We start from the raw sequence: 134,075 nt of genomic DNA, 5'->3' as shown, positions 1-134,075 counted from the left end.
AAAATACGGTACATTGTCAAGTAGTAAATGAAGATTTCAAGTTCTTTCTCTTTCTATAACTGAATTTCAGTTATGCTTTTGTTTTAGTTTACTTTGGCTCAACTCTTTATCCTTGGGACACTTGGATTTATCTTTGCATAGTTTCTATCTTGCTCTTCTTAATAAATACAAGTATACAGAAAAGGCCTTTTTTTCAGACCAGTGTTTTCATAAGTTCCATACTTTGAGAAGATTATATTGTTAATTAAAATGCATTTATATTTAATGCATTAATGCATAGATTTTTTGAATAAGATCTTTATTAGGATTCATTTGCAACTGTATTTGTATTTTGTGGCTTAAATATGTATTCTTTCACATTTAGAGCTTAGTGTCTTTAAAAGTAATGTTCTGCATTACCTTTCCACAGGTAGGTGATATTATGTATGCTAGAAGAAAATGATTTTGATTTTAAGAATGTGATTAGGTATATTTCATAGAAAATGTTCAAATGAATTATATCTGTATATTTAAATGTCTCTTTTGGAAACTACTAGACTGGCATCTTTTTTGGGCAGAGGCTTACATATCTCAGTATTTCTGGTACACAATTACCCAGAATAGGAGATATTTAAATATATTTTTGCCTGAGTGAATGAACTTAGAATCCTAAGCAGGGATTGGAAATAACTTGATTGTAAATTACCATGTTTTCTTTAAAATTTGAAGAAGATACTAACTAAAGATCCTCATTCAGGTAATAATTACTAAATACTGTTACAGAGTCAGTAATAGGAAAAAAACCTCACATTTGTAGTTAAAGAGTAGCATCAAGATCAGTGAGGAAAAACTGAATCAAGTTTGAATAAAAACAAAGCTGTTGACACCAAAAGGGGGCTCTTTGTGGACTACAAAAATATGATTAAGGGCCCTCGCCAGTTGGCTCAGCAGTAGAGCGTCAGCCTGGCATGTGGGGGACCCAGGTTCGATTCCCGGCCAGGGCACATAGGAGAAGCGCCCATTTGCTTCTCCACCGCCCCCCTCCTTCCTCTCTGTCTCTCTCTTCCCCTCCTGCAGCCGAGGCTCCATTGGAGCAAAGACAGCCCGGGCGCTGGGGATGGCTCCTTGGCCTCTGCCCCAGGCGCTAGAGTGGCTCTGGTCGCGGCAGAGTGACGCCCCGGAGGGGCAGAGCATCGCCCCCTGGTGGGCATGCCGGGTGGATCCCGGTCGGGTGCATGCGGGAGTCTGACTGTCTCTCCCCGTTTCTAGCTTCAGAAAAATACAAAAAAATACATATATGATTAAGATTGAATCTTTAATTGATTTATTCATTAGAAATGTACAGATTGGAGATTTATTACAAATGGAAATTATTGAAAGAAAATCTGATGAACAAAGAAGGAACTTGGCTATGAATAATGCCAGTTAGATTTTAAAATCAGAATAAAAAATGGCCTATAAACATAAGCATATTCAGGACAAGATAGGGACACTAAAAATGTCTCTTTTTTTTTTTTTAGTATCTTCTCTATTCACAAGTTGGAATACATACATACAAAGTATGAAACAATGATATTTAAGCAGTAATTCTGAACAATTACTCAGTTCATAAAAGTAATTTATTTTTTTAAAATTAATTTTAATGGGGTGACATTGATAAATCAGGGTACATATGTTGAGAGAAAACGTCTCTAGGTTATTCTGACATTTGATTATGCTGCTTTCCCATCACCCAAAGTCCAATTGTCTTCTGTCACCTTCTAACTGGTTTTCTTTGTGCCCCTCCCCTCCCCCCAACCCCCTCCTCTCCTCACCGCCCCCCCCCGTAACCACCACACTCTTGTCCATGTCTCTGAGTCTCATTTTTATGTCTCACCTATGTATAAAATCATATAGTTCTTAGTTTTTTCTGATTTCCTTATTTCGCTCAGTATAATATTATCGAGGTCCATCCATGTTGTTGTAAATGATCCGATGTCATCATTTCTTATAGCTGAGTAGTATTCCATAGTATATATGTACCAAAGCTTTTTAATCCACTCATCCACTGATGGACACTTAGGCTGTTTCCAGATCTTCGCTATTGTGAACAATGCTGCCATAAACATGGGGATGCATTTTCCCATTTGAAACAGTGCTATGGTGTTCTTGAGGTATATTCCTAAAAGTGGGATAGATGGGTCAAAAGGCAGTTCAATTTTAATTTTTTGAGGAATCTCCATACTGTTTTCCACAGTGGCTGCACCATTCTGCATTCTCACCAGCAGTGCAGGAGGGTTCTCTTTTCTACACATTCTCACCAGCACTTATTCTGTGTTTTTTTGTTGATGAGCGCCTTTCTGACTGGTGTGAGGTGATATCTCATTGTGGTTTTAATTTGCATTTCTCTAATGATTAGTGATGTTGAGCATTTTTTAATATGCCTCTTGGCCATCTGTATGTCCTCTTTAGAGAAGTGTATATTCATTTCTTTCACCCATTTTTTGATTGGATTGTTTATCTTCCTGGTATTGAATTTTACAAGTTCTTTATAAATTTTGGTTATTAACCTTTTATCAGACATATTGTCACATATGTTCTCCCATTGTGTAGTTTGTCTTTTTATTCTGTTCTTACTGTCTTTAGCTGCGCAAAACCCTTTTAGTTTGATATAGTCCCATTTGTTTATCCTATCTTTTATTTCACTTGGCCGTGGAGATAAATTGGCAAATATACTGCTGTGAGAGATGTCAGAGAGCTTACTGCCTATGTTTTCTTCTAAGATGCTTATGGTTTTATGGCTTAGATTTAAGTCTTTTATCCATTTTGAGTTTGTTTTTGTGAATGGTGTTAAGTTGGTGGTCTAATTTCATTTTTTTGCAGGTAGCTGTCCAATTTTCCCAACACCGTTTGTTGAAGAGGCTGTCTTTACTCCATAGTATGCTCTTACCTCCTTTGTCAAATATCAGTTGTCCATAAAGGTGTGGATTTATTTCTGGGTTTTCTGTGCTGTTCCATTGATCTATATGCCTGTTCTTATGCCAGTACCAAGCTGTTTTGAATACAATGGCCTTGTACTATAACTTGATATCCAAAAGTGTGATACCTCCCACTTTATTCTTCCTTTATAACTTTCGGAGTACAAGTCTTTAATCTCCCTGGTTAAATTTATTCCTAGGTACTTTATTTTTTTGGTTGCAGTGGTGAAGGGGATTGCTTCTTTTAATTTCTCTTTCTGACAGTTCACTGTTAGTGTATAAAAATGCCTCTGATTTCTGAGTATTAATTTTATATCCTGCCACATTGCTGAATTCATTTATCAGGTCCAGTAGTTTTTGACTGAGACTTTACGGTTTTCTATAATACAATATCATATCATCTGCAAATAATGATAGTTTTACTTCTTCTTTTCCAATTTGGATGCCTTTTATTTCTTTTTCTTGTCTGATTGCTGTGGCTAGGACTTCCAGAACTATGTTGAATAGGAATGGTGAAAGGGGCACCCCTGCCTTGTTCCTGATCTTAAGGGGATTGCTTTTAATTTTTGCCCATTGAGTATGATGTTGGCTGTGGGTTTGTCATAGATGGCCTTTATCATGTTGAGGTATGTTCCCTGTATTCCCACTTTGCTGAGAGTTTTGATCATGAATGGGTGCTGGATTTTATCAAATGCTTTCTCTGCATCTGTTGAAATTATCATGTGGTTTTTCTCCTTCCTTTTTGTTTATGTGGTGAATCACATTGATTGATTTGCAAATATTATACCAGCCTTGCCTCCCAAGAGTAAATCCCACTTGATCATGGTGTATGATTTTTTTCATATATTGCTGGATCCGGTTTGCTAATATTTTGTTGAAGATTTTAGCATCTAAATTCATCAGGGATATTGGCCTATAATTTTCTTTCTTTGTGTTGTCTTTGCCTGGTTTTGGAATCAGAATTATGGTCGCCTCATAAAAGGAGCTTGGAAGTCTTCCTTCCTCTTGAATGTTTTGAAATAGCTTGAGAAGGATAGGAGTTAGTTCTTCTTTGAATATTTGGTAGAATTCACTTGTGAAGCCATCAGGCCCAGGACTTTTTTGGGGGAGGGGGAGTTTTTTGATAACTGTTTTGATCTCATTTGTTGTAATCAGTTGGTTTAAGTTTTCTGATTCTTCCAGATTAATTTTTGGAATATTATATGTATCAAGGAACTTGTCCATTTCATCTAGGTTGTCTAGTTTTTTGGCATACAGTTCTTCATAATATTTTCTTACAATATTTTGTATTTCTGTTGTGTCAGTTGTTATTTCTCCACTCTGATTTCTCATTTTATTTATTTGAGTCCTCTCTCTTTTTTTCTTGGTGAGTCCAGTTAAAGGTTCATCAATCTTGTTTACCTTTTCAAAGAACCAGCTCCTGGTTTCATTGATCCTCTGTATTGTTTCTTTAGCCTCTGTGTCATTTATTTTCTCTCTGATCTTTATTTCCTTCCTTCTACTACTTCTGGGCTTTACTTGCTGTTCTTTTTCTAATTCTTTTAGATGCAGGGTCAAGTTGTTTATTTGAGCTTTTTCTTGCTTCTTAAGGTATGCCTGTAATGCTATAAATTTCCCTCTCAGGACTGCTTTTGCTGTGTCCCATAAATTTTGAGTTGATGTATGCTCATTATCATTTGTTTCTAGGAATTTTTTTATTTCTTCTTTGATCTCATTGTTAACCCATTCATTGTTTAATAACATGCTATTTAGTTTCCAGGTGTTTGAGTATTTTTCAGTTTTTCTGTTGTGGTTTCATTCTAGTTTCATGCCATTATGATCAGAGAAAGTGCTCGATATGATTTCAATCTTCTTCAATTTGTTGGGACCGCTTTTGTGCCCTAACATGTGGTCTATCCTAGAGAATGTACCATGAGCACTTGAAAAGAATGTATATTCTGCTGCTTTGGGGTGAAAGGTTCTGAAGATATCTATTAAATCGAGTTGATCTAGTGTGTCCTTTAAGTCTGCTGTTTCTCTGTTAATTTTTTTTCTTGAGGATCTATCTAGTGATGTTAGTGGGGTACTGAAATCCCCTACTATTAGAATATTGCTGTTGATCTTGCCCTTTAAATCCATCAAAGTCTGTTTTATATATTTAGGTGCGTAGATATTTATAAAGGTTTATATCTTCCTGTTGGATTGTTCCCTTTATCATTATATAATGACCTTCTTTATCTCTTACCTATAGCCTTTCTTTTAAAGTCCATTTTGTCTGATATGAGTATTGCTACCCCAGCTTTTTTTTTCATTTCTATTTGCGTAAAATATTTTTTTCCATCCTTTTATCTTCCGTCTATGTGCATCTTTTGTTTTAAGGTGTGTCTCTTGTAGACAGCATATTTATGGGTCCTGTTTTCTTATCCACACAGCTCCCTATGTCTTTTGATTGGATCATTTAATCCATTTATATTTAAGGTTATTATTAATATGTAGTTGTTTATTGCCATTTTATTCTCTAAAACTCTATTCCTCTTTTGCTATATTCTTTTTCCCCTTCGATCTGTTTCCAACAGGCCCCTTAGCATTTCCTGAAGTATTGGTTTGGTTGTAGTGAATTCCTTGAGTTTTTTTTTTTTTTTTTTTTTTTTGATCTGGAAAGCCTTTTATTTCTCCTTCAATTTTAAATGATAGCCTTGCTGGATAAAGTAGTCTTGGTTGTAGGCTCTTGTTATGCATTATTTTGAATATTTCTTGCCATTCGCTTCTAGCCTCAAGTGTTTCTGTTGAGAAGTTGGAAGTCATCTTTATGGGGGCTCCTTTGTAGGTGATAGCCTTTTTTTCTCTAGCAACTTTTAATATTTTCTCTTTATCACTTAACTTTGGCATTTTGATTATGATGTGTCTTGGTGTAGATTTCCTTGGGTTTCTCTGTAATGGAGTTCTCTGTGCTTCTTGAGCTTGTGAGACGTTTTCCTGCCTTAATTTAGGGAAGTTTTCAGCTATGATATGTTTGAACAAAGTCTCTATCCCTTCTTCTTTCTCTTCTTCGGGAACCCCTATGATGCAGATGTTATTTCTCTTCATGTTGTCACAGAACTCTCTTAGAGTTTCCTCAGACTTTTTGAGTTTGTTTTCTTTTTTCTGCTCTGCTTCCATACCTTCATTTATTGTGTCCTCTAACTCGCTGATTCAATTCTCAGCTTCATCTATCCTGCTTTTAATTCCTACCATTTTGTTCTTTATTTCTGATACTGTATTTGTCATTTCTGACTGATTCTTTTTTATGATTTCAGTGTCCTTTTTTATATTTACTATCTTTTTATTTAGGTGTTCGTAGTGACCATCTATTGTTCTAAGATCTTTGCGCATCCTAACAATCATTATTTTAAACTGTGCATCCGGTAATTTGGTTATATCTGATTCATTCAGATCCTTTTCTGGGGATTTCTCTTGATTTATTTTTCATTGCATTTCTCTGCCTTCCCATTCTGTCTGTGTAAAAGAAGGTTTTGGCCACTGGAGTCCACTGGGTGTGGCCTCTGTGTTCCCTAGGTGTGGTCTATCTGCAGGCCCACCACCCACTCTGCTGCTGCTGCTGCCTGAGGCATTTGGGTATGGGGGTTGCCGGTGCCAGCCCACTGGGGCTGTTGCTGTGGTTTCTGCCTCTACTTCACAGGAGGGGCTGTGATTACGTGCTCGGGTGCACAAGCCTTGGTGGCCTTGGCCTTTGTTCCGCCCCTGTGGGTGGGGTTATGCACTGCACCCAGCTGCAAACCTTGGCCCTGAGGGAAGGGGTGAGCACCTTTGTTCAGGTGCAGGTCTCTGCCTGATTCTGGGCTTTTGCCCTGCTCCTGTGGGAGGAGCCTGCTCCTGGGAGTGCTGCAAGCCTTGGCTCCACTGGCCAGGCAGGGCTGTGTGCCCTCGCTCAGTTGTGGGACACTGCCTGTTCTGGGCTTTCACTCCATCCCCGCGAGAGGAGCTGGCCCCTGCGTCAGGCCACAAGCCTCAGTTTTCACTGGCCGGGCGAGGCTGCACTCCTGCACCCTTGCTCAAGGGCGGGTCTCCGCTCCTTCCGGGGTTCCTGCCCTTCCCCCGCAGGCTGGATTGCAGGCAGTCCGCAACTGGGCTTGACCACTTTCTTGCGTCCCCTCTGCCCCAGCCTGGCAAGACTGAGCTCACGACTAGGCCTTGATTATGGCCAGCCAGCTTCCGCCCTTGCCGATGGAACCACGCTTCCCCATCCTGCCGCCACCCACCCTCAGGTGAGCCCTCAGCCGTGTGGGAGGGGGCACCACAGTTCAGACCCTAACACGCAATACTATGGTCCTGAATGCTCCCTCCTTCTAAATGACTCTACTCTGGGTCTGAGAAATCAGTCTCTTTCTCACAAACAGTATCCTGACTTGTTTCCAGCTAAATACTGTCCATATCCCTCTTCTAGGCTCTGGGGCTGCAGGCTGGGGCTTTGTTCCTGGGGCTCAGGACCTTCCCCTCTCTGCTAAACTCACTTCCCACCACATGAGTCTCTCTGGACTGCCGTTTGCTCCGGGGAGCTGGGCAACCCCCTCCATGTTTCTGCTTTTCCTACCAGTCTCAGTGTGGCTTCTTTAGTGTTCCTTGGTTGAAGAGTCCTCTTAGTTTAGTCCAACGTTGCTTTTCCAGATGATGGTTCTTAAAATTAAGTTGTAATCCACTTTGGTTCTGGGAGGTGAAAGTTGGTATGTCTGCCTACTCCATCGCCATCTTGTCCTCCTCAGTAATTTATATTTTTAATGAAATATTACTTAGATAAAAGCTGATTTATAATTGAAAATTATACTGTAAGCACCAGGTTTTTTAAATATTATACACAAAAACCATTTTGACTAATTTAGGTCAGAGGTCATAAAGAGCAGAAAAGCCAATCCAGACCCTGCCCTTCCCATCAATGGTGTTGTCATGGCAACTAACCAAATGTGTGACAGGATTGCTGTCTACTGTGATTATCCTCAACAACAAGGAATAAAATACCATTTGTTTCCTAGAGGAAAATAAATAAATAAAAATAAAAACTAAACTGACTAGGCAGTTATCTTGTGTGATGACTGCACAGTGTTTTATAAATATGAATTTAAAATAAAGTAAGTGATAATTTTAGTAAGCTTTTGTTGCTTTTTGTTCTAGATCTAAAAATATTGGTCTATTCTAAATCAAGATAAATTAGTAGTATGCCAGAGTAAGTGAAGAACATGACATGTCTTCTTAGAATAACAATATTCATTTCATATGAAGTAAAAAAATTTTATATTATACCAATGTATTGATGAGCAACATTTGCATTAATTTTTTTTAGTGTAAATCACAAAACTTCCAAAGCAGTTTTAGTTTTTGTGTGTGTGCATATGACAGAAAGAGGATAAGACAGGAAGGGAGAGAGATAAGAAGCATCAGTTCTTCATTGCAGCACCTTGACCGGGGGGCTACAGCAGACTGAGGGACCCCTTGCTCAAGCCAGCAACCTTGGGTTCAAGCCTTGCTCAAACCAAATAAGCCCATGCTCAAGCCGGCAACCTGAGGGTTTCGAACTTGGGTTTTTCACATCCCAGTCCGACACTCCATCAGCTGCACCACCACCTGGTCAGGCACAGTTTTAATCTTGCAGTGGGTCATTTTTTTCTATCCTCCTCACCCTAGTACCTTGAACATTCTTTGGACACAATATTAGATGTTAATCACACTCTATACATAATATTTGTTTTTAAACCTTTTTTTTTTTTTTTGTATTTTTTTCTTAAGCTGGAAACGGGGAGGCAGTCAGACAGACTCCCGCATGCGCCTGACCGGGATCCACCCACCAGGGGGCGATGCTCTGCCCATCCGGGGCGTCACAACCAGAGCCACTCTAGCACCTGGGGCAGAGGCCAAGGAGCCATCCCCAGCGCCTGGGCCATTTTTTGCTCGAATGGAGCCTCGGCTGCGGGAGGGGAAGAGAGAGACAGAGAGAAAGGAGAGGGGGAGGGGTGGAGAAGCAGATGAGTGCCTCTCCTGTGTGCCCTGGCTGGGAATCGAACCCAGGACTTCTGCACATCAGGCCGACGCTCTACCACTGAGCCAACCGGCCAGGGCCATAATATTTGTTTTTAAATGTTTACTTTATTGAGTTTAGAGAGAGAAAGGGGAGAGCAGAGAAAGACAGGAACATCTGTTCTTGTAAGTGCCCTGACCGGGGATCAACCCAGCAACTTCTGTGCTTAAGGATGATGCTCTAACCAACTAAGCTATCTGACTAGGGCCAGAATAATTTTTAACCAGTTTTTTTTTCAATTTTCTTTTGCATTAGTTTCAGGTATATAGCTTAGTGGTTAGACAATTATATCTTACATAGTGTTCCCCTCAATATTGCCAGTACCCCAACAGGCACCTTATATAGTTATCACAATATTATTACTATATTCCCTGTGCTGTATTTTACATCCCCATAACTATTTTTAACTACCAGTTTGTGTTTCTTAAATCCCTTCACCTCTTTCAATTCACCCAGTGCCTCTAAACCCCTCCCCTCTATCAACCACCAATTCTCTCTCTGTGTCTGAGTCTGTTTCAGTTTTTCTTGTTTAATATTGTTCTTTATATTCCTCATGTAAGTGAAATCATATAGTATTTGGCTTTACCTGACTTACTTCATTTAGCATGATACCCTCTAGGTCCATCCATGCTTTTGCAAATAGTAAAATATTTTTTTTTATTTAACTAATACTCCATTGTATATATGTACCACCATTTTTTAAAATACATTTATCTATTGTTAGACAATTGGGTTGCTTACATTGCTTGGCTATTATAAACAATTCTGCAGTGAACATAAGGATGCATATTTTCTTTTGAATTATTGTTGTGGTTTTCTTCATATATATACCCAAAAGTAGAATCACTGGGTCATAAGGCCGTCCCATTTTTTAAATACTTGAGGAAACTATATACTGTTTTTCATAGCAAGTGCACCAATATGCGCTTCTGCCAACAGTGCACAAGTGTTTCCTTTTATCCACATTCTTGCCAACGCGTGTCACTTGTGGACTCATTGATGATAGATTCTGACAAGTTTGAGGTAATATCTCATTGTGGTTTTAATTTCAATATCTTTTCATATGTCTATTGGTCATCTGTATGTCCTCTTTGGAAAAGTGTTTATTCAGGTATTTGCCAGTTTTTAATGGGTTTTTGGGGATGTTGAGTAGTGTGAGGTTTTTAAAATTAAATTTATTGGAGTGACATTGGTTAATAAGATTGCATAGGTTTCAAGTGGACATTTCTATGATCCATTATCTGTATATTGTGTGCCCACCACCCAAAGTCAAATTATCTTTTGTCACCATATATTTGGCCCCTTTACTTCTTACTACCCTCCACCCCTGTTTCTCTGGTAGCCACCATACTGTTGTCTGTGTCTATAAGTTTTAGGTTCGTATCCCACACACATGAGTGAAATCGTAAGGTTCTTTGCTTTTTATAACTGACTTATTTTGCGTATCATGATAGTCTCAAGGTCCATCCATGTTGTTTCTTATGACTGAGTAGTATTCTGTTGTGTATATGTACCACATCTTCCTTATCAAGTTGTCCATTGAATTACATTTTGGTTGTTTCCATGTCCTGGCCACCATAAATAATTCTGAAATGAACATAGGGGTGCATACATCTTTGTGAGTAAATATTTTCAAATTTTTCGGGTAGAACCCAAATGGTAACCTTCTTAATATTTTGAGGAACATCCATACTGTTTTCCATAGTGGCTGTACAAGTTTACATTTCCACCAGCAGTGAATGAGGGTTTCTTTTTCTCCACAACCTCTCCAACACTTACTTGTCTTTTTTATAATAGCTGTTATAACAGATGTGAGGTGGTATCTCATTAGTTTTGATGTACATTTTCCTAATAACTAATGAAGTTGAGCGTCTCTTTATATACCTGTTGGCCATTTCTATATCTTCTTGGGAAAGTGTCTGTTCAGGTCCTCTGCCCAGTTTTTAAATGGATTGTTTATTTGGTGTTGATTTGTATGAGCTCTTTAATAGTTTGGATATTAACCCTTTGATGGAGCTGTTGTCTGCAAATGTCTTCTCTCATTTGGTGCGTTGCTTTTTTGTTTTGTTAGCAGTTTCTTTAGCTGTGCAAAAGCTTTTTAGTTTGATAAGTCATTTATTTATTTTTGCCTTTCCTTTCCATTGGGATCAAATTCATAAAGTGTTCTAGATTACAACCAAACTCCATCAGTTTAGTGCATATGTTTTCTTCCCTGTAATTTATTGTTTTAGATCCTATATGTCTTTGATCCATTTTGAATTTTTGTTCACAGTGACAGACTGTACTGTACTTTTATTCTTTTGCAAGTGGCTTTCCAATTTTCCCCGCACTATTTATTGAAGAGACTTTTTTCCCCCATTGTGTGTTTTTGGCTCCTTTGTCAAAGGTTATTTGTCCATATATATGTGGTTTTTTGTTTCTTTTTAGTGAGAGCGAGACAGACAGCCAGAAAGGGAGAGAGATGAGAACCATCAACTCATAATTGTGTCACTTTTAGTTGTTCATTGATTTCTTTCTCATTTGTGCCTTGACCAGGGGGCTCCAGCTGAGCCAGTGACCCCTTGCACTCAAGCTGTCGAGCCCGTGCTCAAGCCAGATGAGTACATGCTGAAGCAGGCAACCTCAGGGTTTCAAATCTGGGTCCTCAGCATCTCAGGCTGATGCTCTATCTACTGCACCATTGCCTGGTCAGGCTGTATATATGTGGTTTTATTTCTGGGCTCTTGATTCTGTTCCATTGGTTGGTATGTCTGTTTTTTAGACAATACTGTGCTGTTTTGATTATCATTTCTCTGTAGTATATTTTGAAGTCACATAATGAGATATCTTCAACTTTGTTCTTTTTCTTTTCAGGCTTGCTTTGACTATTCGGGGTCCTTTGTGAACTATGTCTCTGTCTTGTGCAGCCATGGTATATGATTTCTTTTTCCTTGATGGCACTTGAGAGTGGTATTGTTAAAAACTCTAACAGCAACAAAAAAAATGAAAAATAAAAGTTAAAAAATACAAAAATTTTAAAAATAAATAAGAATAAAATATGTAAAAATGAAAGAAAACAAATTTTAAAAGAGAAAAAAGGAATAAGCATCAAATGGAAAAAAAAAGGAAAAATAAATTTAGGTTTTGAGAAGTTACTGTTTTCTTCCAGCAAGTATTGCTGTACTACAGGTTTTAGCTCTGTGAAATTCCTGGATTGTCCCCTACTGGGATGTTGCTGTCATAAGGATGTAGGCGGGACACAGTTGTATTGGTGGGTGAGGCATGTTGTGAGGTTTTTACAGCTTTATGTTTTCAGCAATGGTGGTCTCAGTCCTCCCTATATCTCAACAGACCATTGTACCAGACATGGAGCACTTCTATCCTTCAGGGGAGAGAGTGGCTTTGGAGAGTTAGCTGTGGGGTTTGTCTCTTCCACTCTCTGTACCTGCAAGGTAAGGGAGGCAGGATCTGGGTGGCTGGGGCACCACACTTTAGTTTTCTCTGTCTGCTGAGTGTGGGCTACAGACAGGTCGTGGGAACACCAGCCCTAACCCTGCGCTCTGGCTGCTTGGGTTCAGTATCTCTCCCTCTGTGCCTCTATCTCACCACTCCCCCAGGCAGAAGGAAACCCAGTTACTCTGAGTTTCCCTCTCTATACCCTTCAGACAAAACTATTTCAGCCTGAGCTTCCATCCTCCCCATAGTCCAATAGAAAAACAAAAACCCAGTCACTCCATGTTTGTCTCCTCTCCAGAGCCAACCTTGAATGCATTTTATTTTTACCTAAATTCTCAACCCATCCCACCTTTAGTTCATTCGGTGCATAGATCTATCAGGTGTGCCTGTGAGCCCAGCTTGGGTTCCTTCATTGCATTATAGTTGTTCAAGTTGTTGAAATTTTAGGGGAGAGATCAGGAGTATCTTTCACGCCACTATAACTCTAAGTTCTTAGCTTTTTAAAGCTAAGGACTATATGATTTCACACATGAGTAGGATATAAAACTAAAACTCATGGACATAGATAAAAGTGAAGTGTTTACCAGAGGGAGGCAAGTTGATAGACCTGAATATATAATGATAGACAATAATTTGACTTTGGGTGATGGGCACACAATGCAATGAAAAGTTCACATGCTGTGGAGATATATATACTTGAAACCTATGGACCAATTAAATTTAATTTCTGAAAACAATAGAGGAGAGAATACTAAAAAAAACAACAAAAGAAAACATGCTTGGTAAATTCAAAAGAAGGCAGAAAAGGAAGAACAAAGGATCAAAGAACCAATAGGACAAATAGAAAACAAGGGTGTAAAGTGATGGAAGCAAGCTATCATTTAGAGTGAAAGAACGGGAAATGAGCTTTCCTGCCCTTGCTGGATAGCTCAGTTGATTACAGCATTGTCCTGAAGCACAGAGGTTGCCGGTTTGATCCCTTATCAGGGCACATATAGGAACACATTGATGTTCCTGTCTCTCACTCTCTCCCTTCCTCTCTCTAAAATAAAATAAAATAAACATTTTTTAAAAAGAGCTTCCCAGACAAAAAAGCTAAAGGATATTATCATCACCAAACCAGTATTGCAAAAATTGTTAAAGGGTCTTCTTTAAGAAGAAGAGAAAAAAAGATAAAAAATATAGGTTTGATTCCCAGTCAGGGCACACAGAAGAAGCAACCATCTGCTTCTTTCCCCCTCTATCTCCCCCTTCTTTCCTCTTCCCCTCTCATAGCCAGTAGCTTGGTTGGTTCAAGCAGTGCCCTGAGCACTGAGGATAGCTTGGTTGATCTGAGAGGGTCAGCCTCAGGCACTAAAGATATCTCAGTGCTCAAGCACTGGCCCCAGATGGGGTTGCCAAGTGAATCCCAGTCAGGGCCCATGTGGTAGTCTGCCTCACTATCTCCTCTTCACTCAACTTAAAAAAATAAAAAATAAAATAATAATAGTTTTTTTAAAAGAAATTATGTGAGTATGTTTATTTAGAACTTACTAACAAAAGGTCACTAAAAGTGCTCATACTTAAAGTTATGAAATAGATTTCTAAATAATATTGAATTCAAATTCATAGATAATCACATACAGCCAATGCCTTTTCCTGCGGACCTGCACTAATAAATTATCCCCAAGATGCACACAGATGGCAGTAGAGAAACACACTTAGAACATTTTTAAAAGTGACTGTTTTATACTATGAAGCAAGTTTCAATAAACTTGGATTGAAATTATACATACTATGTTTCTTGTCACTGCCTTTTACCTAGAAATGAAGAACAAAAGGAATTTAAAGGTCCTTATATTAAAATGTTTTGTTTTGTTTTATTTTATTTTATTTATTCATTTTACAGAGAAGAGAGAGAGAGAAGGGTTAACTCACATATGTGTCTTGACCAGGCAAGCCCAGGGTTTTGAACTGGCAACCTCAGGGTTCCAGGTCAACACTTTATCTACTGTGCCACCACAGGTCAGGCAAAAGTTCTTATATTCAGAAGTTATGAAATACACTTCTAAATAACCCTCAAAATAAATCACCATTAGAGTTAAAAAATAATTTCAACTAAATGATAATAAAAATACTACCTTCCAACACTTATGAAAAAATGTACAGTCTTAAGTGGACATATTATAGGAAAAGCTGAATATTCTCAAGTTTTGCATTCTTTTTAAGAATCAAGAATAATAAGTTAAGTCCACAGGAAGCAGAAGAAAGAAAATGTGCATGTAGAGTAGTCTGGAAAGATATACGTCACACCATAGTGGTTTTTACCTCTTGGGATAAGATTTTGAATTAATTTTAATTTTATGTATTAAGTATGCTGCACCAAAAAAAAATTTTACATTTTGGGCAAATAATTACTAGGTGAAAACATAATAACTTAAAACTGATAATAATTTGCAGTGTTGTGGAGATAACACCAGAAGACTTTCCTCTGCTCAACCAGCCTAGTCTCTTTTAAGTCTGAGAGGAATAAAATCTAATTGTTTAGCTCAATCTGGCTTCTTTCCTAATTTGCACCTCTTTGTGTACAATTGTAACAGTCTGTAGAATTCCTAAGCTTCCGGTGAGGAAGGAGGGGCAAACCCCTCTTGGTTTAGAAGGAAGAAACGAAAAGAATGCAAAGGAAAGGAGCCTGCAGGGGCAACCGAGTCAGCCAATTATAGATTAACTACTTTCTTTTTTTTTTTTTTTTTTTTTCATTTTTCTGAAGCTGGAAACAGGGAGAGACAGCCAGACAGACTCCCGCATGCACCCGACCGGGATCCACCTGGCACGCCCACCAGGGGCGACGCTCTGCCCACCAGGGGGCGATGCTCTGCCCATCCTGGGCATCGCCATGTTGCGACCAGAGCCACTCTAGCGCCTGGGGCAGAGGCCACAGAGCCATCCCCAGAGCCCGGGCCATCTTTGCTCCAACGGAGCCTTGGCTGCGGGAGGGGAAGAGAGAGACAGAGAGGGAAAGCGGGGCAGAGGGGTGGAGAAGCAAATGGGCGCTTCTCCTGTGTGCCCTGGCCGGAATCGAACCCGGGTCCTCCGCACGCTAGGCCGACGCTCTACCGCTGAGCCAACCGGTCAGGGCTTAACTACTTTCTATAGTTCTCTGAAAGGTTGTCTGGAAACGGTTGTAGCACACAGCAAGGAAGACAGGACTTCTAAATAGCAAAGACGAATGGTCCGGAAACCCCGTTCCCCTTGCTTCCTCACCCTAACTCACCTTTCCTGGAGTTGTGAGAGTGACGTGTACCTCTGGGCAAAGGAATCATGAGCCACTTGCATGGACACATGTATTCTGTAAAAGATATATAACTTTTTCCAAAGAAATCAATCTCGGGGAGCACGTGTCTTTGGAGCTACTAGCCCTTGTGCTCCACTGGCTTTTAATAAATTCTCTTTTCTTCTGATTAAGTTCTCTGAGTGCATTATCCTCCCTCAGGTCACTTCCTGCTACATCTGCATCTGGAATGTGTCTGAGCCTGAGTCTATAATTTACAATCTCTGTTTGTCTGGATACAGATCTTCTCAGGGTCTCTGTTCTGTCACTTGTAAAATTCTCTATTTCTGTAGCATTTATTGCTGAAAGACATAGGCTTAGTCCTCAACTCTGCCTCCTGAGAAACAGTGAGGTTGAACCTTGCAAATGCTCAAGTAAACTGGGACCAAAAGTAGTACACTTCTGTGGATAAAAATAAAAAAAGTTTTTTATAAATAAAGATGTGAACCTAACAAGCTCAGGGAAAGCCTGCACAATGGCCTTGCAAAACTCAGGGAACTAAGGTAAACACAGGATAGTCTAAATCAGGGGTCTCAAACTCGCGGCCCGCGGGCCGCATGCGGCCCGCCGAGGAATTTTGTGCGGCCCGTAGACTAATCCACGAAGTTCAAAATATTTTGGATAAAATTAAGTAAGCCTAGGGGCCTACTTGTATTTTTCATTTCTCTAGCATCCTAGCTAGATATTAGCTTAGTTAACAGCAGTTGTGATGCGAACTACAGTTTCTGGTCGTTTTGTGACACTGAATAAATTGCATGAACGATTGTGCTTGTTGTACTGATTTTTTTTTTCAACTGCAGTGAGAAAAGTGTTGCATAACAGTTGCCTTTTGTAGACCTAGTGCAGCCCGCCGAACGGCTGTGATCTTGCTCTGTGGCCCACATGCTGAGTTGAGTTTGAGACCCCTTGTCTAAATCAAACCTTTCTAACTAAGAGCAGTTTGTAAGGTATTTTTCCCCGCCGAGAAGGAAGGAAGGGGCCAGAGCCACAAAGTGTGGAATAACAAAAGGCTTTATTGAGTACAGAGCATCCTGCCCTGCAAGGTTCCCTGGCCCCGAAGAAAGAAAGATGGAGGAGATAGAGGCCAGGGAGGTCGCAAGGATTAATCCATGTGGGAGAATATTTAAAGGGTCCCTCTAGGGAAGTTGAGCTAATATGATGTGAAATCTCACTGGCTAGCAGACAGTTGCTTTTTTCCAAAGGGTTCCTGGGAAGTTTCTTTTGGCGCACTTGGTTGTGGGCGGTCCTAGCCAAAGTTCGCGGGTCTGAGTTCCCCACGTGACCATCCCCCATTATTCACTGACCTTACATTCTGACCTTTTGTGTTAAATAGAAAAGGGGCGCTGTTTATTCATCTGGCTACTTCCTGCTGATTAGGGGCATTGTGAGGAGGGGGATATCAGAAGGTGGTGGCTTTCAGGGGTGTCAGGAGGAACATCTGTTTGGCTGTGACTGGAGAAACTTTGTGGATGCGGTCCTGTAAGGATTTAAAAAAAAAAGAGGAGTAATAGGGGGATTTTTAGGATCCAGCCTTTTGGTGAGCTGGAGATGGATAGAGTCCAGTGGTTCCAACTGCCAGTGGTTGTGTAAGAAGGCAAGCTTGAGGCAAAACTGCATGTCAGGAGTGGCGTAAAAAAGGGAAAAGTAGGGGCCCCATCTATTCCCATAACCAAGACCCATGAGGGAATTAGAGGTCCAGAGTGTGATGGCAAAACAGAGAAGGTAGCCCCCATGTTCACAAGAAATGAGATGGACTTACCCACTAGTTGCAGCATACCCTGGGTTCTCCGAGTCCAGGCCGTGTCCTAGGAGTTTGAGCAATGCACCCACCTGGCTGGATTGGCCTCCCATTCGGGCAGCTTGTCCTCCACATAGAGGCGCCGAGGAAAAGCCTGTTGCCCAAAGGGGCAATTGCTCCGCCAGTGACTGGGCTGTTTGCAGTCAGGGCAGGGCTCAGTGGGCAGCCATGGGCAGGGGCCCTGCTGGGACCAATGATCCTGCTTGCCACACTTAAAGCAAACTGCTGGTGGGGTTTCTCTTTGTGGCTTGGATTTGGGTTGGGCACTTTCTGTGCCTCGCCTCTGTTGTTCTACTGGCCTCAGGGTTGCCACAAGAGCCGGGGTTTGGAGCGTTACCTTCTGCTGCATGTGGGCCGGCGAACAGCCTTGGCCTGTTTCTACTAATTGGGACCGTTAAAAACTTTAAATGTTGTGTTCACAGGTTCCAGATAGGGGCTTGGGGGTTGAGAATAAAAGGAGGAGGGCTTATGCAGAGCCCAGCACCCAGATCCCGCAGGAAACACTGGAGCCAAAGGCAGGAACTTCCTGCAAGAAAATTGGGGTTTAAGAACACGGTGGAGAAGGGAAGCTCCCCTGGCCAGCAGGGGAGGAGAAAGAGAGATGGTAGTGGTAAATAAGAAACAGGTTTTTGCGAAGGGAGGGGAGGGGGCTCTCAGAGGGAAGAGACTCAAGCACAAAAGAGGTCCGCAGAGGGACCAGAGAAAAGTCCCGAGAGAGGGGTGCCCCCGGGGGTCAGGCAGGAGGGAGAGAGTTGGGAGTCCGCAGAGAAGGAAAGATCAGGAGTGGAGGTTTTAGGTGAAGTTTCTCTGGCCAGAAAAAGGCCTGCGTAGTGGAACAAGCGGCACAGAGATTAAGGACGGGTGCACGAATAATTAGAAACCATGTATGTAAGAGATCTCCAATCAGTTCCCAGCTTTTTTGGTGATAAATTGGTGAGGGTGTTAAAACCGAAAGTCCCTTCAGGAGGCTAATTCAGTGGGTTCTGTGACCTGGCCACAGCATAGAAGAAGAACAGTTTCTTCTTCTTTAGGGAGAGAGATTCCTGTGCCCCCACAGCTGCCCTCAGTCCTCAGAGTGGTCAGATTTGAGTGTTAGCATCCTAAAACTCAAGGTTTGGCCACAGACGGAAAAGGTAAAGTGGATATGCTTGGGACGTCTCCGCAAGCATACACGCACTCGGAAGAGAAAAAACTTCCCTGACGTAGCTACGGTTTTGGACAGGGAGTCTTGGCGGAAAGAACTCAAGGGTGGGTGGAGGCAGGGGACTTACCGCACCATGCACTGAAGTGGGCGGAAGGTCGGAGCTCCTAGTTCTTTCGCCTGGTTCTTTCTCGGAGGGGATGAGGAAGAGGAGAGTGGTCCTTGCAGATTTCAACTCCTCCCGGGATTCAGCACCAAAATGTAAGGTATTTTTCCCTGCCAAGAAGGAAGGAAGGGGCCAGAGCCACAAAGTGTGGAATAACAAAAGGCTTTATTGAGTACAAAGCATCCCACCCGGCAAGGTTCCCTGGCCCCGAAGAAAGAAAGATGGAGGAGATGGAGGCCAGGGAAGTTGCAAGGATTAAACCACGTGGGAGATATTTAAAGGGTCCCTCTAGGGAAGTCGAGCAAATATGACGTGGTGAAATCTCACTGGCTGGCAGACAGTTGCTTTTTTCCAAAGGGTTCCTGGGAAGATTCTTTTGGTGTGCTTGGTTGTGGGCGGTCCTAGCCAAAGTTCGCGGGTCTGAGTTCCCCATGTGACCATCCCCCATTATTCACCAACCTTACACAGTTCATGGTGGGTAGACATGTCCTAATAAGGAAGGAAGCCCTCCGGAACCAGGAAACTATTTTCTTTCTGTTGGAGAGAAGCTTCAAGGACATTTTACATTTAGGTAAAGTACTCAGAGAAGGGCACCTTTATAGTTGTTGAAAATGTATGACTTGTACTGTTACTATAATTTGTTTGTATAATGTACTTCATTCCCTGCACAGAAATTCCTGTGGTGTGGATTGCAAAGCGAGCAAAATGGGTAGAATGTAAGCCAAACAGATTTGTAAAATATGATTTTTATGTTTGCTCACTTATAGGTTGCAATGGGGGCTGGGCAATGCCAGCTAAATGGGATCAGTGAAATTGCAAATTACCTTCGTGCTTGGGAATGACTATTATTTTGCTAATGGAGAGGTCTCCCCCAGAAAGTTTGAGAAGAAGCAAGGAAGAATGCATGGGGAAGGGAGCCAGCAAGGGATTAACTGCTTCCTATAGTTCTCTGAAAAGGTGCAGGAGGCAACTTGCTACACAGAGAAAGGAAGATAGAACTTATCTGAAAACCCCTTCCTCTCTCCTTTTTAAAAAGTTTTTAAGACCTTAATTTGCAATTTCCAAAACTTATTCTCAGACCTCATCTAAACTCACCCCCCCTATCCTGGAGTCATGAGAGTGATATATACCTCTAGACAAAGGGATCACGACCCCCTTGCAGATAAACCTGTGTTCTATAAAGGGTATATAAGATGTAAGAAATCTAACTTTGGGGAACACATGTTTGGTTTGTCTCTTGGGGTCATGCTGCTCCACCAGCTAAATAAATCCTACTCCCTTCATCAAGTTGTCTGGGCGTTTTTATCCTCCTTTGATTCCTTCAATACTAGGAAGAACTCTCTAAACAAAGGTTTTCTTTGTTTGTTTTTAGTCAGGCCGGTCTGCTGTCTATGGACAGTATGTAGATACATACTGTACCTGATTGCATGCCTTTGGAATGTAAGGGGTTCAGACATCCCACTGGACCAGAAGCCAATGGACCCCTCATTGTTATTGTCATGTGAACCATTAACTGTTAACTCTCTTGTTCCGCCTATGTACAGAAGATTCAGCATATACACTCTTATTCTGTACCAAACCCAGAAATTTCCCCACTTTGCCTTCTCCCACCTCCCTAACCTATCACCAATCAATGTCATGTAACCCCGTCTGTCGTCCTCTTTGATTCTAATGTGTAAAATAAGTGGTAAAATCACCATTTTTGCCAGAGCATTTACTCAGCCTGTTCAGACTTTGCTTCCCAGCAATTGTCAACAGTTTGGCTCAAATAAACTCATAAAAATTCTTACAGATTTGGAAGGGTTTTTTTGTTTTTTGTTTGTTTGTTTGTTTTGTTTTACAGAGACAGAGTCAGAGAGAGAGGGATAGACAGGGACAGACAGACAGGAATGGAGAGAGATGAGAAGCATCAATTATCAGTTTTTTGTTCCAACACCTTAGTTGTTCATTGATTGCTTTCTCATATGTGCCTTGACCGGGGGCCTCAGCAGACCGAGTAACTCCTTGCTGGAGCCAGCGACCTTGGGTCCAAGCTGGTGAGCTTTTTGCTCAAGCCAGATGAGCCCACGCTCAAGCTGGCAACCTCGGGGTCTCGAACCTGGGTCCTCCGCATCCCAGTCTGACGCTCTATCCACTGTGCCACCACTTGGTCAGGTGTGGTTTGGAAGTTTTTTTTTGTTGACACTTCCAAATCTGATATTCAGTCTGGAGGACATTGTAATGACAGTAGCCACGGCTACCACAACAGCCGCCTGGCCTGTGCAGGTTCGCATTTGATTCGGACAGATGGTAATGAAACAACGGAGCCAAGAACTGGTGGGCCATTAGCTTTAATCCTAGCTCGCACCTGGTGGGCGAGAAATACACACAGTAGGGAAAACACTTCCTTTTCCATTCAGGGCTCCCAAAGCCACTGATTTATCCGAGTATTTCTAGAATCAAACGTTTCTACCTCACCAGCCTTATTCACCTCTCTTCCCCATCTCCTTCTCTCTGCACAAACTCTATACAAACTGGCTTCTCCTTCAGCACTCTGCCATCTTGGCTGCTTCTCCTTACAATGCTAATTTCAGGAACTGAGAGAGAGAGGGGGGGGAGAGAGAGAGAGAGAGAGAGAGCCCAGTCTGCCCCATTTTATAGTATAGAAATCAAAACCTTTAAGCCAATATGCAAATAAAGATTCTCTCATACAAAGTCACTTATCTGAGGCATAAATGGGATTCCTCATAAGAGAGCACCACCCCACATCATGCAACAGCACACATGCAAAGGTGTGGGGGAAAGCTTAGTGTTGAGAAGATCTTACTATCAAAAGGGTGGGAAAGGCTTAGTCTTAAAACTAAGCCTTAGGCTATAAGGACCCTGCCTGCTTACACCCTGCCCCCCCCCACATCCAATGCAAACTATAAGCGAGCAAACATATACATCATATTTGTAAACTTATTTGACTGACATTCTACCCCTTTTGCTCTCTTACAATCTAAAGCACAGGTATTCTTATACAAGGAAATTAAGCATATTACACAAATTACAACAACACAAATCATACAGTTTTAACAATTACAAAGGTACTTTTCACCAGTCTCTGAGCACTTTGCCAAAAGCACAAAATGTCCTTGGCCTTCTTTCTAGCTATGGGAAAAGCTTCCCGGGGCAGGGGCAGGGCCTCCAGCAAAGCCGCCCTCACCCCTATTAGGGTATTTCACATTGTCCAAAATCTGTAAGTCCATCCAACAAAGGAGCCAGTGCCCACTCTGGTTGTAATCCAGGAATCAGTCCACGCACATGGCGCCTCAGCCACCCCCCTCATCCCTGCTTCCCTGGAAGGTCTTACACTGTCCCAAAGATGAGCACGTGGCAATGGCAGTCAGCATTTCTATCTCTGCTCCAGAGAGCATGATGGCATCCACCCCTATGTCCCAAAATTGCAGACAACCAGGAGCATAATAGGTACTCCTTGCTGCTGGGCTCTCATCTTCTGGAAACTGCAAATCACAACTCCAGCCTGAGCTCCTCATCCTCCAAAAAGGAAATGAAAACATCAGCTCCAACTGCCAGGCTTGAGCCCCGGGCCACCACCACCATCTGCTCCATGGGCCTTGCAGCCCCAGCCCCAGCCTCCTGCCGCTGCTGGCTCTCCACAATGTCCAGGGCAATCTGCAACTCGCGAACTTGTGATTCCTTCTTCAATGGCTGCTCCATTTCCAGGTGAATCTTGTGAACCTGATCAGCCTCCTTCTCAGGTGCTTGCTTCAGCTCCAGGGTCAGCATCTCTTTCTTCCATGTTTGCTCCATCTCCTTCCACTGCTCGGTTTGCAGATCCCAGGCAGCCTCTTCCACAGAGCTCTTGGTTTCCTCACACATGGCTGTAAAAGCCAGCCTTCAGCCCCCAAAAGGACAGCCATGGGGAACCATAACAGCAGCCAGTCCTCTACTCCACTGCTCAAAGGTGGTGGTGGCTCCATGCCAATCTGATTCGAATCCTGCCACAGACTATGACAAATGTAAAGACAGTAGCCACGGCCACCATCACAGCCGCCTGGCCCATGCAGGTTCACAATTGATTCAGACAGATGGTAATGAAACAATGGAACCAAGAACTGGTGGGCCATTAAATTTAATCCTAGCTCACACCCAGTGAGAGAGAAATACACACAGTGGGAAAACACTTCTCTTTCCATTCAGGGCTCCCAAAGCCACAGACTCATCCAAAATTCCTAGAATCAAAGGAATTGATTCTACCTCACCAGCCTTATTCACCTCTGTTCCCCATCTCCTTCTCTTTGCACAAACTGGCTTCTCCTTCAGCACTCCACCATCTTGGCTGCCTCTCTGCTGCAATGCTAATTTCAGGAACGGAGAGAGAGCAAGCCCCCGGTCTGCCCCATTTTGTAGTGTAGAAATCAAAACCTTTAATCCAATATACAAACAAGGAAGTCTCTGATACTAAGTCACTTATCTGAGGCATAAATGGGATTCCTCATAAAAGAGCACCACCCCACATCATGTAACAGTCAAGGATGTGGGGAAAAGCTTAGTGTTGAGAAGATCTTAGTATTAAAAGGGTGGGAAAGGCTTAGTCTTAAAACTAAGCCTTAGGCTATAAGGATCCTGCCTGCTTACAGCCTGTCCCCAACACCCAATGCAAACTATAAGCGAGCAAACATACATCATATTTGCAAACTTATTTGACCCACACCCATCTAGTTTCAGGTTGGGTTGCATTTCTTTCCTCCTGTCCACACAACCACATCCCTCAGATTGAAACCTGTCTTGGGCCCCTAGTCCCACACTGCCATATACCTCATGGTCAAGCCCTGATTCTGGGACACATCAATTCCTCTCCTTAGGCCTCTTGCCTCACTTTTGGCCCCAGTTCTGGCCTCAAAACTTAGCCTCATATTTTACCTCCAACCTGGCCCCGCCTCTTGACCCAGGAAAGGGTCATGCTGCTAGACTTTTATCTGTGACTTGCTGCTTGCCCCATGTCCCAACATCATTGTTATATAATGCACATCTTTCTGACTGATCTAAGAAGATATTTTTGTCATATAAAATCTATGGATTAGCATCTATCACTGTATGGCCAGCAGGTTCAGGTTCCCATTGGATTCAGGCAGATGGTAAAGAAACAGTGGAGCTAAAAAATGGTGGGCCATTCCTTTATTAAAGTCTCACACTGGCCGACGAGCAAACACACAGGGCTCTCAAAGCCCTGACACATTATCCGGTTCCACAACCAGGAGAATCTTCTCCAGTTCCTCCTAGAATCAAAGGCCTCACCAGCCTCTGTGGAGCTTGCAAAGCCCCTCACCTCTGATTCCCCATCTGCACACCTTCTCTTTTTCTGCCAACATGGCTTCTTCCTCACACTCTGCATTCTCTCTGCTCTCCCTCTGCAAACATGGCTTCAGTCTGCCTCTTCTCCTTCTCTTCTTTTCAAAACTTTCTGGTGCGAAAACCTCTCCTCCAGCAAACATTACCAAAACAATGGCCCTTTTTAAGCAGGAAGGTAATTTACAATTTCACAGACCACTGGGCACTGCCCAGCCCCCAATGCAAACTATAAGCGAGCACACATAAAAATCATATATTTACAAACTTATTTAACCAACAATCACTAAACCTTGGATTCTGTTCTATCAATTTGTCCATTTGATAGAGCACACTTCTGAACCTTGTTTAGAGGAGGTACTCACAAAAAGTGGTCCCACCACAACACGGAGACTGTCCTTTAGAAACTGTTCCTGAGGAAATGCTCACTTGTAAACAGCCTGAAGAAAGTGCTCACAAACTCCAGCTGGATGAAATGCACCAGTTACCACAGGCAACCCCCAAGATCCTCCGATACCTGCTGTAAGTTGGGGAGAGAACTTCCCTCTGGGCTCAGTTCTCCCCAGAATTATGGCACCCATCTGCCTCTTACGGGCTGGCTAGACCCAGATAAAGAAAATGCATGCAGGTCGCTGTTTCCTACTTCCCTGCAGGCACGCTTCTTCTTATTTGATTCTGAACTGGCATAAAAATTTAAAAATTTGCCCCCATGTGTCTCTTGGGCTTTTACAACTAAAAATTTCTGCCCCTCCCATGCTAGCCCCAGGCAGGCACTACTAGAAAGGGAGTGTTTCAGCATTGCTGGGAACAAAGGTTATGAATACAAAGACTTGTTATGGGATGCCATTTTTTCATGACACAATCCTCTGAGAGCTGGCCCAACCAGAAAAAAAAAATTGTACTTGCAATTCCAGTGTATAAAACTGGCCAGGGGATGCATTTCCAGATGTGAAAACCAGACATTTTTGCTGCCCATGGGACAGAAAACAAAATGGAAAGATAAACCTCATTCATTCTTCATGGATAACCAACAGAAACATTTATCTAAACAGATGCTGAAGTGAAGAGAATCACATAATACCCCAAACTATAAGACAGGCTTTAACAACAGGCTTATTAAAAATCTATGCCTTGGCCCTGGCCAGTTGGCTCAGTGGTAGAGCGTCGGCCTGGCGTGCAGAAGTCCCGGGTTTGATTCCTGGCCAGGGCACACAGGAGAAGCGCCCATCTGCTTCTCCACCCCTCCCCTTCTCCTTCCTCTCTGTCTCTCTCTTCCCCTCCCGCAGCAGAGGCTCCATTGGAGCAAAGATGGCCCGGGTGCTGGGGATGGCTTCTTGGCCTCTGCCCCAGGTGCTAGAGTGGCTCTGGTCACAACAGAGTGACGCCCCGGAGGGGCAGAGCATCGCCCCCTGGTGGGCAGAGCCTCGCCCCTGGTGGGCGTGCCGGGTGGATCCCGGTCAGGCACATGCAGGAGTCTGTCTGACTGTCTCTCCCCGTTTCCAGCTTCAGAAAAATACAAAAAAAAAAAAATCTATGCCTTGTTCTCTCTCTGATATTTCCTTATGACAACATAAAAAACATAGACACAGAGAAAATGACAATCTGTGGGTGAATTGATTTCATGAAGAAAATGAATGACCCTATATGCAAGTACTTATATGCAAATATTTATTCATTCTAAAGTATATGCAGAAGAGATGGAAATGACTTGCAGTTCTAACAAATATTTAAGTATTGGATGAGAAAGCCTGAAAAACTGAACAAAATAATAATTATCTTTGCTAGAATATGTACATGATTATTCAGCTGCAGCAGCTTCTAGAAATTAGCTATGTCCACACCAGTGATTTTGTATGGTTGGCTCATCAAAACTGTGGGGGACAAAAAAAAATTAATTAGGCCCTGGCTATTTGGCTTAGTGGATAGAGGGTCAGCCCAGCATGTGGATGTCCCAGCTTCAATCCCCAGTGAAGGCACACATGAGAAGCGACCATCTGCTTCTCTTTCCCTTCCTCTCCCCCTTCTCTCTCTCTTTCCTTCTCACAGCCAGTGGCTCAGTTTGTCTGAGCATCAGCCTAAGGTACTCAGGATAGCTTGGATGATTTGAGCATCGGCTCCAGATGGGGGAGGGGAGTTTGCTGGGTAGATCCCAGTTGGGGTGCATGCAGGTCTGTCTACTTCTTCTCCTCACAATTAAAAAAAAATCATTTCCTTAGACTCAGAAAGGTTTTTTTGTTTTTGTTTTGTTTTGTTTTTAGCGAGAGAGAGAGGGGGACAGACAGGAGCAGACAGAAAGGGAGAAAGATCAGAAGCATCAACTCATAGTGGCAGCACTTTAGTTGTTCATTGATTGCCTTCTCATACGTGATTTGACAGGACAGGCGCGAGTAGGCTCAAGCTCAACCAGATACCCCTTGGCAAAACCGCCAACCTTGTATTGAAGCTAGCAACCTTGGACTTCAAGCCAGTGACCTTTGAGCTCTAGCCAGTGACCAGGGAGTCATGCTTATAATCCCATGCTCAAACTGGTGACCCCATGCTTAAGCTGGTGAGCCCATGTCAAGCCAGATTAGCCCACACTCAAACCAGCAACCTTAAGGTTTTGAACCTGGGCCTTCAGGGTCCCAGGTCAATGCTCTATCCAATGCATCACCACCTGGTGATAAGTTCTGATAAGTTCTAATACCTGGGCTAGTAATCAAATAATGTGAGCAGATTAACAGGAGATACTCAGCATTTAATACATGCACAGGAAAATGCACATACAAATGAATACCAAAGATAATGAGCTAATATTGGTGTAAAGCCAGTAGCCACAGCCACCACCACAGCCACCTGGCCTGTGTAGATTCACATTTGACTCGGACAGACGGTAATGAAACAATGGAGCCAAGAACTGGTGGGCCATCACCTTTAATCCTAGCTTGCACCCAGCAGGCAAGAAATACACACAGTGGGAAAACACTTCCCTTTCCATTCAGGGCTCCCAAAGCCACTGACTTATCCGAGCTTCCTAGAATCAAAGTTTCTACCTCACCAGCCTTATTCACCTCTGTTGCCCATCTCCTTCTCTCTGCACAAACTGGTTTCTCCCTCAGCACTCCACCATCTTGGCTGCTTCTCCTCTCCTCCACGTGGCCTTTCTCTGCTCTCCCTCCAGCATGGGCTCCTCTGCCCCATTTTATAGTGTAGAAATCAAAACCTTTAATCCAATATACAAACAAGGAAGTCTCTGATACAAAGTCACTTATCTGAGGCATAAATGGGATTCCTCATGAGAGTGCACCTCCCCACCACCACTATGCAACAGTCCAGGGTGTGGGGAAAAGCTTAGTTTTAAAACTAAGCCTCTTAGGCTATAAGGATCCTGCCTGCTTACAGCCTGTCCCCCAAACACAATGCAAACTATAAGTGAGCAAACACATGCATCATATTTGCAAACTTATTTGACCCACAATTGGGTATATAAGACATTCTGGAAACTGAGGGTACAGGGTCATAGAGGATACAGGTGAAATGGGTGACATGCAGGTAATTTAAAAAAAAAATTAAAGCATACATGTCAAGCAGTTTACTTTTTAATTTTCGTTAGGAAATTCCAAAAACAATAGGACCCAGGGGGTAAAATAAAAGGGTTTACAAGTTTCAGCTTGGAGTCTTCATGTCTACAACAGCTAAAGTGACTGTGCCAAACTTCTCTTGTTTAACCAGGTGTTTTCAACTAAATATCTTAGGAAAATGAGCTGAGAACCATAGATTTTACTCAGTCATTTGTTTCTTAACAACCAGCTTAAAATCACGCCAAATGCAAAACTTTGGTCCTCTTCATTCTCATATTTAAAGCTTTAAATAAAAGTATTACATTTAGAAACTAAATTAGTATATTGTTCCATATTCCATTCACATAATCATTCAATTTTAAAACTAAATTACATTCAATATTTTAATCTTTTTGCAAAAAAATGGTGATATACATCTACTCCCAAAATTTACCTCTTTTTAAAGAACTGCTTTTTTAAAGAACTTGCTTATGTGCATAAGATACAAACTTCCCTCTACCTCAAGGTTATTTTGCTGGTCAATTAAATCAAATACATAAGACACAGATTACTGCCCTGGCTGGATGGCTTGGTTGGTTGGAGCATTATCTTGAGATGCAGAGGTGGCTGGTTCGATCCTTGGCGGGGCACATACAGGACCCGATTAGTGTTTCTGTCTCCCTCACTCCCCCTTCTATCTCTGGATTCAATTAAAAAAGAAAGAAAGAAAAAAATATTTTTAAAAAGCTAAAAAAAAAAAATAAGTCCACAGAGACTATTTAAAAAAAAGATTATCAACAAAAGTAACCAAATTTAATATATACGTATGTATGGGAACATCACATACATGAGACAATTATATTTTCTCAAGTTGCAGGAGAGAATCAGAGATAGAAAAGAAAACGTAGGTATATAGAACATTCTGAGCTAGGGATGATGTAAGGTGCATTGGAGGCTTTAATGCATCCTTCCAAAATAAGAGCAGATGCTTTGTAAAACCACGCTGTTCCCAAGCTGTCCACGAGAGGACAGCAGAGAGCTGCACTTGCAATAGGTTCTGGATGGGCCATATTCAAGATAGTAATCAAGCGTCCACAAACCTCACAAGGTAGCAGTCACAAACAGCACGTTTGGGCCACGACAGTCAATGTAGAAAGCAGAAATGCAAGTTTCATAGGAAGTGTGTCTGTTCAGTACTCACAAAACGTACTTCTAACTCACCCCAAAAGCTGGTAGGTACTTGATTAGAAAACAATAACTCTTAAGTACAAGAAACATAAAGCAACACATGATACAAATCTAACCCCCTCAATAGAAATAGTAGGACAAAAAGCTGAACATTCACAAGTGTCACCCCCTTGGGAAGAACGCAGACCTGTAAATCACATCCAGAGGAAGTGAAAGAAAGGTAACAGACAAATACAGTTGCCTCCATGGGCATGCACGACCTCTCAGAATAAAATTTGTAAGGAATGGCATCCTCTTGTTCCCATAGGTTAGATGCAGCCAAAACCACCATTTGCATCTGGGAAAGAGTGTACACAAGAGAAACTCACAATAATGGAATAGTAAAAAAGGCCTAAACATGGTGAAGTCCATAGAATAAGCCTTTCCTGAGCTCCACCCACCTGACCCCTTCCCAGTTAAAGAGGAATCCACCCTCTTTCAGACCAATTAGCCTCTGACAGCATTTCTTCACCGGTAGCTAGCTCCTCACGTACTGCACCAGCAGTCCGGACTTAGTGAACTCCTAACCTTGGGGCATGTGGAATGGAAGGAGCCTTGGGCTCTCAAAACTGGGTCCTTCTGCATATGAAACAATCCTCTCAGGGTCTCTGTGATGACACTTGCCAAGATCCCCATTTCGATAGTATTCACGAACAAAAATGTATAGCTTAGCATTGGCTCTCTTTCTAACGCCACTCCTAGCCCTTGGCCCATCACCATCACCCTACACCCTATATACTACACCCTCACAGCTAAATCTACACTGAATACTCCACCCTTGACACCCAACACTCTGTTCCTATCACCATAGGCCCCAACCTTAACCTTACCAATAGTGACCAACTTAGAGCTGTCACCCCAAACCCACACACCTGATAATGCAAACTGGACCATGGGCACAGAACACGGGTAACAGCCGAAAGCCAACCCCTGACACTGGAGGCCTGGTGCCGGACACTGGACTCCAGGCCCAGAGCATGGACTACAGTTTCAGGCTGGACCCTGGGTACATGCACAACACCAGAACCCCAGCCACAAACCATAGCCAGCGCCAGACTTGATATTCCTGATGCTGAACACCAGACCCTGAGGTTAAAAGATCTGTCCTCCAGTTCCAAAGCAAGATCTCCAACCCCAAAGCTGGTAAGCCTTCCACCCTAAATGCCTCACTTGAATGAGGGGGAGGTCATTGGGTGCAATGAAATACAATAAAATGAAACAGGATGGAAACGCAACAAGCATCGGTCTGCTACTGGCAAATGACAGTAAATCTATTGTAAATGAAAGGCATGAAAAACAAGGAAAAGATGTGACCTCAAGACCAATGACTTCTGCGAAAATTACACAGCTAACCAGACAGAAAAATGATGGCCCACGACATGCAAGGAATCAGTTCCACATCCCAGCTCCAACAGCACACTGTGGTCCACAACCAACACTTAGCAAAACTCACAGAAAAAACAAATGACCACTTGCACATGACTGTTAGCAGTCCTTATTCCTAGAGAAGATGATATTCCATGCTGAAATGACAAAGCAACCTGCCCTTACGGAGAGCGCAGGGACTGCAATCGAGAAGCTAGATGTAAGCAATGTAGACACTAGCGTAGGAAAGTGTGGACCATTAAACACTAGTTGTGCAAAGGCAAAATGGTTTAGCCATTATGTACTGTACTTCCCCCTTCCAGAATACAATAACATTATTGTGTTGAATGACTCAAATTTCAGATACAGACATCGAAGGCATACATTCAAGCAAACATATCCCTAAATTTTCACAGTGATACTATTGTCAGTAACCTAGACATAGAAAGCATGCCAATGTCCACCATTGATGGAAGGACTGAGGCATCCGGACCCTGCCTGACATGGTCAGGACTTTCTGGGTGCTTAAATTCTTATCAGGAAAATGTCATGGCACAACTCCAGGAGACTCAGAGAGCTCATGCATAAAAGGCAGAGAAAGGGAAACAAATGCAAAGATTCCTGTAGAAGTGACAAGATCACAGTCATAGGCACAGGTGGTTTGGGGCTCCTTGAAAAGAAATGCACAGGAAGAGCCCTCCAAATGAGCACGCGAAGATACACACCTGTGTATGAAATGGGAGAGATGAGTGGGTATCCCCAGTGGAGAAGGAACAATATGTTGCCTCATGGTTATAAAAAAGCCAGAGACCACACAAGCAAAAAGCGATCAGAAATGGAAGGGAAAAATGAACCTAGAAAACAGTCACAGGTTCTCGTGATGAAAGCTTCCTTGGGGGCTTCCAAGTTTTCTATCCAAACAAAAGGAGCATCTTACAAGAGATTTTTTCTCTTAAGAGGTGCTATACCAAATACGCCCACTAGAAGGCAGCAAAAGAAATGTTTTCTTTCCCGGTGACCTCAACTCTGGCGTTCTTCTCAAGATGCACAATGCATAACAGCATGCAAAGCATGAGAAGAGATGGCATCCTGAAAAACCAAAAGTGCCCATCACTACAGCTCTGGGTCATCTTAGTAAATGAAGAAGGCATGACACATAACAGCAGACCCCAAGTCACTGCCTCAACACACACCCAAAGCCAAGGATACTATTGCAAAGCACCCCTTATGGTCATGGGCCTCCAACCAAAACCTCTTGCCTACACAGGATACAGAATGTTAACACAAAAGTCAGACAGGAGACAGCAGAGACAGACATCAGACTCCTCGTGTCAGATTCCCTGCATCAGGACCAAGATCCGTAGGCCACCTGGAAGCTTACCCAGTATGCCAGACACCTATATTCAGAATACATAATGGCTGGAAACCACAGACCGTCCTGGCGGAAGAAATCTCTGAAACCATACCCAGAAAGAAGGGCTGGAGCCACACAGGAGACCCCTGATGCCACATGAGAGAGCTGAGACAGATATACTATTAGAAACAGACCCATCATTACAAAATGAAAGCATCAGTGACAGAATGAGTAGATGAGTTCATGAATGAGGGAATAAATAAATAAATAAATAAATAGATCCCTAAGTAGAGGAGCACATAGACCCAGGACCCTGAATCCACACAGCACAAATCACAAAAACTTGTTTAAAAGCAAGAGAAAGACAGAAGATAAAGACATGACTCTCAAAACCTCCCAACTCCAGTACACCCTGCATCTTTACACTGAAAAGGCCAAAGGAATGAACAGAAACATCACTCAGCTTGGCTGGAACACACTTGTGCTCTGTCAGGAAGAGCATCTGCAGAAGCCGGCAGTGTCCCAGGCATTCATGACGGATCCACAGCCCTTCTCACCTGGGGAGAGAAAAGCAAAGCAATAATTTTGATCGCATCTTCTCATGTCTAACAGGTAGGTTTATGATCGACCCAACACACTCAAATAAACACTAGACATCAGCAGTCAATTCAGGAACTTCTGGAACAATACCACATGCAAACACCCCAACATAATGCAATATTGGAGACAAAAATTTGAATAGCGGGTAAAAAGGGGACTGCATCACAGATATAAAGTAGATGCTGTGCAGGTGAATTTTGACAACGTAAAGAGACGTGACATATTCCTTTTGATTATGTCATCTCTAAAATGATAGCACAGGGAAAGTTAGGCAAGGAGCTAAACAACAAACTAATACTGGCAGCATTAATATTTACAACTAAACTGACTGCGCCAAAGCTGTTTTCCTGAACCAGGAACTTCAAAGTAAGTCTCTCAGAGTGACACAGAGGCCAGGCGTAAGGGCTGTCTCCTTCCCTGAGCATTTCACTTCAACCTGCCGAATGGAAACCTTGGATCCTCTTCATCCCCACCTTGGAAACTGAAGAAACTCCAACATCCACAAGAGAAATTGGAAGATATCACAGTCATTGTCATTCAAAGGAGACTAGATCAGTTAAAATGCTCTACTCCGATGGTAGGAAATGGCAACATGCACATAACCCCCAAATGAACCTTGCATGCTATGCCTCATTGCTTCCTTCTAAAGAGGACAAACAGGGTGCCCGGTGGCAGCGGGACAAGGCGCTCGCTCGCTCTGGGTCCCAGGAGCGAGGAGGAGGAGGGAGGAGGAGGAGGGAGGAGGAGGGAGGAGGAGGAGGAGGAGGAGGAGGAGGAGGAGGAGGAGGAGGAGGAGGAGGAGGAGGAGGAGGAGGAGGAGGGAGGAGGAGGAAGGGAGGGGGGAGGGGGAGGAAGGGAGGGGGGAGGAGGATGTGGCGCGCGGAGGGGAAATGGCTGCCGAAAACGAGCCCGAAGAGCCTTTCCCAAAGTGTATTCTGCGGAACTAGTTAGTACCTACTGTGTTCTCAACACCGTGCCACCTCTAGAAGATGATCATGGGAACCGCAATAGTAGTCATGTAAAAATCCTTTTACTGAAAAAGCTGCTTGAATGTCTGCCGAAATGTTCAAGTTTACCCAAAGAGAGGCACTGTTGGAACACTAATGAGAGATCATGACGCAGCTGGTCTTTTGGATTTCTTTTTAATAATGTGTGACCCTTCACCTTTAATTCCCTGACCTGCATTACCATGGTAACCATTTCATTTTTTAATTTCATTTCATTTTTAAATTTTGGTGTGCAAGCTGTAACATTTCATCTCTCAAAGTGTAACATGCTGATTTCCTCAAATAGAAAGATCCTTTGAGAGATAAATTTGCAAAATGCTGTCTTCATTTTCTGTATTAAAATTCATTTCAGTTTTAAATAAATAAGTAAAGAGGACAAACAACCCTCCTTCCAACCTCAGGGATCTCTGAGCTGCAGATAGAACAGAGTAGTGAGGCCAAAAGACCAAAGTCAAGACACGCACAGGCACAGATGTTTCATTTCTATGAAAGAATATCTCACAAGCAGCACATAATCAAAAATTAAAGAAACAAACTGGCAAAGAACACTATCAGTGGAAGCAATCATTGAAGCTACCACGGGCACATCTGTCTTCCTGCAAAAGAAAACCAGAATTCAAGAGATTTGCTCTATGAATGTGCTATTCCCTAAATGTTCTCAAGAAGGCAGCCAAAAAAAAATTCCTCCCACGGCCTCAACTCTGCTGTTATTTCCGAGATGTACACTCCATGGCAGTGTGCAGCAGACTGAGAAGAGACCTCACAGCCCGAGTCTTCAACACGATCCTAACCCTACGTCTTAACACTACCCCTGAGTCTTCACCCTAACCCTAACCCTGAGTCCAACCAAACCCCCTAAACTTAACCCAGTTTATTTCTAACACCTAAATGTGGAATTCCGGCTTAAACCCTCAACCTCTACTACCTCATGTTATCACCCAAGGCCAAACCGATAGATATCACCCTAGAATAAACTGTAAACCCAGCCAGTACCATTCCCTAACCCAAGTGCTAGCTTCGAACATTCTAGCCCTAAGCAACCCACAGTGACACCCTGACAGGAAATAACCCACTATCTAGAGCAGTGATTTTCAACCTTTTTTGAGCCACAGCACATTTTTTACATTTACAAAATCCTGGGGCACACCACCTACCAAAATGACACAAAATGACACTCTGTTAGAATTTATTTAAACTTTAAATAAATTACATTTATTAAAAAAAAAAAGTTAAATAAAAAAGGATAACCCTCTCATATATACAGTCCCATGTAACATCCCCTTATAAATACAGTCCCACATAACATCCCCTCATATACAGTCCCATGTAACCTCATATATACAGTCCCATGTATCCCCTCATATATATAGTCCCGCTAATAGATACTGGAGCTTTCATCAAGGTTGTGGGTTCAAATCAATTTAGCAAATACTCTTTCTATAAAGAGACTGGACAAAGTCAATTTTAGAAAATGTTGGGTACTTGTGTAACATCATAAGTCCTCAGAGCATCTCTACTGTCAGATTGAGAAGTTTGCTTTCTAGGTAAGGATTCTGATAAATACTAGAGTTCTCCCTGAGGTTGTGGGTTCAAATCCCATGGTCAGCTGGGTGCAGGGGCCTTAGTTCTGTCTGTTTTGATGGTGTATATAGAGATTTGAGCTCTTTAAGAAGATGAGCCTTCAGGAGGCCATATACAATATAGATAACATTGTGATGCATTGTATATCACCCTCTGCAGGGGCCTCTTTTAAAAAGAAAAAGGTCAAATATCTATATACACCATCAGGATAGACATAATCAGCTGAGGCTGAGGCTTCATCTAGTGGTGGCAACATTTACCTCCAGTCCTGACCAGGATTAGAAATCGGGACCATGGGGAGGAGTAGCAGCTTCAACTACTCGCCTTGGCCACACAATGACAAGTGCATGGCAGACGAGTGGGGACCTTCCTGGGTGTGGATGAGAGGCAGCCTCCTATTGGTTCATCACTAGTGGTCGGGATGAATCCTAGAAGGTGATTGGTCAGTGAGTGTTCCCTGTGCCTCCACTCTTCCTGTCGCTGATAGCTGGAGGGATTGTGAGGGGAATATTTATGTTCGGATGGAGGCGGCTGGCGGTGGGCCGGATAAATAGCCTCCACGGGCTGTAGTTTGGGAACCCATGTTTAATTTCCCCACGGCACACCTGATCATGTCTCACGGCACACTGGTTAAAAACACTGATCTACAATAGTGACTGAAAGCCCAACCATAGATAAATGTATAAACACTAAGTAGTATACAGAAATTAATAAACTATCCCTAACATTGCCCAGTGACACTTCCATCTCTCAATTTCTAACTTAGCACAGAGCCCTGAAGGTCTGATGTCAGCCACCAGACACACAATCCACCCACCGACTCCAGTTGGACATAAGGCACCAGACCCAGAGTTTGGATGATGCACCCCAACCCAGACTCAGCTTGCATGGCTGATAGACAAAATGCAGTGGACCTGGAGGCTGAACACCTGATGCCGGACGCCATACAGTGAAGTCAGAGCCTGGGCAACAGTCCCTGAGCCCACATACCAGGCCACAGACCCAGAGACAGAAGGATGGGTTAAAGCAGACCCCAACACAGGACAGCAGATTCAGAGCACGGAGGAGGGACCGAAGCCACATCCCAGGCTGGCACATCTGATACCAGGCAGCATACCCAGAGGCCAGATTCCTGAGGTCAGACACCTGACAATGAACCCCAAGGCTGCATGCTTGATGATGCACACCAACCAGCAGAGCCACAGCTCAAATGACAGACCAAGACTGGACCCCAATCCCGGACCCCTGATGCCTCATGCCACACCCCGGACCCAGAGCCCAGTTAACGGACTGAAGCAGGGCCCCCAGTCCACGCACTAGGTACCGTATACCAGGCAACAGATGGGGAACCCAGGCGATGGACTGTGACAGGATCTCGAGCCCACACGTCTCGTGTGGCAGGCAGTGTGCCTGGAGGCTGGACCCAAGGCTGGACACAAGGCCATGTACCCGAGCCCTGACAATAGACCAAAGCCTGACCCCCAGCCCAGATCCCTGATTCCTGCCACTAGGCTGTGGAATCAGAGCCCTGACAACAGCTAGTAGCCAGACTCCGACCCGGAAGCCTGATGCAGGACACTGGACACTAGCCCCAGAGCACAGACTAGGATCTGAAGCCGAACCCCAAACCCCAGACATCTTATGCTGCACCCGAGAGCTGGAGCCCAGTCCCACACCAGAGCCAGAGGCGGACTTCATAGGCCTGATGCCAAACACCAGCCCCCGGAGCATGAGTTACCTGTCCTCTGACCCTGAAGCTGTCCTTCTGTGCTAATGTAATTTAATTTCACGAGTTCCACAGAGACACCAAGGTAGGTTATAGAAGAAACTTTAGGAGGAGCTTTATTATTAAGCCGGCGACATGCACAGGGCATAATCTCAAATTATGAAGCCTAGAATATAGCTCTGAGGCTGATTTTATAGACATAATCACATACTGGTTAGAGGGAAAAGGAGGGGAAGCATGGTACAAAAGTCATTTTCTCACAAGCTTATTGAGTTTTTACTGTCTGGTTACAACATTTACCTATAGGATCTATCAAAAGGAAAGAACATTGCTACACATTAAGACCATAAGAGAACACAGTAGTAATGAATGTTTTACATACCTGACAAAGGCATTCCTAAACCTTCTAGGATTTACAACCTATCCCTGTTGCCACAATAACGAGAAATGTTTAGTTTAGGATAAGGAGAGAAGCTAAATGAAGTTACTTTTGCTAAGAGTGTTGGGGTTAGCTTATTAGGAAGTCTAAAGCTAGTCCCCACTTACTTAGTGTACAAGTTTTGCACATACAAAGAATTTGAAAATAATGATTATTAGAAAGCATATAAAATGTTACAGAATACAGTTTTTTCATGCAAAGGGGGGGGGGGAGGGGAGTAATGATCCCTTTGTCCAGAGGTTTATGTCACTCTCATGACTCCAGGAGGGGAGGAAGAGTCAGGATTAGTGTAGGATTTTTTTTTTATAGATTTTATTCATTTTAGAGAGAGGAGACTTAGAGAGGGAGAGAGAGGGAGGGAGAAGGGGGAAAAGAGCAGAGAGCATCAACTCCCATATGTGCCTTGACTAGGCAAGCCCAGGGTTTTGAACCGGCGACCTCAGCATTTCAGGTCAACACTTTATCCACTGTGCCACCACAGGTCAGGCCTAGTGTAGGAATTTTTAATTAAAGTACGTAAACATAGTTTCCTGAAGGCTTTTAAGAAAAAAGGAAAGGGTTTTCAGGTAGGTTCTATCTTCTTTGCTCTGTCTAGCAAATGACGTCAGTCCCTCCAGAGAACTATAGGAACTAGTTAAACTATAACTATCTGACTTTTGCCCCTGTAAGCTCTTCTTGTTTTGTTTTTTCTTTCTCAGAAAGGAGGGGTCAGGGGGCCTGACTCTTCTTTTTAAAATACTAATTTTATTAATTTTGCAGTTCCTTGGCACCTTATCACACTTTCTCCCACCCCAAACTGTCTAACCTGAATGAAAAAAATGTCATTAGAGTCCATGAGACACAAGTAAACAACACATGATAGAATTGAAGAAGACTTTTTTCAAAGATTTTATTGGTTTGAGAGTGAAGAGAGAGGAGCAGGAAGCAGTCAAGGTTAATACTTGCTGTGTGTATGTGCCTTCACTGAGCGGAATGAGCCTGTACTGTCAATCACACTTCATCCCCTACACTGCTCCAGCTCACAGTCAATACACCAATGACACAATACTCACATCAGTCAGGTTTGCACACATAACAGCAACTCCAATGTGTGACAAAGCGCATCATGACTGACCGCTTGCATGCATCCAACACAGCCATCCAGGCGGACGAAAGAGGGCCCTTGAGGCAGCGGAAAAGAGTTGCACTTCCCATCACCAACACTCTGTTAGAACCAACTCCTGGCAAAAGTCAAGGAAAACACAGAGGACTGCGTTCTATCAATGAACTTCCCTACTCCCTTCCCCTGAGGAGACTTAAAGCTAGAAAAGAAGCCATGGAAAAAATGATCCCTGTTCACATAGCCATGGAACACCGCCTTCACAGACACAGCGAACATCGAGTCTGATCATGAAACTGAAATGCAGAAACGTATCATGTACTGAAGGAAAAAGACACCGAAACAGACATTTATATATGCATAGCAGTACACTTCAAAAAAAAAAAAGTGTAAAATATTCAAATGTCCATCACCAACAATATAAAAGAGACATCTGTGGCCTATCATGGTCTAGAATGGATGGTGGTAGCTAGAAATTTTGCAAGAAAACTGTCACAACACCAATGTGGGTGACTGAGGGAGAACACTTATGATAGCTTGAGAAAGGGAGACAGGGGAAAGGGCTCAGAGCTGACAGGCAGAGCACAGCAGTGGCAGGGAGTCTAGGCAGAGCTGCCATCTGGCTCACTGAAAAGGTCAATGTCAAAAGTGTCCTTGGACCCAGAGTTTCCACCGCCCACCTCTGCCCTGGTCACGAGTCTGTGGGAACCTGTCCACTTAAAAGAAAGAAAGCAAACATGCACACCTCCCTGTGTAAAGAAAGGGGAGACAGAAATGTGGCTAACCTCAGGGAGAAGGAGTACTTTCATCCTCATGGAAATAGAACAATCACATACCCCACACACAGAAGACTACCACAACTGAAAGAAAGAATGAGCATCTGACACATCCATGGCACTGCTGATCAGCTACAATGGGGGGTATCAGAAGATGTCAAGACATTTTCTCTTAAGAGGACCTATTCCAAACTTTCCCACTGGAGGGCAGCAAAAAATGTTTTCTTCCCTGGTGGCCTCAGTCACGATTTCTTCTCCAAAATCACAATACAATGGCAACATGCATTAGAGTTTGAAAAGGGATCCAACCTGAGACACTAGATTATTTTACCACATCACTGAATGAAGAAGGCACAGAATGCAACAGACAGCTGAGACAAAGTCAGGACCCAAAACACACCCTAAGCCAGTGGTTCTCAAACTTATTGAAGTCAGGGGGCATTTAAAATCCTATAAATAATTGTAGGCACATTGTATGTAAATTTCTGAGAAACATGTTATAATAATTAAGTCAAATATTAAAGAAAAAAATATAAAGTCCAAGCGTGCTTTTATGGTAATTAAAATAAATATGACAAAATTAAATTTATTCTGACATTAAAATCATTTTTATGTTACATTTTTTGTTATGCTTTATAAAATTTGTAAAAAAAAAGGGTTAAAAATTTTTTAAAAATGACAAAAAAAAGTTATCTTTTCATATACATAGATATATTCTTAGTAAGATTTAGTAAATTCAGCCAGTCCCGGCACAAATGTGTTAAGTTTTTTCATTCTTGTGTTTATGAGAAACATGAGCCTGATGTGTCCTAGCAATTTCTTCAACATTTGGGCATATATTCAAAAGGCAAACTCTCATTTTCTAGTCAATACATTGAAGAATTCCTCTCTTTTTACTCTTAATTGTGTTGAGTGCAGAAAACCTCCACCATACATATCATCTTAACTTTACACCAAACAAAGGATAGAAGAGCCTGACCAGGCAGTTGTGCAGTGGATAGAGTGTCGGACTGGGATGCGGAGGACCAAGGTTCGAGACCCCGAGGTCTCCAGCTTGAGCACGGACTCATCTGGTTTGATCAAAGCTCACCACTTGGACCAGGGTTGCTGGCTTGAGCAAGGGGTTACTCAGTCTGCTGTAGTCCCACAGTCAAGGCTCATATGAGAGAGCAATCAATGAACAACTAAGGTGTCGCAACAAAAAACTAATGATTGATGCTTCTCATCTCTCTTCGTTCCTGTCTGTCTGTCCCTCTCTCTGACTCCCTCTCTGTCTCTATAAAAAAAAAAGGATAGAAGAAACTTGCCTCCAGTCTCTCTGGGGAACATGGGGGGTAGTATAAACAATCCAGCACCTCAGCTTAACAGCCTTTTGCAACCTAATCAGGCAAATGAGGTTGGGGGTTGGGCAGACTGTCAGTTACAGCCAATTCCCCACACCTCTGTCCCCCTAAAAATCTAAACTCCAAAAACCCTGTTAGTTTTTTGGTCCCCAACAGGCACATATTTCTCTGGAATATCATAGGGCACACCTGGAAATCTTCTAGGGTGCACCAGTGCGCCCTGGCACACACTTTGAGAACCACTGGGTTAAGGAGTGAATGAATAAAAAAAAAAAGTAAGTAAGTAATAAATAAAGGAACCCATAGCCTGGCGACCCTGGATCTACACAGCAAGCCACACAAAAGCTTAATAAAACTGAGGCAAAGACACAAAATAAAAACATCACTCACAAAGCCTCTCAGGTACAGCACACCGGCATCGTCATGCTGAAAAGGCTAACAGAGTGAACAGAAACATCACTCACCTTGGCTGGAAGACACTGTGTTCTGTCCGGGAGAGCAGTTTCAGGAGCCGGCAGTGTCCCAGGCAGTCAGGACGATCACCGTCTTCTCACTTGGGGGGATAAAAGCAAAGCCATTCTTTTCATCGCACCTCTCATGTCTCACAGCTAGCTCCATGACCCCCAATAAACACTAGACATCCAACATTCAATTCAGGGACATTTGAAAGAAACCACATGCACACAAACACCCAAAAATGTGATGTAATATTAGAAACGAAGAACAACATGAATAGTCAGTGAAGGGGTATTCCATTGCAGAAATAAAATAGATACTGTGCAGGTGAATCATGACATGACGTATTCCTTGTGCTTAGGCCATCCCCAAATGATAGCACACAGAAGGTTAGGCAAGGGCCTCAACCGCAAACTGCTACTTACATCATCAATATCTAAAACTGAACTGACTGTGCCAAAGCTGTCTTCCTCAACTGGGACCTTCAAAGTAAGTCTCTCAGAATGGCATGGAGGACAGCCTTTAGGTTTGTCTCAGTGCTTTCCCATTTTGCTTCAACCTACCAAAGGGAAAACTTGGATCCTCTCATCCTCACCTTGGAAACTGTGAAGAAACCCCGACATCCAGAGGAGAAATCAGCAGGTGTTCTACATCTAACAGTCATTGACATTTAAACGACATTAAATCACTTAAAAGAGTAAACTCCAATGGTAAGAAATGGGAACATGTGCACACACTCCCCAAGTCGACCTTCCATGCTCTGCCTCCTCAATTCCTTCTGTAGAGGACAAACAAACCTCTCTCCAGCTTCAGGGCTCTCTAACCTGCCAACAGAACACAGAATAGGAGAGCTTAGTGACCCAATTCAGAAACACACATATGTACGAATGTTTCATTCTATGAAGAAATTGGATACCTGACAAGCAGCAGATAATCATAAATGGAAGGAACAAAGTAGCACAGAAAACAGCCAGAGGACGTGATCCTGGAAGCTGCCATGGGGCTTCAGTCTTACTTCAAAGAAAACCAACACAACTGAAGAGATTTTCCCTGTAAACTTGCTATTCCCTAAATATCCACTGCAGAGCAGCAAAAATTTTTCCCACTGGTCACAAAGTTTGCTGTTCTTCCCAAGATGCACACTCCATAACAGCATGCATCAGACTGAGTCTTAACCCTAACCCTAGACCTCAGCCTTAACCCTAACCCGGAGACTTAACCTTCACCCAACGCCTTAACCTCAACCTCAGCTCTAAACCCTCCCTAGCTGTAGCTGCACTCCAAGCCGAAGCCCCAGCGCTGACTATAGTCCTAACCTTCTAAACCAGGGGTCTGGAACCTATGGCTCGCAAGCCAGATGTGGCTGTTTTGATGGCTACATCTGGCTCACAGACAAATCTTTAATTAAAAAAAATAATAATAACATTAAAAATATAAAACATTCTCATGTATTACAATCCATTCATTTCTTACTGCTCATGTTCATGGTTGCGGGTGGCTGGAGCCAATCACAGCTGTCTTCCGGGACAACACCAAATTTTTATTGGATAATGCATAATGTATACGGGTCGTTGTATGGCTCTCACGGAATTACATTTAAAAATATGTGGCATTCATGGCTCTCTCAGGCAAAAAGTTTCCCTACCCCTGCTCTAAACCAAACCCCAAGTTTACCCCTCACACTTACTCAGACTATTAATCCTAATTTAATATTTCAACTTAACCCCTCAACCATAGCTACCTCATGTAATTATCCGGAATGCAGGGAATAGCGACCACCCAGGAAGAAACCATAAGACTGGCCCATGCCATTCCCGTAACCCCAGTGCTAACTCCAAATATCCTAGCCCTAAGCTCCACCCAGACTAACACCCTGACATGAAATAGCCCAATACCTACATAAGTGACAGAAAGCCTAAGCATAGACAAGTCTGTAAATACTAAATAGCATATACATATTAATGCCCAAACCCTAACATAACCCGGTTACACTTCCCTTCCATCTGGCACTTCAAACCTTACACATAGCCCTCATGCCAGACAGCAGATACAGAATCTGCCCACGGACTCTGGTTGGAAGGAATCCAGACATCCGATGCCAGGTGTAAGGCACCAGACCCAGAGCATGGACAACGGCCCAAACCCAGACTCTGCCCTCACCTCTGATACCGAACACCAGGCAACAGACCCAGAGGCCGGACCCCTGACGCCAGACACCAGATAACGAAGTCATAGGCCCTGCAGCAGTCCTCGAGCCCGCACACCTGAGGCTGCACACCAGGCAGCAGAGTCAGAGGATGGACAAGCGAGCGAAGCCACGCCCCTTGCCGGCTCATCTGATACCGGACATCAGGGGGCGTATGGAGGCCGGACCCCTAATGCCAGTAACTGGGTGGTGGACCCGGAGCCCCCCGACGAAGGCCCAAAGCGGGACCCTGACCCTGGAACCTTGATGTGGGACATTGGACGCCTGCCCGGGAGCACAGACTAGGACCTGAAGCCAAACCGGAACCCCAAACGTCTTATGCTGCACACAAGAGCTGGAGCCCAGTCCCGAACCAGAGCCACAGGCGGACTTCATAGGCCTGATGCCCGACACCAACCCCCCAAGCAACACCTACCTGTCTTCTGACCCTGAACCTGTCTCTCCTCCCACCCCAAATTGTCTAACCTGGATGAAAAAAGGTCATTGAAGACAATGAGACACAAAAAAACGACTCATGATAGAACTGAAGAACTTTAAAAATATATGTATATTGGTTTCAGAGTAAAGAGAGAGACACAGAGGCTCAAGGAACAGTAGCTGTTTATATTCACGGTTTGTATGCACCTTGACTGAACCTGATAAACTTGGACTGTCATCAACACTCTATCCACTGTGCAAGCAAAGTTCCCACTCAAGAGACAATGGACACGCTACCCACAATGGTCAATGGTGAACACACAACAGCAGCTCCAATAAAAGATATAAGCCATCAAGATGGACCACTTGCATGCACTCAACGCAGCCATCCGGACAGGCAAAAAGGGGCCCATGGAACACTTGAAAATAATTACATGCTTCATCTCCAAAACTCTGTTAGAATGAACCAAATTCTAGCAAAATCCAAGAAAAAGACAAACGACTCCATTCTATAAACAAACCTCCATACACCCTTTCCCTGAGCAGACTTAAAACTAGAAAAGAAGCCGTGGAAGACAGGACTCACGTCAACATACCCATGGAGCACCCCCTTCACAGACACAGCACCGAATCTGATCAGGAACCTAAATAAAGAAATCTAGCACGTCCTGAAAGAAAACAGATACCAAAGAGCCAACTTATCCGTCTATCCACAGCAGTATACTTCAAAATAAAGGTATATTCAATCATCCATCACCAAGAGCATAAAAGAGACATCTGTGGCCTACCCTGGCCTAGAATGGATGGTGCTAGAGTTTTTTCAGGAAGACTGTTACTACACCAGTGTGGGTAACCGAGAGAGAATGCTTAGGATGGCTTGAGAAAGAGAGACAGAGGAAAGGACTCAGAGATGACAGGCCAGAGCACAGCAGTGGCAGGGAGTCTAGGCAGAGCTGCCATCTGGCTCAGTGAAAAGGCCCTTGGACACAGAGCTTCCACTACCCACTTTTCTTCTGGTCATGAGCCTGTGGGAACCTGCACAACTTAACGGACAGAAAGCAAACACGCATGCCTTCTGCAGACAGAGTAGAGAGAAAGAAGTGTGGCCAACCTCAATGGAGAAGGAGCACTTTGTTGCCTCATGGATAGGGAGAAATCACACACCCCAGAAACAGAAGACTACTGTAACTGGAATAAGCAATGAGCATCTGACACAGTCACAGGCACCGCTGATGTAAGCTGCAATGGGGGTTTCATAGCTTTCTTACAAAATGTTTTCAGGACTTCCAAGACATTTTCTCTTGAGAGGTGCTATCCCATCTTGCCCACTGGAGGGCAGCAAAAACCAATGTTTTCTTTTCCAAGGACCTCTATGCAGTTCTTTTCAAGATGCACAGCCCATGGCAGTGTGCATCAGAGTGTGAAAAGGGATCCCACCCTAACACACAAGAGAATCCTGTGCCAACAGGTCTTGGTCATCTGACTTAATGAAGAAGGTAAGACACCCAGCAGACAGCACAGCTAAACTCACAACCCCACACAGTCACTCAAAGCCATGGATAACACTGCAGAGCAGAACTGAAGGCCAGGGGGCTTCACCCCAAAGTTCATGCCCAGACTCGGACCAGACCAGAAACGCCAAAGGCGGCAAATGACATGGCACACACTGACACGGAACCCTTCGTGGTAATACCCATACATCACATTCTAAACTGGAGCTTCCCATGCACCACGGCACACTGAACCCACAATTACAGACAAAACTAGAAATGTCGTAGGCACCGAACAAACAGCCCAACTCCCATCCGTCCACGCAGCACATACTCTCGGCACAGATTTCATATCTGTCACCAGGATGCCATAGGCACAATTCAGAGTACAAGCCAGACAGCAGAGAACAGATGGCACCTGCAAGAGCTGAAGCAGACGTTCACACTGTAAAACACAACCACCATCCAATAATGAGCAAATAAGTTAATGAATGAAGGAATAGAAAACCATTTCTGAGTAAACAAATACATATATAAATAAGTAAACAGAAAAACACAGAACTAGAGGACTATATAAACTAAGAAATAAGGAAGGAAATAAAGGGAAAACAGAGCAATAAATAAGCAAAAGAATAACTAAAGAAATTTAAAAAAAGAGAGAGAGAGAGAAAGCCATAAACCTGAGGCCATGACCATAACTGCAAGCAGCAACCTTTAGAAACATTTTGTGAAGGAAAGATAAAGACACTGAGACATACATACAAGTCTGAAAGCCTCAGAACTCCAGTCGACTCTGCATGGCCACACAAAGAACAGAAACAAAGTGACCCAGAGCATCCTTTACCTTGTGTGGAAGAGTCTCCACCTCACTGGTAGAGCAATTTCTGGACTTAGCGATGTCACAGCTATCAATCTACTGTGGCCAAATCTTTCAACCTCTGTGAATGAAACAGAAGCAATTGTTCTCCTCATACCTTCTCAGCTCTAACAACTGGGCAAAGACTCAGAAATGGAATGGAAACATACACACTCAAACCATTTTCACGTACTGATCATGTGGGAAACCTTACCCTCTTCCAAGTGTTAAAACATCCATACCAGCAGCCTGCAAGAGACTTTCTGCTTAAAAGGTGCTATTCACAAAATGTCCACTATAGGGCACCAAAAATCTTTCTTTCTCACATGGAATCTATTTTAGCATTACTCCAGTGATACACCATGGCTGGCAACAGAAATTGAATGGTAAAACTACATCGTACTCAGAGAGAAAAAGGCCCCCGTCATGGGACGTCTGTGTCATCTCAACGCTGAGAAAATAATTACCTGTGAAAGTTTAGACCCCTATCACATGAACTAGGATCCTCATTGAACAATCAGATCTACTTTCATGTCAGCTTTGAGTCTAAAGAACAAAGAAAGGAAAGCCATCTTTGCATAAAAGTAGTCTTGAGATATGGGGTCACAGTCTTCTGGGTATCAACCGCACGGGAAAACAGGCACTCCTATGACCACAACACTGAGTCTTGTGAGAAATAACAAAGCTCTCTCCTTGTAAAGTGAGCACTGACACATCACCACCACATCCTTCAACTGCGAGGAGACAGCCCACCGCAAAACAGAATCCGAGCTGATGTGACAGAATCTGTCCTCCCCTGTGAGGGCTCACTGAGAGAGAACATGGAAATCTGCCATGTCATCTCTGTGTCTTCTCAGTGTGGGACATGGCTTCATGCATGGAGGCTAGCTCAGCCTAGGACATAAACACTGGACCTAGGAGTGTGTACAGGGGTCCTGCCAGACACACAGGATAGGGATGGCTACACACCATCTGTAGACAGCAGCATTCATGAGCTCTTGGGATGTACTGTCAGCACACCTTGGACTCCTCTGAGTAGTCCAACACAACTCTCCCTGGAAAACTGGGATACTCTGTCATAGCAGTGCTGTGTGTTGTAACTGGGGAGGAATCTCTGCATGTGACAATAAAACTCCTGGCAACCCATCACTGATCCCTATTTCATAGGAGGAGAGGTGTAGGCCTATCACAGGCACCTTCAGCTCAAGCCCTGTAGGCATGGAAGACACCCTCAGGTAGCGGTGATGCGAGATGCCTTGTTCAATTCATTGCGTGAAGTTAAAATGATTAAGATCGTATACCAAGAGAATAGGTCAGGTGCAACCCCCAAAATGTCCACTTGGTGGCAGCATGCAAATATCAGTGGACAAGTTGGATCCTGGTGCAGCATGGTTACCCTCCAAGAACATACAGGACCCTGCCACACCTCCCTTATATTTATGAGTGTTCAATTATCTTCGCTAAGACTGTGAGGTCACATCTCTGAGTCTTTGCAGTGTGTGTTCAGTTTTTCCTCCAAAATGGCACAGTGCCCTTTCCCATCAACTCACAGCCAATATATTGTGAAGTACAGGCCTGCATACAGTCTCTTCGGACGCTATCTCAGAACAACGTGATGGGGACGGCCTGGGGCACTCCTATGGGTATGGAGAGGGTCAAACATGAGATATTGGGACCTTGCCACATTGCTCACAACTATAGGAAAGGAGGAGACGTGTCTTCCCATGAGACAGTAGTGTCTCAGGTTCCATAAGCCTGTGGCCCCACCTGGGGAAGACAGATGTTAGGTGCTTTGGACAGTCATACTCTCCTTGCATTAATGTTACACCAGGCATTTACCAAGCAGGTGCTTTACTCCAAGAAGGTCGCTAGATGGTAGCAAACAAAAGCATTTTTTTTCCATCAATCATTTTCTAGTGTGGAGGGGTCACACTCTAACAATGGACAGATCTAAGACATGACCTGTATACTCTGCGTACCTGCAACAAGCACAGCAAGGGAAAGTCCCATTCTAGCATGACTGACAGTGGGAAAACCAATGACCCTTGTCCACATTCCACCCACAGAATTGAGCTCCACAGCACCTGCCAAATAACAGTGGAAGAACACCCTTGATTTTCAAGCTCATGCAGAACGGGGCAAAGCAGACACAGACAGGGAAGGCACGTGTAACCCTATCAATAGGACCTAAATGGCCTCCAAACGCAACCTCACACCCTTCCCTGGTGTAAAGCCAGCAGCCGTGGCCACCATCACAGCCACCTGGCCCATGCATGTTCGTATTAGATTCAGACAGATGGTAATGAAACAATGGAGCCAAGAACTGGTGGGCCATCATCTTTAATCCTAGCTTGCACCCGGTGGGAAGTATAAACACACACTGGGCTCCAAAACCCACTCATTCAGTGCTCACAAAGCTACTGACTAATCTGAGTTTCCTAGAATCAAAGGTTTCTAGCTCACCAGACTTATTCACCTCTGTTCCCCATCTCATTCTCTCTCCACAAACTCTGCACAAACTGGCTTCTCCTTCAGCACTCCACCATCTTGGCCGCCTCTCCTCTACTCTATGTGGCCTTTCTCTGCTCTCCTCTAGCATGGGCTCTTCCTAGAACGTAATCACTCTTCCCCTGGAACAATGTGATTTCTCTTCCCTTATAAAACCTTTCATCACAAAAGCCCTTCCCCAATACATATTAACATAATCACACCCATCCCAAGCAAGAAGGGCAACTAATATCATCACCTGGGCGACGGGCTTCCACGTGAGCAGCGCCATCTTTAACAAAGTGAGCATAATGTATTTTATCTGCCCAACACCCACGTTTCACCCACATTATTGTCTTTTATAAATGCTGAGCCACCCCCTCCAGTCAAGTCCAGAAAGGCATACAAACCAAAGCTGTTGTTCAAGCAGCCTGACAACCTACATGCCATCCTGTCTGCTTTCTTTTGAAATTTTCTGAAACACACCCTGTAGTACACAGGACTCCAAGTCAACAAGACCAAAAGGTTGAAAGCTCTTTCACCACCTCCGTGCTCCACCAAAAGGACATTGCACATCCTCCTACTTGTCACAACAGAACTGACAAGACAAGTCAGCTCAGGACCATTTCAGAGAAAGTCCAGCCCAACCTTCTGTCAACTCCAATGATGCAACACCATGGGACCTATTGTTGTAAGGTACCAAAAAGCTAAGAATTAATTAATATTGATATTCTGGGAGGAAAGGTCAGGCTTTCCTGTCAAGCTTTCCTGTCCCGACTTTGCTTTGGGGAGAGGAGGGAGAAGAATGTAGAAGTTTCTGGCTTGCAAGAACAATGGGCCATTTAGTTTTAAATCTAAAATAAAGGTTAACTGAAAAACTTCTTCTCTTTCAATGGGACACAGAATTTATATACCACCTTACATTGATTGTAGTTCCTCCCCCTTCCTGGAATCTTGAAAGTAAAATACCTCTAGGCTAGTAAGGGAAGATGAACCCTGAAAGATTTGTAAACATCTTTGATTGTGTTACCTTGAAAGTCTTAATGTTTCTGTGTATCCCCTAAACAAATGTTGTCAGCTTGTGCCATGATGTCATGCCCTCCCCTGCCCATGTGTGATCAAGGGTATATAAACAGCCCCTGAGATATATTGGGAACTGCACAATTTGGGTCTGCTGCCCCGTGTCATCCATATGTGGCCGGCATATTTAATAAATCTCCTCCTTTAATAAAACTTTCAAAATTCATCTGGACTGGATGTCTCTACATAAACCCTGATGGAGTAAGGTATGGTGCCTTTCAGAATCTGGGGTGCAGTACTTTATAACACTTTCTCTTCTCCCCTTCCCACTTGATGAAACCTTGAAAGCCTTAAGCTCATAATTGGCCACTATGGCTGCCCCTTAACAATGTTCTCTCTTCCTTACCATGTGGCACACGCCACAACCTCTACTGCTGTGGTACTGTCGTGTCCCACAGCCAGTCCCTTTCCAATGCCTCCAAAACTTTCTTCCCATATTCTCCTTACACCCATTCTCCTGACAAACACACAGGCCTTCCTTTCTTCCAAGCTCCCTTCTGTGGCATCCCGCCCACACTTTGCCTCAGGCCCTTACCCAGCCCATTTTTTAAATCTTATTTTTATTAATTTTAATGCAGTGACATTGATAAATCAGGGTACATATGTTCCGAGAAAACATCTCCAGATTATTTTGACCTTTGTGCTGCATAGCCCTCACTCAAAGTCAAATCGTCCTCCATCACCTTCTATCTGGTTTTCTTTGTGCCCCTCCCCTCCCCCAACTCCCTCCTTCTCCTTCCTCGCCCCCTCCCCACCCCTCCACCCCACTCCCTGTTACCATCACATTCTTGTCCATGTCTCTGAGTCTCATTTTTATGTCCCATCTATGCATGGGTTCATATAGTTCTTAGTTTTTTTCTGATTTACTTATTTCACTCTGTATAATGTTATCAAGGTCCATCCATGTTATTGTAAATGATCTGATGTCATCATTTCTTATGGCTGAGTAGTATTCCACAGTATATATGTACCAAAGCTTTTTAATCCACTCATCTTCTGACGGACACTTGGGCTGTTTCCAGATCTTCGCTATTGTGAACAATGCTGCTATAAACATGGGGGTGCATTTCTCCTTCTGGAACCATTCTATGGTGTCCTTGGGGTATATTCCTAAAAGTGGGATGGCTGGGTCAAAAGGCAGTTCGATTTTCAATTTTTTGAGGAATCTCCATATTGTTTTCCACAGTGGCTGCACCAGTCTGCATTCCTACCAGCAGTATAGGAGGGTTCCCTTTTCTCCACATCCTCGCCAGCACTTATTCTGTGTTGTTTTGTTGATGAGCGCCATTCTGACTGGTGTGAGATGATATCTCCTTGTGGTTTTAATTTGCATTTCTCTAATAATTAGTGATGTTGAGCATTTTTTCATATGCCTATTGGCCATCTGTATGTCCTCTTTGGAGAAGTGTATATTCATTTCTTTTGCCCGTTTTTTGATTGGATTGTTTGTCTTTCTGGTGTTGAGATTTACAAGTTCTTTATAAATTTTGGTTATTAACCCCTTATCAGACATACTGTCAAATATGTTCTCCCATTGTGTAGTTTGTTTTTTAATTCTGTTCTTATTGTCTTTGACTGTACAAAAGCTTTTTAGTTTGAAGTAGTCCCATTTGTTTATCCTGTCTTTTATTTCCCTTGCCTGTGGAGATAAATCAGCAAATATATTGCTGCGAGAGATGTCAAAGAGCTTACTGCCTATGTTTTCTTCTTAGATGCTTATGGTTTTATGGCTTACATTTAAGTCTTTTATCCATTTTGAGTTTATTTTTGTGAATGGTGTAAGTTGGTGGTCTAGTTTCGTTTTTTTGCAGGTTGCTGGCCAATTTTTCCAACACCAATGTTGAAGAGGCTGTCTTTACTCCATTGTATTTCCTTACCTCCTTTGTCAAATATCAGTTGTCCATAGAGCTGTGGGTTTATTTCTGTATTCTCCGTTCTGTTCCATTTATCTATGTGCCTGTTCTTATGCCATGTTTTGAGTACAATGGCCTTGTAGTATAGCTTGATATCAGGAAGTGTGATACCTCCCCCTTTATTCTTCTTTTTTAAGATTGCTGAGGCTATTCATGTTCTCTTTTGGTTCCATATAAATTCTTTATTATATGCGACTTAAGTGTCTGTTTGTCGCCGATAGCTTATTGGTTGCTTGCGTAACTGTACTAGCCAATGGGGTGAAGTTGCCACGGCTGAACGCAAATTGAGCGGGTCAGGGGGAAAGTGAACATTTGTTTGCATTGGCAATCATCTGCTTTTGAAACAATTTAAGGCTGAATGCAAATTGAGCGTGTCAGGGGGAAGGTGAACATTTGTTTGCATTGGCAATCATCTGTTTTACATAAAAAGTATGTCTTAACGTAATTTCTTTTAAGAATGCCTCCTAGAAAATACAGCATTGAAGAGGAGAAAAAATGAGCTAAAGCTGCACAAAAACGGCTTTCTCGACAAAAAGAAACCACTGAGCAGAGAAAGACAAGGCTTGCTTCAGTCGCAGAGCAAATGCGTCTTTCTCGGCAAAATGAGACTGATGAGCATAGAGAAACAAGGCTTGCCTCAGATGCAAGACAAAAAAGCCTGTCTCGACAAAATGAGTCTTTTGAACAAAGGCAGGAGAGAAATGCAAAAAAAAATGACAGAGTAATGCTGACCGAAACGCAAAAAGGATTAAAAAGTTTCAAACGGAGAAACTTTAATTTTTGAGCATTCCTCTGGTGACATGAATATTAAATGTGAACACTGTCAGTCCTTAAACTTCAGGTTAGAAACTAATCGATTTGACCATGGCAAGAAAGGATTTTCTCAATGTTGCAAGTACGGAAACATTGTAGTTCCATGGCTCCTCTAAAGGTGAAATACATGTCATTCCAAGAATTGATTTGGCTCCATCTCAAACAGGGTTGCCGTTTCAATTGAGACGTAGACAATTTCCTATAAAACTTGCCTTTGCTATGACCATCAATAAGTCTCAGGGCCAAATGCTTAAGCGTGTTCGCATTTTTTTACGTGAACCTGCATTTGGACACAGTCAACTTTATGTTGCCTGTTCAAGAGTTCGTGAAAGAACGGACGTAAAATTAAAAACAATTGATGGTCCTCTGCAAGGCGAGCTTAAAAATGATGGAAAGATCTACACAAGAAATGTTGTGTACAAAGAGATCTTTGACATGTGAATTAACATTTTATTATTTAAATCACCTTTATTTATTGAGCTAGCGGTGGCTCTTAAGAAATGTACCGCCAGTGGTTTCCTTCATTACACTCTACTTTAAGCAATTAAGCAAGTAAAAGGGGGAAACGCCGTGGGGCAGTAAGCAAAGGGGCGTCCTCGCCGCCTGCCCTGGGTAATTCAGTTTGAATTAGCAGACATCTTTGCACAAATCATTTTAATTACAATTTATAATATCTAGAACAGCGGTCATTTCGTATGACCGCCGGGCTTTCTAGTTTTGGAATACATGATCTATATCTTTAAAGTATGTCATTGGTATTTTCATTGGTATTGCATTGAATTTATAAATTACTTTCAGTAATATAGACATTTTAATAATGTTTATTCTTCCTAACCATGAGCATGGTATATGCTTCCACTTGTTTATATCTTCCTTGATTTCTTTTATCAATGTTTTATAATTTTCCGAGTACAAGTCTTTAGTCTCCTTGGTTAAATGTACTTCTAGGTACTTCATTTTTTTTGGTTGTAATAGTGAAGGGGATTGTTTCCTTAATTTCTCTTTCAGACTGTTCATTGTTGGTGTATAAAAATGCCTCTGATTTCTGAGTATTAATTTTATATCCTGCCACCTTGCTGAATTCATTTATCAGGTCCAGTAGTTTTTTGACTGAGACTTTAGGATTTTCTATATACAATATCATATCATCTGCAAATAATGATAGCTTTACTTCTTCTTTTCCAACTTGAATGCCTTTTATTTCTTCTTCTTTTCTGATTGCTGTGGCTAGGACTTCCAGGACTATGTTGAATAAGAATGGTGAAAGGGGGCACCCCTGCCTTGTTCCTGATTTTAAGGGGATTGCTTTTAATTTTTGCCCATTGAGTATGATGTTGGCTGTGGGTTTGTCTTAGATGGCTTTTATCATGTTGAAGTATGTTCCCTGTATTCCCATTTTACTGAGAGTTTTGATCACGAATGGATGCTGGATTTTATCAAATGCTTTTTCTGCATCCATTGAAATTATCATGTGGTTTTCCTCCTTCCTTTTGTTTATGTGATGAATAACATTGATAGATTTGCGAATATTGTACCAGCCTTGCCTCCCCAGAATAAATCCCACTTGATCATGGTGTATGATTTTTTCCATATATTGTTGGATCCGGTTTGCTAATATTTTGATGAGGATTTTTGCATCTATATTCATCAGGGATATTGGCCTATATTTTCTTTCTTTGTGTTGTCTTTGCCTGGTTTTGGAATCAGAATTATGGTTGCCTCATAAAAGGAGCTTGGAAGTCTTCCTTCCTCTTGAATGTTTTGAAATAGCTTGAGAATTATAGGAGTTAGTTCTTCTTTGAATATTTGGTAGAATTCACTTGTGAAGCCATCAGGCCCAGGACTTTTCTTTGTTGGGAGTTTTTTGATAACTGTTTCTATCTCCTTTGGTGTAATCGGTCTGTTTAGGTTTTCTGATTCTTCCAGATTGATTTTTGGAAGATTGTATGTTTCAAGGAATTTGTCCATTTCATCTAGGTTGTCTAGTTTTTTGGCATACAGTTCTTCATAGTATTTTCTTACAATCCTTTGTATTTCTGTTGTGTCAGTTGTTATTTCACCCCTCTCATTTCTAATTTTATTTATTTGAGTCCTCTCTCTCTTTTTCTTGGTGAGTCTGGTTAAAGTTTCATCAATCTTTTTTACCTTTTCAAAAAACCAGCTCCTAGTTTCATTGATCCTCTGTATTGTTTCTTTAGTCTCTATGTCATTTATTTCTGCTCTGATCTTTTATTATTATTTCCTTCCTTCTACTACATTTAGGCTTTACTTGCTGTTCTTTTTCTAGTTCTTTTAGATGCAGGGTTAAGTTGTTTATTTGAGCTTTCTCTAGCTTCTTAAAGTGTGCCTGTAGTGCTATGAACTTCCCTCTCAGTACTGCTTTTGCTGTGTCCCATAAAATTTGAGTTGTTGTATGCTCATTACCATTTGTTTTTAGGAATTTTTTTATTTCTTCTTTGATCTCATTCTTAATTCATTTGTTATTTAACAACCTGCTATTTAGTTTCTATGTGTTTGAGAATTTTTGAGCTTTTCTGTTGTGGTTGATTTCTAGTTTCATGCCATTGTGATCAGAGAAAGTGTTTGATATGATTTCAATCTTCTTAAATTTGTTGAGACCACTTTTGTGCCCTAACATGTGGTCTATCCTAGAGAATGTACCATGAGCACTTGAAAAGAATGTATATTCTGCTGCTTTAGGGTGGAAGGTTCTGTAGATATCTATTAAATCGAGTTGATCTAGTGTGTCCTTTAAGTCTGCTGTTTCTTTGTTAATTTTCTTTCTTGAGGATCCATCTAGTGATATTAGTGGGGTATTAAAATCCCCTACTATTATAGTGTTGCTGTTGATCTCGCTCTTTATATTCATCAAAGTCTGCTTTATATATTTAGGTGCTCCTATATTAGGTGCGTAGATATTTATAATAGTTATACCTTCCTGTTGGATTGCTCCCTTTATCATTATGTAGTGGCCTTCTTTATCTCCTACTATATTCTTTGTTTTAAAGTCCATTTTGTCTGATATAAGTATTGCTACTCCAGCTATTTTTTCATTTCCATTTGCATGAAATGTTTTTTCCATCCTTTTACCTTCAACCTATGTGCATCTTTTGTTTTAAGGTGTGTCTCTTGTAGACAGCATATGTATGGGTCCTGTTTTCTTATCCATGCAGCTACCCTATGAATTTTGATTGGATCATTTAATCCATTTACATTTAAGGTTATTATTGATATGTAGTTTTTTATTGCCATTTTATTCTTTAAAGCTGTATTCCTCTTTTGCTATATTCTTTTCCCACTTTGATCTGTTTACACCATGCCCCTTAACATTTCCTGCAGCATTGGTTTGGTTGTAATGAATTCCTTGAGTTTCTTTTTTGTCTGGGAAACTTTTTATTTCTCCTTCAATTTTAAATGGTAGCCTTGCTGGATAAAGTAGTCTTGGTTGTAGGCTCTTGTTCTGCATTACTTTGAATATTTCTTGCCATTCCCTTCTGGCTTCAAGTGTTTCTGTTGAGAAGTCTGATGTCATCCTTATGAGGGCTCCTTTGTAGGTGATAGCCTTTTGTTCTCTCACAGCTTTTAATATTTTCTCTTTATCACTTAGCTTTGGTATTTTAATTATTATGTGTCTTGGTGTAGGTTTCTTTGAGTTTCTTTTTAGTAGAGTTCTCTGTGCTTCTTGAATTTGTGAGAGTTTCTCCTGCATTAATTTAGGGAAGTTTTCAGCTATAATATGATTGAATAAAGCCTCTATCCCCTGTTCTTTCTCTTCTTCTTCAGGAACCCCTGTGTTGCGGATGTTATTTTTCTTTATGTTGTCACAGAGCTCTCTAAGAGTTTCCTCAGACTTTTTGAGTCTCTTTTCTTTCTTCTCTGCTTTCATGCCTTCATTCCAGTTGTCCTGCAACTCACTGATTCGATCCTCAGCTGTATCCATCCTGTTTTTAATTCCTTCCATTGTCATCTTCATTTCTATTATTGTATTTGTCATCTCCGACTGATTCTTTTTAAATATTTCAATATCCTTTTTTATACTTGCTATTTCTTTATTTAGGTGTTCATGATGACCATCCATTGTTGTTCTAAGATCCCTAAGCATCCTTACAATCATTATTTTAAACTCCACATCTGGAAGTTTGATTATTTCCATATCACTCAGTTCATCTCCTGAAGGTCTCTCTTGTGGTTTCATTTGGATTGCATTTCTTTGTCTTCTCATTGTGTCTGGGTATCTTCTTTGTAGGGCTGGTTGAGTCTAGGCTTGGTGTTATCTACCTCCAGTTTTTACTTGTGTTGTTTCTAGGTCTTCTTGGGTTGGCATCAGCTATTATTTGTAATCCACTTTGGGATTTGGGCAACTTTGAAGTCTTGATTTGTTTGTTTTCTTAACAGGTGATTGTCTTGTTTGCTGATCTCAGCAGGGGGCTTATTTGAAACTGTATCCAGGAATGCGGTGGGTGTGACCTGAGGCTCTGAAGTCCTTTTCTGCCAGTTAATCTCCCTGGTGGTGGGTTGCTTTCTCAGCTTCAGTAGGGGTAGTTGTATCTCAGATCTCCATGGAGACCTGAGTTACTGCCCCTCCTCCCCACTTCTTGTTTTCAGCTGTGTCTTGTTGCGCTGATTGGAGCTGGAGAGATGTCTGTATCTCTGTGACCTGGAAGTACTTTTGTATTTTGCTTTGTGGAAGGATCAGCCCCTCCCCCAGTTATGGCTGCCTCCAGCACTGAATGAGTCAGCTTTTTATGTCATCACCTATATTCCTCTCCCCCTCACCATCCATCTCTCTCTCTCTCTCCTTTCTTTTTGGAAGACAAGCGGGCCCCTTCAACACACCTCGTTCCCTGGTCACCAGGCAAGTGGCTGTGAGCAGTATTTAATGCTCTTTTCCTTGGAGTGAGAGCCCAGCCTCACCCCCCCGCCCCGTTCCTGTAAGCAGGGGAGATTCAGGCGCTCCCTACCAGGTTTGTTGTGGCTTCTTCTTTGCTCCTTGGTTTTTGAAAGCTGTTCTTGTAGTCCAGATTTGGTTTTTCATGCTGATTGTTCATAAATTAGTTTATAATCCAGTTTGGTGGTGTGAGCTGGGAGTCTGTGCGTCTGCCTACTCCGCTGCCATCTTCAGGTCTCTCCCCAGCCCATTTAAAGGTAAACACTTCCAAATGCAAACACAAACAAGTGAGGTTCACTGCTATTCTTTTGAAACCTCATCACAGGACCCCTCACAAGAGACAACTCATCCTTCTGAGCACATCCCAGAAGCTGTTCTGTCCTTTCCCTGGGTCTCCACTCCTGCCACTGCCTCCAGGACAGTATGCTTATCAAGCCAGGCCTATGCCCTAGCCAATGATCTCCACGCCCCCCACCCACAGTGTAAAGCCACTATCCATGGCTGGGGCCACCATCACAGCAGCCCGGCCCATGCAGGTTCGCATTGGATTCGGACAGTCGGTAAAGAAACAATGGAGCCAAGAACTGGTGGGCCATTAGCTTTAATTCTAGCTTGCACCCAGTGGGCAAGTAAAAACACACACTGGGCTCCAAAACCCACTCACATTCAGTGCTCACAAAGCTACTGACTTATCCAAGTTTTCTAGAATCAAATGTTTCTAGCTCACCAGACTTATTCACCTCTGTTCCCCATCTCCTTCCTTCTCTCTGCACAAACTCTGCACTAACTGGCTTCTCACTCAACACTCCACCATCTTGGCTGCTTCTTCTGGCCTCTTCCACGTGGCCTTTCTCTGCTCTCTTCTCTGCTCTCTCCTCTAATGATAATCTCAGGAACCAAGAGTGCAAGCTTCCATTCTGCTCCCATTTTATAGTGTAGAAATCCAAACCTTTAATCCAATATACAAAATAGGGAAGTCTCTAATACAAAGTCACTTATCAAAGACATGATGGAATTGCACCACCCCACATCAAAAAGGGTGGGAAAGACTTAATCCCAAAACCAAGGCCCACGCTACAAGGATTCTGCCTGCCCACAAACTGCCCCCAACACACATTAATATCACCTAGGCAATGGCCTCCATGTGGACAGCGCCATCTTTAACAAAGTGAGCATAATACATTTTATCCGCCCAACACACAGACACGCCTTTGTCACCGGGCACCATGCAAGTCATGACAGCCCATATACACCAAGCTACAACCCATGTCTCAATCCTGAAGTCCCACCACTGAGTATCCTATGAATTTCTTCTACAGAAGCATGCAGGGCCACTGAGACACACCTCTAGAAACCAGCCATCAGATGCTGGGATAAAGAACACAGTAAAGCATGAAACAAACGAGCACAACACTCAAAAGCAGACAGTGAGTGACATAACACTGTGTGGAAAGCTCACTGGGGCAGGGAGGATGATAATCAGTTTCATCTTGCTTGAAACTGAAAGGGACTAAGAAACTCATTCTCTAGGAAGAACAGTTTCCACACCTCACAAGTATGGTCATTCACTTCGTACACATAGACCAAACATCAGCTAGTGGAAGGAACTCTGACAGCCATGCAGTATAGCCTACACCTCAGCAAGCAAACAGGCAGTGCTTCAAACACCTCTCAGTCTACCTTGGCACACAGGCAATAAACAAGTAAGCATATCATCCTACATAGAGACAAGTGCCGTGGAGGAAAGGAACAGAGGTATGTGGCAAGGAAAGTACCAGTTACAGAAGAACCTGTCAGTGAAAACACAGCATGGCACCTCAGAATGAAAATACAACAGACAGAAAGCCACCTCACAGATGTGAGAGAAGGGTACCCAGAGCACAGAAGACACCAGAAAATTTTCAACAGGCAAAAAAACCCCAAGATTTTGGATAGGAAATTATTATTATCAGCCACAGAGTGTACAGTAATGTCAATGACTCCCAAGCGATGGACAGAAATCCATGCACAGGCTTTCCATAACAGACACCACAATAAGAAAAGTGGAAACACATCCATATCTTAAAAAGTGGCTGCATGACAACTCAATAGAAATGAAATATCAGATCCTCACACCCAAACCTGCGATACAACCTATTCATGGCAATAGAAACACATGTGCAAGAGAAAACACTGGCAGCCACCTAAAAGGATGACCTTACCGAGAGACAAAACATGCAGAAATGGAGAAAGCTACTATGCATACTGAACACGTACATGAGTAAATCCATAATCACACTGGGAGACTTATCACACCACTGTCATTCACAGACACAGCGTGCATCCTTCAGAAACAAAAGTCAGCCATCAATAACTCAATAACAGCACACACAACCTAAGTCCCATGACCAGTCAATCAAATCCAACATGCAGAAAACTTCCTAAACCCAACAATGTTTTCCTTCTCTAAAGCAGCAACCTCTGACTCCAAGCAAACATGAACACAAGATGGTATCAGAGCAGAATAGCTGCAAAACTCTGCACACTCACCGGATCTTCATATGCAATGGGAAAGACCACAACAGAATTCAAACGATTGTAATAGGTAAAGCATATTTCTTGCTGTCTCTGCAGCAAATGTACAAATCACAAACAAAAGGCTGCTATAAATGCACCATTGGCAGAAGCAAACTCATCAAAATTCACTTACGCTGGCACCTCAAATGATATCACAGTCATTAACTGTTTCATACAACAAGAAGCAATTGCTGGTAGACAAGTAGTCAAAGAGCACCGAGGTGAGGCTTCTATCCTGTGCTCCAAATCTACGCTGGAAACATGATAACTATATCATACTATGAAAGCAGTTGCAAGGGACCTCAAAGGAACGAAATGACAGAAATAATATTTCTGGGTTTCATTAGGATTAAGACAGAAAATTTAACTAAAAACTATTTATGGCTCAAAAATAAGCTTCCAAAGAAGAACTGTATGCCACCTCCTAGAGAACCCACTGCAGCCTATTAATTCCCCTGGTGAGGTACAGTAAGATGTAATTTTCAAATATATCCACACGAGGGTGGCAGTGAGTCAAACTCAGAACACCTTTGCAATGAACCCTGTTCAACTTGTGAATCATGCGTCCACAAACTTTGATGGATGCCACTCAGTTTTTTTCTCTTGCCACTTCAGTAAAACAAGGGATCAGTAATGCGAGGTGAAAGACAAATGTCTTCGAATAGGAGTCCTCAAATGCACTTGTAAAGAAACCCTGAAGCTACTCACCACAACATTTACGTAAGAACTTCAAGGGAAAGACAACAAAAATAACACATAACTCAACTTCTGGAAGAAGGAATACTACTAAATGGACATAGTGGGAATAAAACTAAAAAACTGACAACCTCCTGACCCTTCTTCAGTACCTATAAACTAAATTCATGAAAACTAACACAGCAAATATAACATTGAGAGGTCTGTAAATGGGCACACCCCTCAGACAACATAACATTTTACCTCTTGGAATAAAAATGTGAAGCAAGTGCATCATTTTCATGGCATGACTGATGTGCAGACCAAAACAGCATTCTTTATCGGGTAACAATGTACACAACAAAACCACACACGACCGAAAAGTACAAACAAGGTAATGCTCTACTCCCCATACCAGAAGTCTTTCCTCTGCTCCAGTCAGTTATTGGAAAATAAAACTCCTCCTGATCCCTGGGCCCATAATGGCTTGCTTTGACTACCAGCCCTCCCTTTGCAAATGCAGAGTCCTGATGGAGGGAACACCTAACCTGGGGCATGTGGAATGGAACTGAGCTTGGGTCTGCTATGGTCAAGGTCTATCTTTCTGGAGACAAACCAGTAAGTCAGGGTCTGTGTTCAGACACTTGCAAAGTTCCTCATTTTGATGATAGTCAAGAGTCAAATACCTATAGTGTGGCCTTCACTCTGCTTCCCTAACCCTAAGCCTAAGCCTAGGCCTGGTCCTATCCCTAGCCCAAGTTCAAGCCCTGACACTAAACATCCTGCCCCTGATTCAGACCTAGATTTAAACCCTAACAAATAATGACCCAGTGCATAGATTTGTAAAAAGAATCCAAAATTTAAGTAAATGTGAAGACATTAAATACTGTTGGAATCCACGGGAGTCCAAAAAGACCAGAGTAACAGGTTTTATTGAAAGGAAGAAAGGAACCCTGCAGGGCACTTCTCCAGGGAGAAGGGCACCGGTTACAGACTAGGTGGGCAAATTTTATAGGGTTTGGGAGAGCCTGAGGGGGTACTGAGTCAAAAGTTCAGGTATGTTCCCTTTTACAGTTTTGGGATTTCAGCTTTCTGGAACTCTTCTGCCTCAGGGGTGATTATCCAGTAAGTAAGGGTGAGGTCAGGCAGCCAGGGGGAACAACAAAAGGGCAGTTGGAATTTCATATATCATTTCTCAACTCTGTGGTATGATAAAAAAGGAAAAGAGCTGGGTGGAAGGAGAGGGTATGGGGTTCAGGAAAGAGGTTTGTCTCGGACCAGCCATCTTCTGGAGCTACTTCCTGCTGTTATCCCTATTGGGGGCCTCCTTCATGAACCTCTCCCTGGGGCAGTTGGAGTAGGGGTGTATTTATAGGATTCCAGATTCTTCTGTTTTGTGAGGGCAGGTTTCAAGGTTGGTGTGTAAGGTTAGGCAGATTTTTCCACTTTTCTGATAGGCAAAGGTCTGCATGTGGTTCTGTAAGAAACTAGTGAATGAAGGTAAGAGGAAGGGTTCAAAAGTTAGAAAAATAAATAGGAGAGTGAGTGGACCAATGAAAGGCAATAGTCAAGATACCCAGTTTGTGTGAAATCACTGATTCCATGACTTGGTTTGTTTTTTACAAATTTGCTGGGCTTCAGAGAGAGAGAGAGAGAGAGAGAGAGAGAGAGAGTAGGAATAAGACAGGGAAGTGGCTAGTCCCTCTGCCCTTAGATCTACTTCTGTAGAGATTTTTAAAGCAACAACAAGAAGAATTACCTGTATAGCTCGTTTGGTCTTTTAGATTGATGGATAGTGTACTAGGAACTGGAAGAGGCTCATGGGGTGGGATTAGGTTGATATTTGGGGTGATATAGATTAGGGTACAGGTTTCTGTCTAATTAGTAGGGAGACACATATAGGTGTTGGTCCCACACAAGTAGAACACCGCTGATTGGGTGAGGCAGGCTGAGAGGCGGATAGAGAATTGATGGACAAGGGATCAGTTTTGTTTTTCTGTTTCTGAGCTCCAGATGGTCAGGGTGGAGGAAAGAGTCGCCCTTAGCAGCAGAGGGAGTTGTCAGGATCAAGGTGTGTGGACCTGTCCACGTGAAAGTCAGTCCTTGGGTGATGTAATGCTGGAAGCACCTCTTCGACAGTCTTTGAACAGTTTGCTGAGTAACCTGTAAATTCTGCAAGTAATTAGAGAAAGGGTGGTTAGATTTCTATACTTTGCAGTTAGAGTTTAAGTCCTAGTAACCACTACTTCTAGCTGGAATTAGCAGCAGGTCCCAGCCTATAATAGGCATGGGGCATTGAGACAAGAGGAATAAAGGAGATGCTATACGTTAAATAAAGTAACAAAATCAGACTGTCAATACCCACAGTAGAGATCTTCGAGGGATAAATAAAACTTAAATATTCAGGCAAGGCATAATAGATGGCCCTTGTTTTTACAAGAAATGAGATCAGTTTATCTGCTACTTGGAAGAAATTAAGCTCATGAATGATGTCCTTGGGCCTTCATTGGCAATTTCCAGCATGCTGGGCAAGGTCAGGTCACAGGTAGCTGGAGCAGGGCTAGAAGAGACTGAACCCTCCCTCCATGGAGCAAGGGAGCAGCTTACCTTCTTGTGTCCCTCTTTCCACAGCAAAGATGTGTCCCTTGATGGGGCCGGGAAGCCTGGTAGGTTCAATGACCTTTCTTTCCAACCTGGAGCAGGGCCCTGATGGAATCCTATTAAACCCTTTAGGGCTCTGGAGCCTTTAAGAGCATGTGCCAAAAGCTGGTATTTCCTGACACCTTTGGGGCCTTATTTGCCTTTTCTGTTACTTCCTTGGACATTATAGACCTTAAAAGCCATGCTCAGAAGATCTCACTGAGGTGCTTGACTAAGAGAGTAAAATTAGGAATCCAGTGTCTAAAGAAGCCTATTAGACTAAGGAAAGAAAGGATTTGATTTATGGTGGTAGGTGGTTGGAGACTTTGGAGGGTCTGAATTCGATCTAGGGTGAGACCTCAGGTGGTGGGGTTAAGGCGATACCCAGATAGACTATGGACTAAGAGTGAAGTTGAGCTTAGCAGAGAAGACACGATATCCCTTTATGGTGAGGAAGTTAAGAAGGGTGGCGGTGTGTTACCTTGAGGCAGGCAGGGAGGGGCTGCAGAGGAGTAGGTCATCTACATATTGTAAGAGAGTACTAGTTTTGAGATTGCATGCTGTTAAATCCTGAGCTAGTGCCTGCCCATACAGGTGTGGGCTGTTTTTGAACCCTTGGGGTAAGACAGTCCACGTAAATTGCTGGGCTGCATTAGTGTCTGGGTAAAGGCAAACAGAAAGTAAGAGTCAGGGTGTAGAGGAATGGTAAAAAAGGCATTCTTGAAGTCTAGGACCGTGAAGTGAGTGGTGTTTGAGGGAATGTGTGACAGTAACTTGTAGACATTAGGGACTACTGGATGGAGGAGAATTTCTGCCTCATTGATTAGGTGTAAGTCTTGTGTGAGGCAATAAGAAGGTTTTTAAACAGGAAGGATGGGGGTATTTCAGGGAGAGTCCATGGGGATGAGTAAGACTGGTTAAGAGGTGGGTAATTATTGGTTTAAGGCCTTAGAAACAGACACAGTTACACATTAAACAAAGATTTTATATACAAATTATTAATTAAGGAATTTAAATGAGCCACTTTACTTGCTTCAATTAAAATTATACTGGAGATATTTTCTGACAAACAAAGAGACAAAACAGATTACTTACTCACACAGCTCAATAGACAACTCTGCTTTTTTAAGCTTTTCAAGATGGCAGGGTTGTCAGCATAGAGGGGAGGAAGAGAGAAAGCAGACAGATGGACAGGGTAAACAGCTGGATGGAAAAGAAGGAGGGTCAGAATCTGCAGAAGGAGGAGATTGAAGTGTTGGTGGTGGCGCCATGTGGTCAGAGGAGTCAAAAAGATTTAGAGCTCTGAAGAGAGGGGAGAGGACTAGGAGTAGTGGAAGGCACAGTCAGTCTCTGAGGAGGGGCAGGGATGGGTCAAAGCAGAAAAAGAGACAGCCAAAGCCAGTGGGGTGGGGGGAGGTTAGGTCAAAGAAGAAAAAGAGACAGAGCTGCCAGTCTATAAGGAGGGAGGAGGGGTTTAAGAACACAGTGTAGAAGGGAGGGGCCCTTGGCCAGCAGGGGAGGAGAAAGACTGGTATTTGCAGGTGAATGAGAAAACAAAGAGTCCTCTGTGAACTGGCCCCCCCTCACATATTTAATAGCCAAGACTACTAATTACAAAATTAAAACTCCTTCAGAAAAATCCAGAAATTAGTGCACCAATAAAAATAAGAAAGACAGATAATTAGCACCCAAAATAAAGGGTGTTTGACTATAGAGGTATTAACTATTACACAAGACTAGGTGAAGAAGCCAACAGAGGAGAATAATTTCCCTCAGAGGAGAAATCTAACAGGGCACCCGAAGCTAGAATTTGAGAACAAAGAGAATAATAGTTCACCACTTACGACTGCTTTTTAGTCAGAAGCTTCCAATCTTGACACAAAAGACCCAAGCCAGGTTTTAAAACAGACACATTTAGACATTAAACAAGGACTTACACACACACACACACACACACACACACACACACACACACACACACACGCACGAGCGAGCTTTCATAGACAAGCGAAGGGCTCCCCCTCGTGGCCTCTCAGGTGTACGCAGGCCGTGTTCCTACAAGGACTTTGGACTTAAACCCAGAAATTTTAGACAAAAGTAAGGAAAACAAAGAATGAGATTTCGACAAATACAAAGGTGTCCCTGGAAAGTCCTGAGACGGGACTGATCATATCAGTATCAACTCAGTCCCTACTCAGGTCTCCCCCAAGAATATCACCAAATGTGGAGACTAGTTTCAAACAGCAAAGCAGTCGGTTCTACCTACACACCGAAAACAAAAGATCTGTTCCACTTACAAAAAGCCTCTGGAGTTTCAAATTAGTAAAACAAAGGGTTTGCTTTCCCTACAGGCTTCCAGAGTTTCAGATAAGCAAAACAAAAGATTTACTGTACCTACAGACCAGAGTTAAATTAGTAAAACCACAAATCTAGATTGGGCCATAGATCTAGATTGACCTTACCTTCAGGCTTCCAGAGTTTCAAATCAGTAAAACAGGAGATTTGCTTTACCTACACACTGGCATTACAAATTCGTAAAGTCACAAGTCCACTTTACCTACACCTAGTCCCAGACCAGTACCAATCCTAAACAGAAAAGCAAAAGCAAATATTCAGAGGAAAGCCAGAAAATTCAGTAAAGCAAAAAGAGTTGCTTTACCTACCTCTTCGATTTCTCTGCCGAATTATCCCAATTGTCAAATTTGGGAGCCGAGAGGCATCTACCGAAGAAATGTCCAGACCCTACAGGAAGATCAGGAACCCTGAAAACATGTCAGGTGGCGTACCTCTCCTCAAGATTCAATCAGGGTCAGGCAGCTCAGTGGAGAGTCCGTCCGATTCTGGGTGCCTATACCCGGTGACGCGAAACACCATAGGCCCTGCATAGGTGCCAAATGTTGTAAAGTACCCAATCCACAATTCCGAGGGTTTTCGTAGAGACACCAAGTCCAGATGAGTTTTGAAGAGTTTTATTAAAGGAGGAAATTTATTAAATATGCCGGCCGCATATATCTTACAATGGGCAGCAGTCCCAAATCATGTGTGATTAATATTCTAGGGGCTGGTTATATACCCTTAATTATACATAGGCAGGGAAAAAACCTGACATCATGGCATAAGCTTATAACCTTTGTTTGCACCTATACAGGTTTGGGAAAAGGATGAAGGGGGGGGAATGGGATACAATTCATTAGCAAGTTTATAACATTTGTCTATAGGATTCATAAAAATTGTTTCTACACATTAAAACTTACAAAGTAACAATAGTAAAAATGTCTCTCTACATATTAAAAGATATTCCTATATTTTCTAGTGTTCACCTGCCATTCTTTTGTTCAGAGATATATATACATTAACTATGCGCTTTCAGGAGGGGCGGGGTAGTTTCCATGGAGACAAATGCCTGTAAATGGCCCATCAATATAAAAAATCTTTTTTCTTTTCTCTTCCTGCACCTGGCTAGCTATTCACTTGCTTCCTCACAGGTGTGGGGGAAGGTCAGAGAATCCAACTCTCCTTCCCCTCTGCATTTACAATACAATGCCATCAGCCATCTTGGTTTTGATGCTAATCACACAAGTATAAAGATCAGTTTCAAAATCTCTCTGCACACCTAGCCCAACTTAACAAAATGTTCTTTAAGCTTCCTAAAATATTAATATTAATTCTGTAACTTTTGATACAACAGTGCAACCAGAGATTTGCTTACTTATTCCAAAGTAACATGGAATTTCAACATCTGTCAGTGAAAACTATTGGCAACTGTTAATCTAAGATTAATTAGAAATGCCTTAAGAAATTTATGTAGCTCCACATATTAGTTTTGTAGTGATACTTAATGTTGGTCAAATAAGTTTGTAAACATGATATATATGTTTGCTCGCTTGTGACTTATATTGGGTGTGGGGGACAGGCTATAAGCAGACCAGGAGCTTGGACACACAGTTCCTGCTATCACAATTGCAGGGGCTCCCCTGATCCCTTGCCCTTCATGGGAAGAGCTGGTTTTCTGCTTTTCCCTTGTCTTCTTTTGTGGTTTGCCTGTCTTGGTGAGACACCAATAAATAAGATGGCCCCCCATCCTCTGACTCCGCCATTTCTTTATCGTCTGCCTGAATCCAATGGGAACCTGCATGTGAATGGTCACGATGGCGGCTCCTGGCCTTACACTTAGAAATTGCAAAAACAGTTTTATTGACTGTAAGGCCAGTGGCCAGGGCCAGGGCCACCATCACAGCAGCCCGGCCCATGCAGGTTCTCATTGGATTCGGACAGTCAGTAAAGAAACAATGAAGCCAAGAACTGATGGGCCATTACCTTTAATTCTAGCTTGCACCCGGCGGGCAAGTAAAAACACACACTGGGCTCCAAAACCCACTCACATTCAGTGCTCACAAAGCTACTGACTTATCCGAGTTTCCTAGAATCAAAGGTTTCTAGCTCACCAGACGTATTCACCTCTGTTCCCCATCTCCTTCCTTCTCCCTGCACAAACTCTGCCCAAACTGGCTTCTCTCTCAGCACTCTGCCATCTTGGCTGCTTTTCCTGACCTCCTCCACGTGGCCTTTCTCTGCTCTCCTCTGCTCTCTCTGCTCTCTCATGCTAATCTCAGGAACCAAGAGCGCAAGCTCCCGTTCTGCCCCCATTTTATAGTGTAGAAATCCAAACCTTTAATCCAATATACAAAATAGGGAAGTCTCTAATACAAAGTCACTTCTCTGAGGCATGATTGGATTGTACCGCCCCACATCAAAAAGAGTAGGAAAGGCTTAATCTCAAAACCAAGCCCAAGGATACAACGATCCTGCCTGCCCCCAACACACATTAATATCACCTGGGCAATGGCCTCCACGTGGGCAGCGTCATCTTTTACAAAGTGAGCATAATACATTTTATCTGCCCAACATTGACCATATTATTAAATACCACAACCAGCAGTTATATTTGTCCAAACACACTTTTGGAATTCAAAAGGTGAATTCTTTAAAGTGATGTAGCAGCCTGACCAGGTGATGGCACAGTGGATAGAGTGTTGACTTGGGATGTGGAGGATCCAGGTGTGAAACCCCTAGATCACCATCTTGAGCACGGGCTCTCTGCCTTTCAGTGCTGGCTGAAAGTCTTGAGCACAGCCTTGACAGCTTGAATGTGGGATCATAGATATGATCCTATGGTTGCTGGCTTGAGCCCAAAGGTAGCTGGCTTGAAGTCCAAGGTTGCTGGTCTGAGTCCAAGGTCACTGGCTTGAGCAAGGGGTCACTGGCTCTGCTGGCCCCACCTGGTTAAGGCACATTTGAGAAAGCAATCAATGAACAGCTAAGGAGACCCAGTGAAGAATTGATACTTCTCATCTCACTCCCTTCTTCTCTGTCTGTCTCTATTTGCCCCTTTCTATCTCTGTTTCTCTCTGTAAAATAAATAAATAAATAAATAAATAAATAAGTAAGTAAGTAATGTACCAACACATACTGGAGATTGGGAAACCAGCAACTAAATTGTAAATAATTTTTTACTCTAATACTCATTGAATCCTCTTTAATAAAAAAACAAAAAAGCTAGGGAGAGCTGGAGAGAAGAGAGTAAAGGGAATTGTGTCCTTGCTAGTACTAGGCCTTGCCCATGCAGTCCTCAACTCCTGGTCCACACTCACGCTCTGTGTGGTCTTATCCAGGCTATAAATGCCAATCCACAGTGGTGACACCTACATTTGTATTTCTAGTTCTTTTCCTACAGGAACCTAAAATAACGTTCAAAGCTGAGCTCCCAACTTTTCTTCCACTCACAGCTTCATCAGCAACCTTCTCCACCACAGGTGAGGATAATGAGGATGACAAGACCATCATTGCAGTTCCTCAGATTAAACCCTGGAGTCATCCTTAATTCCCCCCCCCCCTTTTTTTTTTTTGCCACAACAGATCTATTACCAAGTCTTCTCAGATCTTTCAGGATCCACCCTGAAACCTGGGCCAACCAGCCAGCATCTCTCCTTTGGATTATTTTAATAGCCTAAGTGGTCTCTGCCTCCACCTTTACCTCAATTCTGTCTACATAACTCAGCTTCCATGAAGGTCTTTTTGAAAACCTAGCTCTAGTGCTGTTACTTCTTTGCTCAAAACACTTCAGTGGCTCCCAATCTCACTGAAAAGAAAACCTTACTAAATCCTGTGAAAGGACCTCTAGCCTTCCATCTGATTTCAGCCACCAGCGTCTCCCTCACTCACTCTGCTCCAACATCTCTACCTTCTTGCTGATACAGAGGTGCCAGGAGGGAATTGTGGTGGCACGTGTGCCAGCCACCACACAACCTTTCTTGGGACCTTTGCACTGCATTCTTGCTGCTTGGAATTTTCTGCCCTCCCAATGGTGCCATATCCTTGGCTTACTCCCTCCCCACTTCAGGGCTGTGACTTCTCTCAATACTAACTTGGTACCCTCAGGTCCTCTCCCCATCACTCTGTTCACCTTCCTTGGCTTATTTTTAATGCTTTTCACTAATATATTTATCAATGTATTTGTATTTGTATGTTGCTGTTTCCCCACAATAGAACATTGATTGTTATGGGTTTAGAAAAATGTCTAGTACATAGTAGACACTTCATAAATATTTTCTGAAGGAATAAAGAATCATCACTGCCCCTCAGGAGTGGATACTTTTGTCCCCACTGTACAGGTAAGGAAGTAAATCTCAGGCCTGGGGTTTGAAATTTAAAGCGTTTATGGCAAAGGAAAGCTGTGGATGCTGCTTATCTTTGGATCATAACCCTGTAGCATGGTCCAGGATAGAACTATGTATTTAGTAAAAACACTTAACCTAAATTTTCCCTTAGTGCGAGATGAAAAGGAAATGTGACTCAACATGCTCATTTCTTGGATCACACATCCACTCTATATTTGCAAAAGAGGAATCGTTTCTCAGGTTAGCTAGAATTAATCCAAGTAATATTGCTTTTATTTATTGCCAAATGAATTTTTATAGTGGTAATTCCTATCTTTGATTCTTGTGTGGATTATGACAATTTCCATAATCGTGTAAGCAAGAATATGGCCATATAAATTGGTGTTAACCTAGGGCATTTTTCCCTCTCTATACACCTTGTGACTAAAGTGATTTTACACATTTTTAAATGTCTGCTCTAACATCAAAGGTGGTACTGTGGAGTTGAAAGCTTAAGTACAGGGACTGGTGACCTTAGATAAGTTATCTAACTTGTCTCCTAATCAGTACTAAGGGTCTTTATTTATTTTATTTATTTATTTATTTTATTATTTTTTTTGTATTTTTCTGAAGCTGGAAACGGGGAGGCAGTCAGACAGACTCCCGCATGCGCCCAACGGGGATCCACCGGCATGCCCACCAGGGGGTGATGCTCTGCCCATCTGCAGCGCCGCTCTGTTGCGACCAGAGCCACTCTAGCGCCTGAGGCAGAAGTCACAGAGCCGTCCCCAGCGCCCGGGCCATCTTTTGCTCCAGTGGAGCCTTGGCTGCGGGAGGGGAGAGAGAGACAGAGAGGAAGGAGAGGGGGAGGGGTGGAGAAGCAGACGGGCGCTTCTCCTGTGTGCCCTGGCGTTGGCCTGGCGTGCAGGAGTCCCGAGTACTAAGGGTCTTTAAAAACCACCTTAGGGTTGGTTAATCCTGAGAATTAAATGTCATAGTTCCTACCATACAGGAGATGCCCAAAGTTGGTTTTCCTTTTCTATTAAACTAAACACCCACACTGCAAAACGAAACGAATGAAATGCTGCGTCGTACCGTTAATGCACAGCAAGTTTCTAGTTCTACCTTATTCACCTCAAACTGCGAAACTCTAAAACTAAACGAAAATGAATGGCGCAAATGAAAGGAGAAAGTTGACAAACGTGCATTTATGTGGAGCTGTCAGCGCACAAAGTTGCTTGCTTAGTCGACTGGGAATTCGATAACAAACCTGCACAGTTTACAAACTCCCAGAACCGCGCCCGCTCTGCTTTATCAGCGGCGGCTTTCCGCAGAGTAGGACTCCCAACCCACTTCTGTAGTGCGGCTGCGCAGTGGAAGTAAATGTCCTTTTAGCGCCGCCGTAGACCGCGAAGCTCAGCAGCGCGTTCTTATTGGCTGGGCGTGTGTGGCGCCAAAGCGCAAGAGCTGAGGCTCAGGCGAGAATCAGGAGCTGGGATCTCGGGACCGCTGGAGTAGGGAATTGCGGCTGTGAGCCCGGAGACCGGTCGGCGTGGGAGCGGGTGATTGACAAGGCCACGGGACGGGGACGGCACCACCATGTTCTGCGACAGGGCCATGGAGCTGGTCTGTGAGCTGCACCGCGCGCCCGTAGGGCAGCTGCCGACCTTCAATGTGAGGGGCCCGGGTGGACAAGACGGGCGAGTTGGAGCCGGGCCTGAGGGCAGAACGCGGCAGCGCTCTCCCGGTTTTCTTGCGCCGCCCCGGAGGGGTTACATTCTCAAACGCCAAAGTCGGGCACAGAAATTTTGGTACCTGGCCAAAGTATAAGTGGAAAAAGAAGGTCTTCGTGCTTGTATCACGCAGAAATTTGGTGCATTTCTTTATATGGGTGTAGTTCTTATAGTGGTTTCCTTTTCTTCATCTGTGACTTGATTGCTGTTCTTTGCAGAACTTGACATTTGTGCATGCAGGCGAGAAAGCTAGGCCTCTGGAGCCAGGCTGGGATTCTGGCTCAGCCGGGTAGCTTTGAGCCAGTTATTCAAACTTTCTGTGTGCTCCGTTTTGCAAACACGGGGACGATGGTAATAATAGTACCCAATTCTTGGTGTAGTGAGGGCTCAGTGACGTGGTGTACATCAGGGTCTCTGAAGAAAGCTTGACACAGCAATGACAGTCTTTTTACTGCTGCTGCTGTTACTAATCACTGTTATGAATTTTCTATTATTTTTTTATTGCTACTGTCCCAGTCAGGATGCTAAATACTTGATCTACATTGTCTCTTGTCCTCACAATAATCCTATTTGGTTTAATAATCCTATGTGGTTTAAACTGTTGTTTTCCATTTTTTCCAGCTATGTATGTGGTGACAGGAGGAGATTATTTTGCCCATGGTGACAGCTAGTAAGAACTAAAGCTAAGGATTTAAACCCTGGCAATCTGGCTTCAGACTTGCACTTGACTACATTTGCTATCATAGGGCAGCCACTGTATGGATGCCAGGGTACATTCTGCTAGCAGAGGGGCGTCAAACAGCTAATAGAAAACAACATATAAAGTTACAGCAAAGAGGCTTGGAAGAGCTGCACAAAAGAGAATCTCCATTGTGAGCTGGGGCACAGGAGGGGGCTTTGGAGGTAGGCCTGGAAGACTGAGGTCACCACTGGGAGTTGGGAGTGACGCAGCCTGAGGAAATATGGCAGACAGCAGAGACACCTGATCCCCTAGGAAGGGTGACTAAGTGTGTGCGGGTTCTAGGCGTAAGAGAGTTTGGTGTGTGTGGATTCTAGGCGTAAGAGAGTTTGGTGTGTGTGGGTTCTAGGTGTAAGAGAGTTTGGTGTGTGTGGGTTCTAGGTGTAAGAGAGTTTGGTATTCACCCAGAGCATTTGGAAGCTGGTAAAGAAAGGGTTTTAGTCAGGGGAGTGACGGGATAATTTTTTGTGTTTTGAGGATATCTGTGGCAGCACTGGGGGAATGGATTGGAGAGAAGAAAGAATGGAAGCAGAGAGGTGATTATGGGTGATTGGTTATAATGAACCAGGTGAGAGATTTGTATGGTTCAAACTATCCAGTCCGTAGGCCCTGAAATCAGTGTTTGAGTTTCAGTGACTTGAGACAAGTAAGACTTGTGACTATTAGAAGGGGGGGGGGGTGTTGGAGATGGGTTGGGTAATAAATGAAGAGGAGGAATGGGAATCTCGGAGGCTCTCTTCTTGGGTAGCTGAGTAAACAATACTGGAGTTCAGGAGGAAGACTGTTTGAGGAAGGTGAATTTTGTTTTGAACATTAAAGAGCAGCTAAGTCTGAAAGTCAGGTCATTTTACAGATGTGGAAACAGTGAAGAGAAACTAAGGATCAAGTTAAAGGAATTGTTTGATCTTAACAACATACTGGAGGCAAAGCCTCACTTTGAATGCATTTTCCAGTTTGTTTCAACTTCAGTACATTTATCTACTTTATTTATTTATTTAAAAATATTTTTCTTTTAGAGAGAGAGAGAGAACCAGGGGTGGGGTGGAGTGGGTACAGACAGGGACTGACAGACAGGAAGAGAGAGAGATGAGAAGCATCAGCATCAACTCAATGATGCTGCACTTTAGTTGTTCATTGATTACTTTCTCATGTGAGCTTTAATGGAGGGTGGGGCTCCAGCGGAGCCAGTGACCCCTTGTGCATGCCAGCGACCTTGGGCTTCAAGCCAGCGATCATGGGGTCATGTCTGTGATCCTACTGTCAAGCTGGTAACGGCGCATTCAAGTTGGTGAGCCCCAGCTCAAGTAGACACCCTTGGGGTTTCGAACCTGGGTGTCTGTGCTGCTCTTCCACACCTCTTTGGTGTAACTTGACACGTTGCTTTCTATTAGCTGTTTGACACCACTCTCCTAGCAGAATGCTCTATTTATTGTGTCACCTCCTAGTCAGGCTACATCAGCCTCCCTTAAAAAATTCGACAACATGCCTGACTAGGTGGCACAGTGGATAGAGAATCAACCTGGGACGCTGAAGACCCAGGTTCAAAATGCTGAGGTCGCTAGCTTGAGCGTGGGATCATAGACATGACCCCATGGTATCTGACTTGAAGCGCAAAGTTGCTGGCTCAGCTGTAGCCCCGCCCCTGTCAAGGCACATTTGAAAAAGCAATCAATGAACAATTAAAGTGCCTCAACTACAAGTTGATGCTTCTCATCTCCCTCCCTTTCTGTCTCTCTCTCTAAAAAAGAGACCACAGTGGGAAGTTCAGTAGAGATGATGAAATGCAAAGGTGTATATAGGTAAGTGTTGCTTCACTACTGTTGGATTCATTCCTTCCACTGACAAACCCACCTTTTTCAGGTGTCTCAGCCCACAGAAGCTAGTCACTGTCTCACAGCTGAGCAGGGGCACACACACTGAGAACTGATCTGATTGATCTGAGGGCCAGTAGGCCCATGACTTTCAAGAATCATTGTTTTGAATAAGATAATTGAATAAGTGGGTTTAGAGCAGGAGCTCTATCTTGTTCATTCCAGCATCTCATGGTTAGATGCTGTGCTTAGCAAAATGGAAATGATTACCCACTTTCTATATGCAGAACTGGTAGTTTGAGTTTTTAGGAAAGTTATCTTGTGGGGACACAAAACAGATTCAGTTCCCACTATAGATCTAAATCTGAAGCTTATGTATTTTTACAAAATTATACTTGTCTTTTGTATACCTATATATATATATATTTGTTTTACAAGAGCTTCAACTATTCCTTAAAATAATATTTCCTGATAAATGTATATTTAATTGAATTCTAATAAATCAGACTTTTTCATGATCTCTTTTTAACCAACTATTAAAAGGGAAGGTAGAAGTCTTGCTTACAGTTTTCATCAGGAAAATCTTTTTTTATATTTGAACAGGGTTAAGTAGTTGATTTGTAAATATGCCAAAGTATTTTTGCTAATGCATATGTTTTGGCCTTAAAAGTAGATTGGAAAAGTAGATGGGTCAGTTATTTTTTGATTGTTGACAGACCTATTGTGTAACATTTATGAATTTCAGAATATTAATCTTTTTATCCTTCCAAGTACATTTTTAAATTTTTTAAAAAATTTGCTTCAAAGTGGATAATAGGAAAACCTCTTTTGGCCTTTCTGTTCTTGCAGTACAAACTGCCCCCCCCAAAACACACTGTTTATTTTTTATTTTTTTTTATTTTTGGTAGTAACTTTTAAAGACAATTTTTCAGTAAATATAAATTATTTAATACTTTTGTCATGCCTTATTTCTTCTTTAGGACTATTGATTTTTTTTTTTGCTGTTTTATCGAGGTATAATTTATATACAACCAAGTACACATTTTAACAGACATTTGAATTTTGAAAAATATATACATCCTTATAACTAGCACCCCAATTAAGATTTCTGTCACCGTAAGTTTTGTTTTTCCCTTTTGTAGCTATCTCACACCTGCAACCTTATGCAGCCGTGGACTGACTTTTCCTTTTTCTTTTTTACAGAGACAGAGTCAGAGAGAGAGTTAGATAGGGACAGACAGACAGGAACGGAGAGAGATGAGAAGCATCAGTCACTAGTTTTTCATTGTGACACCTTAGTTGTTCATTGATTGCTTTCTCATATGTGTCCTGCCCGCGGGCCTTCAGCAGACCGAGTAACCCCTTGCTCAAGCCAGCGACCTTGGGTCCAAGCTGGTGAGCTTTGAACAAATCAGATGAGCCCGCGCTCAAGCTGGCGACCTCAGGGTCTTGAACCTGGGTCCTCCGCATCCCAGTCCAACTCTATCCACTGCGCCACCGCCTGGTCAGACGTGGATTGACTTTTCCATGACTACAGGTTATATTTGTCTTTACATATTTCTGGATTCATTGTTCTGGGAGTTGCAAACTTTTTCTGTAAAAGGCGGGTTGGAATCATACAGTATGTACTTCTTTATATCTGACTTCTTTTGCTTAGCACAATGTAGTAATTTTAATTTTTTTTGTGTGTGAAATATAACAAAATTTACCATTTTAACCATTTCTAAGTATATACTTCAATAACCTTAAACAGAAAATTGTAACCATTAAACAGTAACTCCCTATTCCCATCTCCCCTCAGCCCCTGGTAACTTCTAATCTGTCTATGAATTTCTACATATTTCTGAGAAGTAGACTCATATATATTAATAAATAGTATCTGTCCTTTGTATCTGTTTTGTTTCACTTAGCATGATGTTTTCAAGATTCATCCCAATGTTGTATCAGTACTACATTGGTTTTTTTGGGGTTTTTTTTGACAGAGACACAGTCAGAGGGACAGATAGGGGCAGACAGACAGGAAGGGAGAGAGATGAGAAGCATCAATTCTTTGTTGTAGCACCTTAGTTGTTCACTGAGTGCTTTCTCATATGTGCCTTGATGGGGCAAGTAGGGTGGCTAAAGCAAAGCAAGTGACCCTTTGCTCAGGCCAGTGACCTTCGGCTCAAGCTAGCAATCCTGGTCTTCAAGCCAGCCACCTTTGGGCTTGAGCCAGCGACCATGGGGTCACGTCTTTGATCCCACTATTGAGCCAGCGATCCCACACTCAAGCTGGTGAGTCTGTGCTCAAACTCAATGATCCTGTGCTCAAGCCCACGACCTCGACCTCAGGGTTTCAAACCTGGGATTCTCTGTGTCCCAGTCCAATGTTATATCTACTGCACCACCACCTGGTCAGGCACTGCATTGCTTTTTATGGTCAAATATTCTGTCAAATGAATATACTATATTAAGTTTATCAGTTCATCCGGGGATAGACATTCTGATTGTTTCCGCTTTTTGGCTATTTTGGCCATAATGCTGCTTTGAACATTTGTGTACATGTTTTTGTAAAAACATATGTTTTTAATTCTTTTGAGTCTATGCCTCGGAGTGGAATTGCTGGATAATAATGTTTATCTTTTTGAGGAACCATTAGACTTTTTTACACAGTGCTCTACTGTTTTACATTCCTACCTGCAATGTGTCAAGGTTCCAGTTTCTCCCTATTCTTGCCAACACTTATTATTATAGCTACTTTAGTAGGTATGAAAGGATTATTGCTTTTTGATAAGATATGTAAATTAAAGATAAACATAGCATAGATAGAATATTGCTACAGATTTGGTGGGGGAATTAATGTGGATTAATATCCTTTTGTATGTTCTAGGAGGATGGACTCAGGCAAGTTCTGGAGGAGATGAAAGCTTTATACGAACAAAACCAGTCTGATGTGTAAGTTTTGATAATATTCATATTTTGTTTTATTATTTTTTAAGTGAGAGTAAGGGAGACACAGACTCCTGCATGCACCTCGGCTGGGATCTACCTAGCAACTCCTGTCTGGGGCCATGCTCTCAACTGAGCTATTTTTTTTAGCACCTGAGGCAGAGGCTCCATAGAGGCATCCTCAGCGGATAATATTCATATTTTAACCCTTTGAGTAGTGAGTTTTTTTCATGCTCACTGACTCCCGGGAATGAGTTGGTTTTTTTTGTTTTTTTTCAAAAAATGAGATTAGTTCCAGTCACAGTTTTATTAACTTAAAATCATGTTTGTTTGATAACCACTTCATGGAAACAAGAAGAACATACATTTGCCTTTTTTTAATGTTGCCTTACACATTTTTCAAATAAATTGGTCGTACTCTGGATGGTCAGGGGGCACAAGGATATACATGAACTTTCGTTCATACTAAAAGGGTTGAAACAACCTAAGAGGTGTGATATTAAAATCATATAATCTTGCATCAGTTTTTAGATGTGTATTTTTTTTTAATTCTCTGTGAGCCTGACTATGTTCTAGGTATAAAGGAATAAAGGGTTATGTGTTGATCACAGCTATATTCCAGGGAGTCAAGTAGTACATAGACTATGGTAGATGCTCAATAAATATTTGTTATTTGACTGCTATGACTTAGATATAGAAATCAGTAGCATACTACTAAGATTGGTGGAGCTTACAATACAACAGGAACATTTCCAACTATGGTGTTTAAAGATGGATACAGAAAAATCTTTATAGATGGAATGAGGAAATGAACCACAACAGGTTTGCAGTAAATGTAAGGAGTATGTAAAGTCCTAATCTCAATTTCCTGATCCATTCATTAATTCATTCATTCAACAAATATGTACTAAACAATTATGTCCTGATAAATGGCTCTGCTATTTTAATTGTAAACACAGTAGTCAAGATTTCTGTCACTATGGCCTTCGAAGTCTAATGCAGAAAGACAGGTGGACCAAATTGGAAGACAAGCTATGAAGAAACACAACAGAGTGCTAGGAGAGAGAATAATGAATTGAAGGTATAATTAGATTGAGGAATCAGGAAAATTCTCCCCAAGGAAGAGACTTTTCAGCTGAGGCCTAACGGAGAAAGGTTTTGAGTGAAGCAGTAATTGTGGGCAGAGAGCATGTGGGCAAGTGGAGGGAACAGCATATGGAAAATCCCTGAGTCATGAAAGAAGGGGGATGGTCAGGAAACTGACAATTAAAGAAGGCCAGTATGTCTGAAGTTTACTAAGTAGGCAAAGCAAGACACCCAGGTAAGAGTTTTAAATGTGTAGGGGCCCTGGCCGGTTGGCTCAGCAGTAGAGCGTCGGCCTGGCGTGGGGGGACCTGGGTTCGATTCCCGGCCAGGGCACATAGGAGAAGCACCCATTTGCTTCTCCACCCCCCCCCTTCCTCTCTGTCTCTCTCTTCCCCTCCTGCAGCCAAGGCTCCATTGGAGCAAAGATGGCCCCGGGCGCTGGAGATGACTCCTTGGCCTCTGCCCCAGGCGCTAGAGTGGCTCTGGTCGCTCCTGCAGAGCAACGCCCCAGAGGGGCAGAGCATCGCCCCCTGGTGGGCAGAGTGTCACCCCTGGTGGGCGTGCCAGGTGGATCCTGGTCGGGCGCATGCGGGAGTCTGTCTGACTTCTCTGTCTCTCCCCGTTTCCAGCTTCGGAAAAATACAAAAATAAATAAATAAATAAAAAATAAATGTGTAGGGAAGGTGGTGGAGCGTTTGCGTTTTAAAAGGTTGTGCTTCTGCTCCTTGGACAGTAGATAGGTGAGCTGAGAAGAGAGGGAGACATGCTGGTCATCTGGTGACAGGAGAGGTGACTCGGACTAGATAAAAAGTGAACAGGGTAAATGTATTTTTGAGGTAGCCTGACAGGCCTTGATCCAGTAAGGGAATAATTCCCTGTATTAGTACTATTTGCAAATTCATAATCCAAAATCCCGTTCCCTATCCTTTCAGTTTCATTCTAGGGGGACAATCACCATTACCAGTTTCTAGTTAAAATTATTTATCAAAAGAAGTCTATTTTGGCCCTGGCTGATTGGCTCAGTCATAGAGTGTCAGCACAACGTGTGGATGTCCTGGGTTCAGTTCCCGGTCAGGGCACACAGGAGAGGTGCCCATCTGCTTCTCCACCCCTCCCCCCTCACTTCTTTTTCTCTATCTCAACTCCCTCCTGGAGTGAGTTGACCCCGGATGCTGAGGATGCCTTCATGGCCTCCACCTCAGCTGCTAAAAAATGGCTCCTGTTGCAACAGTGCAAGGGCCCCAAATGGGCAGAGATTGCCCCTTAGTGGGCTTGCTGGGTGGATCTCAGTTGGGGTGCATGCGAGAGTCAGTCTCTGCATTCCCTCCTCTCACTGAAATTAAAAAAAAAAAAAAAGACGTCTGTTTCTTTTAAATTCCTCATGTGTGAATGTGAATTTATTAGGGAGTTACTATGTGCCAATAAATTACTTGATATTAAGTTAGGTGTATTTTATTTGTACTATTACTTTATAATCCAGAACACATTGTTAGCAATGTGGAAAATAAATGTGACCTTCACAGAGTGGCAAAAGTGTATATAGAAGAAATCTAGAAGGCATGATTGGATGGGACATAATTGCCTCTATTTTCAGGGCCTGCAGCATACACTGCATGGAGGAATCCTTTTAATATTTATCAGGTTCCTTTTAAAACTCCAAAGTAGTTTCTTTCTGTACATGTGGCTTTTTCCCCCCAATTTTTAAAGTTGTGGTAAATAACATGTGTATATAACATAAAATCCCAACCATTTTAAAATGGATAGTTCAGTAGTATTAAATACATTGCTAATGTTGTACAACTACCACAACCGCCCATCTTTGTAACTCCTTATCTTGAAAAACTGAAACTCTGTACCCATTAAACAATTGAACATCTGGTTTTATAAAATGTTGTACTTGTCTAATTTCTAAGGAGATGTACATTTTATAGAATAGAACCAAAAATTTCTTTCTCTGTGTGAAAAACACTGAAGTACAGTGCTTGTACATAATTGAAGATCAACAAATATTTGTTGGATGAGTAGAGCACCATGTTGACAAGGAGTGCTACATAGAATAAAAACATGATATAGGACCATAATCTTATGAACCATGAGAATAGGTTTGTCTCTTACCACAGCATGATAAAGGAATTCCAAAAAGTGAGTAAACACAGTGTCTTTTGGAAATAATGGAGATTAATCAGTGGACAAAAATGCAAAGTGATCAATGGTTAAATGAAATGCTGGTACACAAATTATTTGGCTTTTGTTGTTTTTATAACTTTTAACATATTAATAAAAGCTCTGAAGTAGAGGCAGATACTAAAAAAGCCTGGGCTGTGGCCAGATAGGTTAGTTGTTCACAGCATAGTTCAGAAGTTGTGGGTTTGATCCCCAGGCAGGGCACATACAAGAATTCAACCAATGAATGCATAAATAAATGAAACAACAAAAAAGTTTTTCTTCTCTCTCCCTTTCTCCCTCTCTCTCTGTCTCTCAAATCAATAAATATTTTAAAAAACAAGCATGTAAGTCCATTGTTAATTGACTGAGAATTTTATTTATTCTGAAATAGACATATTTGTTATTTATTCTATCAAATTACTAGGAATGAAGCGAAGTCAGGCGGACGAAGTGATTTGATACCAACCATCAAATTTCGACACTGTTCTTTGCTGAGAAATCGACGCTGCACTGTAGCATACCTGTAAGACTCAGTTTTTGCTTGGGGTGTCAGGGAACAGTGGAATATTTTCCATGTGGTTTCCTAACTAACCATTTCAGATGGAAAACAGCAGTTCTTAGATTTCTCTCTTTATAAACATTTTAAATTCTTTTTTCCATTTTAAAACTTTTTATTATGAAAAAGTGCATTATTAATAAAACTAGGGAGAATAGTGTGAATCCCTGTGGAGCCGTTGTACATGTATAACAGTTTTTAATGTTTTGCCATATTTGTTTTATGTTGTTCATGCTACACTATTGTAGAGCATCAAGACATTTTTAACACTGAATACTTTAGTATGTATCTCTGATAAATATTCTGTATTGTCCAAAAGATGACTTATTACAGTTGGCTTTTTTGCTTTATCAGCCAACTTAAGTCCACATAGTACATTTAGATTATTGTGAGTCTTGTGTATCTCCTAATCAAAACAACTTCTGATACCCCTTTTGTTAAGCCATCTAATACCTTCTTAATGTCCTAGGTATGACCGATTGCTTCGGATTAGAGCAATCAGGTGGGAATATGGCAGTGTTTTGCCAAATGTTTTACGATTCCACATGTCTTCTGAAGAAGTAAGTTACCACTGTTACTCAAATTTATGAAATTGGAAAATGCTGAAGTTCTCACATTTTTATATAATATTAGTATTTCTCTTGTTTATTTTAACACCTTTTTTAATATGTAATCTTTGTAGTCTATATTTGGGAAGACCAATATCAAAAATAATTAGCAAAGAAAGATTTTATAGCATTGATATATAATGATAAGTTATAGGTGTCTAAAGACAAAAATGATTAAAGTCTTAGTTATACAGATAATCAGAAATAACAGTTAAATTAACCAAGCAGTAACAACTAATAGAAATTTTTACTTTTTCAGATATAAGAAATTTTAGTCAAAAAATGAATCAAAACATCAGCACAAAACTGAAGCTTTTTAGCCTATGAGATAAGAAAGTTCTGTTCTCTATAAAAGCCACCAAATAAGATATGGTCCTTTTCTTTACTTTTTGTTATTTTATTTCATATTTTATTTAAATTAAAAAAAAATTTATGTATTGATTTCACTGAGGGGATGGGCAGTAATGAGAAGTAATCAACTCGTAGTTGCTTCACTTTAGTTGTTCATTGGTTGTTTGCTTGTATGTGCCTTGGCCGGGCAAGCCCAGGGTTTCCAACTGGCAACCTCAGCATTACAGGTGGAAGTTCTATCTACTGCACCACCACAGGCCAGGCTATTTTAATTTTTTAAAGATTTTAATTGATTTTACAGAGAGAGGAGGGAGTGAAGAAAAGTAGTTGCTTAGCTCTAGCTGTTCATTGGTTGCTTGTCTTATGTGCTGTGACCAAACAAGCCCAGAGTTTTAAACCAGCAACCTCAGCGTTCCAGGTAGAGGCTCTATCCAGTGTACCACCACAGGCCAGGCTTTTCTTCACTTTCTTAAAAAGTAGACTGAATATTTAAACACCATTTCCCCCTGAATTGTTGGTTCTTTCTCTTTATTATTCATAAGATAATCAGTTTTACAATTCTAATATAACTTTATATGTAAATTTAAACACAAATGCATATAAATGGGATGAAAATATTAAAGCTTAAATAATAGCTTTCAGATATAATAACTTTCTCATTAATTTATATAAGACTATGAATATTACATCAAGTTTATCATCACAACAGGCTTTACAGAAACAAAATGTGTGCTACTTATTTTACATTACTTTTATAATTTCTAGCTTTAAACTTTTAGTTTCAGAAGAAATGTCTAGAAAACCAAAGATTTTGATAACCAAAACTTATCCATAAATTAATTTTAGTCCAACCTCTAAGGATCTTGGAAATTATATTTATTTTTTTAAATCATATTTATTTTTCAGTTACAGTTGATATAAAATACAGTGGTACCTTGAGATACGAATTTAATTTGTTCTGTAGAGCTCATCAGTCAGTCAACTCATATATCAAACTGCTGATACTGGACCCGTGTGCCAACTAGTGGCAGCTTCTTGAATCACGACTTGTATCTCAGAATTTCGCTCTGATCTCAAAAATACAGACTGAGCCGCAGCTTGTATCTTAAAATTTGTATGTTGGTCTGTTCGTATCTCAAGTTACCACTGTACTAGTTTTTGATATATACCCCAGTGATTAAACATATAACCTACTAAGTACTCATCCTGATAAACCTCATACCCATCTGACACCACACTTAGTTATTAGAATGTTATGGACTATACTCCCTTCACTTTGCTTTACATCCTGGCGACTGTTATGTAACTATCAATTTGTACTTTTCTTTTTATTTAAAATTTTTATTTTTAATTGTGTTGACTTGGTTTTAAGTGCCCCACTCAATATAAAACCCTCTACTGAAGCGTGGGCACGCAGTCCTGCCCGGTGGTAGAGCCAAGGATAGCAGCCGTTCTATGAGTGGGCTCACCTGCAAGGGTGGGGCGAAAGCCCGGAAACTGGCAGAGACCCACAGCTGAGCAAAGGTGCTCGTCACTGCCCTCAGGGCCGAGCATAACGCCACCCATGGGGGCGGGGCAAAGACCAAGGCCACCAAGGCTTGTGCACCCGAGCACGTGATCACAGCCATTCCCGTGAAGGAGAGGTGGAAACCACAGCAACAGCCCCAGTGGGCAGGCACCAGCAATGCCCAAATCCAAAAGCCCTGGGCAGCAACAGAACAGGGGGTGGCGGGCCTGCAGACAGACCATACATAGGAAACAGAGGCCATACCCAGTGGACTCCAGGGGCCAGAACCTTCTTTTACACAGAGAAAATACAAAGGCAAAGAAATGCAACACAAATGAATCAAGAGAAATCCCCAGAAAAGGACCTAAATGAATCAGATATAACCAAAATACCAGATGCAGAGTTTAAAATAACAATTGTTAGGATGCTCAAAGATATTAGAACAACAATAGATGGTCATTACAAACACCTAAATAAAGAGATAGAAAATATAAAAAAGGACATTGAAATAATAAAAAAGAATCAGTAAAATGACAAATACAAGAACACAATGGAAGGAATTAAAAGCAGGATGGATGAAGCTGAGAATCGAAACAGAGAGTTAGAGGACACAATAAAGGCACAGAAGCAGAGCAGAAAAAAGAAAAGAGACTCAAAAAGTCTGAGGAAACTCTAAGAGAGCTCTGTGACAACATGAAGAGAAATAACATCCGCATCATAGGGGTTCCTGAAGAAGAAGAGAAATAACAAGGGATAGAGACTTTGTTCAAGCATATCATAGCTGAAAACTTCCCTCAGTTAAGGCAGGAAAACATCTCACATGTTCAGGAAGCACAGAGAACTCCATTAAGGAGAAACTCAAAGAAATCAACACCAAGACACATCATAATTAAAATACCAAAGCTAAGTGATAAAGAGAAAATATGAAAAGCTGCTAGACAAAAAAAGACTATGACCTACAAAGGAGCCCCCATAAAGATGACTTCTGAGTTCTCAACAGAAACACTTGGGGCCAGAAGGGAATGGCAAGAAATATTCAAGGTAATTCAGAACAAGAGCCTACAACCAAGACTACTTTATCCAGCAAGGCTATCATTTAAAATTGAAGGAGAAATAAAAAGCTTTCCAGAAAAAAAAAAACTCAAGGAATTCAGTACAACCAAACCAAGGCTGCAAGAAATGCTAAGGGACCTGTTGGAAACAGATCAAAGAAGAAAAAGAATATAGCAAAAGAGGAATATAATTTTAGAGAATAAAATGGGAATAAACAATTACATATCAATAATAACCTTAAATGTAAATGGATTAAATGATCCGATCAAAAGACATAGGGTAGCTGCATGGATAAGAAAACAGGACCCATACATATGCTGTCTACAAGAGACACACCTTAAATCAAAAGATGCACATAGACTGAAGATAAATGGATGGAAAAAAATATTTCACGCAATAGGAAATGAAAAAAAAGCTGGAGTAGCAATACTTATATCAGACAAAATGGACTTTAAAACAAAGACTATAGTTAGAGATAAAGAAGGTCACTACATAATGATAAAGGGAGCAATCCAAAAGGAAGATATAACCGTTATAAGTATCTATACACCTAATATAGGAGCACCTAAATATATAAAGCAGACTTTGATGGATTTAAAGGGCAAGATCAACAGCAATACTATAATAGTAGGGGATTTCAATACTCCATTAACATCATTAGATGGATCCTCAAGAAAGAAAATTAAAGAAACAGCAGACTTAAAGGACATATTAGATCAACTTGATTGAATAGATATCTTCAGAACCTTTTACCCTAAAACAGCAGAATATACATTCTTTTCAAGTGCTCATGGTACATTCTCTAGAATAAACCACATGTTAGGGCACAAAAGCGATCTCAACAAATTTAAGAAGATTGAAATCATATCGAGCACTTTCTCTGATCACAGTAGCATTAAACTAGAAATCAACCACAACAGAAAAACTGAAAAATACTCAAACTTCTGGAAACTAAATAGCATGGTATTAAATAACGAACGGGTAAACAATGAGATCAAAGAAGAAATTTAAAAATTCCTAGAAACAACGATAATGAGCATCTATCAACTCAAAATTTATGGGACACAGCAAAAGAGTCCTGAGAGGAAAGTTCATAGCATTACAGGCATACCTCAAGAAGCTAGAAAAAGCTCAAATAAACAACTTGATCCTACATCTAAAAGAACTAGAAAAAGAACAGCAAATAAAGCCCAGAGCTAGTAGAAGGAAGGAAATAATAAAGATCAGAGCAGAAATAAATGACATAGAGGCTAAAGAAACAATACAGAGGATCAATGAAACCAGGAGCTGGTTCTTTGAAAAGGTAAACAAGATTGATGAATCTTTAACCAGACTCACCAAGAAAAAGAGAGAGAGGACTCAAATAAATAAAATTAGAAACGAGAGTGGAGAAATAACAACTGACACAACAGAAATACAAAATATTGTAAGAAAATACTATGAAGAACTGTATGCCAAAAAACTAGACAACCTAGATGAAATGGACAAATTCCTTGAAACATATAATCTTCCAAAAATTAATCTGGAAGAATCAGAAAACCTAAACGAACCAATTACAACAAATGAGATTGAAACAGTTATCAAAAAGCTCCCAAAAAAGAAAAGTCCTGGGCCTGATGGCTTAACAAGTGAATTCTACCAAATATTCAAAGAAGAACTAACACCTATCCTTCTCAAGCTATTTCAAAACATTCAAGAGGAAGGAAGACTTCCAAGCTCCTTTTATGAGGCAAGCATAATTCTGATTCCAAAACCAGGCAAAGACAACACAAAGAAAGAAAATTATAGGCCAATATCCCTGATGAATTTAGATGCTAAAATCCTCAAAAAAATATTAGCAAACCAGATCCAGCAATATATGAAAAATATCGTACACCATGATCAAATGGGATTTATTCTTGGGAGGCAAGGCTGGTACAATATTCGCAAATCAATCAATGTGATTCATCACATAAACAAGGAAGGAGAAAAACCACATGATAATTTCAATAGATGCAGAAAAAGCATTTGATAAAATCCAGCCCCCTTTCATGATCAAAACTCTCAGCAAAGTGGGAATACAGGGAACATACCTCAACATGATAAAAGTCATCTATGACAAACCCACAGCCAACATCATACTCAATGGGCAAAAATTAAAAGCAATCCCCTTAAGATCAGGAATAAGGCAGGGTTGCCCCCTTTCACCACTCTTATTTAACATAATCCTGGAAGTCCTAGCCACAGCAATCAGACAAGAAAAAGAAATAAAAGGCATCCAAATTGGAAAAGAAGTAAAACTATTATTATTTGCAGATTATATGATATTGTATATAGAAAGCCCTAAAGTCTCAGTCAAAAAACTACTAGACCTGATAAATAAATTCAGCAAGGTGGCAGGATATAAAATTAATACTCAGAAATGAGAGGCACTTTTATATACTAACAATGAACTGTCAGAAAGAGAAATTAAGGAATCAATCTCCTTTACCCTCATGGACCTGGGTTTTAAAGAACATTTTATGAACCTGACTCCAATGGCAAGAGAAGTGAAGGCAAAAATTAATGAATGGAACTACATCAGACTAAGAAGTTTTTGCTCAGCAAGAGAAACTGATATCAAAATAAACAGACAGCCAACTAAATGGGAAATGATATTTTCAAACAACAGCTCAGATAAGGGCCTAATATCCAAAATTTACAAAGAACTCATAAAACTCAACAACAAACAAACAAACAATCCAATAAAAAAATGGGAAGAGGATATGAACAGACACTTCTCCCAGGAAGAAATACAAATGGCCAACAGATATATGAAAAGATGCTCAGCTTCATTAGTTATTAGAGAAATGCAAATCAAAACTACAATGAGTTACCACCTCACCCCTGTTAGATTAGCTATTATCAACAAGACGGGTAATAGCAAATGTTGGAGAGGCTGCGGAGAAAAGGGAACTCTCATCCACTGTTGGTGGGACTGTAAAGTAGTACAACCATTATGGAGGAAAGTATGGTGGTTCCTCAAAAAACTGAAAATAGAACTACCTTATGACCCAGCAATCCCTCTACTGGGTGTATACCCCAAAACCTCAGAAACATTGGATACATAAAGACACATGTAGCCCCATGTTCATTGCAGCACTGTTCACAGTGGCCAAGACATGGAAACAACCAAAAAGCCCTTCAATAGAAGACTGGATAAAGAAGATGTGGCACATATACACTATGGAATACTACTCAGCCATAAGAAATGATGACATCAGATCATTTACAGCAAAATGGTGGGATCTTGATAACATTATACGAGTGAAATAAGTAAATCAGAAAAAAACAAGAACTACATGATTCCATACATTGGTGGAACATAAAAACGAGACTAAGAGACATGGACAAGAGTGTGGTGGTTACCAGGGGTGGGGGGGAGGGAGGATGCAGGAGGGAGGGAGGGAGAGAGTTAGGGGGAGGGGGAGGGGCACAGAGAAAACTAGATAGAGGGTGACGGAGGACAATCTGACTCTGGGCGAGGGGTATGCAACATAATTTAATGACAAGATAACCTAGACATGTTTTCTTTGAATATATGTACCCTGATTTATTAATGTCATCCCATTAACATTAATAAAAATTTATTTTAAAAAAATCCCCTTTACCATTGCAACCAAAAAAATAAAGTACCTAGGAATAAATTTAACCAGGAAGATTAAAGACTTGTACTCAGAAAATTATAAAACATTGATAAAAGAAATCAGGGAAGATACAAAGAAGTGGAGGCATATACCGTGCTCATGGTTAGGTAGAATAAACATCATTAAAATGTCTATATTACCCAAAGCAATTTATAAATTCAACGCAATACCGATTAAAATACCAATGACTTACTTCAAAGATATAGGACACATATTCCAAAATTTGTATGGAACCAAAAGAGAACACGAATAGCCTCAGCAATCATGAAAAGGAAGAATAAAGCAGGAGGTATCACACTTCCGGATATCAAGTTATGTTATAAGGCCATTGTACTCAAAACAGCCTGCTACTAGCATAAGAACAGGCATATAGATCAATGGAACAGAACTGAGATCCCAGAAACAAACCCACACTTTCATGGACAACTGATATTTGACAAAGGAGGTAAGAGCATACATTGGAGTAAAGACAGCCTCTTCAACAAATGGTGTTGGGAAAATTGGACAGCTACCTGCAAAAAAATGGAACTAGACCACCAACTTACACCATTCACAAAAATAAACTCAAAATGGATAAAAGACTTAAATCTAAGCCATAAAATCATAAGCATCTTAGAAGAAAACATAGGCAGTAAGCTCTCTTGACATCTCTCGCAGCAGTATATTTGCCGATTTGTCTCCACAGGCAAGTGAAACAAAAGACAGGATAAACAAATGGGACTTGATCAAAGTAAAAAGCTTCTGTACAGCTAAAGACAATAAGAACAGAATAAAAAGACAAACTACACAATGGGAGAATATATTTGACAATGCGTCTGATAAGGGGTTAATAACCAAAATTTATAAAGAACTTGTAAAACTTAATAACAGGAAGACAAACAATCCAATCAAAAAATGGGCAATAGAAATGAATAGACACTTCTCCAAAGAGGACATACAGATGGCCAATAGGCATAGAGAAATGCAAATTAAAACCACAATGAGATATCACCTCACACCAGTCAGAATGACGCTCATCAATAAAACAACACAGAATAAGTGCTGGCGAGGATGTGGAGAAAAGGGAACCCTCCTGCACTGCTGGTGGGAATGCAGACTGGTGCAGCCACTGTGAAAAACAGTATGGAGATTCCTCAAGAAATTAAAAATCGATCTGCCTTTTGACACAGCTATACCACTGTTAGGAATATACCCCAAGAACACCATAGCAATGTTTGAAAAGAAGAAATGCACCCCCATGTTTATGGCAGTATTGTTCACAATAGCAAAGATCTGGAAACAGCCCAAGTGTCAGTCAGAGGACGAATGGATTAAAAAGCTTTGGTACATATATACTGTGGAATACTTCTCAGCCATAAGAAATGATGACATCGGATTATTTAAAACAACATGGATGGACCTTGATAACATTATACTGAGCGAAATAAGTAAATCAGAAAAAACTAAGAACTATATGATTCCATACATAGGTGGGACTAAAAATGAGACTGAGAGACATGGACAACAGTGTTGGGGTTACAGGGTTGGGGGGGAGGAGGGGGAGGGAGTTGGGGGAGGGGAGGGCACAAAGAAAACCAGTTAGAGGGTGACGGAAGACAGTTTCATCAATGTCACCCCATTTAAATTAATCAAAAAAAAATTTGTCTCATGGCTAATTCAGGCAGTTAGAAGAATAGTATAAGGATGCTAATTCTGCTTCTCAGGCCACATCCTGCAAAAGGGGCCCCAAGCAAATTGGTGATTTGGCTCCTCTGATTTTGCCAATTAGATAAAAAAAAAATAGGTCAGGAACGCCCTGAAATGGAACTAACAATACATGAGCATAAATTTAAAGGACTTTTAGATACTGGAGCTGATGTATCTGTTATTGCTAAGCTTCATTGGCCTCCTTCCTGGCCCACTCATGCAGCAGCCCAGAATTACAAGGTATAGGGCAGAGTAAATCCCCTCAACAAAGTTGTAGTTTTCTAAATTGGGAAGATTAAGAAGGTCATTCTGGATTTTTTAAGCCTTATGTGCCACCTGGATGGCCAGTTAATTTGTGGGGTAGAGATGTTTTGAAAAATATGGGAGCGTTGCTTGTCAGTCCTAATGGTTTAGTTAGTACTCAGATGCTTGATTTGAGATTTTTGCCCACCAAGGGACTAGGGAAAGAACAGCAAGGAATTCTCACCCCCATTGAAGTGGCACCCAATACCAGAAGGTGTGGATTAGGATATCAAAATTTAGCATAGGGGCCTTGGTAGCTCCTGCTACCCCAATAATGCATTGTGCAGACCCAATTACTTGGAAATCAGATAATCCTGTATAGGTAGACCAACGGCCCCTTTCTCAGGAGAAACTTAGGGCAGCTGCTCAATTGGTATAAGAGCAGCTACAGCTTGGGCACATTGAACCATCTAATAGCCCATGGAATTCACTTCCATATTTTGATCTTGTTACCTCCTGGATTATCAAGGGGCATAGGCAACCCTTACAGTTTATAGGTTTTGAGCCTCAAAATTATTGTTGTTCCTTTTTTCAAAGGATCAACAACAATGGCTCTGGGAAACTTCCACTAAATGGCAAATTGCTCTTGCAAATCAATAGACAACTTTATAAAAAAAAACAAGCCCTCTACTAACTGCATCATGCCCACCCTTCCCCATGCAAAGTTTACACCCCAGTTTCACCTCCTTTCCTCCTCTCCTCCTACCTCCATCCCCCCTTCACTCTGGGGATTGCTATTCTGTTGTATATATTTATGTGTTATCTATATATAATTAGGCTAATTCCTTCACTTTCTTTAATTCTGCCCCTGCTTCCCCTTCCCTCTGACAGCTGTCTATCTGTTCTCTGTAACCCTGCCTCTGTTTCTGTTTTGTTCCTCAGTATATTGTGTTCATTAAATTTCACATATCAATATAAATGAGATCATATGGTAATGTGTCTTTCTCTGCCTGGCTTATTTCACTAGCATAATTCAAGGTCCATCTATGTGTACGCAAATATAAGACTTCTTTTTCAGCCATGTAGCATTTCATTGTGTAAATGTACCGTAGCTTTTTTTTTTTTTTATAAACAAGAGGGAGAGAAGGATGGACAAACAGGAAGGGAGAGAAATGAGAAGCATCAACTCATAGTTGTGGCACTCTAGTTGTTCATTGATTGCTTTCTCATATGTGCCTTGACTGGGGAGCTCCAGGTGAGCCAGTTATCCTTTGCTCAAGCCAGCAACCTTTGGGCTCAAACTGGCAACCCTGCACTCAAACTGGTGAGCCTGCACTCAAGCCAGCAACCTCTGTTTTCAAATCTGGGTCGTCAGTGTCCAAGTCCGACACGTTATCCAATGCGGCATCACCTGGTCAGGCTACCCACAGGTTTTTTATCCACTCTTCCAATGATGATCACTTGGACTGTTTCCAGATATTGGCTATTGTAAACAATGCTGCAATGAACATGGGATTCTTAGGATATATTCCTAGAAGTGGGAAAGCTGGTTCATAAGGCAGTTACATTTTTAATTTGAGGAAACGCCATCCTGTTTTCCACAGTGGCTGCACCAGTCTGCATTCCCACCAGCAGTGCAAAAGGCTTTCCCTTTCCCCACACCCTTGACAGCACTTGTGGTTTGTTGATTTGTTTTGATTTGTTAATGAGCGCCATTCTGGCATGTGTGAGGTGACATCTCATTGTGGTTTTAATTTGCATTTCTCTAATGATTAGTGACCTTAAGCCTTTTTTCATATGCCTATTGGCCATCTGTATGTCCTTTTTGGAGAAGTGTCTATTCAGGTCCTTTGCCCATTTTTTAATTGGCTTGTTTACCTTCCTGGTGTTGAGTTTTAGAAGTTCTTTATAAATTTTGGTTATTAACCCCTTATCAGGCATACCAGTGAATACATCCTCTCATTGAGTGGGTTTCCTTTTTGTTAATGGTGTCTTTTGCTCTGCAAATACTTTTTAGTGTGATATAGCTCAATTTGTTGTTTGTTTCACTTGCTCAAGGAGCTATATTGGCAAAATAATGCTTCCAGAAGTGTCTGAGAGTCTATTGCCTATGGTTTCTTTTTTAATTTAGTGTTTAATTGTTTGAAAAACTAGAAAACAGAAAGGAATGAATATGGCTGCCATAACAATGCAACAGTGACATCTTATTTTTTCCAAGAGCAAGCAGAATTTTTTACAACTGTTTTTCATTTTAGTGAGGTGAAAGAAAAAGAGAAAGAGGCGGAGGGAAGCAGGAAGTGTTAACTCCCATTTGGGCTTTGACCAAGGAAACCCTAGGTTTCAAAACTGCAACGTCGCCTGACCTGTGGTGGCGCAGTGGATGGAGCGTCAACCTGGAGCGCTGGGGTCGCTGGTTCGAAACCCTGGGCTTGCTTGGTTGGGGCACATATGGGAGTTGATGCTTCCTGCTCCTCCCCCTTCTCTCTCCTCTCTAAAATGAATAAATAAAGTATTTAAAAAAACTGCAACCTCAGTGTTCCAGGTCGACTCTTTATCTACTGCAGCACCACAGGTCAGGCTTACAACTGTTTTTCAAAGCCCACTTTTATCTATCCAACCTTCAGTCATAGCCATCTCTTAAGATCCCTTTAAAATATAACAAAAGATATGGACCTTCTCATTAAAAAATACATAAATGCAATTTATAAATATTTTCAATGAATGTTTAGATTCTTATCTCCCTTTCCGAGGGACCAAGCCCATTCTTATACCATCTTTAGACTCATTCTCTCTTAAGGTGAAATGGGGTGGGGGCTGGGATGGCAGTTATCCTCTCTTCTTCCATGCCAGACTAGTTTTATTTTTTCTTTTTTAAACTTTTATTAATTTTAATTTATTGTGTTAACATGGATTCAAGTGTCCCACTGAGTATAACACTCTCATACCCCACCCTCATGTCCCTCTTAGCCCCCCTTCCCCTAACTTCCTCTTCCCTTCCCTCTGGGATTTGCTGTCCTGTTATCTGTGTCTATCTGTTGTGTATATATTATTTCACTAATCCCTTCTCTGATTCCATCCCTTCGTTCCCCTTCCTTCTGACAGCTGTCCCTCTGGTCCCTGTGACCCCGCCTCTGCCTCTGTTCTGTTCCTCAGTTCACTTTGTTCATTAGATTCCACATATAACTGAGATTGATATTTTTCTTTCTCTGCCTGGCTTATTTCACTTAGCATAGTAATCTCCAGGTCCATCTATGCTGTTGCAAAAGGTATGATTTCCTTCTTTTTCATGACAAGTAGTATTCCATTGTATATGTGTATCACAGCTTTTAAATCCACCTGTCCACTGACAGACATTTGGGCTGTTTCCAGATCTTGGCTATTCTCAACAATGCTCCAATAAACATGGGGGTACATATCACCCCTTTTGAATCTGATTTGCTATTCTTAGAATATATTTCTAAAAGTGGGATAGCTGGATCAAAAGGCAGTTCCATTTTTAATTTTTTGAGGAAACACCATACTGTTTTCCACAGTGGCTTCACAAGTACATTCCTACCAGCAGGCAGGAGGGTTCCCTTTTCTCCAGACCCTCGCCAGCACTTGTTTTCTAATAATTTGTTGATGAGCACCATTCTTACAAGTGTGAGGTAGTATCTCATTGTGGTTTTAATTTGCATTTCTCTGATGATTAGTGACGTTGAACATTTTTTCATATGCCTATTGGCCATCTGTATATCCTCTTTGAAAAAGTATCTATTCAATTCTTTTGCCCATTTTTAAATTGGATTGTTTATCTTCCTGGTATTGAGTTTTGGAAGTTCTTTATAAATTTTGGTTATTAACCCCTTATCAAACATATTGGAAAATATGTTCTTCTATTGTATGGGTTGTCTTTTTATTTTGTTCATGGTGTTTTTTGTTGTACAAAAGGTTTTTAGTTTGATATAGTCCTGTTTGTTTTGTTTGTCCTTTATTTCACTTGCCCATGGAGATAAATCAGCAAAAATATTGCTGTGAGAGATATTAGTGAGTATACTGCCTATGTTTTCTTCCAAGATATTTATAGTTCCATGACTTATATTTAAGTCTTTTTATCCATTTTGAGTTTATTTTTGTGAATGGTGTAAGTTGGTGGTTTAATTTTAATTTTTTTTTGCATGTACTTGTCTAATTTTCCCAACAACATTTATTTATTTAGTTAGTTAGTTAGGTATGACAGAGACAGAGAAGGACAGATAGAGACAGACAGACAGGAAGAGAGAGAGATGAGAAGCTTCTGTTCTTCATTGTGGCACCTTAGTTGTTCATTGATTGCTTTTTCATTTGTGCCTTGAACAAGGAGCTACAGCAGACCAAGTGACACCTTGCTCAAGCGAGTGACTTTAAACGCAGGGTTGCTGACTTGAGCACAGGATCATAAACATGACCCTATGTCACTGGTTTGAGCCCAAAGGTCGCTAGCTTGAGGAAGGGGTCACTTGCTCTGCTGTTGTACCCCTCCCCCCGTCAAGGCACATATGAGAAAGCAATAAATGAACAACTAAGGCGCTGCAATGAAGCGTTGATGCTTCTCTCTCTCCCTTCCTGTCAGTCCCTACTGATCTGTTCCTCTCTCTGTCTCTCTCACTTAGAAAAGATAATAAAATGGCAATAAATAAGTACATATCAATAATCTTAAATGTAAATGGATTAACCCTTTAAGTAGTATGAACATTCATATATATCTTGTGCCTCCAGAGTACAATTGATTTATTTTAAAAATGTCTAAGGCAGCGCTTCTCAACCTATGGGTCGTGACCCCAGCGGGGGTCGAATGACCAAAACACAGGGGTCGCCTAAAGCCATCGGAAAATACATATTTATTATACAATACATTTTTCCGATGGCTTTAGGCAACCCCTGTGTTTTAGTCGTTCGACCCCCGCCGGGGTCGTGACCCACAGGTTGAGAACCACTGGTCTAAGGCAACATTAAACAAAGGGAAATGTATGTTCTTCTTGTTTCTATAAATTAGTTATCAAACATGATTTTAAGTTAATAAAATGGTAACTGGAACTAATATCATTTACAAAAAAAAACCAACTCGCTCCCAGGGATCAGTGAGCATGAATAAAACTCACTACTCAAAGGGTGAAAACAAAGGTTATAATAAGGGATAAAGAAGGTCATTAAGTAATTATAAAGGGAACAATTCAACAATAGGATATAACCATTGTACATGTCTATGCACCCAACATAGGAGCACCTAAATATGATATATAAAGCAGATTTTGATGGACATAAAGGAAGAGATCGCAAGCAATGTAGTAGGGGATTTTAACAATCCACAAACATCAATGGATATATCCTCCAGACATAATATCAAAAATAAACAGTGACCTTAAATGACACACAAGATCAACTGGATTTAATTAATATGTTCAGAACATTTCACCCCAAAGTAGCTGAATATACATTCTTTTCAAGTGCTCATGGTTCATTTTCTTGGATAGACCACATGTTAAGACATAAAATAAGTCTCAAATTTAAGAAGACTGAAATCATATTAAGCATCTTTTCTGACCACAATGGCATGAAAATAAAAATCAACTACGATAGAAAAATGGAAAAACATTCAAATACTTGGAGGCTAAATAGCATATTATTAAATAACTAATGAATTAACAATGAGATCAAGGAAGAAATAAAAAATTTCCTTAAAACAAATGAAAATGAACATACAACAACCCAAAATTTAAGGGACACAGCTAAAGCTGTCCTTAGAGGGAAGTTCAAAGCAATAGAGTCATACTTCAAGAAGCAAGAAAAATCTCACATGAACAATCTAATACTGCACCTAAAAGAACTAGAAAAAGAACAAAGCACAGAAAAAGTAGAAGTAAGGAAATAATAAAGATCAAAGCTGAAATAAATGACATATAGGCTAACAAAAATACAAAATATCAATGAAACAAAGAGCTGGTTCTTTGAAAAGGTGAACAAGATTGGCCCTGGCTCAATAGCTTGGTTGGTTAGAGCATCATCCCAAAATGCAGAAGTTGCCAGTTCAGTCCCTGGTCAGAGCACATACAGATACAGATTGATGCTCCTCTCTCTTTCTCTCTATCTCCCTTCCTCTCTAAAATCAGTTAAAAAAAAAAATTTAAAGAAAGTAAACGAGGTTGACAAACCTTTAACCTGACTCATCAAGAAAAAGAGAACACCCAAATAAATAAAATCAGAAATGAAAGAGAAGTAACAACTGACTCCACAGAAATACAAAGGATTGTAGGAAAATATGATAAAGAACTATATGCCAAAATACTGGACAACCTGGTGAAATGGACAGATTACTAGAAACATAAATATTCCAAAATGAATCTGGAAGAATCAGAAAACTGAAGTAGGCCAATTACAACAAATGAAATTAAAACAGTTATCAAAAAAGTCCCAGTAAACAAAAGTCCTGGACTGGAGGCTTCAGAGGCAAATTCTACCAAATATTCAAAGAAGTAACACCTATCCTTTTCAAGCTATTTCAAAAAATTCAAGAGAAGATTTTCAAGCTCATTTTATGAGGCAAGCATTATCCTAATTCCAAAACCAGAGGGACACTACAAAGAAAGAAACTATAGGACAATATCCCAGATGAACATAGATGCTAAACTTCTGAAAAAAATATTAATATTAGCAAACCAGATCCAGCAAAACATCAAAATGATCATACACCATGATAAAGTGGGATTTATTCTGGGGAGGCAAGGCTGGTACAATATTCACAAATCAATAAACATGATTCATCACATAAACAAAATGAAGAATAAAAATCACATGATTGCCTGACCAGGTGGTGGCGCAGTAGACAGAGTGTTTGACTGGGATGCTGAGGACCCAGGTTCGAAACCCCGAGGTTGCTGGCTTAAGCGTGCATTCATCCAGCGTGGGCTCCCCAACATGAGCACAGGGATGCCACCTTGAGCAGGGGATCATAGACATCACCCCATAGTCACTACCTTAAGCCCAAAAGTCACTGGCTTGAAGCTCAATGTTGCTGGCTTGAGTCCAAGGTCACTGGCTTGAGCAAGGAGCAAGCCTCTCCATCCCACTCCACCCCCCGTGGCCAAGGCACATATGAGAAAGCAATCAATAAACAACTAAGGTACCACTGTACTCAAGGGTTTTGACCCAGGGTCCTCTGCATTCAGGCTTGTGCTCTGTCCACTCTGCCACTGCCTGGTCAGGCCTGTTTTATTCTTTAAACCTATAATCTTTCTTGCCTGATCTGTGGTGGCTCAGTGGGTAAACCGTCAACTTGGAATGCTAAGGTCGCCAGTTCAAACCCAGGCTTTCTCAGTCAAGGCATATATATCAATATATGAGGAGCAACTACTGTGAGTTGATGCTTTCCTGTCCTCTTTCTCCTCTATCTTTTACTCTTTCCTCTTTCTAAAAGAAATAAATAAAATCTTGATCCTGGCCGGTTGGCTCAGTGGTAGAGCATTGGCCCAGTGTGTGAATGTCCTGGGATCCCGGTGAGGGCACACAGGAGAAGCACCCATCTGCTTTTCCATGCCTCTCCCTCTTCTCTCTCTCTCTCTCTCTCTCTCTCTCTCTGTTTATCTCTTCCCCTCCTGCACCTATTGCTCAGTTGGAGTGAGTTGGCCCCGCACTGAGGATGACTCTATGGCCTTTGCCTCAGGCACTAAAAAGAGCACGGTTGCTGAGTAACAGAGCTATGCCCCAGATGAGCAGAGCATCGACCCCTAGTGGGCTTGCCAGGTGGATTCTGTTCGGGGCACATATGGGAGTCTTGTCGCTCTACCTCCCCTCCTCTCACTGAATTTAAAAAAAAAAAGATTCTTTTAGCCCTGCCCAGGTAGTTGGAGAATCATCATGGCGTATGGAAGTTGCCAGTTTGATTCCCTGGTCAGGGTACATACAGGAGCAGCTCAATGTTCCTGTCTCCATTTTGTCTTTAACCTTTCACATTTTAATTATGATGTGTCTTGGTGTGGGCCTTTTTGGGTTCATCTTGTTTGAGACTCTCTGTGCTTCCTGGACTTGTATGTCTATTTCCTTCACCAGGTTAGGAAAGCTTTCTGTCATTATTTCTTCAGATAGGTTCTCCATCCCTTTCTCTCCCCCCCCTCTCTCTCTCAACAGAGAGAGACAGACACAGAGAGGGACAGGCAGGAAGGGAGAGAGATAAGAAGCATCAGTTCTTTGTTGCGGCACCTTAGTTGTTCATTGATTGCTTTCTCATATGTGCCTTTACTGGGGGCTCCAGCAGACCAAGTGACCCCTTGCTCAAGCCAGTGACCTTGGGCTCAAGCTGGTGAGCCCTGCTCAAACCAGATGAGCTTGTGCTCAAGCCAGTGACCTCGGAGTTTTGAACCTGGGTCCTCTGTGTCACAGTCTGACACTCTATCCACTGTGCCACCACTTAGATCCTTTTTCTCATTTTTCATCAGTACCCCCATGATGTCAATGTTGGTGCTTGAAGTTGTCCCAGAGGCTCCTTACACTATCTTTATTTTTTTGGATTTTTTTTCTTTTTGCAGTTCTTACTGGGTGTTTTTTTGTTTCCTTATATTCAAATTGCTGATTTGATTCTCGGCTTGATCTACTCTACTGTAAATCTTCTATATAAATAAAAATGTAAATGTTCATTTGTTCAAAATCTTAAATCTCCGAAAGTTCTTCACCGATTGCTTTGAAATTTTTTTTTTTTTTTGTATTTTTCTGAAGTTGGAAACGGGGAGGCAGTCAGACAGACTCCCGCATGTGCCCGACCGGGATCCACCCGGCATGCCCACCAGGGGGTGATGTGCAACCAGAGCCATTCTAGTGCCTGAGGCAGAGGCCATGGAGCCATCCTCAGTGCCCAGGCCAACTTTGCTCCAGTGGAGCCTTGGCTGCGAGAAGGGAAGAGAGAGACAGAGAGGAAGGAGAGGGGGAGGGGTGGAGAAGCAGATGGGCGCCTCTCCTGTGTGCCCTGGCTGGGAATCGAACCTGGGACTCCTGCACGCCAGGCCGATGCTCTACCACTGAGCCAACCAGCCAGGGCCTTGACACAATATTACATTCGAATATGTGCTCTTTTTTATATACCTATTATATAGATATAGATGTCACACCTGTGATAGGTAAAAACATGCTTTTTTAATAAAAACAGTGCCATCTGTTAGACGTAAAAGCAACACATGCTATACTAAATATTTTATGATTCCATTTCAATGTTTCCGACTTACGATCCATTTACGTGCAGCCAGACTTGAGGATGCAGGGTCGCCAGTACGGTGATCACATTCTGCAGCTTCAGATCTGCTTTGTTCTCAACAGAATGAACAAGACAGGCTGAGAGTGGCTGAAAGATGTCAAGAAGAAACAGCAGATCAGAGTCAAACAAGACTCCGTGCTCAGCAATCATGCGATTACAATCGCCTTGCATTCCGGTACAACCCAGCTGATGATTATAGTTTGAGCCGTCATGTTCTCATTGGCACTATGACTGAAGTGTGTCCTTATTGCAAGGCTCTGAAATTTAATGGAGAAACAAAAGGAGTGTGTTGCGCTGCTGGAAAAATTAAACTGCCTTAACTTTGAGAACCGCCAGAGCCATTAAAAACTTTGTTTGCCGGATATACCGCCGAATCAAAGCATTTCCTATCTAACATCAGGAAATAGAACTCATGCTTCCAAATGACATTGTTTGGTGCAGAAATCGTAACAGCTCAATTTATGCCAACTTTCAAAGTGAAAGGACAAATTTATCATAAAGCCGGCTCTGCTTCCGTTCCCAGATGGTCAACATAAATTCCTACAAATGTATTTCATTGGTGATGGCACTGATGAATTGAATGCACGCTGTGGAATTTCTACTGGCATAAAAAGGTCCATCGTTTCCCAACTGCAAGAGCTTCTTCACAAAAAAAACAATTTAGTGTGTTTGTTCAAAACAGCAATTGACATGATGCCATCTGATACTCTATCCACTGTGCTACCTCCTAGACTCAAAACAATTATAACAACAAAGGTCACTGATCACAGATCACCATAACTAGTATTGTAATAATGAAAAAGTTTGAAATATGATGAGAATTTCCAAAACGTGACAGAGAAACAATATACAAATAACATTGTATATTGTTATTTGTGCTGACAAAACAGCTGCTGGAGACCATGTGCAAAGATTCAATGCTCCAACTATAGACAAAGTGGCAATTGTTATAGTCAGAGATCAATTCCACCTAGAGATATTGTTCTTCATCAGAGAAACAATCAATTGACAAAACTTGCAGAAACCCATCGATGCTACGATGCCCTGCAATATTCAATCATTTTTGGGGATGGTGTCAATAGATATCACTTCAACGTGATAGTGGAGGAAGTAACTACAGATATGGTAGAAAAAGCAAGAGAACCAGAATTAGAAGTAGAGCCTGAAGATGTGACTGAAATGCTGCAATCTCATGATCAAACTTTTGTGTGTGTGAGAGAGAGGGTGAGAAGCATCAATTTGTAGGTGCTTTTACTTTAGTTGTACACTGAGCTTCTCATACGTGCCTTGGCCGGGGCTGTGCCAGTGTCCTCTTCCTCAAGCCAGTGACATTGGGCTTTTCATGACAGCAACCTTTAGGCTTAAGCTTCCGAGCTTTCAGATCGTGTAGATGATCTCCTGCTCAAGCCAGATGAGCCTGCACTCAAGCTGGTGACCTTGGGGTTTCAAACCTGGGTCCTTAGCATTCCAGCCTGACGCTCTATCCACTGTGCCACCACCTGATCAGCTAGATTGTTTCACTTATCATTTATGTATTCACTAGAGTAGCACTTCCAATTTCCTTTAATCCCTTTGCATTCACAACTTGGCTAACTGGCACAAGGGGCCTAGCTATCAGCCTGACATGCCTTCCTTTCTGAGCTTAATCATTTTTACTTTTTTATTTAAAGTGAGGGCTGTGTAGCCCTGGCTGGATAGTTCGGTTGGTCCGAGCATAATCCTAAAGTTCAGAGATTGCTGGGTCAAGCCATGGACAGGGCACCTACAGGAACAGATCTATGTTCCTATCTCTCTCTCCCACCTCCCTTCCTCCCTCCTCTTTCCTTTCTCTAAAGTCAATAATGAAAAAAAAATTTTTAATTAAAAATAAATGAAGTGAGAGATGTGCGACTCTTTCACTTGAAGACTTAGAGGCCGTTCTTGGGTTATTAATTGGCCTAATTTTAATGTTTTGTGTCTCAGGGAATCGGGGGGCCTGAGGGGATAGAGAGAGAGACCGGAAAACAGCAGATTGGTGAAGCTGACAGAACACATCAAACATTTATGATTAAGGTTGCTATCCTTATATGGGCAAAACAGTTCTTTCCTCCAGCGACCTTTGGGCTCAAACCAGCAACCAAGGGGTCATGTCTGTGATCCCACACTCAAGCCAGTCACCCCTCACTCAAGCAGGTGACCTCAGAGTTACAAGCCTGGGTCCTCAGCATTCCAGGCTGATGCTCTATCCACTGTGCTACCTCCTAGACTCAAAACAATTATAACAAAGATCACTGATCACAGATCACCATAACTAGTATAGTAATAATGAAAAAGTTTGAAATACGATGAGAATTACCAAAACGTGACAGAGACACTGTGTGAAAATGCTTTTGGAAAAACAGTGCTGTAGACTTGCAGCATGTAGGATTTGTAAGGTCGGTCAAAAGAGACACCCGAGTTCAGGCAAGAAAAGTTTACAAGGGGATCATCTGCCAGGCTGACTCCTAAGGTGGATTTCAGCAACCAAGGCTGACTCCTAAGACAGAGGTCAGCAACCAGTTCTCTAACAGGTAGAGTTAAATAGGGGATTCAAGGGTAGGGGCTGGTAGTCCTTAAGGAAAAATATAGTTTCTAGCAATTTATGAAAGATTAACCATAAGTAAGCTAGGGGATCATCCACACCCGGGTTAGTCACCTGGATGCCCAGGGGGTAGTGACCTGGAACATCCAGTTTGTCAGTGTCCCTTTGTCCATTTAAGGAGGAAAGGGGACATGTCCCCCACCTGCAGCCCTATCAGGTTGTCATAAATTTTTAATTTATAAAAAAACACAATGTCTGTGAAGCTCAATAAAATGAGCTATGTCTATGTTTTTTTTGGGGGGGGTGTGTGACAGACAGACAGATAAGGACAGACAGACAGGGAGAGAGATAAGCATCAATTCTTTGCGCCTCCTTAGTTGTTCACTGATTGCTTTCTCATATGTGCCTTGACCAGGGGGCTACAACAGAGTGAGTGACCCCTTGCTGAAGCCAGCGACCAAGGGGTCATGTCTGATCCCATGTTCAAGCTAGTGACCCCATGCTCAAGTCAGCGACCTTGGTGTTTTGAACCTGGGTCCTCCACATCCCAGTCCAACATTCTATCCCCTGTGCTACCACCTGGTCAGGCTATGCCTATGGTTTAAATGAATGAATGGTCATAACCATGATCCATATGGGTATATGTGCTATTTTTGAAAGGATGATTATACAGTTTCTACTGGTAATTTTGTGATATTACCATCTTTATGTTTGCAGATCGAATGGTTCAATCATTATAAAAAGTCCCTTGCTACTTACATGAGGTCATTGGGAGGAATTGAAGGTTTGGATATTACACAGGATACGAAACCTCCCAAAAGCCTATATATTGAAGTAAGTATATCTCTTAAAACTGGCTTTTTGTGTTCGTGTATGTGTGAGACAGGGACCGAGAGAGGAACAGATAGGGACAGACAGACAGAAATGGAGAGAGATGAGAAGCATCAGTTCTTCATTGTGGCACCTTTGTTGTTCATTGATTGCTTTCTCATATGTGCCTTGACCGGGGGGCTACAGCAGATGGAATGACCCCTTGCTGAAGCCAGTGACCTTGAGCTCAAGCTGATGAGCCTTGCTCAAACCAGATGAGCTCACGCTCATACTGGCAACCTCAGAGTCTTGAACCTGGTTCCTTGTCCGACGCTCTATCCACTGTGCTACAGCCTGGTCAGGCAAAAAAAAATTGGTTTTTTCTTTAATGCATAGATTGTGCTGCCTTTTTCTGAGGGTAAATGAATATATATATAAGCTTATATTAAAAAGGAAAGGGAGCCCTGGCTAGTTGGCTCAGTGGTAGAGTGTCGACCTGGCATGTAGAAATCCTGGGATTGATTCCTAGTCAGGGCACACAGAAGTAACCATCTGCTTCTTTTCCCCTCCTGCTCCCACTTTCTCTCTCTCTCTCTCTCTCTCTCTCTCTCTCTCTCTCTCTCTTCCCCTCCCACAGCCATGGCTTGATTGATTTGAGTGCATGGCCCCAGGCACTAAGGATGGCTCAATAGAGCCTCTCCCTCAGTCACTAAAATGGCTCAGTTGCAAACATCGGCTCCATATGGGCAGAGCATCAGCCCCAAATGGGGGATTGCCAGGTATATCCTGGTTGGGTTGCATGCAGGAGTCTGTCTTACTATCTCCCCTCCTCTCACTAGAAAAAGAGGGGGGGGGGGGGGGAATAAACCAAAATAAAAAATACTACTTGTACGTGGATGATAAAAAAAACTAAAATTTTCTAAATAGATCAGTTTTAATATTTTTGGCTTCAGAACCATGTCAACATTTTTTAGTTAAAGTGGAAAATCGACTCACAAATTTTGAGAGCAAAATGAAACAAATTAACCTGTATTTTAAATTGATGGATTAGTCAAACTGGAATTATTTTAAATTACTTTAAAACACATAAATTGATTATTTCTAGTGGGTATAAGATTGAAGAATAGAGCAAAAAAGTATGGCACTGGGAACCAAGATTTTCAAAATAAGAGAAGAGAGATTCAAATATTAAAATGAAAAAGTTAAGTGAAAATTCTGTTTTCCCAAACTCGAATTTGAAGTAACAGGATATAGTCAGGTTGAATCATCTCTTTAAAAACAATTTTTTTCTTATCTCTGTCTGCTGAAAAAGCCTAGAAACAACAACCACCCCCAGATAATGAGCATATAGCTTTGGGAGTCTAATTGCCATTTCCCACTAAATAAAACCAGGGCTTCTTCAGGAAAAAAAGGAGTGATTCTTAATTTTAAATAAAAAATGTACAAGCTGAGTGGGAACACCATGTCTTTCTAGAAAGCAAGGAAAGTATGAAGGATTACATGGTTGCTCAGAGTTTTGGGAACTGATTTGAAGGAGCTCCCTCTGACCAAAGAAGGAGCAATTTGAACATCAAAGTGAATTATCAGTGAATTGAGTAACATCAATTTTGTTAGAATTGTGAATGGATAATGACACCATACAACAATTACAATTTTAAAAAATAAAACCTTTTTGGGCCCCCTTGGAGATATGAGGTATGTAACTTACATTGAAAAGCAATAAAAAAAGAATGGAGGCCCTGGCCGGTTGGCTCAGCGGTAGAGCGTCGGCCTAGCGTGTGGAGGACCCGGGTTCGATTCCGGCCAGGGCACACAGGAGAAGCGCCCATTTGCTTCTCCACCCTTCCGCCGCGCTTTCCTCTCTGTCTCTCTCTTCCCCTCCCGCAGCCAAGGCTCCATTGGAGCAAAGATGGCCCGGGCGCTGGGGATGGCTCTGTGGCCTCTGCCTCAGGCGCTAGAGTGGCTCTGGTCGCAACATGGCGACGCCCAGGATGGGCAGAGCATCGCCCCCTGGTGGGCAGAGCGTCGCCCCATGGTGGGAGTGCCGGGTGGATCCCGGTCGGGCGCATGCGGGAGTCTGTCTGACTGTCTCTCCCTGTTTCCAGCTTCAGAAAAATGAAAAAAAAAAAAGAATGGAATCAGGTATCCATCTACCTTTACTGTAAAACTCTATCTCAGAGTAGCCAGATTATTTACAAGGAAAATTTCTTAATAGAAGAATTCCCACTAATAAATGCAGCAAGAATAAAAGAACTACATTAATGACATTTTGTAACCCTAATGCATGAAGGCAAATAGCTACTAAAACCTTAGAAAGTTAATGGAGTCCTTAATAATGGATAGATACAGATGGTTATGGATAGCACCAGATGGTTATGGATAACACCCGAATCACTGATTAATCTTAACATCTGTAAACAAGTTAAAAAGCCTGTGGAGTGAATAAAGAGAAACTCTTTTTAGATAATAGTTTGTAAACTAGGCAGAAGCAGCCTCCATCAGAAACAAAGTGTTGAAAGTGTTGCTCCACTGAGACAAATGAGAAGGCACCTTTTATAGGGAATTTTCTTGCCTGTAGTTTCTATTTTGATCCATTTCATGTAAATGAGGTTTCCAAATTGTACAGTTCTGATTGGTCCAAATCATGCAGTTCTGGTTTGTTGGTATAGATGCAAATGAGAATATAGTTTGCATAGTTCTAATTGGACAGGGAAAATCTCAGTCCATTGCTCAAAAGATGAAACCAGCCCTGGCCAGGTAGCTCAGTTGGTAGGAGCATAGTCCCATTACACCAAGGTTGTGTGTTCATTCCCCATCAGGGTACATACAAGAGTCAACCAATGAATGCATAAATAAATGGAACAATAAATCAGCGTTTCACTCTCTAAAAATCAATAAATAAAAGTAAAAGAAAGTAAAAATGAAACCAGGGCATCCCTGCAATGGTTGACTCAAATTGGCATAATTGACTCCCAGTCTGCAGGAAATTTGGAGACAGAGAGGGGGACATGTTAAACAAGTGTGGCATAGTGCATGAGGTGGAGGGTTTAGTCAGGTCTACCCTGGTATACAAAATACAGTGTGTCCGTAAAGTCATGGTGCACTTTTGACCAGTCACAGGAAAGCAACAAAAGACGATAGAAATGTGAAATCTGCACGAAATACAAGGAAAACTCTCCCAGTTTCATACCTATTCAATGCAATTCATTGTGGGTTCATGCACAGATTTTTCAGGTCTCCTTAGGTAGCTATCCCGTATAGCCTCTACAGACTCGTCACTGACTGATGGCCTACCAGAACGGGGTTTCTCCACCAAAATGCCGATTTCATTCAATTGCTTATCCCACCAAGTAATGTTATTCCTATGTGGTGGCGCTTCGTTATAAACGTGCCGATATTCACATTGCACTTTGGTCATGGATTCGAATTTAGCGAGCCACAGAACACACTGAACTTTCCTCTGTACCATCCACATCTCGACTGGCATGGCCATGGGCTGCTCCGCTGTATACGTGGTGTTATGTCATCATCTGCGCCATTGCACATGCTGCTACATCATCCTACAGATACTGGGAGGGTTTTCCTTTTATTTGGTGCAGATTTCACATTTCTATCATCCTTTGTTGCTTTCCTGTGACCGGTCAAAAGTGCACCATGACTTTACGGACACACTGTTTGTGAAAAGAGAAGTCCCTGTCAGCAAGTGACCTCTAGGCTGTTATTATAGGGGTAAGCAAAATTCGGTTTACATGGCCCTGGCCGGTTGGCTCAGTGGTAGAGTGTCGGCCTGGCATGCGGAAGTCCGGGGTTCGATTCCCAACCAGGGCATACAGGAGAGACGCCCATCTGCTTCTCCACCCTTCCCCTTCTTCCTCTCTGTCTCTCTCTTCCCCTCTGGCAGCCGAGGCTCCATTGGAGCAAAAGATGGCCCGGGTGCTGGGGATGGCTCCTTGGCCTCTGCCCCAGGTGCTAGAGTGGCTCTGGTTGCGACAGAGTGACGCCCCGGATGGGCAGAGCACCACCCCCTGGTGGGCATGCCGGGTGGATCCCGGTCAGGCGCATGCGGGAGTCTGTCTGACTGCCTCCCCATTTCCAGCTTCAGAAAAATACAAAAAATAAAAAAATAAAAAAGTCGGTTTACAATTTTGAGTACAAGAAACAGTTTATTCTTGTATTATTATTTATTATTTTCCATTTGAACAGCTGTAAACCTACTTTTGCTAACCCTGTATTTTTAAAATTAGGCCCTCTCTTGATTATGGAGAGTCCATTTCAGCAGATAATTTCCTTTTTGGTAATATCAAATGAATCTTCTTAGGGTCCACACATTCAAAAAGAAACAGAGGTCTTGCAAAAACACATACATAATACCATTTGCCAGAAAACCAGACTTGATCTGATCTAGCTTCCAGACTTCACTCCCACTCTGTAGGAAATTCAAGGACAGAGAGGGGGACATGTTAAATGACCCCACAACAGGAATCCACAACAAAATTTAGTTTATGAATGCCTAACCTGTGGCAGTGCAGTGGATGAAGCATCGACCTGGAGAGCTGAAGTTGTAAGTTCAAAGCCCAGGGCTTCCCAGTCAAGGCACGTATGAGAAACAACTACTATGAGTTGATGCTTGCTGCTCTTCCCCTACCCCCTCCTCCTCTCTAAAATCAATAAATAAGACAGTGTTCATGGATAGGAAGAATAAACATCATTAAAATGTCTATATTACCCAAAGCAATTTATAAATTCAATGTAATTCCTATTAAAATACCAATGACATACTTCAAAGATATAGAACACATATTCCAAAAATTTATATGGAACCAAAAAAGAACATGAATAGCCTCAGCAATCTTGAAAATGAAGAATAAAATGGGTGGTATCACACTTCCTGATATCAAATTATACTACAAGGCCATTGTACTCAAAACAGCCTGGTACTGACATAAGAACAGGCATATAGATCAATGGAACAGAACAGAGAACCCAGAAATAAACCCACACCTTTATGGACAATTGATATTTGACTAAGGAGGGAAGAGCATACAATGGAGTAAAGACAGTCTCTTTAACAAATGGTGTTGGGAAAATTGGACAGCTGCCTGCAAAAAAATGAAACTAGACCACCAACTTACACCATTCACAAAAATAAACTCAAAATAGATAAAAGACTTAAATGTAAGTCATGAAACCATAAGCATCTTAGAACATAGGCAGTAAGCTCTCCGACATCATTTGCAGCAATATATTTGCTGATTTATCTCCACGGGCAAGTGAAATAAAATGATAAACAAATGGGGCTATATCAAACTAAAAAGCTTTTGCACAGATAAAGACAATATGAACAGAATAAAAAGACAAACCACACAATGGGAGAACATATTCAACAATACGTCTGATAAGGGATTAATAACCAAAATTTATAAAGAAGTTGTAAAACTCAACACCACGAAGATAAACAATCCAATCAAAAAATGGGCAAAAGAAATGAATAGACACTTCTCCAAAGAGGACATATAGATGGCCAATAGGCAGATGAAAAAATGTTCAACATCACTTATTAGAAAAATGCAAATTAAAACCACAATGAGATATAACTTCACACCAGTCAGAATGGCGCTCATTAACAAAACAACACAGAATAAGTGCTGGCGAGGATGTGGAGAAAAGGGAACCTTCCTGCACTGCTGGTGGGAATGCAGACTGGTACAGCCACTGTGGAAAACAGTATGGAGATTCCTCAGAAAATTAAAAATGGAACTGCCTTTTGACCCAGCTATCCCACTTTTAGGAATATATCCCAAGGACACCATATCATTGATTCAAAAGAAGAAATGCACCCCCATGTTTATTGCAGCATTGTTTATGATAGCCAAGATCTGGAAACAGCCCAAGTGTCCGTCAATGGACGAGTGGATTAAAAAGCTGTGGTACATATACACAATGGAGTACTGTAGGGCCATGAAAGAGAAGGAAATCTTACTTTTTGTTTGTTTGTTTTTTAAATTGATTTATTGTGTTTACATAGATTCTAGTGTCACCCCAAATATACTCCCCCCCATATTCCCCTCAACATCTCCCTTGACCCCCTCCCCATAGTGCACCTGAGGAAACTATTAAGTGAAATAAGCCAGGCAGAGAAAGAAAAATATCATATGACCTCACTCATTTGAGGAATTCAATGAACAATGTGAACTGAGGAACGGAATTGAGACAAAGGAGAGATCAAAAGGACCAGAGGGAAAGAGGACAGAGGGAAAGGGGAGGAGAGGATGGGATAAACCTGAAGGGAAGTGGGGATGGGGCAAGGGAGATGTTGAGGGGAATACAGGGGAGGGGAGGATGCATTCGGGGTGACACTAGAGTCTATGTAAACAATAAATTAAAATAAAAAAAATAAAATCAATAAAGATATTTTTAAAAACTATAGTTTATGGGAAACTACCAAACTGCTCAGTTTCTTTAGCAAATTGTCAAGAAGAAAAGAAGAGGGAAGGAACTTTATAGACTAAAAGAGAGATATCAGAAACATGTAATGTGCAGCTTTTGTTGGACTCTGAACATGGCAACTTTTTAAAAAAATAACTTCTGAAATGGGAAATTTGGATACTAACTGGATATCTCATGATTGAAAAATTCTCAATGCGATGCAGTAATGGTATCAAGATTGTATTTTTCAGAAAGAATCTTCTTTTGTAGAAATAGATACTAAAATATATAGATGAAATGGATTATATCTAGGATTCGCTTCAAAATCTAGAAGTGGATGAGGGAACAGGATTGACCAGATGCTAATAATTGTTGAAGCCAGTTGATGGAACAAGTTAAAATACTGTTAGGAGTCTGGTAAGATTCTAGAGAAATTGTAGGACATGATGAAATTACCTAGATAAAGTAAATGACTGAAACTTATTCCTGAAGTTGGCGTTACTAATAACTGTCCTAGTTACTAAGGAGAATAAAATGTCCTGGTTCCCTGTAGCAGCAGTTGGAACTGTAGCCAGGTCTGTAACCTTCTTTTCAGGAACATTCCTTCTCTGTAGTTACAGAAGTTATAGAAGTGGTTATCAAAAGGCAGTCTGATGTGTCCCACCTTCCAACTAAGAACCTCTCCTGATTCTTATAACATGAGTCTGCATCTCATGTTATAAGAAGTCTGGTTTACTTCTAATTATTTGGGGGAAAGAGTCTGAATATCAAAGGAGATTGGAAAAATCTTTTTATTTTTTTCTTGAAAGAGAGAAATGGAGAGAGAGACAGGAAGGGAAACAGAAGCATCAACCTGTAGTTGCTTCACTTTCGTTTTGCATTGATTCTCATACATGCCTTGACTGGGGATTGGACCAGCCACCACTCAAGCCAAGCCAGCAACCCCTTGCTCAAGCTGGCAACCTTGGGCTTTAGGCCTGCAACCTTGGGGTTCAAGCCAGTGACCTTGGAATTGTGCTAACAATCCCACACTCAAGCCAGAGACCCCACACTCAAGCTGGTGAGCTCACATTGAAGCCAGGGAGCCCAAACACAAGCTGCTGACCTTGGATTTCAAACCAACAAACTTAGCATTCTGGGTCGATGCTCTATCCACAGCGCCACCACCAGTCAGTGGAAAATCTTTTTAAAACAGAAGTTTTGCAGACTTACCCATGTTCTATTCTCAAATACTGATATTTCATGGGAGGAATCTATAAGAGGCATGTTGGAATTGGTCTAAAACATTGTCATTTCTTTGTAAATGTATATTTTAGCCACTTGATACTTTAGGATTTACAGAGAGGAAAGAATGCAATGATGTCTCCCCTTCACAGCTTCCTGGGTTTCCTTGCTGTTAGCACAACGCACACATACACTGGGAGATGGTGCCATTCTTCCCATCAAACCAGAACAGTTGGAATCACTAGAATATCTCAGTAGGAGTACCAGGCCTAAGTACACAGAGAAGAAACAGACCAACAGAAAGCCTAATAATGTTATTGTGTGGTTATTTATATAATCCTTATTTACTTTATATTAAAAAATAATTTAGAGCATGACTAGGCAGTGGCGCAGTGGATAGAACATTGGCCTGGGACACTGAAGACCCAAGTTCGAAACTCTGAGGTTGCTGGCTTACCAGCTTGAGTTTACCAGCTTGAGCGTGGGGTTGCTAGCTTGAGCGTGGGATCATAGACATGACCCCATGGTTGCTGGCTTGAACCCAAGGTCACTGGCTCAAGCCCAAGGTAACTGGCTTGAGCAAGGGGTCACTGGCTCAGCTGGAGCCCCCTGATCAAGGCACATAATGAGAAAGCATGAATAACCAAAGAGCTGCAACTATGAGTTGACGCTTCTCATCTCCCTTACTGTCTGTCCCTCCCATCCTCCCTCTCCCTCTCTCAAAAAAAAAAAAAGACTGGCGGTGGTGCAGTGGATAGAGTGTCGACCTGAGACACTGAGGCCCCAGGTTTGAGTGCTGGCTCACGCTTGAGTGCTGGCTTATGTGGCTTGTGTGCAGGCTCCCCAGCCTTGAGTGCAGGGTTGCCAGTGTGAGCAGAGGATCATCCACTATATCCCTTGGTAGCTGGCTTGAGCCCAAAGATTGCTGGCTTGAGACCTAAGGTCGCTGGTTTAAGCAAGATGTCACTGGCTCAGCTTCAGCCGCCTAGTCAAGGCACATATGAGAAGCAGTCAATGAGCAACTAAAGTGACACAACTACGAGCTGAGGCTTCTCATCTTTCTCCTTTTCTGTTTGTCTCTTAAAAATAGATAAAACATCAGTATTTTTCTTTCAGGTACGATGTCTAAAAGACTATGGAGAATTTGAAGTTGATGATGGTACTTCAGTCCTATTAAAAAAAAATAGCCAGGTATTTCTTGTCTTAAGATATTTTAAATGTTGTGTTACATGATGAAAACATTGAAATCAGTAGCAAAATATGATGATCATTCATATCTAGGCATTATTTTAATGTAAGACTACGTTTTCTAAATAGAAAAATGTTGAGGCAAATGTTGCATATATTTATATTAAGAAAAGGTTAATTAATTTACTAGAATATTGCTTGTATTTTAACACTAAGCCTTTTCCAGGGAAATTATCACAATGGGCCTTATTCTAGTTAAGGCACTGTGAAAATGTTGGGTTTAGCTCCTTTGAATAATTAAAAAGGTGATAAGCAGTCATTTTTAACTTGTACTTCACTTTACAAATCCTAGTTCTTTAGCAAACAGATAATGATACAGATAAAAAAAAATTTACAGAAATATTTTAACAGAATTTAAAAGGGAAAAACAAAAATGGAAGTTGTTATTTAAACCAAATATTTTCTAAGAATCTCAATATATTTATTATTTCCTTAGAAGTCTTCAAGTTCACACTAATTTCACATTAGCTAAATTTATTTTTATTGTTTCAATTTTTTATAATTACATAATACAGGAGGAAAAATTATCTAATGAAATCCACTCTTTCTTGCCTTTCATCTGCTATCAACTGGTTAGTATCTAATACCCTACATCTTTGTGCATGTCATAGAGCAAAAGAATGCTTCAGGTTATGCGGTTGGACTTACTTCCTTAAGAAGGAATGACTTATTTGATCTCTCATTTTATGAGTACCCTTAGAACTTTGAGTAGTTTTCTAAAACAAATGTTGAATATTTTAAAGACATTTTTAGAGTACCTTAAAATCTATTTTTGTTGAGGCAAAATTTCCCTCCCAGTGTCCTCTAAGAAGTAGGATATTTATGAATTGAATAATATTAATGAATTAATACTGATAAGTCAATGCTCATAAAAATCTGTATTTCTGGTGGAGGGCCCAAAGTCAAGCCCTGGTTCACAAGAATAATGCTTTCCTTATAAAGCAAGAAAGGAGAAAATGGCCTGACCTGTGTTGGCGCAGTGGATAAAGCGTCAGCCTGGAATGCTGAGGTTGCCAGTTTGAAACCCTGGGCTTGCCTGGTCAAGGCACATATGGGAGATGATGCTTTCCGCTTCTCTCTCCCTTCTCTCTCACTCTCTCCTCTCTAAAATGAATAAATAAAATCTTTAAAAAAAAATGGTTCTTAAAGCAAAATGATGTTTAAAAAACAAAAGATAGGAGAAAATATCACTTTCCTAAACACCCTTTTGTGGCTGAATTTTTTTCTCAAGCGTTATGGCTTATCTTCCCACCCAGTGTGCCCAGATGCTGGTGGTTCCTCAGTGGCAGGGAGAACCTTGGTAGGGCTGGGCAAGTGGAGACCCAGCTGAGCCCCTCTTCCATTTGCTCCTGTGTCACACAATTACTCCTTGGTGATACTTTTAACTTTCTTAGTATCACCCTTCCCTTAATTATAAAAATGAGAAAAAAATTTAAAACATATAAACTACTATAGTTCATATTCAGGGGCTTCTAAAAATGTCTGACTACCTTTCTTCCTCTCTCTTCCTGTCTCTCCCTTCCTATAAATAAGTGAGTATGTATGTACATGCATACATACATACATAAATAGACCACATCTAAAATCAGTTTTCTATAGAATCTGTCCACATAATATGAAACGTAACAGGAGACATTTTCTTACTATACATTCATTTAATGCTCATTAGTATAGTAAACATGTTTCTGTTTGTCTAAAAATCAGAAACCCCATATTTTTATAAAAAAAAAAATTAGAATAACATATAACTCAGTATTTTTTTCCCCCTTTTTTCTGTTGGGGTGGTGGTGGGCCACCTTTTTTGTATTATACATCCTAAAGTCTTTTTAAGAATTCAGGCCCTGGCCAGTTGGCTCAGCGGTAGAGCGTCGGCCTAGCGTGTGGAGGACCCAGGTTCGATTCCTGGCCAGGGCACACAGGAGAAGCACACATTTGCTTCTCCACCCCTCCGCCGCGCCTTCCTCTTTGTCTCTCTCTTCCCCTCCCGCAGCCAAGGCTCCATTGGAGCAAAGATGGCCCGGGCGCTGGGGATGGCTCTGTGGCCTCTGCCCCAGGTGCTAGAGTGGCTCTGGTCGCAACATGGCGACGCCCAGGATGGGCAGAGCATCGCCCCCTGGTGGGCAGAGCATCCCCCCTGGTGGGTGTGCCGGGTGGATCCCGGTCGGGCACATGCAGGAGTCTGTCTGACTGTCTCTCCCTGTTTCCAGCTTCAGAAAAACGCAAAAAAAAAAAAAAAAAAAAGAATTCAGTAACATGTTAGGTAATAGTCCTTGGCCCATGTGTTTCATGACTGGTGTAGAGGCATTTATTTGGTCACAGGCCTTGCATAAGGGCTTTGACATTTGTAAATAGGGATCTTTTAGGTGCACAGTCGCGCTGAAATTACAGTTTGCTTTCTTGAATGCTTTTGATAACCTCTGCTACTACAATTATTTTTTAAGGCTATACTGCTTTTCGTTTTTATCCATGTATGTCTTTCTTTGAGATTATGTTGGTCACCCATGAGCTGGAAAATCTTCCTTCCTTTCTTCCTGTACCTCCTCACTTCAAAGCTTAGGAAATGTTCACTTCTGCTTTAAGCTCCTGTGTGTTAGGAGGGAATCAGACAAGGAGATTCCTTTCCACTTCAGAATGTGAACAGTATCCTTTCAGGAGATGGAGGACGAGCGTTAGCTGAGCGCCAGGGTCTTCACAACACAGAGTGTAAACAGCACTGATTTTATAGGTTACAAATACTTTTAATCCTTGAAAAACTACAGAATAGTTGTCACTGTTATTAGAATAAATATTCAGACTCAAACTCTAGAAAAGATTTAATGGAGATGTTCCTTAGTGAGTTGTACAGCTTGTCATCTGGTACCCCAAAATCTCACCTACCTGGGTTTTCTGTGCATAAATTCAAAATGCAAACTCTAGGGAAAACACCCACTAGAATGCACAAGTCTTTAAATTTAACTCAATCAAAGTAAGAATTTGTTTATAAAAATCAGAATTCAGTACAGCTCTGCATACCATCAGTTTCAGTTGAGGAACACAGCAGATATACTTAAATTTAACTTAACTATATCTGTTGGAATATAAAAAATATATAATCAGTTGGTGCTTTTTAATGATGTAAAATGTAATTTAAATTTCTTTTCCAATCATTACTCTTTCTCTCCCCTACCTGTTCCTTTCAGCACTTTCTACCTAGGTGGAAGTGTGAGCAGCTGATTAGACAAGGCGTTCTGGAACATGTCCTGTGGTAACCTTACACTGATGTCAAGCTTCCCTGTGGTACGAGGCTGAACCCGTTCACACAAACTTCTCTACTTCCTTCTCCACCCTCCCTTGATCCCACCACTCTTTAGTTTTAAAGGTTACAAACTCCTTTAACCAGAAATACTGGGCTGAGAATGGTTTGTTTTTCTATAGTACCAGATTCCTCCTCTTTTTTGTAATCTGCATCTATAATTATAACATTCCTAAAATGCCACAATGTGTCTGTGTGTTTAATGAAAGTAAATATTTATTACATTTGAATCTTTTAAACAATAAGAGAGATGCACTTGGCTGTTCAGGGACAAAGTGGGTCCCTAGGCATCTTGCCTTGTTTCTGGTAGTGTGAATGTTGTAAGTCAGGGAGCTGAATTTCTGGAGTATGTGTTTCCAAATCATATGGGCAGGTGGAGATGGTGGTCTATAAAAGTTTTCAGTATATGTAATGTTTAATGACAATTGCCTGGCTATTTGAGAAGGGAAAAAGGACAATGATTTTGCTCATTTCTAACAGCGGTGGCTGGTCTGGCTCATGTTTGTGGACTTGTAGTGTGAGCATTAGTAAAGAAACTGCACAGTTTTCGTTCAGAATCACATTGATAGAGAAGTCACGTGAAGAGTTGGTCAGCTAAGTGCAGGGCAGTTTCTGTGGTAGGAGTTGGAGAGGCACAGAGAGGTCCTGCCTGGTAGTCGGTGAGTGGCCTTTCAGTGGCTTTCCCCATGGTTCCCTCCGTTACCAGCCCAGTAATCTGAAAGAGGCATTCAAATGTAAAAGACTAAGCAGTTTTGTTTTTATATAGGGAAGTATTTCTGACCTAAATCAAGTTACAGAGAAGATTTGCCTAGGCTGTGAATTTGTATGTTTTCACTTAGGTCAGTAGGTTGCCCTTTCCAGATTATTTTCATTATTGAAAATGATTTCTCCCCATACTTTTGGGAGCCAGATTAGACTTTTATCTAAATTTCTGCTGATAAACAATTGGAAATTTTTTCTAGTGACTGGAATTGATAATGTTGATATTTTACCTGTGGGTCGGTAGTCACTTCCCTCCTTCATATTTACCCCCAGAGCATGTGGAACCATGCACACCGGTGAACCCTAAAGTCCATGTGAGTGGAGTAGCTGTGAGGAACCATGGCTCTGAAGGCCATTACCATGTTGCTAGCCCTCTGTCATTCCTGAACTTAAATTATACCATGTTCTTTTGTGTTTAATTCCCCAAATAAAATAAATCTCTTATTTGAAATGAATGTGTACTAGTTGAACATTTAACATTTTAGAGGTGTTATCAATTTATATATATTTTTATAGTTGTTTTTTTTTTTTTAAGATTTTATTCATTTTAGAGAGGAGAGAGAGAAGGGAGAGGAGCAGGAAGCATCAACTCTCCTATGTGCCTCGACCAGGCAAGCCCCGGTTTTTGAACTGGCGACCTCAGCATCCCAGGTCAATGCTTTATCCACTGTGCCACCACAGGTCAGGCCCTCAGTTTATATTGACTATTTAGAATTGTGGCTAGAAATTTGAAGGTAATAATATGTGTAGTTTTAAAAAAAAAGGTAAAAAATATATCATACAGAAAATGAAAGTTCCCCCTTCACCTACTAAATACCACCATCCCATGTGCTGTTCGCTGGTTACATATGTAAAGTACAGTACCATTTCTTAGTGGTTTGCTAATTATTTTCTAGTTTTTATACCTGATATGAATTGAATCTTTTTTCTATTTAACCAGCTTTGGCTGGTACATGTATAAAACTTGCAAGTCATAATGACTTGGCCACATTCTAATATTTATATAAACTCATTTCTTTTTCACAGTAATTTAGTTGTATAGAACTTTCAGAAAAATGTTGATTGCTGCTGATAATAAATGGCAGCTTTTCCTGTGGTGGTGCAGTGAATAGATCATCAACATGAAATGCTGAGGTCGCTGGTTCGAAACCCCGGGCTTGCTGGGTCAAAGCACATATGAGATGCTTCCTGCTCCTTCCCTGCCCCTTTTTCTTTCTAAAATCAATTATTTATTTTTTCAATATTTTATTTAAACCTTAAAAAATAAATGGTGGTAGCTTATCTTTTTTCATGACTTGATTGGAAAGCCAGTCTCCGTTCTCAGTCTTTATCCCATACTTCTCCAGGGAAAATACCAAAATTGGCCTCCCTCGGAGCAACTTGAAGCCTCAAAATAAATTAAGTACCATAATTAAAAACAAAATAGTGGTAATTAACAAATATGCTTTTTTCAGGTGCGCCTTTGGAACTGGAGTTATTATCATACTGTTTCTCACTTAACTCCCTACTGTTATGAATTATATGAATAGAATTCTATTGTTAAAACTACTTGCATTTGCTGGGCTACGCTCTTCTCAGCCATGGTGTGTTAAACATGTAGTAAACTGTAAAGTTTGATTTACTGTTACTTTATTGAGGAATTTTGCAACTATGAGTGATGTTGGTTTCTAAAGTTTTGGAAGAGGGAATGTATGTATATGTATATGTAAGTCTGTGCTTTGTCAGTTATCTGTTCCTATTAAACCATTTCAAACAGTGGCTTCAATCCATACCATTTAATTGGCTCTTGCAATTCTGTGGTTGACTGGACTCGACTACATGGTTTTGCAGATCTTGCTTGGGATCTCTGGAGCAATCATATTCAGATGATGGCTGGCTGGCTTAGCTGCTGTCTTTGTGTGGTCTCTCCCTGTGGTTCTCTCCAGCAAACTGGTTGGTCTTACCTGGCAGCTCAGTTCTCCCATGGTGTTAAGAGGATGGAAGTAGGCATTGTTAGTTTTCTGAAAGCTAGGCCTGGTGGCCTGGTACTGGACTAGCACCATGTCTGCTGCGTCCCATCAGTGGGCACGGTTATAGGCTGCCCAGATCAGTGAAGGAACTACAGTAATCATACAAAGGTGGGAACACCATTGTCTGGTGTGTTAAATGAGTTGGTATTTGCTCCTTTGCTTACTTTAAATAAAAATGTAATAGCCCTGGCTGGATGGCTCAGTTAATGAGAATGTCTTCCCGAGCAGCAGAGGTTGCTGGTTCCATTTCCAGTCGGAGCACATGCACAAAGACGTTGATGTTCCTTTCTTTTCTGTCTCCTCTCTCTGTCTCTTTCTCCCTCTTCCTTAATCTCTAGAATCAATTAAAATTTAATAGTTTTAATACTGTTAGAATGATCTGGGAATGAATCTTTAGGAGAGAAATGTTGATTTTTCTATATATTTTTTCCACAGTGTTAAACTAACCCTGCATTCCTGGCATAATCTCACTTTAGATTTGATTAGCTACAATTTTGTTTACACTTTTTGTGTCTGTTCATGAGGGATATTGCTCTGTAGTGTTTTCTTGTCATATCATAGAATGCGTGGGGAAATACTTCCTCTTCTTTAATTTTTTGGATTAGTTTTGTAGACTAATATTATGTAGACTGATATTATGTCTTCCTTAAATTTTTAGTAGAATTCACATTTAAAACTTCTGGGCCTGGAGTTTCTTTTCAGAGAGGTTAACTGCAATTTTAATTTCTCTCATAGACGTAGGGCTATTCAGTGTATTCTTCTAGAATGAGCTTTGATCATTTTCATCTCCATAATATCTTATTTAAGTTATTGGCATATAGTGTCATTTACAATATTGCCTTAAGCTTTTTGTAGATTCTGTAGTGATGTCAACTCTCTTATTCCTGATTTTGGTAAATTTTTCTTTTTTTCCTGATCATCCTGGGTTTACCAATTTTATTAATCTTCTCAGAAAATGAGCTTTGGCTTGTTTTTTTTTCTCTTTTCTATTGTAAGGATCAACAAACATTTTTCTGTATCTTAGGCTTTATAGACTTTGTAGGCCAGTTTTTTATGGCTGCTACTAGAGCACAAAAGCAGGGATGGGTGTGGTATGTCAATCAAACTGTTTACAAAAACAGGCTCTACCGGACTGGGTTAAACCTGAAAGCATGTAGTTTGCCAACCCATTCTTCTGTTCCTTGACTTTTTTTGTTTTTGTTTTTACGAGAGACAGACAGGAAGGGAGAGAGATGAGAAGCATCAACTCATAGTTGTGGCACCTTAGTTGTTCATTGATTGCTTCTCATACATACCTTGACTGGGGGGCTCCAGCCAAGCCAGTGACCATGGGATCATGTCTATGATCTCAAGCTCAAGCTGGTGAGCCCCTGCTCAAGCGAGCGACCTCAAGGTTTTTAACCTGGGTCCTCGGCATCCCAGGCTGGTGCTGTATCCACTGTGCTATTGCCTGGTCAGGCTATTATGATCTTCATTATTTACTTTCTTCTGATGACTTTGGGTATAACTTGATGCTTTTGTTACTTAAGGTGGAAGATAAAAGGTCATTGATATTTTGACTCCTTGATTCTTTTTCTATTTCTTAAAATTTTTTAACTGAATTTATTGGGGTGACACTGGTCAACATAATTATATAAGTTTCAAGTGCCCAATTCTACAACACATCTCCGAACTCCGTATTGTGTGTTCACCCCTCCCCTAAATTGAGTCTCCATCCATTCCCATTTATTACCCCTATTACCCACCTCCACATCTACCCTCACCTCAAACACCCCCTGCTTGTGCCAGGCAATCTGCCACATTATTGTTTGTATCCATTGCTCATTTAAAAAAAAATTTTATTTTTATTATGTTGACATGGTTTTAAGTGCCCCACTCAGTATGACATCCTGTATACACTGCATCATGCCCACCTTTCCATATGCAAAGACTCCACCCCTGTCTCACCCCCTTTGCCACCCACCCCCTACCTCCATCCCCCCTTTCACTCTAGGAACTGCTACTCTGGTGTCTGTATCTATGTGTTATATATATGCAACTTGTCTAATCTCTTCACCTTTAATCAAGCCCCCTTTTCTCTTCCCTCTGACAGCTATCTGTTCTCTGTGACCCTGCCTCTGTTTCTGTTTTGTTCCTCAGTTTATTGTGTTCATTAGATTTCACATATAAATGAGACCATATGGTATTTGTCTTTCTCTGCCTGGCTTATTTCACTAGCATAATAATCTCCAGGTTCATCTATGCCTTTGCAAAATGTAAGGTTTTCTTCTTTTTCATAGCTGAGTAGTACTCCATTGTGTAAATGTACCACAGCTTTTTTATTCATTTGTCCAGTCAGACACTTGGGCTGTTTCCAGTTCTTGGCTATTGTAAACGATGTTGCAGTGAACAAGGGGGTGCATATTTCCTTTTGAATTAGTGTTTTGGAATTCTTAGGCTGTATTCCCAGAAGTGGGATAGCTGGGTCATAAGGCAGTTACATTTTAATTTTTTGAGGAGCCATCCTGTTTTCCACAGTGGCTGCACAAGTCTGCATTCCCACCAGCAGGGCAGGAGGGTTCCCTTTTCTCCACACCCTTGACAGCACTTGTAGTTTGTTGATTTGTTAATGAAAGCCATTCTGGCAGGTGTGAGATGACATCTCATAGTGGTTTTAATTTGCATTTCTAATGATGAGTGACTTTGAGCATTTCTTCATATGCCTATTGGTCATCTGTATGTCCTTTTTGGAGAAGTGTCTATTCAGGTCCTTTCCCCATTTTTTAATTGGCTTGTTTACCTTCCTGGTGTTGAGTTTTAGAAATTTTTTATAAATTTGGTTTTGAACCCCTTATCAGACATTATCATCAAATACGTCCTCCAATTGAGTGGGTTTTCTTTTTGTTAATGGTGTATTTTTTTAAAAAATTTTCATTTATTCATTTTTAGAGAGGGAGACAGAGAAGGAGAGAGAGGAGAGAGAGACAGAGAGAGAGAAGGAGGGAGGAGCTGGAAGCATCAACCCCCATATGTGCCTTGACCAGGCAAGCCCAGGATTTTGAACTGGCGACCTCAGCATTTCCAGGTCGACACTTTATCCACTGCGCCACCACAGGTCAGGCTTAATGGTGTCTTTTGCTATGCGAAAACTTTTTAGTGTGATATAGCCCAATTTGTTGTTTATTTCACTTGCTCAAAGAGATATATTGGCAAAAATATTGCTTCCAGAGTGGTCTGAGTTTTCTTTTAGAATTTTTATGGTTTTGAGACTTTGTACATTTAAGTCTTTTATCCATTTTGAGTTTATTTTTGTGAATGGTGTAAGTTGTGTTGGATCAGTGGTCCAAACTCATTAGTCAACAGAGCCAAATATCAAGGAACAACTAAGGTGCCACAATGAAGAATTAATGCTTCTCATCTCTCTCCCTTCCTGTCTGTCTGTCCCTATCTGTCATTCTCTCTGTCTCTCTTTTTCTCTCTCTCTCTCTCTCTCTCTCTCTCTCTCTCTCTCACACACACACACACACACACACACACTCACAGGAATTTTTGAACAATCAGAAATGTGGATTAGTCTGAACACTGGTCATGATTAAGTTCCTTAAGTGTGATAGCAGTACTGTGGTTAGGTAGAAGATGCACTCATTTTTAAGAGACACCTGCTGAAATATTTTGGAGCAGAGTATGATTATATCTGTTACTTACTCTCAAATGGGTTCAGAAAACACATATAGAGACAGATGTACAAAGGCAGATATAAACAAATAACCGAAGCACGTATTACAGTTAACAACTGTTAAATTAAGGCTGTTGTATGTGGCAAGTCAGTTTATTATCATTTCAACTTTTCTGTGTACTTACAGTTTTACATTAACAAAAAGGTGAGGGAAAGAAAGCAAGTGGATGCCTCTAATCCATTTACAAATGTGCCCTGGAGATAGCTGGAATGGGGTAGGGAGCCCAAGAAATCCCCAAATAGGTCATTTGTACAAAATGCTGGTCCTCAGGCAAATGTAGAGTCTGAAGTTTTCATCTTAAATCAATCCCTGAGTTATTCTCCTAATGGAGGAGGCCCAAGCAAGTCTACCACACATGCATGGAAGCAAACACCCAAATCTCGGAGCCAAGATAAGCCACCCACAACAAGCAGTCTGAGGCAGTTTCCACAGCAGTAATCTCATCAGCCATGCATGGGAAAAGGTGGGCCAGGAGAAAAAAGCTGTGGGGACTTATCTCGGGATGGAGCAGGGATTTAAGAAGCTGAAGGTAACAAAAACACTCCTAGAACTAATTACTAAGCTCAGCAAGGGGCAGGATACAAGACCAAGAGATAAAAACTCATTATAAGTCTATGTCCCAACAGTGAACATGCAGAAACCAAAATTAAAACAGTACTATTAAAAAAAAAAAGTACTATTTTGGGTTTCTGGTCTGACATGTAAAGAGCTTGAAAATCATTATTCCCATCTCCATACAAGAATGAAAGTGGAATAAACTGAAAAACAACAACGCTTCTTAGATCCTTCAGAGAATTGAGGTCACAGGGCAAACCAATACCCTGAAAACTAGAGATGCAAGCCAAGAGAACTGCTGTTTACTAGGAGCAGACGGCTGGAAGCTGAAATAGGATGGGACACTGGTGCTGTAAGGATGAGCGCTGGGGGCTGTGCCTGAACTGGCTTGAGTCAAAAAGTTATAGGAGGCCAGTCTCAGCGGAGCCCTCACTTTCCCAAACCTCAGAAAACCCTTACAGTTAAGATCAGAGAAAAATGCCCTCTCACTTCTAACAAGTAGACAATAAAGTGACTGCTACTGCCTTTATTCTGTTTCCCCTAAGTTCATATTGAAGGCCTAACCCCCAATGTTATTATATTTGGAAATAGGACTTTTAGGAGGTATGGTAATTAAAGTTAAATAAGGGGAAAATGGCGATGGAGTAGGCGGAATTTACAACTCCCACCTCCCAGAACCAAAGTGGATTACAACTTAATTTAGGAACAGTCATCTTGAAAAACCAACTTTGGACTAAACTAAGAGGAATCTATTACCAAGCATCACCAAATGAACCACACTGAGCTGGTAGGAAGGGCAGAGACGCAGAAAGGGCTGCCCTGCTCCCAGGAGGTAGAGGCAGCCTAGAGGGTCTCTCATGGTGGGGTGGGTTGCCCAGAGAGTTGTGGAGCAACCCTGGAGCCTAGAGGAGGTGTACGGACAGTATTTAGCTGAAAGAAGAGCTGGGTTACTGTTTGCAAGAGGGAAGCAGAACTCTCAGACCCAGACTCCGTCTGAAAGGGACTGTGCAGAAAATCTCATTCACAGCCACTTAACCGGGGCTCCAGGAGTGGGGAGTGCTGAGAGGACTGCAGTCGCGAGAGGAGAGTGTAGTCTCGGCGGCACAGGGAAAGGACTGGGGGACAGCCACCCTGACCCCTGTACTGGGTCACTCCCCAAACCTAGAATGAACATTCTTCCTGAGAGAACTAAGCCAGCAAAGGGAAGCAATTACCCTACCCACCAGAGGCTCTCCTGCTCCAGTCAGTACAGAGAAACACTTAGAAGCAGAGGGCACATCAGGGACACAGGTTTTGAGTGCTGAGGTCTGGGCTACACGGCTCCCCCAACCTGCTGAGTACCCTCCAAACGGCGGGAGGACCTGGCTGTGGAGATGGCTGCAGTGCTTGGACCCCACGCAGATAGGGGCAGAGCCCAGCTATGCAGCCCATGCAGCGATGGCGGCAGAGGGCAGAGCCCAGAGAGGCTTCCCCTGTGCACATAGGGGAGGAACCCTGCAAGGGAGTTGTCCCCTGAGCTGGCAGGGGGCAGACCCCAGCTGGGTGAGGTGTCCTGCAAGCCCATGGGGGGGGGCGCAGCCAGGTGACCCGAGCAGCGATGGCAAGGGGTGGAGCCAGGAGAGGCATGTCGTGTGTGGGGGGGGTTGAGTCTGGAGAGGTAGCCCGTGGGATCGTGGGGGGCGGAGCCCAGCAAGGCAAGGAGTTCCTAGACTGGCAGAGCAGTTCAAGCTGCAGCCAGCAAGCCTGTGCTGGTGCCCAAGCGGAGGCAGCGTGGGGCTGGCAGAAAGACCACACTTCAGAAATAGAAAGGCCATACACACTGGCTAAGAGTAGATAAAAGCCAGCCTCAGAGTGCAGCTGATATTTACAACAGCCAGCAGAGGCAGCCACAAATTCTGGATTGCCTGTAGCTCCAAGAAGGTTGCTAAGGGCCAGTCAAAAGCAGTGACCCCCACTGATCTGTGCCAGGTTCCAGCCAGGAAGGTCCAGGGCTGGTACATACAGCGGCCAGATACGGAGAGCATCAGCTCAGGACTTAACAACCCTAGTTAGAGTGGTATCTTGAGGAAAGGCTCCTCACACCTGACCCAGCTAAGGCATAGAAAACGCTGTCACAAACAGCAAAAAGAGCAGTAGCAGCACACAAGTAGCCCACAGCAGAATAGAAACAGCTGAAGCCAACCCAAGAAGATCTAGAAACACAACTGAAAGCTGGAGGCAGACACCAGTCCTATACTCAGCTAGCTACACAAACAACACATCCAAAGGAGCAGTCTATACAGAGACAAAGTGCGAAGACAGAGAAATGCAATTCAAACGAATTAACAAGAAAAAGAACTGAATGAAACAGAACTAACCAAGATACTGGATGCAGAGTTTAGAATGATGATTGTTAAGATGCTCAAGGATCTTAGACTCCTAGACTAGGAGATTCTGAATAGGGCGTAGTATGGTGAGGCCTGGCTGTATTTTAGGATGTTCCTGCTGGAGGTGGCAAGAATTGAGGCAGAGTCCCCTGTAAAGGACTTCCCAGGAGCCACCCACTGCACTGTAACTGGTTTGTGTGAATGGGATCAGAATGATCAAAACAGAGCACTGGCCGTGGCAGCTGAACTCACCAAGGAGGCTACTAAACTCACCCTTTCCCAACCCATCACTGTCTTCTCCTCCCACAGGCTTACCGACCTCCTTTCGCACAAATCTCGTTCTCTGTTGGGTCCTTCCTGCCTACAAGAATTTTACTTCCTGTTCATCGAAAACCCTTCAGTCACTCTTTTGCCCTCTCCCCGACTCAACCCAGCCACTCTACTGCCAGCTCCAACGACACTTCCGGAACCCACCCACTCTTGTACAGAGCTAATAGATTTCCTCAACAGACCCTGAGATGGGTTATCAGATTCCCCTCTAAAAGATCCTGATCTAATACTCTCTGTAGATGGAGCTCTGTACAGAGACCTGATGGACGAATGACAGGCGGCCTATGCGGTGGTCACCTCCTCTTCTACCCTAGAAGCCCAACAGCTGCCAGAAGGCACCACCTCCCAGAAAGCAGAGCTAATTGCCCTCACATGGGCACTCTGGCCCAGGGAAAATGCATAACCATATATACAGACTCTAAATATGCCTTTCTTATCACCCACAGCCACTCTGCCCTCTGGAAGGAAAGGGTATTCCTCACTACCAAGGGCTCCCCCATAATCAATGCTACCCTCATTTCTAAACTTTTGTAGGTATTACAGCTACCTGCTAAGTTGGCCATGGTACATTGTAGGGGCCATCAAACCTCTCAGGATCCGGTGGCCTTTGTAAATGTTTGGGCTGACGAGGTGGCTCAAAACCTCACCACAGGGACCCCCCCCCCAAACTCCTCATGTTTCTTTCCACCTCCTTGAAACCTTCCTACACTCCTGAGGAAGAACAGGCCCTTCTCAGAAAAGGTGGAGACATGTGCAACCAGGGATGGATATTTCTCGGAGATAGAATTGCCTTACCAAAAGGACAGGCTGAAACTCCTTTCTGATATCCACTGTTCCTTACACATTGGGCCAAAAGCTCTCTATTGGTTCTTGCAACCACTCTTTTTCTTCCTGGGCCTACAGCAAACTATTGAAAAGGTACACACAGCATGTACTATCTGTTCCAAAGCCTCTACACAAGGGGAACTCCACCCCCGCTTCCTTACTCATCAGCTGAGGGGGCACTTACCCGGCCAAGATTGGCAAATCGACTTCACACACATGCCCCCTCACAAAAAACTCCGTTATCTCTTAACTTTTGTCGATACCTTTTCAGGGTGGGTAGAAGCCTTTCCCACCTCTCAAGAGATGGCAGACACTGTTGTGGACAAGGCCTGCCGAGGGTGAGGGTGACGGAGACGCAAAGACCTGACTCCGGGGACCAGGTTCAGTGACACAGATCCACTTTATTCAGGAAGCAAACTAGCTTATATACATGGGTTCAGCCAATAGGATGTTACAGCGTGTCCTCCATAGCCAATGGCTGAAAAGATCAGGGAGCTGCGTGGTTGGCACTAAGTCACTTCCTTATAGTGGGCGAGCTCCCTTCCTGGGTATGCCTAGGAGGGTTTCAGGTGCTAGAGTATTCTCACAGCATTGCATCAGCCACAGCTGCTAGGAATATGCTCTGTGCTCCACCCACACACCGTTGCCTCCATTCTGGTTGAAAACATCATCCCGCGGTTTGGACTACTGACTGCCATCCAATCAGATAACGGCCCGGCCTTCACTGCCCAAATAGTCCAGCAGGTTGCCACCTCTTTCAACATTACCTGGAGACTCCACATACCCTATCACCCTCAATCCGGTAAGGTGGAGAGGACTAATGGCATCTTGAAGGGTCAGCTAACCAAACTCTCCATTGAGACCAGACTCTCCTGGCCAAATCTCCCCCTGGCACTCACCAGAATCAGAGCAACCCCACGAAACCCCACTGGACTCAGCCCCTTTGAGCTGGTTTATGGTAGACCATTCCTAATTAATCATAACTTATCTATTAACCCCCCTCCTCTTGCCACATACCTCCCCTTTCTATCCTTACTCTGCCACTTTTTCAAGGAACACAAGGACTGGACCCTTCCTCCCATAGGGGGTCCAGATGAAGCACACCCAACAGTCCCCCTCCAACCAAGGGACAAGTTCTTCTAAGGGAACTCCAGCCCGGCTTCCTACAGCCCAGGTGGATGGGACCCCATATGGTAATATTGACTACTCCTACTGTAGCCAAGCTCTTAGGGCAAACACCTTGGTACCATGTCTCTCGCCTCAAGCTTGCCCCCATGCAGGACCACTGGCAGTTGGAACCACTGGACCCCACCCACCTTCGGTTCACCAAAAGGTTGGGCCCTGCAGATCCTCCTATTACTCCTGTCCCTCCCACTGGGAACCTGTCACCAGAGTGAATTAAAGCAGGGAGCAATACTGTTACTATATCAATGAGACTGCCCTGATGGAATAAAACATTAATGTCCTCAACCATCTGCAAGAGAAACTGCACAAGGACCTCTTTTTTTACAACTCGCTTAACTCCTGGTGGCAGTCACCCATCCTCACCAGGATTGCCCCTATCCTAGGTCCTCTTCTAATTATTAGCATATTACTCATGTTTGCTCCTCTTTTTCTTAGATTCTTACAGGGCCGTATTCATGAGGTTTCTCAAGTCATGGTCAACCAGACGCTCCCACGCCCATATACACGACTCCCCTCAGAGCCACCACCTTCCAACCTCCCTTCCCCACGATGCCCCTAACCAGCAGGAAGTAACCAGATGAATAGCAGCACCCTCATTGAACATAAAAGGTTGGACTGTGAGGTCGGTTGGCAATAGGGGAAGGTCATATGAGGAATGACACATGCCCATGACTGCCAAAAGAAATGGCCACAGCCATGCCCGCCAAAAAAAAGAGAGAGAGAGAGAGAGAGAGAAAGGCCCAGGAGCATTTTGAAAAAGAGTAACTGTCAGCCAATGAAATTTCGCCACCCTCCACCACCCTACCAATGCTATAAATTAACCCCGGGCGGGAGAAGTTGCGTGACTTCCCTGGCCCCTGTCTTGCAGACCAGTGAACCTCGTTGGGGAGTGCTCTAAATAAAGCTTTTGCTTGTCCACACTTGGTGGCTATGTCCTCCTTTCTTCCTCGGCATAAAATACCTTACAAATAACACTAACCCCAACTTTAACAATAACTCTAACCCTAGAAACAACACTAACCTTAACCCTAGCCCTATCAATAACCCTAACTCCTAACCATAAGGCCAACCCTAACCCTAAACTATTCCATTAACCTAAGAATAACCCTTACACTAACCCTAACACAAAGCCTAACATTAACTCTAAGCCTAAGCCTAACCCTGACCCTATCCCCTAACCTTAACCATAACCCTTACCCTAACCCTAACAATAACCCTAACCCTAAAAATAATACTATCCCAAGCCCTATAATAACCTTAACCTTAACCCAAACCCTAACAATAACCTTAATCATAACATTAACCCTAACAATAATTCTAGCCCTAACCCTAACAATAACCTTAATCCTAACAATAACCTTAACTATAATTCTAAACTTAACAATAACCCTAACCCTAATAACCCTACCTTTATCCCTAACCCTAATAATAACCCTAAAAGTAATCCTAAACCATAACCTTAACAATAACCATAATGCTAATCCTAACTTTAACCTTAACCTTAACCCTAACAATAACAATAACCCTAACCCTAACCTCTAACCCTAAATCGAATAATACCCCTAACATCTAACCCTAAACCAAACCCTAACTTTACACACTAAATGAATACCCTAATTCTAACAATAACCCTAGCAATAATTCTCACCCTAACCCTGACTGTAAACCCAACTTTAACCCTAAATCCTAAACCTAACCTGAACCCTAATAACACAAATTCTAACCTAATAACCCTAACCTTAACCCTAATTTTAACAACCCTAACCCTAACAATAAACCTAACACTAACCCTAATCCTAAATATGACACCTAAGCCTAACCTTAACAATAACCTTAACTCTAATTCCTAATCCTAACCCTAACTCTAAGCCTAACCCTAACCCTAACTCTAACCTGAGATCGTATCTCCTAAACCTAAACCTAACCTTAACCCTAATCCAAACCCTAACCCTAACCCTAACCCTAACCCAAACAATAACCCTAACACCGTAAACCTACCCCTAAGAATAAATCTAACTACAACCCTAACCCTAACATTAACCAAAACACTAACCCTAACATTAAGCCTAACCCTAACAATAACACTAACTGTAACCCTAATCCTAACCATAAGTCTAATCCTAACACTAATGCTAATCCTATCAATAACCCTATTCTTAATCCTAAACCGACTCCTAACAATAACCCTAACCCTAACTATAGCACTAATCCTAACCCTAACCTTAACCCTAAACGCTAACCCTAACTTTAACTCTTAACAATAACCCTAACCTGGCCTAACCTGTGGTGGCGCAGTGGATAAAGCGTCGACCTGGAAATGCTGAAGTTGCCGGTTCGAAACCCTGGGCTTGCCTGGTGAAGGCACATATGGGAGTTGATGCTTCCTGCTCCTCCCCTACTTCTCTCTCTCTCTGTCTCTTCTCTCTCTGTCTCTCCCTATCCTCTCTAAAAAATTAAAAATTAAAAAAAATTAAAAAAAATAATCCTAACCCTAACTCAAACCTAACACTAATTCTAACCCTACATCCTAACCCTAACAATAACTCTAACCCTAAGCATAACACTAACCATAACCCTAACAATAACCATAATCCCTAACTTTAACACTAACCCTAAACCGAATCCCCAACCCTTACCATAAAAAACATGCTAATGCTAACCCTAACAATAACACTAACAGTAATTGTAAACCTAACCCTAAGAATAACCCTAATCATAACCTTAATGCTAACCCTAAAAATAACCATAACCCTAATTCTAACCCTAACATTTAACCCTAACCCAAACCCTAACTTTACAGAATAAACGTATACGCTAAACCTAACAATAACCCTAATAATAATCTTCACCCTAAACCCTAAGCCTATGATGGTGAACCTTTTTATAAAAACCACCCACTTTTGCAGTGCTGGTCAACCTGTTCCCTCCCGCCCACTAGTGGGCGTTCCAGCTTTCATGGTGGGCCAACCATGGCGCCGTTTGGTTGCTCCACTACCGCCCACCATGAAAGCTGGAACACCCACTAGTGGGCGGGAGGAAACAGATTGACCAGCACTGCAAAAGTGGGCGATTTTTATAAAAAGGTTCACCATCACGACCATAAGCCTAACTTTAACCCTAAATACTAACCCTAACAATAAACCTAACACTAACAATTACCCTAACCCTAAATATAACTCCTAAACCTAACCTTAACAATACTCTTAACTCTAACCCCTAATCCTAACCCTAACCCTAAACCTAACCCTAACTATAATCCTAACACTAACCCTTAACCTAACAATAACCCAAACACTAACAATAACCCCAAAAATAATCCTAACCCTAACTCTGACACCTAAACCCTAACCTTAAAACTAACCCTAACACTAACCATAACAACCCTAAACCTAACTGTAATCCTAACTATAACCCTAACCCTAATATTCAGCCTAACCCTAACAGTAATGCTAACCCTAACTCTAACAATAACCGTAACCCTAAACTTAATAGCCCTAATACTAACACTAATCCTAACCCTATCAATAACCCTAACACTAACCCTAAAAATAACCCAAACCCTAAACCTAACACTAACAATAACATTAACCCAACAATAACCCTAACCCAAATTCCTAACACTAATCCTAACCCTAAACCCTAACCTTAACCCTAACCCTAACAATAACATTAATCCTAACAATAACAATTACTCTAACTTTAACCCTAACACTAACAATAAATATGACCGTAACATTAACCTTAACCCCTCTACCTAACCCTAACTCTAATGCTAAACCCTAATTCTAACCCTTACACTAAGCCTAATCCTAAACATAAATCTAACGCTAACTCTAAGCTTAATGTTAACCCTAAACCTAAATTTAACAATAACCCTTATCCTAACCCTAACAATAATCCTAACCCTAACAATATCCCTATTACTAACCCTAACAATAACAATAACCCTAACACTTACCCTAACCCTATAAACAACCTGAACCCTAACCCTAACAATACCCCTAAAACTAACACTAACCTTAGCAAGAACCCTAACCCTATTCCCTAACACTAAAAATAACTCTAATGCTAAACCTAACCCTAAACCCAACTATAACTCTAACAATAACCTTATACCTAACACTAATTTTAACCCCTAAACCTAACCCTAACTCTGACCCTAACTCCTAATTTAAACGTACGCCTAAGCCTAACCCTAACCGTAATGCTTAACTTAACCATAACCCTAAAAATAACCCAAATCTTAACACTAACCCTAACCCTATCAGTAACCCTAACCCTATCAATAACCTTAACCCTAACCCTAACAATAACCCTAACCCTAAAAATAACCCAAAACCTAACCCTAACTTGTAACCTTAACCCAAACCCTAACTTAACACACTAAACCTATACCCTAACCCTAAAAATAACTAACAATAATCTTAACCATAACCCTAATCCTAAACCCTAGCAATTACAATAACCCTAACCCTAAAATGAAGCCTAACCCTAACCCTAAACCTAACATTAACCTAAACCCTAGTAATAACCCTAACCCTAAACTTAACCCTAAACCTAACCCTCACAATAATTCTATCCCTAACAGTAACTCTAACCAAACACTAACTCTAACTTTAACAATAATCATAACCCCTAACTCTAACCCTAACGCTGACCCTAACCTGAAACACTAACTTAAACCCTAACCCTCAACCTCACCCTAACCATACCTAACCCTACCGCTACCTCTAACAATAACCTTAACACTAACCATAATCCTAACCCTGAGAATAACACTAACCATAACCGTAACCTTAATATTAATAATTATGGTAACCCTAACCCTAACGTGACAGAGAAAGAAAAATGGAATGTAGAACATATTCAAACAAATAATAGACAAGAACTCCCCAAGCCTGTGGAAAGAATTAGAGCCTCGAATTTAAGAAGCAAACAGAACACCGAGTTATCTTTGTAGTAAGGTACCCAAAAGCTGCAAAATTAATATTGATACTCTAGGAGGAAAGGGCAGGATTTCCTGTCCCATCCTTCCTTTGGGGAGGGGAGGGAGAAGAATGTAGAAGTTTCTGGCTTGCAAGGACAATGGGTCATTAGTTCTAACTACAGAGTAAAGATTAACAGAAGAACTTCTTTTATCTTTCAATAAGAGACAGAATTTACATACCTCCCTTCCTGGAATCTTGAGAGTAACACTAGGCAAAGGAGGGAAGATGAACCCTGAAAGATTGTAAATGTCTTTGATTGTGTTACCTTGAAAGTCTTAATGTTTTTGTGTATTCCCTAAACAAATGTTGTGGGCTTGTTAACAATTGTGTCATGATGTCATGCGTCCTCCAGCCTGTGTGTGTGATCAAGGGTATATAACCAGCCCTGAGATGTATTTAGGGCGCACGATTAGGGTCTGCAAATGCCCCGTGTCAGCCTATGCAGCCGGCATATTTAATAAATTTCCTCCTTTAATAAACCCTTCAAAATTCATTTGGACTTGGTGTCTCTATGTAAACTCACTGAAGTGAGGTATGGTACTTTTCAGAATCTGGGGTACGGTACTTTACAACATATGGGGGCTCGTCCGGGATCTGGTGTTTCATGTCACCAGGTAAAGACACCCCAAATCGGCAGGTCTCTCCAGGGAGCTGCCTGACCCTGCTTGAATCTCGAGGAGAGGTGCCACTGAAAACGTTCCAGGGCTCCCGGTTTTCCTGTGGGTTCAGATAGTTCTTCGGCAGATGCCTCCCGGTTCCCAAATTCGACAATTTGGACAAATTGACAGAGAAATCAAGGAGGTAGGTAAAGCAACTCTTTTGCTTTACTGAATTCTAGCTTTCCTCTGAATTCTTGCTTTTCTGTTCTGTTTTGGACTGCTGCATTTAGAGGACCAGACACGGTTGCACTCTCACAGTGGGCTCTCCAAGACCGAGACGTTGGTGGGGAGTTTATTGGTCCTGCCTCGGGCTTTGCTGTGGATGTTTGGTTGTACTCCAGGAAGGCATTAGTGGGAATGAGGTCCCGCCTTAGACTTCCAAAGGTTTCTAGTTGTGCTCTCAGTAAAAGACATTACTGAGGACAATTGTTTGGGCTCTAGGAAGGCATTAGTGGGGATTCAATTAGCCAGGATTAATCAGTCTTGCATCACACTGCATCAGTGGAGACTGTTAGCCTGGGTTGATTGGTCTCACCTCGGACTTCCAGAGACTTCTCTGTGTTTGTCAGATCTTGTTCTTTGCTTTTTATAGTTTCTGTCTGAAACCCCTGAGTTTGAGTCTAAAGTTTTTCCAGGGACACAGCCTGCAAGCACCTGAGAGGCCACTAGGGGGAACCCTCCCCTCATCTATTGAGCCTTGTCTTTGTCAGGAGAAAATATCTGGTATAATTTTAATTGAAATAAATAAAGGATGCTCATTTAAATTTCTTGATTTGTAATCTGTGTATGTGAAGTCTTGTTTAGTGTTTAAATGTGTCTGATTTTAAGGCCTGGTTTAAGCTCTTGTGTCAAAAATTGGAGGTTTCTGGCTTAAAACTAGAGGGCAATCTTAAATGGTGAATTATTTATACTGTAAATTCTCTTTGTTCTTGGATCCAAGACCTTTGGCTTCAGGGCACTCTGTCTGATTTCTCCCCTGAAGAAATTATTCTGTTCTGTTGGCCCCTTCCCCTTGTTTTGTGTAATAATTAATACCTCTATAGTCAAGCATCCTTTATTCTGAGTGTTAGTTACTATCTGTCTTATTTTCTTGTTTTTGTTAGTGTGCTAATTCCTGGATTTTCCAGGACAAGTTTCAATATTGTAAAAAGGCAGTCCTAGGGTCAGGAGGAGGATCAATGGAGGAAGGAAGCAATTCAAGAAGGACTAGGGCTCTGCTAGGAAAGAATCAGTGTGCATATTGCAAGAAAGAAGGACATTGGAGAAAGAGATGTCCCACGTTACAAGCAGCCTCTAGGAGAAAGGGGCAGCAAACGGGCAGTTTAAATAAGGAAAAAATAAAAAGCCAAGCAGGGACGTGCAAGGTGCGAAACAACGGAGTAGGGGTGGCCACAGAGAAATGAGTGAAGGCCTGCTCCTTCCCCACCCTGCCACACCCACAGTGCACCCGAGCGGAAGGCAAACAGACCGAGCACCAAGAGATGAGCCCTGCAGCCACCTCCTGGCACTCAGCTAGGTTAGGATTCAGCCTGCCTCGGGCTGTACTAGAAAACAGGGCCAGGTGAAAAGGTTTAGAAATTAACAAGCCATGGTTATGGACCTTGTTAATTATCAGTTTCTTAAAATAAATTGCAACTCCAAAATGAGTGATGGAATCATGAGTAACAGGATTATAGGGGATAGGATTATCAGAGACAGGCCCCCCCATAGGTTGGAGTAGTGGCTGGTTACCCTCCACTGGTGTAAAAAAATTATAGAAAGGTTCCAACTCTCTCCTGTGAGGCCAAGGCGGGTGTTCAGTCCCCTCCAAGTTTCCCCTACCCTTCTCCAATTCCTTCATGTGCCATGATTGTTGTCTGTCATGGGAGGCATGGGGTTCATGGGGGAGACCTGCTGCATTAGCCATAATAGTAAAAATTTTAAAAAGGATTTTCAGGGAATTGTGGGGAAATTAAAAACCTCATTTGGGCTAAAGCAGCCTACTGTTGGGAAGGTAAATTTGTGAAATTTGTATTTTTTTAATTAGCTGCTCAAAGTGAGGCAGTTGGTTACAGGTGGCAGATTGGATTAAATTCCTGCTTAGGAGAAACCCATTGTCTTGTTCATGAGATTGGCTGCAAGAAAAAAAAAACAGTGGAAAAGAAAAAAAGATAAAAGCAGCAGGCTCTTCACAGCTCCCGGAGCCTGCTGCAAGAATCCCAGGCACCCGACCCTTATATTGACTTCATAGTGTAAATTACTGTGGGTCAAGAAAGAGGGTTAGTATCTCTCTGCCAACTGGGTAGTTACAAAATAGTGAATGCATTTTGACTACTCCTTATTTTTCTCAGTAAATCAATAGTTAATTGGGGGTAGATTGAGATCCTTTATTGTG

The 134,075-nt window shown here is 41.9% G+C and overlaps 1 protein-coding gene, 1 non-coding gene and 1 pseudogene across 5 annotated transcripts; 2 read left to right on the top strand and 1 right to left on the bottom strand.

The window, feature by feature from the left end:
* Window positions 1–8,947: 8,947 nt before the first annotated feature.
* Window positions 8,948–9,023, bottom strand: TRNAI-GAU (transfer RNA isoleucine (anticodon GAU)). Its single transcript has one exon. It is a non-coding gene; the product is annotated as a tRNA-Ile (tRNA).
* Window positions 9,024–33,121: 24,098 nt separating this feature from the next.
* Window positions 33,122–33,481, top strand: LOC136323400 (calmodulin-binding transcription activator 1 pseudogene; annotated as a pseudogene).
* A 37,343-nt stretch (window positions 33,482–70,824) lies between these two features.
* On the top strand, window positions 70,825–115,473 carry GINS1 (GINS complex subunit 1). 4 transcript variants are annotated; one of them, XM_066255233.1, is made up of 8 exons: window positions 70,825–71,029; window positions 76,508–76,572; window positions 80,243–80,341; window positions 80,844–80,934; window positions 102,024–102,140; window positions 110,883–110,957; window positions 114,194–114,290; window positions 115,342–115,473. In XM_066255233.1, the coding sequence occupies exons 1-7, from the start codon at window positions 70,955–70,957 to the stop codon at window positions 114,260–114,262; spliced, it is 591 nt and encodes a 196-aa protein (XP_066111330.1). In that variant the 5' UTR covers window positions 70,825–70,954; the 3' UTR covers window positions 114,263–114,290; window positions 115,342–115,473. The 4 variants fall into 4 exon arrangements, with proteins under 4 accessions (XP_066111330.1, XP_066111331.1, XP_066111329.1 ...); XM_066255234.1 differs by lacking the exon at window positions 115,342–115,473 and having other exon boundaries at window positions 70,825–70,981; window positions 114,194–115,327; XM_066255232.1 differs by lacking the exon at window positions 115,342–115,473 and having other exon boundaries at window positions 114,194–115,327.
* The last annotated feature ends 18,602 nt before the right edge of the window (window positions 115,474–134,075 follow it).

Source organism: Saccopteryx bilineata, chromosome 2 (assembly GCF_036850765.1).
Source record: "Saccopteryx bilineata isolate mSacBil1 chromosome 2, mSacBil1_pri_phased_curated, whole genome shotgun sequence".
NCBI lineage: Eukaryota > Metazoa > Chordata > Mammalia > Chiroptera > Emballonuridae > Saccopteryx > Saccopteryx bilineata.
Note: the sequence above shows the minus strand (reverse complement) of the source record. Positions and strands in the feature narration are given on the sequence as shown.

What these genes read in the sequence shown, in the direction of transcription:
- GINS1 (XM_066255233.1), top strand. Translation starts at nt 70,955, where the DNA reads ATGTTCTGCGACAGGGCCATGGAGCTGGTCTGTGAGCTGCACCGCGCG. An exon ending in GGCAGCTGCCGACCTTCAAT is followed by an intron (nt 71,030 to 76,507) that starts GTGAGGGGCCCG and finishes TGTATGTTCTAG; the next exon opens with GAGGATGGACTCAGGCAAGT. An exon ending in TATTAAAAAAAAATAGCCAG is followed by an intron (nt 110,958 to 114,193) that starts GTATTTCTTGTC and finishes TGTTCCTTTCAG; the next exon opens with CACTTTCTACCTAGGTGGAA.